Source organism: Bidens hawaiensis, unplaced genomic scaffold, assembly GCF_021521415.1.
Source record: "Bidens hawaiensis isolate Kalapana, Puna unplaced genomic scaffold, B.hawaiensis_p1.1 tig00003022_1, whole genome shotgun sequence".
Lineage (NCBI taxonomy): Eukaryota > Viridiplantae > Streptophyta > Magnoliopsida > Asterales > Asteraceae > Bidens > Bidens hawaiensis.
Genome location: NW_027491163.1, coordinates 897,567 through 1,041,745, shown reverse-complemented (window position 1 = coordinate 1,041,745; position 144,179 = coordinate 897,567). Strand labels below are relative to the sequence as shown.

Here is a 144,179-nt window from a genome sequence, read left to right as displayed (position 1 = left end):
CGATGCTATTCGGTGAACGAAAACGACCGTGCACGTACTCAAGATGTAAATAATAACTCGTTGAAGCTCGTTAGAAATTTCGACAGAGTTTTGGTACAATTCGGTGTCTCATAACGAAAAAGACCGTGCACGTACTACGGTAACTAACTAAATAATGAACTATATATACACACATCGTTACTCATTGACTCCCATTCGTTACTCCTACGCTACACATGCTTCATTCGTTATCAATTGCCCTCCTTGTGTGCATACTCTAACGAATGGCACTCTTAACTTATCAAATGGACTTGTTTCTTAGTATATGAACATCTATTTTAGCAAATGGAGCTAACACTAAGTGTAAGCGACGAGCCGGTTCAACTCTTAGCACTTGTCACACCAAAAGTGTACTAACAATCCTTGCCATAACACCGCTACTACCCCTAAAAACGGCTCCATAACATGTTTCCAAATGTCATAATCAACTTATCTCCCCCTTGTGTTGGCCCCTTCCTCTACACAAATAACCTTTAACCTTCAGAACTCTTTTTGTATGACTTTGTCCCGATAATTTGCACTTCTATCAGTCAATTTCTTTGTTTCCTCCACTCACAATCCAATTTATGTTGATTCTCCTAAATCCTTGTCGTTTTCGAACCTCTTATGATCAATGCCCACGACCTCACAACCCTCTTTCCCTAAGTTGTGGATAACCGTCGAACTTTCTATCAAGTTACCGCTTCACCGTACAATACCATCCTTTAAGAAAGACGTTAGCTGCGGTTGGGTCATGATGAAAGAAGCTGGGCTGGTAGTCCTTGCCCTAATCACAAATAATTAGCGTAAGGGACTAGGAGGACTTGAAGGGGTAACCCTAGGACTAAGCTTATTGTATGGGGCTGAATATAGATACGCTTGGTCTTTATCTTATCTCATGACTCAGCCCAATAATCCAACATTTTTAGCTCAATTTTAATAAGCTAAAAGGGAGCCAGCCCATTAGGGTTATGGCTCACCCACCCTTTATTATATATAAATATAACCTCTTTCTTATGCCATAGTAGATTCAATATATCAAGAGATTTGGGTTAGGAGCTACTCCAAAATTCACCATAACAAGAAATCAGGGGTCAATACCATGGGGATCAAACATTACCTGCCTCAACTAAGGGTTTATCTTATCACATGAAATAATATAGGTTTGGTCGCTTGAACGGTTTAATGAATGTTCCTGTCTCACCATACCTGTCACCAATGTCAAATGAGGATCTTAGCGAAACAATTTATTGGGCCCGAGAGGCAAAGGAGGTGAGCCTATCTGGGACGTGAAGGTTGGACCAGGACTAGTTCAGTCAAATTATCCTTATTATAAATAATAAGGATAATAAACTAGGGGACTTGATGAGGTTCCTCTATAATTGGGCCTCCTGTACAAGAAAATGTCAAATGAGGATCTTAGCAAAACAATTTATTGGGCCCGAGAGGCAAAGGAGGTGAGACTATCTGGGACGTGAAGGTTGGACCAGGACTAGTTCAGTCAAATTATCCTTATTATAAATAATAAGGATAATAAACTGGGGGACTTGATGAGGTTCCTCTATAATTGGGCCTCCTGTACAAGAAAAAGGGCAGCCTTGATAATAGCCCAATCAAAGGTAGCCCACAAGCAAGCATATGAGAACAAGATTAGAAAAGGCCGAGCAAAAGCCCAAGAAAGAAAGCCCAAGTAAGAATAAAGGATAAGAAGGAAAGAATGAACAAGTCAAACAAGGGGATGTCAAATCTGTAAGTCTTCCAAGGCACTATTCCCCTGACCAAAGTGTAACACCTCGGCTAAAGTGGAAACGCCTGAGTGTGATGTACAGATTGCTCAAACACACGTGACACTATTAGGTGACCATAATAACATTATTTCATTTAAATCTTCATGTAACACAAGTTTTACAAGTAATACAAGTTGTAACAAATAAACAAACAAAATAATAGGGTTTCTTTGAATATCCTATAAGCATGCTATGTGTCTTCTAGCTTTCATCCTCGTATCTCTACACCTGTAACATATGTATAAAATAAATGTCAGCTATAAATATAGCTGGTGAGTTTCCACAGTTTAAATACGTACATAAAAACCATACAATTCATAAACATGTGATAAACGAGCAAGTAAGCCCTTTCCAGTTGGTAACAACCAACGTACTGGGGTAATCACAGGTCCTTTCCAATTGGTAACAACCAACGTACTTGAATAATGAGGCCCTTTTCCACTCGATGCAAATGGAAAAAAAAAACTTAATGACATTAAGTTTTTTCTAAATTTCAAACTGATATTTTAGGGATTGTAGGTTCCCGGATGGATCTCCAAATAATGTATCGGATCAATCTGTGTTGAAGGTGAGCGGAAATCACCAACAACACTCGGATCTCGGATCGTGCTCTAGCCCCTAAAACCTACAAATGAATGTTTTGAAATCTGATGCTTAGTAACCGATCACAAACCCAATATCAAGCGCCACCTCAAACCCGAACCTGATCCAACACCAAAACCAGAACCCGAATGCACGCCAAAACAAAACCGAATGCTTGAATCGATCAAACTCTTAACCAAAACACCAAACACAAAGCATGAACTTGAATATTAAATCTGAAACCCAAGCACCGAATGTACGCCGAAACCTGAACTCGAATTCAAAAGGCATACAAAATCTTAATCACCGAACTCAGATCATATGAGCCAATATGAACACAAATACGAACTATCAATCTGCGATCAAATCAACCTCCTATCACTATTACTGCCAGAATAAGTTGTTATAGCCGGATTAATTTGTTACTGCTGGAAACCTGATCGGAATTTTCGAAAATCTCGCCGGAACGCAAATTGGATGTAAACTTCAAATCAGACAAAAATTCAACCACGAAATCGATCGTATATAAATCATAAACAATTCTATACGTCAAACATCAACCGATTATCATCTGAATCAATAGAAATTCAATTCGAAGAACACGAACACACGAAATCAAAATTGAACACGTTAGAAGTAATGATTAAGCACGAGATTTAGCGATTAAACGTAGAATCAAGCACCGAAAGCTTTGATACCACTTGTTTTTCCCGATGAGGATCGATGAACTCGATATTGATCTACGAAACCGAAAACGGACGGTGTTTGTTTCGTTGCGTTTCGATGCTATTCGGTGAACGAAAACGACCGTGCACGTACTCAAGATGTAAATAATAACTCGTTGAAGCTCGTTAGAAATTTCGACAGAGTTTTGGTACAATTCGGTGTCTCATAACGAAAAAGACCGTGCACGTACTACGGTAACTAACTAAATAATGAACTATATATACACACATCGTTACTCATTGACTCCCATTCGTTACTCCTACGCTACACATGCTTCATTCGTTATCAATTGCCCTCCTTGTGTGCATACTCTAACGAATGGCACTCTTAACTTATCAAATGGACTTGTTTCTTAGTATATGAACATCTATTTTAGCAAATGGAGCTAACACTAAGTGTAAGCGACGAGCCGGTTCAACTCTTAGCACTTGTCACACCAAAAGTGTACTAACAATCCTTGCCATAACACCGCTACTACCCCTAAAAACGGCTCCATAACATGTTTCCAAATGTCATAATCAACTTATCTCCCCCTTGTGTTGGCCCCTTCCTCTACACAAATAACCTTTAACCTTCAGAACTCTTTTTGTATGACTTTGTCCCGATAATTTGCACTTCTATCAGTCAATTTCTTTGTTTCCTCCACTCACAATCCAATTTATGTTGATTCTCCTAAATACTTGTCGTTTTCGAACCTCTTATGATCAATGCCCACGACCTCACAACCCTCTTTCCCTAAGTTGTGGATAACCGTCGAACTTTCTATCAAGTTACCGCTTCACCGTACAATACCATCCTTTAAGAAAGACGTTAGCTGCGGTTGGGTCATGATGAAAGAAGCTGGGCTGGTAGTCCTTGCCCTAATCACAAATAATTAGCGTAAGGGACTAGGAGGACTTGAAGGGGTAACCCTAGGACTAAGCTTATTGTATGGGGCTGAATATAGATACGCTTGGTCTTTATCTTATCTCATGACTCAGCCCAATAATCCAACATTTTTAGCTCAATTTTAATAAGCTAAAAGGGAGCCAGCCCATTAGGGTTATGGCTCACCCACCCTTTATTATATATAAATATAACCTCTTTCTTATGCCATAGTAGATTCAATATATCAAGAGATTTGGGTTAGGAGCTACTCCAAAATTCACCATAACAAGAAATCAGGGGTCAATACCATGGGGATCAAACATTACCTGCCTCAACTAAGGGTTTATCTTATCACATGAAATAATATAGGTTTGGTCGCTTGAACGGTTTAATGAATGTTCCTGTCTCACCATACCTGTCACCAATGTCAAATGAGGATCTTAGCGAAACAATTTATTGGGCCCGAGAGGCAAAGGAGGTGAGCCTATCTGGGACGTGAAGGTTGGACCAGGACTAGTTCAGTCAAATTATCCTTATTATAAATAATAAGGATAATAAACTAGGGGACTTGATGAGGTTCCTCTATAATTGGGCCTCCTGTACAAGAAAATGTCAAATGAGGATCTTAGCAAAACAATTTATTGGGCCCGAGAGGCAAAGGAGGTGAGACTATCTGGGACGTGAAGGTTGGACCAGGACTAGTTCAGTCAAATTATCCTTATTATAAATAATAAGGATAATAAACTGGGGGACTTGATGAGGTTCCTCTATAATTGGGCCTCCTGTACAAGAAAAAGGGCAGCCTTGATAATAGCCCAATCAAAGGTAGCCCACAAGCAAGCATATGAGAACAAGATTAGAAAAGGCCGAGCAAAAGCCCAAGAAAGAAAGCCCAAGTAAGAATAAAGGATAAGAAGGAAAGAATGAACAAGTCAAACAAGGGGATGTCAAATCTGTAAGTCTTCCAAGGCACTATTCCCCTGACCAAAGTGTAACACCTCGGCTAAAGTGGAAACGCCTGAGTGTGATGTACAGATTGCTCAAACACACGTGACACTATTAGGTGACCATAATAACATTATTTCATTTAAATCTTCATGTAACACAAGTTTTACAAGTAATACAAGTTGTAACAAATAAACAAACAAAATAATAGGGTTTCTTTGAATATCCTATAAGCATGCTATGTGTCTTCTAGCTTTCATCCTCGTATCTCTACACCTGTAACATATGTATAAAATAAATGTCAGCTATAAATATAGCTGGTGAGTTTCCACAGTTTAAATACGTACATAAAAACCATACAATTCATAAACATGTGATAAACGAGCAAGTAAGCCCTTTCCAGTTGGTAACAACCAACGTACTGGGGTAATCACAGGTCCTTTCCAATTGGTAACAACCAACGTACTTGAATAATGAGGCCCTTTTCCACTCGATGCAAATGGAAAAAAAAAACTTAATGACATTAAGTTTTTTCTAAATTTCAAACTGATATTTTAGGGATTGTAGGTTCCCGGATGGATCTCCAAATAATGTATCGGATCAATCTGTGTTGAAGGTGAGCGGAAATCACCAACAACACTCGGATCTCGGATCGTGCTCTAGCCCCTAAAACCTACAAATGAATGTTTTGAAATCTGATGCTTAGTAACCGATCACAAACCCAATATCAAGCGCCACCTCAAACCCGAACCTGATCCAACACCAAAACCAGAACCCGAATGCACGCCAAAACAAAACCGAATGCTTGAATCGATCAAACTCTTAACCAAAACACCAAACACAAAGCATGAACTTGAATATTAAATCTGAAACCCAAGCACCGAATGTACGCCGAAACCTGAACTCGAATTCAAAAGGCATACAAAATCTTAATCACCGAACTCAGATCATATGAGCCAATATGAACACAAATACGAACTATCAATCTGCGATCAAATCAACCTCCTATCACTATTACTGCCAGAATAAGTTGTTATAGCCGGATTAATTTGTTACTGCTGGAAACCTGATCGGAATTTTCGAAAATCTCGCCGGAACGCAAATTGGATGTAAACTTCAAATCAGACAAAAATTCAACCACGAAATCGATCGTATATAAATCATAAACAATTCTATACGTCAAACATCAACCGATTATCATCTGAATCAATAGAAATTCAATTCGAAGAACACGAACACACGAAATCAAAATTGAACACGTTAGAAGTAATGATTAAGCACGAGATTTAGCGATTAAACGTAGAATCAAGCACCGAAAGCTTTGATACCACTTGTTTTTCCCGATGAGGATCGATGAACTCGATATTGATCTACGAAACCGAAAACGGACGGTGTTTGTTTCGTTGCGTTTCGATGCTATTCGGTGAACGAAAACGACCGTGCACGTACTCAAGATGTAAATAATAACTCGTTGAAGCTCGTTAGAAATTTCGACAGAGTTTTGGTACAATTCGGTGTCTCATAACGAAAAAGACCGTGCACGTACTACGGTAACTAACTAAATAATGAACTATATATACACACATCGTTACTCATTGACTCCCATTCGTTACTCCTACGCTACACATGCTTCATTCGTTATCAATTGCCCTCCTTGTGTGCATACTCTAACGAATGGCACTCTTAACTTATCAAATGGACTTGTTTCTTAGTATATGAACATCTATTTTAGCAAATGGAGCTAACACTAAGTGTAAGCGACGAGCCGGTTCAACTCTTAGCACTTGTCACACCAAAAGTGTACTAACAATCCTTGCCATAACACCGCTACTACCCCTAAAAACGGCTCCATAACATGTTTCCAAATGTCATAATCAACTTATCTCCCCCTTGTGTTGGCCCCTTCCTCTACACAAATAACCTTTAACCTTCAGAACTCTTTTTGTATGACTTTGTCCCGATAATTTGCACTTCTATCAGTCAATTTCTTTGTTTCCTCCACTCACAATCCAATTTATGTTGATTCTCCTAAATCCTTGTCGTTTTCGAACCTCTTATGATCAATGCCCACGACCTCACAACCCTCTTTCCCTAAGTTGTGGATAACCGTCGAACTTTCTATCAACTTACCGCTTCACCGTACAATACCATCCTTTAAGAAAGACGTTAGCTGCGGTTGGGTCATGATGAAAGAAGCTGGGCTGGTAGTCCTTGCCCTAATCACAAATAATTAGCGTAAGGGACTAGGAGGACTTGAAGGGGTAACCCTAGGACTAAGCTTATTGTATGGGGCTGAATATAGATACGCTTGGTCTTTATCTTATCTCATGACTCAGCCCAATAATCCAACATTTTTAGCTCAATTTTAATAAGCTAAAAGGGAGCCAGCCCATTAGGGTTATGGCTCACCCACCCTTTATTATATATAAATATAACCTCTTTCTTATGCCATAGTAGATTCAATATATCAAGAGATTTGGGTTAGGAGCTACTCCAAAATTCACCATAACAAGAAATCAGGGGTCAATACCATGGGGATCAAACATTACCTGCCTCAACTAAGGGTTTATCTTATCACATGAAATAATATAGGTTTGGTCGCTTGAACGGTTTAATGAATGTTCCTGTCTCACCATACCTGTCACCAATGTCAAATGAGGATCTTAGCGAAACAATTTATTGGGCCCGAGAGGCAAAGGAGGTGAGCCTATCTGGGACGTGAAGGTTGGACCAGGACTAGTTCAGTCAAATTATCCTTATTATAAATAATAAGGATAATAAACTAGGGGACTTGATGAGGTTCCTCTATAATTGGGCCTCCTGTACAAGAAAATGTCAAATGAGGATCTTAGCAAAACAATTTATTGGGCCCGAGAGGCAAAGGAGGTGAGACTATCTGGGACGTGAAGGTTGGACCAGGACTAGTTCAGTCAAATTATCCTTATTATAAATAATAAGGATAATAAACTGGGGGACTTGATGAGGTTCCTCTATAATTGGGCCTCCTGTACAAGAAAAAGGGCAGCCTTGATAATAGCCCAATCAAAGGTAGCCCACAAGCAAGCATATGAGAACAAGATTAGAAAAGGCCGAGCAAAAGCCCAAGAAAGAAAGCCCAAGTAAGAATAAAGGATAAGAAGGAAAGAATGAACAAGTCAAACAAGGGGATGTCAAATCTGTAAGTCTTCCAAGGCACTATTCCCCTGACCAAAGTGTAACACCTCGGCTAAAGTGGAAACGCCTGAGTGTGATGTACAGATTGCTCAAACACACGTGACACTATTAGGTGACCATAATAACATTATTTCATTTAAATCTTCATGTAACACAAGTTTTACAAGTAATACAAGTTGTAACAAATAAACAAACAAAATAATAGGGTTTCTTTGAATATCCTATAAGCATGCTATGTGTCTTCTAGCTTTCATCCTCGTATCTCTACACCTGTAACATATGTATAAAATAAATGTCAGCTATAAATATAGCTGGTGAGTTTCCACAGTTTAAATACGTACATAAAAACCATACAATTCATAAACATGTGATAAACGAGCAAGTAAGCCCTTTCCAGTTGGTAACAACCAACGTACTGGGGTAATCACAGGTCCTTTTCAATTGGTAACAACCAACGTACTTGAATAATGAGGCCCTTTTCCACTCGATGCAAATGGACCGGAGTGCAAAAGGGGGCGTATGATCATACTTAATGAGGCTTCCCAATCGTGCAAGTAATACAAGTAGCACACAAGTCCATATACAAATTGTAGTTTTGTAATAGAAGAAACCATGCTTGAATTTTTATAAGGATACATATGCTACCCCAAAACATTAAAACATTAAAAAGGGGTGGTGAAAAACTCACCTTGAAATCGAAGCTAAACTTGCAATATAAACCGAAAACATGATAACGAAGACGTAGCAACCGAAAGTGCGTTAAAGAACTCGAAACGATTGAACTTCTCGAACTATAAAAATAAATACGAACATTTAAAGACTAACTATCGGGATTTAATTACTTGTTGGGAAATAGGTATTATTTTATTATTTTAAGGCGTGGATTAGTTAATATTATTTTTAAACTTAACGGAATTATTACTACGATATTTTAACGGCATGGGTATGAAGTTTGAACGTTTGAAATACTCGAACTAGCGTTTATAAGTTGAAAACATAATTATAACGGTTTTTTAGAAAATTAAAGTTTACGTTTAAGATTATTAAACGATTTTTAGTTACGGTTTACGAAAACGAAAAACTTGGTTTTTAAGTGTGAAATGGTGAGATATATTTTATAGTTAATTTACATAATTTTTATTTAATTTAAAAAGGTTTTTATAATTTTTTTTTATTTTTACTTGATTAAAAAGGTTAATTAATATTAATAAACTGAAATTAAATAATATAAAAAAATATGTCTGACCCGGGTTTCAAACCCGAGTCTTGGTGGTATAATCTCCGTCTGTTAACCAACTAAGCTAGACTGCATATTCGTTTATGTTTTGGTTCTTGACATTTAAATATAATAATTGTTTCATATGGATTTTGTTAATAATAATAACAACAGTATACAGGTTCCTTAATAACAAAAACGCATGACCCGGGTTCGCTGTTGTTTATTATACCAACGTGTTAACCAGTAGACCAGAGAATCATTTAGGTTTTGGAGTAAGAAAAGAAATATATATTAACTTGTTAACTTCATCTCCTTCATTCAAACCTTACGAATTCAATCTCAGTTTCTGGTTGTTGTTTGTTTAAATTAGTTTAGGGTTTTTGTTTATTTGATCAATACTAACATCATACAAACAATAATTACCCGTTAATGCGTTGTTTCAACGGAGAAGACGAACTCGCCGGAGCCGATGCTTGGATGGAGGATTACGGCCAATTTAGAGGAAGTTAGAGAGAAAGACAGGTGTGAGCGAGTTTGTAATGGAGCTTGGGCTCCTATTTATACTAATTGGTGGAGCGCGTACGCGTCAATCGGGCTAATTGATTTCTGTAAATTCCGGCGAGTATCACGGGATGGATTAGCGGTTTAAAGGTCGTTATATCGTAATCAATATATTGATTTTACCATAATATCGACGACAATCAAATTTTACATACCTAAAATGATTTTAAAAAAAGGTTTAAGGGTGGTGGTGGTCACCTCCGGCGTCGGATTCCAGCGGCCAGAGGCCCACCGGAAAATCGGGAGGTAGGGGACGGGGGTAGGGCTGGGTTTTATTTTAGTAATAATATAATTTAAATAATTTTACAGTTTAGCCCTTATACTATCTTGGATCTTTTAACTTTAAAAATTATATTTAAATTTTCATTTTTAACCTTAAACTTTATAAACTATTTTACATGGTTTTTTCGGTTTTGGAATATTTACATGTCTAACCCGCAAAGCACGATTAGCGATAAAGTTCGGGATTTTGTAAACGCCGGGAATATAAACAATGAACAAAAATACATTGAACGAGAAACCGAGTCGGAAACATTGACGAACGTCAAACGAATCTTGGGAATTTAATAATACATCTTTATATATATAATAATACTTGAAAACAAACAATCCAAAAATTCGAAACGGGTCGAGTTTTCGAGTTTGAAAGTAACGAATGTTACACAAAGGGAGAGGCTCAAGACAAGCATGTCCCTGGGTACAAATCGAAGTATGCTGGGCAAAGGAAAGCAAGATGAAGACTCGATAAAGGATGGAAGAAACTAGGAGGCAATGCTCCATAGATAGGGAATAGGAAGATACTTTGCTTAAAGGAAAGGTCCTCCTCCTCTTTATACAGGGGAAGAGGATCACTTGAGACTCTCATGTTGTATGTAGCAGGAACTAAATAAACATCCATTCACTCATTGATTCATAACCATTCTCATTGATTCATAGCACTATATCATCATAACTCATTACATGAATCATTCTTATTAGAGCATAATAGAACCCCCTCACTTCCATACTCACAACTTCAACGAGGGCTCCAACAATCTTCGTCTTCCCTGTCACCAAGCCATTTCCGATAACCCAACCGTCACCGCCAAGCCATTGCCAGTTACTCAAACCTTAATTTAGTTGTCCTCTTTGTATTCCTATGATTCAACCTCACCATGAAACCAGCAACACACCTTTAACCCACTCCACGGTTGTCCCAAAAGTGAACCACCCTTCTCCAGAAAACCCTAGATCTTGGAATAGAATATCATAGGAAACCTACAACTGCGGTGGTTGTTTTGTTGCAAGAAACCTGTAACTGTGGTGGTCGTTTTTGTCGCCGGAAAGCTGCAACTATGGTGGTTACAAATGAAGAGAAAGATGATTGTGATCCTCACTTTTCGCATGGGATTAATGGAAGTGGTCGTCGATGTTGGGCCTTCTCTTTCGCCGGATACCATGGCGAAGGTTTTGTCGCCGGTTTGTGGCGGTGAAGAGGGAGTTTGAAAATTCTTTCTATAGGCTATCGTGGCTTAGGTCCTGCTGGAATTAAAGGTGGGTCATGAGATTTGATGTTTAGCTAAAATAATATATCTTGCGTTTTAAATATAAGGATGAATATCATTTGAGAACTCTTAAATTATTTAAGAACTTGTAGGAACTCTTAATAACTAACGTTTTTTATAAATCTTTTTGTATGTTAATGTTATTTAAGTGTAGTTTTATGACTTATGATATCTATATTTCCGATTACAATTATGAAAATAAATTATTTACACATATCTATGTTTTTTTACACATATGTAAATTTTTTATCATATAAATTTTACACATGTGTAACTTGTGTTATATATGTAATCAAACTTTTTTTTTGTAAATATGATAAAACAAGTCTCAAATAATGTAAATATATAAAAAAAGTTAAAAAAATATTTGATTTTTAAGAGTTTCTAAAAGTTTTTAACTTTTTTTGAGTTCTCAAATGAAACTAACCCTTAAATATAATAAATATATACAAAATAACTTTTAAATATAATTAATTTGTGTACGACCGGAGATGGTGGTGCGGCTAGAGTTGGGGTTGGTCAGTTGGGTCTACCTATTCTAATAAAAGAAAATAAATATGACACGTGTCACTTGGAGATTCATTCATAACATAAATTTACCGCTCAAACTATTGTCTAATTTTAATGAAAACATATTTATGTCAGCGTATCAAAACATATCAATACGTCATTTAATCAAATAATAATTACCTAAATTATATGGATTTAAAAATGCGGGCATGTATGCCAATACAATCACCGTTTCTTGATAAGTTTTACATCAGTCGAATCGTATCGTTCTTCTGATCAAAAGCCCTAAAACATCGGTTTGAAACTCGGAGAAAAACTTAACAGTGTTAAGTGTTTTTTAACGAAGGTCCATTGAGACAAAAATAGTTGAAAGTTGGGACCGCTGGTAGTGATTTTAAAGTTGGGATTATTATCGGCTAATACACAAAAGTTTGGATTATTTATTTTCAATTTGCCTTAAATGAAATCAAATTTACCTTTTTTTTATTAAATCAATTTATAGAATGATTTTTATGGGTTTAAGATAATAAAGAGGAAAAAATTATGATTGAATAACAATTTTATTCTCATATATTAATTCAACCTTTATGAATCCATAGAGTTTTCATTAATCTCTTTCAAAACTGTAATTAAAAAAGGTGTTTTATTAATGTTAATTTTATATATGATGTTCTTTTTCTATATCATTCATAATGAAACCTCTTATTATCTTTTGTTGGAATTCAATATTCCATTAAAAAAATAAAATTACACCTTACAAAATAACTATGTGCATCTTTTTCGTTATTTTAAGGAACTTGTGTGAAAATACAATGTGAACTAATATGACTATTTCAGTAAAAATATAATTTGAACTTATAAAATCATTTAATTTGATAAAATATAGGTTTCTTTTTTATTAAATTTAATCATTTAATTTTTATAGCTTAATTATATTTCTTTTAAGCATCATGTGCATCACACGGATTCTAAATCTAGTAATATATAAACAAAAATATTTTTTAAATATATTTAATTTAATAAAAAGTAATATACATTACTATGCCACATCATAAAAAAATAAATATGTAATTAATGAAGTTAACTATTTGTTATATTAGGATTATTATTGGTAACAAAGCTGAAATTTAGGACTGTCACAGTCAGTTTGTTAGTTGAGATTAATATTTGACCAATAGCTAATAGTTTGAATTATAAAATCCAATTTTTCTTTAGTAAAAGGTTGGATTGGATTATGTGTAAATGAGGATGGTCTTGTAAACCAAGACCAGACTGGTTCGATCAATCCGGCCGATTCAATCGTGATTCAACACTATTAGTGGTCCGGTTGCATATAGTTCATTCATTCCTGAAAAAGTCGGCTGGTTCGGAACCGTCATGCAATCCAATTGAAAACCGGTTTGCAGTTGAATCGATCTGTTATAGAAAATTAAATAATCTTATTATTTTTGTTTTCCTTTTAAGTTCTATCAACCCTAACTGCTAATTAGAGACCAAGTTTGTTCGGTTGTTTGACCGTTTTGACCGGTGAACTAGTAACTCATCCGGCTTGAAAACATTGTTGTAAACCCAAATTATGAACTATGAGATGGAACAAATTTGGGATGAGGTTGATACAGAACCGGTATTGATCCCAATTTTCCCAAAATTTGGTGTCGATAAAAAAAATGCCCAGTTCAGTATTGATACCGTAGGCAAAATTCGTTAAATACCGTTACCGATCCCGAAAATCCGATCCCAATTTTCCCAAAAACTTGACAACGGTACCAAAATACTCGTTTGTATCATTTGCTCATCCCTAGAACAAACAGCACAAAAATAGCAAATTCCATCATTGACTATGCACGAAACACAACCAAAAAGCAGTCGGATTTGGGGTGTTATTTTTGTTTTCTTAAGGCAAGAGTCTTTTAAAAGCTAGGATTCAAACCCAAAACCTTTAAATGTTTAAAAAGACTATATGTCTATCTCTGTCACTGGACTTTGGAGTGTTAATAACCAAATAGTATTCAACTCTACATGTTTTAACCCTTTTAACCGAGAGAATCCCCATTTAATTAAACGGATGAATCAGTCAACCCGTTTATGACTCATTCACAAGTCGTCAAAGAAAAAACCCATTTGACTTGTGAGCCCAGAGTGCAAACAGTGACTGTGAACAAGCAAAACAAAGGTGAAGCTTGAAATGAAAATAAGATGTTTGAAAAATCACATAGCAATTCAACTGCAATGCATGCCCAAACAGCCATCCATGATCATTTTACTGCAAATTACTTGACAATAATTTAACTTCTTAAAATCCACAAACACCAGTTTAGCTCCAACTAAAACTTCAACAAACAGAAAACAAACAACAAAACTAGATAAAAAAAAACCCTAATTTGTCTGATTCAGATGCAGTACCTTCTTCAAATGTTTTATCAATTTGGGGGAAAAAACTAACCACCTCACTTCATCTTCATCAATTTCACATTATTCCACAAACCCTAGACTGGATTCTTCCTCGGCCTACCCCTCTTTCTCGGCACCGTAGCTCCGGCAGTCGGACTTGGAACCACCTTCGCCGCCGGCGTCTGCACCGCCGCCGGTACCGGTACCGGGGCCGGCGCTTTCTGTGCAGCCACTTTCGGCGGCTCCGCCAACGGAACACTGCTGCCGTCCGGCAACGATTCCGCCGGCGGCCACGCCTTCGGATTCGTCGGCACAATCGGCGGCATCCAGTTAGGTATCGTTAGGGTTTTAGCCGTTTCGGAATTGGCCATAGCAAACCCCATCGGAAAGTAACTCCAGCAGCAATAATAAGCTTCCTTACCCGGAATCGGCGGCGGCAAAGACGCCGGTGGTATCGCCACGGCCTGAAACGCCCGTTTACAGTTTCCGCATCGTAAACAACAGCCTTCGTACACCTTAGGGTACTCGTACAAATTATAACAGTAAGGACACACCGTCCATATATTATTATTATTATTATTTCGGGTTTCAACCGGGTTACGCCGGACCGGAATCTTCTCCCTTTGAACCGGAAGATCCACCTTGGTGAAAGTAAACGCCTTGCTATCATACGCCGTTTTCCTTGTCAGATCTGACAGCACAGCCCAGGCGTCGGCCACGTGTTTAAAGGCGGAATCGGCGTACGAAAACTTGTTCTTGTCCGGATGTAAGAGCAAGGCTAAGCGGCGGTACTGGCGTTTGATCAATTCGTCGTCGTTTTGACGGCCGTCGAGTTGGAGAACAGCGTACCAGTCTGGCTGGTTGTTGATCCTCTTATCGGCGGCGAGTAATACGTCGACGACGGCTAAGATCTGGTCGGAGCCGTCGAGTAAGGGCTCGGTTTCTTGAGCTAGGAGAGCGAAGTCGCGGGAGCCGTTTAGATCTTTGGTTTGAAGGAGTTTATCGGCGATTCCGAGTAGCCGCTCGGCTTCGGCGCGGCTCGTGGATTGCATCTCCGGGAGGGTTTTCTTTTCAAATGGGATGGGGGAAGGTGGAGTAAGTATTTTGTTTTATATTTTCTTGGTTGTGTGGGATTTCTGCTGTTAAATATATAATCTTTTTTTTGATAATATTATTTTTGACATTTAATTGGCATCTTGTTATGATTTATCATTCATATTTAAAATTACATAATTAATTAATTATGTGAATCAATTGGTATTAGTGGGGAAGTAAAGATTTGGGATTGAGACCGTAAGTTATCAAGTTCGAATATGATCTCAACCGGGTTTTATTGTGATGGAATTTTGGACGGCGGGTTTTTCTCTGGTACATGAGAAGACGGGTTTGAGCTACCCAGTGCTGTCTGCGATTGCAGGCGTATGTTGTCGTCTTTTGACATTTGGTTCTCTCGGGTGGCTGGACTTTATTCGTTGGCGGTTTAAGATATATCATTTTCATAACAGACAAATGTTATACATACTTTAGTTTACACTAATAAAATTAATTATAAACAAACCAAATCCTCGTAACCTTACCTCTGAAATGCATTTACTTCTACCAAATGGACTAGCCCTCACATGCAATCAATGTTTAGAAAAATCATTAAACACATTTATATCATGTGTCAAATCATATTTTAAACATATTTTTAAAATGATGAGCATCACCATCACTTGTGGTTGTATTTTTTTAGGGTCCTACTATGGACACCCATCACACTCACTAATACGTCGTGTATAGGGATATATGTGGCGTATTAGTGGATTTGACATCCTAGCCGGCAAAAGCTGGGCTAGGTTGTCAAATCGTACCCTAATACGCCGCGTATAGACCTATACACGGCGTATTGGTTGTTTTGAATTATTGGAGCCTGGCTCCCCTCCCTCTCCTTCCTTTCTCTTTTTTATTATATATACAACGCCCGATTGTCATTCAACCAACAACACAAATTTTATAATATATACCCACAATATCGTGGTTCAACCATTTATTTCTGGAGTCGAACGAAGAGAAGCCAGGTTATGCCGCTAACGATCAGCCTGGCACGTCATGGTTACTCGACTTGAACCAGGTTTCGCTTATATTTATTTAGTATGAAGTCGTTAGTTGTTTTTTTAACTAAGACTTGCTACATTACGTTTTGTTAGGAGCATGTCGGCTATGATATTCAATCCCAACAACCTTACGGTCAGGTTAGCTCGTCGGGCTTACCAAATTTGAACCAGGTTTCGTTATGTATATTTATTTAGTATGAAGTTGTTAGTTGCCTTTTTAACTAAAGCATGATACATTACGTTTTGTTAGGAGCAAATCGGTTATTATAGTCAGCCTGAAAAGTTTTACGGTAACCTTAGCTCGTCGGGCCTCCCAAATTTGAACCAGGTTTCCCGTACTATTACCGTTATTGTTAATTTTTTTTATTACAGTATTACTAGTATTATTATTAAAATATTAATATTGTTATTAAAATATTATTATTGTATAATTATTATTATATTAATATTATTATTATTATTCTAAATATTATGATTATTATTACAATATAATTTTTTTGTTGTTAAAATATTATTATTATTAAAATAATATTATTCTAAATATATTATTATGTTATTATTATTTAAATATAATGATTATTATTAAAATATTATTTTATATATTATTATTAGTATTAAATCGCTAATACTGTTGTTTGATTTCTAACTTATACATGTTAGGAGTATTTCGTATCGGATTATGTAGATCAGCTACCTGGTGTTTACGATAGTCAACCGTCGTACTAGTCACATGTTGCCGGGTCGGATTATGGAGATCAGCCTTCCTCATCGTACCAGATACCAGTAGCAAATGATCCATTTTACGGAACCTAGTCTGCGCACATGCCATTAAGTCACGTCCAGCCAACACCACCGGAATCACGTACGTGTCGGAGAAATTGAATGTTGGTTTGACAATGTTTAAGAGAAGATGTAGGGAGCTTAACATAAAGAGATGACCTCATAGAAAGCTTAAGAACATTAAGTCACTAATTGTTAAAGTAAGTTGCTATAGTAGTATTATAAATATATTGAAAGTTCGTTTGGCAATGTCAATTTTCCCAAATAAGCCCTACAACTGAACGCCCTTTGCCAAATTTCTAAAGTTCCAAAACCCTAAATTAAACCATATAAACCACTCAACTCATGATTCTATTTAGCCTTTCAAAATTTTCATTCGGCATTCAATAATAACAGTTTCCAAACCCTAACCTCGAATTTCTATTTCACTATTCAAATTATGGACTCCGTTATCGCTACCGTTAGCTGATACCACGGATCTGAGAGATTCAAACTCATCAAACTAATATCTCAATCTGGTGCTAGTTATGTTGGAGCAATTATCGAATTTCCATTTCACTGTTCAAATTATGGACTCCGTTATCGCTACCGTTAGCGGATACCACGGATCCGAGAGATTCAAACTCATCAAACTAATATCTCAATCTGGTGCTAGTTATGTTGGAGCAATGATCGAATTTCCATTTCGCTGTTCAAATTATGGACTCTGTTATTGCTACCACTAGCGAATACCACGGATCTGAGAGATTCAAGCTCATCAAACTATTATCTCAATCTAGGGCTAGTTAAGTTGGAGCAACGATCAAATTTCCATTTCACTGTTCAATTTATGGACTCCATTATCGCTAGCGTTAGCTGATACCAAGGATCCGAGAGATTCAAACTCATCAAACTAATATCTCAATCTGGTGCTAGTTTTGTTGAAGCAATGATCGAATTTCCATTTCGCTGTTCAAATTATAGACTCTGTTATCGTTACCGTTAGCGGATACCGCGGATCCGAGAGATTCAAACTCATCAAACTAATATCTCAATCTGGCGCTAGTTAAGTTGGAGCAATGAATTCTTCTACTACACATCTACTAACCAAGAATATTAAAACACCATTGTTAATTTAAGAGTTATGTATATATGAGCCGATAATTCTTTAATATACATAAAGATGATCAACTTACAAAACCCCCATCTAAACATAAACTCGTCAAACTAATATCTCAATCTGGTGCTAGTTATGTTGGAGCAATGATCGAATTTCCATTTCACGGTTCAAATTATGGACTCCGTTATCGCTACCGTCAGCGGATACCACGGATCCGATATATTCAAACTCATTAAACTAATATCTCAATCTGGTGCTAGTTATGTTGGAGCAATGAATAGTATAATACACGTACTTACACCGGAATCACGTGACGCTGAATCGGCGTCGGCTTCACGTACTTACACTGGTTCTTAATGTCATCATTCAACACCGAACCTAAATCCACGTCAGCAAACATGTTAGCCGGTTCTGGTAAGTCCAAACCGGTTTTCTCGACTGGTATGTCTTCATGTCACACCCCAACCTAAGGCGGAAATGCCGGGGCGTGATCCGATTGCTCACAGCTCGAAGATACTATCATATATAAAATATGACAATATCTAATTAATTATTTAATTCAAATAACACACAATATTCAAATACAACAACACAATTCAAATAAAAAAATACAATCGATTAAATTTAAGTTTGTCTTCAAAATAACCTATGGTCTTTCTAAGTGTCCGCTCTTTAACTCAGGCAAACTGCATATGCATAGAAAATAGAGTTTGTCAACAACACATGTTGAGTGAGATGATCACCAATTTGACACAACATTAAATAATAATAATATATATAGATAGATAGTTGATAAACGATAAATGATAAATGCGCAAACCAACCATGTGATAATAATCAATCAAATCATAACAAACATGCATATAACCAAGTTGTACTCGTGTGCCAATGAATCGTTGCAAGCGAATCGGGCATTGATTACAATGACTAAGATTGTCGGTTTACCTTTGCCAAGCGAATCGGGCTCCTGTTACTAAGACGATCGTATGATCATACTAATGAGAACCCTATACAAGGGGATATGCTTGACCTCTCCGAAACGTTATCAAGTAAACAATTAAACATGTAGCAATTAGCAAATAACATTCAACTGATATTCACACAATAATTATGTTTGCGATTTTGAGTATATATATAGAATAGAAAATATGAGTAAGTACGCATATGTCCCCAAAACGTTAGAAAACAGTGTATAAAAAGGGGAATGATCAAACTCACATTAGATGGAAGGCAAGTGATTAATAAATACGATAAACGAGTAAGGTTTAAGCAAGTCGTCCAACAACGCGTCAAACGAGATAACGAATCAGAACCTGAAACTTTTTGATATGAAACTATAAATAAAAACGAACTTAATGCCACTGGAATCAATCCAAACGGATGAGTAGAACTCTAGTTATGTTGAATTTAAGATTAAACAAGCTGGTACTGACCAGAATCCGAACAGCGAGTCGGAAGTCGGGTTTTGGGCAGTAGCCTTAAAATCACGTTTCAAGAATAAAAGTCTTCTGGACCGAACTTTGAATCCGACCAGAAGCATGAGAAAACGCAAAGTCAAACTTGTTGACTGTTTTGCCCTTTATTGGGTTTTGAAGCAATTGACCAGTCAACACCCTTCAATTACTGAAATTGATTGAAGTTTATTGACTAGGGAATGTGTATGAACGATTTTACAGTTTACAACTTACTCGAAAAGTGAAAGGATTGATGAGAAACGGAAGTCAAAGATCCTAAAGCAAGCAAAGTCAACGAACAAGTCTTGAATCTTTAACGAAGATGCCAAAAACCGAAGGGTTGGAGGATGACCAGTGGCAAGTGACGGCTAGAGGAGGTGGATTAGGGTTAAATTAAGGTTTACAACAGGGAATTATGATGTGTTTATATAGGAAAACATAAACCGAACTAATTATAGGCTTTTTGGCCCGTTTAAGCAAGTAATTACGTTTTAAGGAAAGAATCAATGATTTATTCACCATGATCTGATCTTGAGCAGAGGAAAACGATTTAGGACTTGTATTTTAGTTATAGGATGTTACTTGGTCCTTAATTCACTCAAACATGCTTAAAATAAACGATTTTATACCATAAACGAGTTAGGAAACGAAAACAAACTCAGATTCTGCACAGATGGGGCACCGCACTGCGTGGCCAGCTTGTGGCTAGCCGTCACGTGGCGCTCCAGCAGGCATGGGGGATAAGTTTCACACGTTGTCACATTTAGTCCCTGTATTTTGGTCTTTGAGCGTTTTTATGAACTTTTGATAATATAAATAAGATTTGAACACTATTTAAAATACAAGGGCTTCAAGTGAATTATTAGAAACTTAAATATTTATAATTAAATTATTAATCTTAAATCGCCTCATATCGAATCCGAAAATTTTTTTATTTCCAGAGCGGTTTTTGATTAATAATAGTGATCCAAAATATTTCCGGGTCGGGTGATACTCAAACGAATACGGTTACGAAAAATTCGAATTGTTACACTTCATACACGTCAAAATGATCAACTTACACCAACGCCCATCAAAACATAAAAATAATAATAAGCTTAAGCTTAGTGAAAACGAATATGTGTTGAAGTGAAGAAAACTATGGTTGGTGGTGGTGGCCGACAGTCAAGACAGTTGGAGTCTGAAGAAATCGAGAGGAGTTTCGAGAAATTGAAAGTTTGTTTGGCAATATCAATTTTCCCAAATAAGCCCTGCAACTGAACACCCTTTGCCAAATTTCAAATAATAAATAATATTAATAATAATAATGATAAATAACAATAATAATAACAAAAGAAAAGAAAACAAAGAAAAAAAAAGAAAAAAAACATAATAAGACAAATTTAGTGGGTTTTTTTTAGAAAAACCCACCAATACGCCGCATATAGCCCTGTACGCGGCGTATTTATCGATGTTTTAGGAAAAGGTGAGGTGTCCCTAGAAAACCTGTTTTTTTAGGCGTGTTGGCCAGAAAATCGTTATCAAAATGTGTTATATGAAAAATTATGTACCAAAATGAATAATTTCAGGTACTCTTTCTCACTCTTACTCTAATTAATAAATTCATTTCTATCTAAAATAACGTTCGTTAAGGGTCCTGTTAAGATTGCTTACTCAAAATTAGGGTGCCACCTTCAATAAGCAGCGTATATGGCTTGAGGGTTTTATATTTTCTTAATTGTACCTTATACGCCACGTTTATGGTTAAACGCAGCGTGTTGGTACCAGATGTCAGTGGATCTGACGCTCGTTGGTTGTCGGTGTACCCTATACGCTTCGTATAGCCCTATACATGGTTATAGTTTCATATTTGATTTTTAAGCCTTCCAGCTTCCTCTCCATATCATGCAAGCACACATAAAAAATATAAAAAAAAACAGAGGAGAGGAGCACAACACATCGTGAAAAAAAACCCCTTTTTTTCACGTACCACTTTCACCGTAAAAGCGAAAGCAATGTTGTGGTGGGACAATGCATTTGCGGGTTAGAACGACGAGTCGAAAATTCCAGACTTGAATGAGGAGACGGGGTTTGCAGATCATAATGAGCAAAGGGTCTTAACAATTCTGAACCAAGTATCGTTGTATCTTTATTTAATTTAGCAGTCGTTAGTTAGTTTTTAAATAAGATATGTTAACCATATTGTTTGTTAGGAGTATTTCGTATACGGTAGTCACCCTTCATGGGTGGAGGGAAACAATACATCGAATGCGTACGAGAGTCAACCGTCATACCGGTAACAGCAAGAACAGCCTTACGGTTAGCCCTCGTACCAGTTACCAAAAAATCCATATTACAATACTCAGTCTTCATACTAGTTTTCTGTAGAAGAGGCGTATTACGGTACTTAGTCATTGTACCACTTACCAGTAGAAGAGTCGTACCGGTCACAAGCAGAACCGGATTACGTTTGTGTTACCTTTCAAGAGACTGACGGCTCAGAGAACGAGTCTGTGCATTTTTCTGGGAACGAAGCAGATAATGATTACATAGGCTAGGTGACAGTTTCGTACAAAATAGATAGCGTATGACACCATATTTTTGTTTTGTTTATTATTATTATTATTATTTAAAAAGTTTTAAATATGACCTTATAATTGTTTTAGGTTTTTGGTTCTCGTGAGGAGTTAGAGGAATTGAGCAAAGAAAAGAGGACGGGGACATGGGTACGGTCTCGGAAAAACGGTGTGGACCTTGCATGCAATCGTGGTGGGAATCCCAAACTCAATGCCAAGGACAGGCGTACCGTTAGTATAAAAAAGTGTTGTCCCTTTAAAATTGTAGGGAGGTACGACGGGGCGTGGTGATTGTGGAAGCTTGATGTAGTAAATAAGACACACGACCACGATATCGTCGACTTTGAGGAGGGACACGCGTATCTTAGGAAAATTTTTGACGGGGAACTTGATCCGGCTGCGACGTTACACCGGCAAAGCGTGAGGGCGAAGAAAATCCATACACCCGCACGGAAAAAGTTTCCCAATAGTAGGAATGGCATATACAACGCCACAAGGTATATTAAAGAGGTCAATAGTGCTAGCAATACCCTTTGCACATACTTGGAAACCTTCCGAAATTCACTATTTAAAACGAGTGTTTTTATATATTTATTAAATTCAATGCAGGTACTTGAAAACTTTATGCATAATAATGGGTTCGCGTATCATACCTGGGAGAACACTTACACCAAGAGAACGGGTGATATTTTCTTTGGTCATGATAAGTCATATAAAATGTGGCGTGCTTTTTTTCATGTGTTGTTGATTGACACGACGTACAATACCAACATGTACAGAACTTCACATGGGCCTTTGAGCAAGTTAAAGGTATGCTCGAGTATTGTATGGAGCCGTGCATGTTATTCACAGACAGAGACCTAGCCCTAATGAAGTCGTGCGACATAGTCTTCCTTCATGCTACCAAAAACTTATGCAAGGGCACATCCAAAAGAACATAAAGAGAAAGTGGAAGAGTCTTTATCAGACAGATATTAGAGATGATTTCTCGTACTGATGGAAGGTACTATGTCAGTCCTCCACAATCGATGACTACGACTATAACTGCGGAAATTGGAAAGAAATTAGCCAAACATGGGAAACACGGTAAGTCTTTCATACATATACAGTTACTAATAGTCTACTTGTACATTTCATAAATTTATATTTTTTTTCAAAGGTTTGGGATTATATTCATGATAACTGGTCGGTGCCATACAAAGGAAAGTTTGTATCTTTTTGGCTTGGCAACTGCCTAAACTTCGGTAAGCATACTATAACATTCATTAATTTTCAAACCCGAAACTCGACCCGTTTTAAAATTCCGATATAATTCGGATCCGCATTTATTTATGAAAGCATTGATTTTCATGTAACTTATATTTCATGTTTTTAATTTATTTTTATTATAATTTATATTTTTAACCACTTCATCAAATTGTCAAAACATTCAATGCTCTCATTACCCTTGCTTAAGAATAGGCTAAAGACTTGTTTGACCATTTAATCCGATTAAGCATTGTTATTAACAAATTCTTCATCATAAATGCATGCTAGCCTCTACTCATTCTTTGTCACAACTCATTTCACTTTCAAAATCATTCTAGCTATCAATTTGGGTGTTTTTTCTTTAGTTTGACTCCAAAAGTCAAATCATTCAAGATTCAAGTCTTCTTCTTTTTATTTTAGTTCTTTCCTCGGGTAATTATATTTATTTTTCTTCTGTTTGTTATAATCGTTTAGAATGTGATGCTATGCTAAAAATTAATTTAACAATAGTGTCGGTTCATCAAAACAAATTTGGCTCGCTTATACGACCCGTTTGGTTAAGGTTTGAAAATTTTTATCTTTAAACATCTAAAAAAACTTTTTCTTATTCAAACCTAAAAAATGTTTTGGTGATAACGGAAGCAAACCCGACCTAAAGTCGAGTTTGTGCCCGACCTAAAGTTGCTTTCCATTTACTTTATGATTGGCCATATTACATTGTGACATGTGAATCGATAGCTTTTGCTATTTGTGGGATTTACTAAGTACGTTTGTTGTTGTTGTATATCAAATTTATGAAGTGTTACCAACATACGTGTTGACAAAATATATTATTTTAATGTGCTACAGGTTGATTGATTAAGTGCTAAGGAACGAAGATAATTAAATTGGACCCTTGGGATTATTTAAATCAATTGTTATCCATATATTCTGATGTATTGCTATTTGATTCAAACCAATGTGTGCTTGCTTCATTATGAATAAAGTTAATATATTTATCATCACTTTAATAGTGTTATGAGCTTATAAGCAATTTGTAAGTACCGCCCCGGCGTATTCCAGCCAAGGTTTACATATACAACAAACCGAGTCGAGAGCTAGCATGCCAACTTCAAAAGGCACCTTGATGGGTCTAAAAATATGCTCCACACAATTACTGCGTATGCCCTTGAAGTTATAAAATCCAAGGAGATTGAAATCAGTGGAACCTTTGAAACCTCTTGTATTAGGGTGAAGAAGGACCATAGACTGCAAATGTTTGGCAAGCTACATTATATAGTGTCGGTTAAGGCTCTTAAATTACTTTAATACATGTTTTGTACGTCTCGATCTTTATCAGGGTTATTAATGTAATAGATTAATATATAGGGGTTATAATGTAAATATGGTTAAAAGGCCATTCGCTCTATTGTAAGTTACATTCGTTACCCCGTAACGAATGTAACACATTTGTCTAATTGTAAGCTCATTCGTTAACCCTGTTTAACGAATGAGGGCCATTCGCTATCACTTAATGTATTAACGAATAAGCATGTTTATTCGTTAAGGTATTTGTAACGAATGACCTATTCGTTAAGTTAAGTTTAACGAATAGGGTCATCTTCCTATATATACCCCTGTAATCTATTTTATCTATAACATTTCTGATTATTCCTTGAATCCTCTCGTTACTCTGTCCATTTGTTCTCTCAAAACACATAGTACACACACTAAAGTAATACTAGCCTAATCGTATGGATAATCAACGGGATCATCGATGTAATCGTAAGGTCTAGATCCGTCACATGCTCTCACAAATGGTATCAGAGCTAGTGATCTGATCTTCGATGATTCTCTTGATGTTAATCGTATAATTCATTGTGTATTGAATTCAATTCATGATGAATTGATTGGAATTGAAGTTTAATTGAGATTAAATTGAAACAGAGTTTGTAATTGAATAGAATTGAACTATTCTAAATGTATCGCATCATTGATTAAGGTAATTGAAAGGATGAATGGAGGTTTGAGTTAGGATTAGTACAAAATTGGACTGAATTGAGTTGTGATTGTGAGTTTACGTTAACGGTGGTTAACGTCTTATTGAGGTTTGTTTTGGCTTGTTTGTGAGTTCGGACGAGTCCAGTGAGGCTCGGATTTGGTTTAGGGACAATTTGATAAAGGTTTAGGGTGATTCAAGCTTGATTTGGACGAATTTGTGTTTGAATTGGTTTTCAGACTGGATGAAGATTTGAACACTCATTCGTCATGATGAATACTGATTCGTTAAGATCTAACTGCCCATTCATTCATTTCTAACTGCCCATTCGTTAAACCATTCGCTTTCGTTTCAACCAGATTCGCTAAAACACATTCGTTATACCTCATTCGCTAAACAAATATTGATCCATTCGTTAAGCCTTTCATTAGTGAAAATCTTTAACGAATATCACCCATTCGTTAAAGTAATTCTTATTTAACGAATATCACCCATTCGTTAAAGTAATTCTCATTTAACGAATATCACTCATTCGTTAAAGTAATTCTACTCATTCGTGTGAACAGTAAACAATATACTTTAAAGAATTGACAAAATTGACCCTTGAAGTTTGACCAGTATTTTATCATGGCTTCGCAAAACATGTCTTACTATGCATTAGCCTCTCATAACGTATTACAGCAACAGATGCTAACCATGGATAATGAAATTGGAAGTCACAACAAATGTCCCAAATTGTTGAAATTGTCAGACTTTGCTTGTTGGGAACCGAGGTTCCGTGCTCACTTGGGATCCGTGCATCCAAGTAGTGTGCGTTTTCTAGACGACGTGTATGCGGCACCTTTGGTAGGCAGTGAAAACATGGGATGGACACCAAAGGAATTCAAAGAGTATGAAACTCAAGAATTGAAAGATTTTGAGAGTGAAACTAAAGCCTACTCAACTCTTACTATGGCATTACCGGAACAAATTTTTCATCAATACAGTAAAATTAAGATTTATGCTTCTTTGTTCACAACTTTGAAAACTAGAAGTTTGGGGAACACACTTGAGAGTAAGAAGACGCTCGTAAAATTTCAATTTAGAAATTTTATTTTGATGAAAAACGAGACAGTTGAAGAGATGATTAACCGATTTAGTCATTTGATTGTGGAGATGTCAAGTGTCAATCTTGAGCCAACTGAAACAGATAAGATTGATACACTGAAGAATGCTTTACCTCCTTCATATTCAACTTTTCTGTTTGTATTGAAAGAAAACGGTTTCTTTCGAAACACTAAGCTCACAGCTGTTCAATTCATCAACAAGATTGAAGAAAGGGAATTTGATATTAAATGTCAAAACTCGTTGAAAGAAAATCTAAATCAACAATCTTCAACTCAAAACCCTTCACTCTATGGAGGTGCCTTGCCAGCTAATCATTCTTCAAGTTCTGTACCAATCAATGCTTTCTTTGCTCAAGCTCAAGAAGAAATTCCTAATGTAAACTGTTCTCCTAATGTATGCTTTATGGCAAATGGAGCTAATGCAAACACAAGTGCTCCATCATCAAGCTTGCCTAAAGTAAATCTGCAAGAGGCTGAACAACAGTTTGCATTCTTGTGTGCTTTCAGGACTTCATATGAACAGCTTGTTGGAAGCAAGATTGCTACAAGTGAATTAACAGATGAAGATTATGATCAAATTGACCCGAATGATCTTGAATTAATGGATCTGAAGTGGAAAATGGCTATGATTGTTAGAAAAGTTAAAAGATTCATGCAGCGTACTGGGAAAGATCTTCCTGCTTTGAATAAAAGGATCAGATTTGATAAACTAAAGGTGAAATGTTACAATTGCGGGGACTTTGGCCATTTTTCCAAAGAATGTGATAAGCCAAGAAAAGAATATTCTAGGCCATGCAATTCAGAAAGATCTTCAGGGAAGAATTCAACTGGTGGGGATAAGAGTATAACGACTGTATCTGGTGGTGAACAAGATAAGTCTCCTGCTACTCAAGCTCTGGTGGTTAATGAAGTTGTTGATTGGTCTCAACGTCTGTTGGGAAATCAAGCAAATGTGGCAATTGTTGAACCAGTAGAGAAATTCGAAGATGCTAGCAGTGATAATGTATCTGAGGGAACTGATTCATCTGATTCTGAGACTGATACTGATCCAAGACTGTCTTCTCAAACTGAATCAATCCCTGATCAAGTTGAATCTTATGCATGCATGGCTAAGATTGATGAGGTATGTGTTCAACCTCAAACTAATGTATCTGAATCTTCAACTGATGTGATTGATTGTGCTGAATGTGCTGTATTTAAAGCCAAACTTGAAACAGCCTTAAATAAGAATAATACTCTCACAAAAGACCACTTTATGATCAATTAATGCTACAAACAGAAAACAAAATTGCTAGAGCAATCAACGCTTAAAATTCAAAAACTGTATGAAAGCAATCATGATCTTAAAGCTAAGGTTCAGTGTAAGATTATCGAAGTTGATCAACATTTTAAGGAGATTCTTTGACTTCAAACTTGTATTTCCAATCTTGAAAATGAAGTAATGGAACTTAAAAATAAACTTGGAAAATTCAGAGATTCTTCATTTCTTTTGAATGAAATAATCGAAGTTAACCATTCACATAAGAAAAATGGAAAACAAGGTTTGGGATTTGTCGAAATTCCTCCTCCCTTATGCATGATTACAGTAGCATTCCCGATGTGGAAAAATGTTCAGATATGCCTACTGTTAAATCTGAAAATGTTGATACAATTGAAACTACTCGTGAACCAATTCATGTAAAAAGTAAAAGTGTTTTTACCAAAAATGAATTGGATGGTTCAATCGCGGAGTTGTCTGAACCAGATGAGACTGTCAAAAACAAAGATATACCAGTTGACAATCACATTCTGTGTGAACCCGAAGATTTTGAACAAGCAGTGTATGGTTCAAAGCTTTCGGGTGTTTCATCAAACCCTTCAGAAATTCCTAAGGTAATTTCTAGGTAACATCTAATGTATTTCAATCAGACAAGCCTTCAGTGTCTGATGAGGAGTTGATGAGATTCATTAATCCTAAACCGAAATCTTCAAGTGGAAAGATTTTTAAATTAAAAGGTCTTTCAAAAGTTTTTTCGGACAAGGAAGTTCCTTTGAATCTTCTAAATCCGGAAATGATAGAAAGTGTTTTTCAGGATGATACTTCAAAAGTTACCGAACTTGAACAACAATATAACAAAAGCAAATTTAAACATGTTCAAGAAAAGACAAAAAGCACCACAATTAAACCCATTAAATTTGTCAGATCTTCAGGTTTGGAAAATTCTTCGAATTCAACAAATCTTGAATTTTATAAAAACGAAAAGGGTTTAAAGCATGAAGTTCCAAAGTCGGTAACGATTGAGAAACCCAAAGATGATATTCGTCAATCTTTGCTATCAAAGACTCCCTGTGCTTCACCATCAAAATCTTTGGACTCTTGATTATGTTTCAAGTGTGGTGAACCGGGCCATGTCTCCAAAAAGTGTAAAACAAAGATAGATGATATCAAAAGCCCATTAACTCAAAAGACTGATTTGTTTTCAAATATAAAAGAAAATCAAGTTGATGAGTGTGTTATAATGTATTCGAATATTAATCCGAAGAAAGTTATTCGGATTGATTCGGTTAATTTATCAAACAAATGTGTTGACCATGCTCAACCTATTTGTTCAAACACTGATTCGGGTAGAATATGTGATGGCTACTTAAAGAAGACAAACAAGAAACTTGTCACTTATTCTAAAGTACCGAACACAAGTGTTAAGTTATCATTTTCTCCGAAAGTATCAAAGGGGGAGCCCAAGACTGAATCTTGGGCTGCCTTTTTGAAATAATCATTTTACTTGTTTGTGCAGAGTACATCTAGGTCTGTGTCTAATTACAAATGGATATTGGATAGTGGATATTCTCGGCATATCACCGGCAACCTGGATCTTCTGAATTACGTCAAAGATATTCAAGGGGGTTATGTTGCGTTTGCTGGTAACCATGGTGGAATGATTACGAAGGAGGGAGAAGTTTCAAACGGGAAAGTGACGTTTGAAAAGGTTAATAATTGTGAAAAGGTTAATAATTGTGAAAAGGTGAATCATAATCTGTTGAGCGTATCACAGATTTGTGATAAGAAATTCACCACTATTTTCACTGACAAGGAATGTGTCATACTTCAACCGGGATACACGATTCCTGAAGACATGGTTGTCATGAGATCACCTCGATCAAATGATATATATATACTTGACATGAGTTATGATGTACCAGTTTCACCCTCAGCTACTTGCTTCGTATCAAAAGCTACTGAAAAAGATTCTATTCTTTGGCATCGACGTATGGGACATATTCACTTATGAAAGATGAACTTTTTATGTCAAATGATTTAGTGGATGGTGTGTCCCTCAATAATTTCAAATTCAATGATCACTGCGTTGCGTGTAAGAGGGGGAAACAAAAGAAGAAATCACATCCAAGCAAGTCACTAAACACGATCTTTACTCCTCTGGAACGACTTCATATGGATCTCTTCGGTTCGGTGAACCGTGCCAGTATTGCTGGAGATTTTTACTGTTTGGTGGTAACGGATGATTTCTCATGTTACTGATGGGTGTTATTTATGGGATCGAAGGATCAGACTCCTGTCTTAATTCAGAATCTTATCACAAAGATCGAATCACTTTACAAACTGAAAGTGAGACGAATTCGTAGTGACAACGGAACTGAATTCAAGAATAATGTATTGGATTTCTTTTACATTCAGAAAGGAATTCATCGGGAATTTAGTGCACCTTATGTTCCTCAATAGAATGGTGTATCTAAAAGAAAGAATCGTACACTGATTGAAGCTGCAAGAACGATGCTCGCTGATTCAAAGCTACCTGTTCAATTCTGGAACGAAGCTGTGAATACCGCATGCTACACACTGAATCGCGTACTAACTGTAAAGAAGCTCAAGAAGACGAGTTAGGAGCTTCTGAATAATCGTAAGCCAAACTTAAAGTATTTGGAGCCATTCAGGTGTCCGTGTATTGTTTTGAAGTGAGATGTTGGAAAATTCGATGAGAAAGCTTTTAAGGGTTATTTCTTGGGATACAGCTCTCCTAAGAAGCGGATATTCAATATTTCTTCAGGTTGTGTGGAAGAATGGTATCACGTTGATTGCCAAAGTTATACTACTCCGCCAACTGGTACAGGTCCCGATTGGATGTTTGATTACGATGGATTATTTAATTCGTTTACTTTAATGGTCGAAGAAGTCCCTGAAGATCTCATTAGATCTTATTTGGAGGAACAATGTCTTCCAAATCCTAGGTGTTCTTCAGTTAATGTAAATGACTCTCCTAACGTATCAGAGACGTCGAACGACGTTTCTGAATCTTCTGATGATGCTGAGTTTATGGATTCATCGTCTATTATGTTAGATGAAGCTCCAGAGACAACTGAGCCAATTCTAATTAGTGATGATTCACCAACTGTCTCTTTAGATTCAGTGGAGGAAAATATTACCAATTTGGGTAATAACGTATCTGTCCCTGCCAATCCTTCCTTAAGGATTTCTTCGAGTCATCCGCAGGAACAGGTAATTGGTGATGTGAACGATGTGGTTCGCACAAGATACCAATTAGCTAATGTATGTGATGATCAAGTTTATGATAATGTATCTCCTACCGAGGATTCGATAGTTTGTGCTTATGCAGATTTTCACTCTTCGGGTATCCTTAGTATCGCACAATACACCTGCTTCCTATCACAGATAGAACCAACAAGTGTCGCAATGGCACTCAAGGAACCGCCTTGGGTTGAAGCTATGTAGGAGGAGGTGCAACAGTTCATATGACTGGGTGTATGGGACTTAATAGATAAACCTGATCGCGTAAAGAAGGCGATTCCAACTAAATGGGTCTTTAAGTGCAAAAAGGACGACCGCGGGGTAATCGTGAGAAACAAGTCACGATTAGTTGTACTTGGATATAATAAACAAGAAGGCATAGATTAGACAGAAGTATATGCTCCGGTGGCACGACTGGAGGCTATACGTATCTTTCTTGCCTATGCAACCTATAAGAATTTTAAGGTTTATCAAATGGATGTGAAATCGGCGTTCTTAAACGAAGCTATTCATGAAGAAGTATACGTGAAGCAGCCTCCCGGTTTCGAGGATCTAGACTTTCCCGAGCGTGTTTATCGATTAAACAAGGCTCTTTATGGTTTACATCAAGCCCCGAGAGCCTGGTACAGCACGTTGGCTGACCATCTGATTGAAAGTGGATTCACAAGGGGGACTGTGGATTGTACGTTATTTTATAAGAACGTGGGTGATGATTTGCTCCTCGTCCAAATCTAAGTGGATGATATAATTTTTGGTTCAATGAACGACAGCTTGTATAAAGATTTAGAAAAGACGATGCAAACCAAATTCGAAATGAGCTCGATGGGAGAGATGAACTTTTTCTTAGGATTGCAAGTTCACCAGTCTGATTCCGGGATTTTTATTCATTAGACAAAATATGTGAACGATGTCTTGAGCCGATTCAAGATATCTGACGGCAAAATTCCTTCGACACCTCTTCCCGTGGGTCACAATTTATCACCGGATGAATTGGAGGATATCGTTGATCCAACCCTATATCGAGCAATGATTGGTTCTCTCATATATTTAACTGCATCGCGACCTGATATTGTGTTTGCTGTTTGTTTGTGTGCTAGGTACCAATCAAGTCCCCGAGTGACTCACCTGGCGGCAGTAAAGCGTATCTTACATTATCTGAGGGGAAATCCAGACATCGGGTTATGGTACCCCAAAGACGATAAGTTCGATCTCACCGCTTTTACAGATTCGGACTACGGAGGATGCAAAATCAACTTCAAGTTTACATAAGCGGGATGTCAATTCTTAGGAAACCGGCTTGTTTCCTGGCAGTGTAAGAAGCAGACAACGGTCTCAACTTCAACAGCCGAAGCGGAGTATGTGGCGGCCTCGAGTTGCTGCTCACATGTTATCTGGATCCAGCAACACTTGCGGGATTACGGTTTAAAGTTTCTTACTACTCCCATTTATATTGATAATTCTGCTGCAACCTCAATCACCAAAAATCCGGTTCACCATTCGAAAACCAAACATATTGAAATCCGTTGTCACTTCATACGTGATTGTTTTGAAAAGAAATTAATATCAATTGATAAAATTCACACAGATTTTCAAAAGGCTGATCTTTATACCAAAGCATTTGACAAAACATGTTTTCAATATCTGCTGGGTATAAATGGTTTAAAAACTTTACAAGATATTCAAAAGCTTGGTAAAATCATTTTATTTCTTGATTTGTTTTTATTTTTGTTGTTTTTAGGGAGGGGGGGGGGGGAGAAATATAGAAAATCCAAAAATATTGTGTTTTCAGTTTGTACAGAGAAATTTAAAAACTCCAAAAACATTCAAATATTAAAAAATTTCAAAAACAATGAAAAATGCTCCTCAAATGAGTTTTGAAGCAAAAAGGGAAAATAAAAGTACATTGACGGGATTGATCTAGTACATGAATTAACTAGATTAAAAACTACCGTAAGGCCAGCAATATGATATGCAAAGAGAGGCTTGACAGACTATATAGGAACTGATAAGATATAAAGATAATGAATGCCGAACCTAGTGGAGTTACATCTTGAAAGATTGATACTATATATGATTTAAAGAAAAGTCAAAAGTCAAAATGATTACTGTGTGTGCATGTTTTCATTTTTGAAGAAAATTCTGCTTTGTTTTTATTTTATTTTGCAAAGAAATTCAACTTTATTTTTTCTTTATTTTTATTCAAATATTGAATCCTCTCCTGCGCGATGAGATTATCCGACCTGAGGGTTAATATTTGAGTATTTTGCTGTATTTTCTTGGTGTTTCGTATGAAATCTTGGACTTTCTCCGCGCGATAATACGGGATTATCCGAATTGAGAGCTAAGATTTTATGCAACTTCAACTTATTTTTATCCTTTTATTTTGTTGAAATGGAACCTTATCTGCGTGTAGTAATACCGATCTTAAGGGAAAATTTTGACATTCTGCTTTATTTTCTTGTTATTATTTTTGCATGAGTCACAGTTAATCAAAATTTGGAAAATCAAAGAAAAACATATATGTGAAATTCACTGTATAAGAGATAGAAATGTTATATCTGATTGATGGAGTCCACATATGGTTTTGTGTCTAATTGAACCAAATTAAAGCATATCGTAAAGTTTCCGACAAGTCTGTGAAAAGTTTAAGAGGACAATTATATCTGCAATCATCGTTGGGTTACGTGTATAATAATCATCAAAATTGAAGTGTTACTTAGTGACATTTTCGTCAATATGATTCCCTGCTTAACTCACAAAAATATGTACTGCTTTAATAGTTTAGTCGTTTAGTGTTTTTCGTTATTTGTTCGTTGAATATGATTTTGAAAATCCAAAAAGATTTTTCTTTCTTTTTCAATTCTTCTTTAGTTTTGATTTACCAAGCTGGCGAATAATTCAAAAGAAAAGGAAAAGAATTGATCCCAAAAAGTTTTAAGTTAATCCTGTTTAACGTAATTTTCAACTGGTATCAGTTGTGCTTTTAACGTAAAATCCGTTTTAATTTAAACTTTACCGATCCTTGGATGATTGGGTATGCTTAATGTATTTACAACTGGTATCAGTTGTATTTTTTTTAACGTAAAAATCCACTTAAATTAAGAATTACCGATCAATGGTGATCGGGTATTTTTAATGTATGCAATTAAAACCTAAATTGGATTTAATTGAATATTTAAATCTTTGTTTAAAACCATAAATTGGTTTTAAATATTATTTAATTCCTTAAGAGATTTGTATCTCATTCGCTAAGGGAAACATGGTGATTCGTTAATTGGTTTAACGAATGTAAATATCCATTTGTTATTTAATCATAACAAATGAGTTTCTCATTCGTTATAAATACATTTTCTTCCATTGTGCATAACGAATGGAAGACATTCGTGTAATCCTTAACGAATGGAATTTAATTTAATTTATCATTCGTTAATATATTAACGAATGACACTCTCATTTGTTAGAAACATTAACGAATAACGTATGATCGTTAAAGTTTAATGAATGAGAGACCTTTTCGTTTAAAATTTTAACGAATCTGGATTATAATTTAACGAATGAGGCCATTCGTTAGTTCAAAATTTGAACGAATGACCTCAGGTTGTGTGAAATTATTGGGTTTATAATCCCAATGACAGACGGATGACCTTCCATTCGCCATTTCCTATTTCACCATCACCCTAGCCAAACTCTTGCAAATTTTTCCTAAGATCTAATCTGTGTTTATTAGACCGATTGATTAACATCAGTGATTTCTACAGGTACTGGCGATTTCTTACATATGATTTGTGTAGATTTACATTGGAGATTTAAGGGTTTATGGATTTGCATGTTAACCGAAGTAAAACGATTATCGATCTTCTTGGTTAGGAAAGATTGTTTAAATTCATAAGTTATCGACTGATTGAAACGATGATGTTCATCGTTGTTGACTTTAATTAGTCAAAATCAAGTTAATGTTGACTACTGATAAGTCAATTGGTGATTCGTTAATTATATAACGAATGACTTATCAGATTCGTTAAATTTGTTAGCGAATGATCATTTAAGTTAGCAACGAATGAGGTATAACGAATCAGGTTGATTCGTTAGATATTTAAAACTCATTCGTATAACATTTGTTAATGAATATGTTTCATTCGTTAAAAGCAACGAATGGAAACAATTAATGTTAACAAATATGTTTCATTCGTTAAAGGAAGCGAATGTAAATATAATGTCTCATTCGTTTAAATATTTTAACGAATGAGATAACCCTTTGTTAATCAGTATTGAATATTGTATATTATATTAATGTTTGTTATTTTAACAGTAATGGCCGACGAAAACGTTCAAAATCCTGCTCCAGAGCAAAACCCGATGGTTAACCTTGCTGAAGCTGAACCTGCACATGCACCAGTACTCTTGTCTTAGAGTGAAAGTCATAACATCTGTGCATATCTCGAGCCTCAATTTGAAGATACACCAATTTTTGGCGAGATGATCAGTTTCTTGACCCGATCAAGAATTTATAAGGCCATATCCACTCACACTATGGTCTATCAGAAGATTATACGTGCATTCTGGGATATAGCTCGATTGAATGAAATAGAAAATCAGATCGACGCTGTGATTTAAGACAAGCAAGTGGTGATCGATGTTAATGTTATTCGAGACTCGTTGGGCTTTATTGATTCAATTGACGATCCATGTGAGTTTGATAAAGATTTGATTAGAGGGTTATTCAGCCGTGTAAAGTATAATGGTGATCTGGGGAGGTCCATGTACAACAAGGATAATTTATGTGAACAATAGAAGTACTTGTTACATTTATTGATACACTGTCTTGGTGGACGAAGAGGTGGATTTTATGAGTTTCGAGCCATGCTGCAATCTGCTTTTGTTGCCTTGGTGTTGAATAAACCATTTAACTTCTCTGAAACGGTTTATTATCACTTGAAGGAGAACTTGACGAGCCGCCATAAGTTTTTAATGTATCCAAGATTCTATCCAGTTTACTCAACGTGAAAGCAGGGAACTTCGAGCCCTGATTGCTACTCAGGGGGAGAGATTGGATAAACAGGATGTGATCATTCTTCAGTTGACTTGTAAAGAAGATGAATTGAAGAAATTAAAGAATGATGAAGATGATCAAGATGGTGCAGGGGGTGGGGTAGATCAGCATTCTTCAGTTGACTCGTAAAGAAGATGAATTGAAGAAATTGAAGAATGATGAAGATGATCAAAATGGTGCAGGGGGTGGGGTAGATCAGCAACCGGGCGGAAGTTCCACACCGTCGGCGGGTAATAAGACTGATGCGAGTGTTGGTGGTGGGTCTGGAGATAGTCAGATGTAGATTGTTCCATACAAAGACTACACAAGAGCCAAACCGATTGATGTTATTCCGGCCAATATGATTTTGTTTGTTGGTATGGATGGAGTTGTGTACAGTATGGTAAATGCAGATGAGATAGAAGAAGGTCAATTTGTTGATCACTCATTAACAAAAGAACAAATTGCCTTGCTTCTGGATCTAAATGAAGAAGAGATGGATGTGTTGGGAAAGAGTGTGGATGTGGATGTTGAAGTGGAAGATAGTGATAATACAGGCATTCCTCACGGGAATATACCTGATTTTGAAGAAGTAGAAGTTGAAGACATTACTGCTGAGGAGTACCATGAGTTTTATACCAACAACAATACCAACGACTCAGGTATTCCGTTTTTCACTACTGAGCACTTTGATGCAGCAGAACGTCGTTTGCGGAAAGAAAAAGATAAATTTAAAGCTGCTGAAACAAGTCATGTCTCTGTTACTGATAAGAAGCGTAAACGTGCTTTGGATGGTATGTTTGAACATAATGTTGCAAAGATGAACAAGATGATCGAGACTTTTCGTTATCACGAACGAGAAGAAGTCAAAGTTGAAAAGGCTCGAGCATCGGCATACCAAATGAAGAAGTACAAGCCAGCTAAAGATGTGAGAGGTGATTTGGTGGCATGGCAGTATGATTCAGATCTTAAGGTATATATCAAGAAGTGGGAGCATGGTATTTATTACTTCAAACGCCCACGCGATATCTTATCTATGCCCAGATGGGATGTGAGAACACTAGCTAATCGACCATTCATGAAGCATGGGGAAGATAAATGGGCTAGTTGGTTCTATAAGCAGTTATTGCATGAAACCCATTTTAGTTTCAAGTTCTTCAAGCCACAGGTGCCTACTCATAAGTACATTGATAAGATTGATACACGCACTGGCTGGAGAAAGTTGATATTACAGGTAAACCCGCCAAAGACAGAAAGTTGATATTACAGGTAAAACCGCCAAAGACGATGAAGAGGGTTCCAATGAAGACATTTTCTCAGAGTCTGTTCACCTCATTTAATTATTGGTACTACGACAATCATACAGGTGAAGTGATTATTGTATATGGTCACGGTTCTAACACGAAGACGATACGTGTGATTGACCCAATGTGGCTAATTAACTTATCTGAGTCTGACAACGATGCACTATTTACTAGTCATATCAGATTTGCTAATGTAAGTGACTACGAGCTTGCTATGCAATTTCAGAAGGTTGTTAGAGTCTGTTATGCATACAAGATTCACGGTTGCGTTGACTGGAAGACCAAGATGTTCCAGAGATAAGAGATAAAGAGCTCAAGACGAGGGGGAGTTTGTTAATACATGTTTTGTACCTCTCGATCTTTATCAGGGTTATTAATGTAATAGATTAATGTATAGGGGTTATAATGTAAATATGGTTAAAAGGCCATTCGCTCTATTGTAAGTTACATTCGTTACCCCGTAACAAATGTAAGACATTCGTCTAATTGTAAGCTCATTCGTTAACCCTGTTTAACGAATGAGATAACGAATGAGGGCCATTCACTATCACTTAATGTATTAACGAATAAGTATGTTTATTCGTTAAGGTATTTGTAACGAATGACCTATTCGTTAAGTTAAGTTTAACAAATAGGGTCATCTTCCTATATATACCCCTGTAATCTATTTTATCTATAACAGTTCTGATTATTCCTTGAATCCTCTGGTTACTCTGTCCATTTGTTCTCTCAAAACACACAGTACACACACTAAAGTAATACTAGCCTAATCGTATGGATAATCAACAGGATCATCGATGTAATCATAAGGTCTAGATCCGTCACATGCTCTCACAAAACAAGGTGACTAAGCAATAAAATATGCTTAAGACCCGAGCTTCATGCAAACACCAATTATTAACATCTTTGAGGTTGTCGTGTGCTTGTTGACTAGAGCAACACCTATTTACAAAGCACCTATTCTACTATAAGCGGTAGATCCTTCTTAAGGAAGCTTAATTCTAAAAAAGGCGTTAACTCAAGATGAGGAACCAGACGTTGGGGCAGAACTAGACGATATTACAAACAATTTTGTTAGAACCCGATCGAAAACCAAAAAGAAGTTTTTTTTAATCAAATATGAGGTCTGCTCTTCTAGGCAAATCAAAAAAGAAAGAGCCTGAGAAACGAAAGGACCCTCGGGGGCTTCCAAGTCTAAACTAGCAAGCAAAAAAAGAAATCCGGAGCCCGCATGAGACAACTTGTATATCCCTTCCTCGTCACTGAACACACATGAAAAGCCCTCATTCTTGTCACATTTGCAGACACAGTATAAGATGCCCCTCCTAAACCATCAAAACGTTCATCTAAGAAACAAGAGACGGGACCTGACATCAATTTTCATTTAATGGATGATCCAAAGGACGTTCTAACAATACAAATGTATAAGGAGGTCATTCCCACTTGTTCTTATCCGTACATCTCAAGAATCACAAATGTAAAGCCAAATGGAAACTGTGATTTTCGGGCAATCGATGTTGAATGATTTTGAGAGTGAAATGTATCATCAACCATCTCAAGAATCCACCACATTCACTACACCTTGAAGATCACAAATATATCATCAACCACCTTCTTTCACCACCATTAATAAGGGATTTATCCCATCCATCTACCTTTTGAAGATCAATAAGATTAAACTTTTGAAAGAAGTCATTAGCATCAAAGATTAGTCATCCAAATTTGTTAGATTGTTCTAATTTGATCATGTTTGTATCTATTACTTTGATGTATAATATTATGCTTAGTAATGACTAAACTTTCACAGTATCATCTTGTTTTATAATGAATCTTGATTAAGTTTAATAATAGCGGTTAAATAAGTGATTGGTTTATAATCAAAGTAAAGGTTATGTTGTAATTATCACTTGATGAGGAATATTAAAATACTCTTAAAAGATACACTAAGTGCCGAGCTTGACGATAAGCCGGGGAACTGCCACTCTTGTGAGGCCTTGGATAATAAAATTTTAAAAGAGACACCAAGTACCGAGCTTGATGATAAGTCTGGGAACTGCCATTCTTGTAAGAGCTAGGTTGAGAAAAAAAACATAAATCCTATATAAACATGGAACAAATGAAGTATTAGTAGTAATTGATCATCTTTAAAATGGGAATGTTGACAATATTGTGAAAACGAATTGTTAACGTTAATCCACTAAAATTGGTTGATTATTTGTTAAGTGAGTGTGCAACATAACCTATTTAAAACAACTCTTGGATGGTTATTACATGAGTTCTATAATTGTTCAAGAATTGTGTGGGTTAATAGTTGTTAATTCAAGGTTGATCCTTCACGACTTAACTAATCTCAATTGGTATTTTAAGTATAATACAAAGGTTATTTTTACTAAAATATCATGGACAATCCACTTAGTAATTTAAAAGATTGTCTCATCTTTAAAGCAAGTTATCTTATAAATACTTAATATAAATCACTTGGTTACATAAAATGATGATTTAGTGGAGATCATAAAGTTATGCATATCTCTTCCTTCAATTATAATAGAAAAGCATGACTTAGGAATAAGGTGTTATTCCCACAGTTAATTACCAAAGCAAGTTTAGATCACATGTTTACCAAGTAATTGTTAAACCAAGTCAAGAGAAGTTTTAACCATGATGATACAACTTATATCCTTCATCATCTCTATAAAATATAAAAACCAAAAAAAATATAACTCTTAAGTTATGCTTTTAAATATTTCTAAAATTTACTTGTCAAATCAAAACTAGCATGATGTTTACTTCCAGTTAAAATAAATACAATGATTTAGTATTAAAAATCAAGCAAGTGTGTACGTGGATCGATACTTGGTTCTTACATATACTATACTAACTACTACATATACGATAGGTACACTTGCCTATTTGTGTGTGGCTTGGTTAAGATAAAAATCATTTTTATAAATTTAAAACTCGACATTGTTGAAATAAACCTTTTGAAAAACCAACAACTTTTCATGCCCACCAAGCATCGCATCAGTGATCAAAGTACTCAACCTAGTACTTTAAAACCCACATCTACCACCAAAAAGGAATCCTCTAAGAAATCTGCACAACCCAAATCCTCAAGAAAAACCAAAAAGGTAGTTCATGATGTCACACCCCAACCTAAGACGGAAATGCCGGGCGCGAACTGATTGTTCACAGCTCACAAGATACTATCATGCAACATAAATATGACAATATCTAGTTAATGTATTTATTTCAAATTTCAAATAAAGTGCACAAGTTTCAAATATAACAATAATGATCCCAAACTAAATAATAGAGCAAATATTCTTTGTTTTATTTCCTAAGGTCTTTCTATGTGTTCTTCACCTTAGCTTCGAATAAACTGTTAACCTGCATATATGTAGAAATAAAAGAGATTTGTCAACAACACATGTGAGTAGATGATCACCAATTTTCATGTACAATAATATATATATATATATATATATATATATATAATAAATAATAAATGTGCAAACAAATAAATGTGAGTAATAGTCAATCAAACCATAAAAAAATAATGTGATTGGCAGTTGACCATGCTTCACGAATACGGGCTATCGCTACTAAGACGACGTATGATCATACTGACATGCTAGACTTCTGATGGACCTCTCCGAATATGATAGAATATAAACACTTAAACAAGTAGCAATTAACATTTAATTGAAATACACACAATAATATGTTTGTGAGTTTGTGTAGATATATGATATAAAATATGAATCAGATACGCATATGTCCCCAAAACATTTGAAAATAGTAAAATAAAAGGGGAATGATAAACTCAGCTAGATGATTAAGCGAATAAACCGAGAGGTAGAATAAACAAGCAAAGTTAATATGACAAGTTTTCTTATCCAAATAGACCTGAGACTTATAGAAAATAAAATTGAGTAAAAACTGAGAACATAGCTGCCGGAATCAATCCAAACGGATTTCTAGAACTCCGGATATGAGATTTTCAGTAAATAAGCGAGCTGGTACGGACCAGAATCCAAACAGCGAGTCGGAAGTCGGGTTTTGGTCACTAGCCTTAAAATATAAAAAAAATAAAAGTCTTCTGGACCGAAAGTCGGTTCCGATCAGAAGTGTGAGAAATTGATTAGTTATAATTATTGACTAATTTTCCCTTAAACGGGTTTGAGTAAAATTGACCCGTCAATACCCCTTAATCTCAGAAATTGATTGAGGGTTATCGATAAGTGAGTTAAAATGAACAATTTATCAGTTGACAACTTACCTGGATAATTCTTGAGTTGATGGGAAATCGAGGTCAAAGATTAGAAAACCGACAAAGTCAAACGGCGGCATAAATCTTGAGTAAATAAGCAAAAATGAGGGAGAAATCGTCGGGTGAAGGGAAGTGACGGCTAGGAATGCTATGTTTCTGTAACCTCTAGGGTTTGGAATGATGGTTTGTTTATTTAGTTAGTATATCAACTTGTAGAACAAGAAATCGACTCGTTTTGGTAACCGAATAACGTATTAATGGCGAAATCGAGCCTTGTAATATTCGATATATAAACCATAATACAGAGACTGAACCTAGACACTATTCCATAGCAGATTCAATAACTTGTTGCTTAATTTTCGTGATTTAAGGTCATTTTGGGAAAGATTTAGCATTAAACGAAGATCAAAAACCAAATTAGCTTATTTGGGAGTTCTTCACGCGGCGCTAAGAATTTAGCCTTCTCCTTCGCACTACGCGAAGGAGGAAAATTACCAGAATTGTGTTTTGGCAGTTTTAGTCCCTGAAGTTTCCAAAATGCATTTTTAAGCCATTTTAAGAGTTTCTAAGGGCTATTTGGCAAGATTGAAAGTTATAAAATTATAAACTAAATTAAAAACAATTAGTTACAATTAAATTCATGATTTTATTGATACGAAAGATCGGAATTACGTTCCCAAATCGGGTAAACAAATCCTCAAAGAAAACCAAAAAGTTAGTTCAGGATGTTTAGGTGCCTGAATCACCTGTGGCAACACAAAGGTCAAGAAGAAAATTGATTGTTGTTACTTCCTCACAACAGGTCACACCTCCACCCAAACCAACTCCCCAGTCCTCCTCACAAAAGAAGACTGGTGTAAGCACAGGGAACACACATCAATAGGTTGAAGGGCTAATTAGCACTCTAACTTCAAGCCCCTCTCCTAGGGCTACTTCTCTTTCACCCCCTTTGGATCATCATATCATTACAACTGAATTTGTTGCTCAAGTAAATGCCAAGGTATCTATCACACCCTCAAATTTCAACTAACGGGGTTTTACCGCAAGGCACATGACATACCAAGATCTAGCCACTTGTCATACTTAATAATCAGTTAAAAATAAAATATATAATTTTTATTTCTCATTAAATGGGAATGCATTTACAATATAAAATGTGTTTGCGAAAGCGTAAAAGTAAGCATTTTTTTTAAAAAGTATTAAGTGCTCAAACATGTACAGCCCATCCAAGTGTGAAACCATATAAGACATGTATCCATGCTATTATGAGACTTGAAACAAATGCAAGAAAGTGCTCCTTAGCATACCTAGAAATCTGGGCAAGTATAAATACTCAAGGTCAACATGAGGTTTGTGAGTTCATAAGTTATAGTAAAAAGTAGTAAATGTATATTTAGCACATTTCAAAATATACCAGGGTAGCTAACCAATTTACAAGCTACTAGATGTTTGAACCGAAGCTGACTATATGTATGCCTTCTCACCAGGTCTATCACCAACACCGGCGTATAAAATATAACACCCGTTTTACGACATCACAGCCGTGCTAGCGCGACTAGCCTGAGTGGGTTTTGTCAAACCCAGTAGTACTACTCAATATAATCCCGCGATCCCATCCTATCGGTTCAAGGTAACGTAAGGACTTTAAGTGATATAAGGGCATCTAGTATAAACTTGTGATGTATAAGAAATTACGAAAAATCTAAAACGAGTCACTCGGTTTCCTCCAGAAAACCAGTATATTAGTAAGTACGTGTTTTCTCCCCGAAAACATGTATAGGAAAATGTTATGTGTTTTCTCCCCGAAAACAAGTATAAGCAAATGTTTTTGGGTTTTTCTCCCCGAAAACATGCATTAGAAAATAGTTTGTGTTTTCTCCGGAAAACATGTATAAGAAAATAGTTTGTGCTTTCTCCCAGAAAGCAAATAGGAAAAAGTATGAACTCACCTGGTGTCGCATGTTAAAGTAAACAGAAAGTGTAAACCAGGCATCTCGCTAACGGTCACCTATCACAAGTTAAGCTATTAGTGCGTGTTCATGCAACTTAACAAAACCCAAGTGTCCAACAATCTCATGTCCTAAGTTCACGTAATGACTCACAATAAAAAAAATTTGACCCGATGACCCGTTGGTGATTACATTAAGGTCACAAGTGAAAAGTAGTTCTAACATGTCCCATACATCATGTATTTGCCAAATAAACAAGCATCTAATCACAACACACATGAACATATTTTGGATTTATAAGATGCATGTTAAGGTATATTTTATTAGATAGGCAAATCATGGAAATAAATTATGAAATGTTTACCACAGTAGAATGCATGTCTTAGGTTTCTAAATATATTTTTATTATATTTTTCCAACACACACAAAAATCACAAAAATTTGTTCCACACAGAATGGTACGTGCAGCTATTTCTATGCGCAACGTAAAGTTTTTATTTGGTTAAAATTCAATTGTCAACCAAATCAAGCAAGACCAATTGGGTTAGAATGATAACTCAACATTTGAAGTTACAGAAATGAAATTAACCCATTTGGATATTCCATTATTAGGTTATGATGTCGGGAATCACGGTCAGAAAACCCTTTCCCGTAACAGCCTTGATATATGTTTTTGTAAAATCATAAAAACTATCAAGAACTTGTCCAAAAATTACAAATCATAACATTCTGGAAACTAGACTCAAAGTAGAAGATCGTGGAATCAAGAATCGATCAAAAACAATCAATTATCATTGAGTTACAGACCAATCAATAAACAAGAACGAATCTGTCAGCAAACTCTTGTCAACCAAATTCAAACCCTAAAATGTTTATGACATCTCAAGTGTTCTAATTCATCAATAATCATCATACATGTGATTTATCATCAATAATACAGAGATTGGGCATCTAGGGTTTCATAAGAACTCACCAAATCTATAGAAAGTGATTAAATTAAGCATCATACTTACTAGTTACATGTGTAAGAATGCTTGAATGATCAATTAACACCTAGAATTGGATGTTGAAGATGAATTAGGGTTGGGATTGGCTTTTCACGATCATCGGGAAGGAGAGGGAGCTGATCGTATGTTTTGGGGGGGGGGGGGTGCTAGGGTTTATTTTTATTAATATTACATTAAATCATATTTACAAGAATAGTCCTTGTGAAATAAGTATTGACTCATACGAACCTTTTTAATTTCAAACCGGGTTATAACGAATCATTAGGACTAAAATACTAAACCAAGTTGATAAAAATAAAGCCTCATTGATTTGTTTGTTAAAACTATTTAATAAAATTCGAAAACGTATTAATTACATGCAGTTGATAGCAATTTCATAAAACAAGCTACGAACTAAACACATAATCATTTAGCACGTAATTTCACATAGAGAATATTATAAACATATGGTTGGGGTATTATTTTTATATAATAACTAATAGAATGTTAAGCGAGTAAAGTGTACTAAATCGTGTAACACATAAAATCATATAATACATAACAATTATATTTGAATTATTTAAACATATCTGATTTGGCATTAATCACCAACACGTACTAACGGACTCATGTGCGTGACTCGTTATCGACTCATGTAAATGTTATGCATGACATAGAAGATAACGGAGTTTGGGTTAACGAAGTTAACCTGAGAATGCGGGGTGTCACAGTATCTCACATCACTGAAAGATGTATTTTCTTTACCCAATCACCTGAAAGGTTAACCACAACCCAAACTGCTAATGTTGAGATAGGCATTATTATCCCAGAGCAAGAGGAGGCTACCATCCCTATCACAAGGGATTTGGATATAGGAACAGAAGCAACTACTACACCTGTTGAAACAATAGTTCTCATATGGTCAATAGTTTAGGCACTAAGACTCTTGTCCCGACAACAATTATTTTGATAACAACTCCAGTTGGAAGTCCCTAGTACCAAGAACAATTTTATGATGAAAATCCTGATTTTGTTTCAGATAAAACTGTTGATGTAGATAAAACTACTGATAGTAGGAAAATAGATGAGACTATTAAGTTAATTGTCGCACAAATTATTCAAGAATTGACAGATCAAGTTCAAAGTTTGAGCTCTAAAGTCTTACAGCTCAAGAAGCTCATCACCAAAATGACTCAAATTCAAGTCCAACAACCCCAAGATAACACCCAATTGTTGGCCTCCATCCGGAGTGAATTTCAAACTTGCATCCACCAACTAGTCAATATAAAGCCACTAGCCACTCAAAGATCTAGCATACTAGAGGGTATAACCACATCTACACCAAAGTATGCTGAGCTCAAATCCTTCATCACCTCATAATTCCAAATTCTCCAAGCAAAGGTCAACATAGACACTACCATGCTTAAAAATTCCTTAATTTCTCTTGCAAATGAGTTAAGGAAACATATGGTTGCCCAACGAAACCAACCAGCAGCACTTTTAGGAATTGTTCCTCTTGCTCCTAGGTTTCCAGAGCAAGTTGTTGCTGCTGATGCCAAAAAGGGGGAGAACATCCTTGATGCTTCAAGAAAAGCTGCTGAGAAACAGCCAGATGATTCAGCCAACAAAGCAGCTGAAGAGGCTACTAGATTGAAAGAGATGCTAAGGAAGGAAAGAGAGGCTAGGGAGAAGGCCTTAGTCAAAGAATTGAGGGAAAAGCTTGATGAAATAGGCTAGGGGTGTTCATCGAATCGGGATAATGAATTTTCAAGTTAATCGAAATGAATAATTATTTTTTTGCTAGTATTCGTATTCGTATTTGTATTCCAATAAAGGTTTAACTATTCAATTCGAATTCGTATTGGTATTATATGTCATATTCGAATTCGATTCATAGTTGAAACTAATACGAACCGAATTCGAATAAATTCGATTTGATTCAAGTTTACATATGTTAAACAATTCAAAAACCAAAATCATAATTGTAAAACACACAAATATTAGTTTAAAGTTTCTACAATACCATGTGATAGGAAGTCCGAAACTAAAGTGCAAATAGTGTGGGATAAAAAATAATAATATGTGCTATAGGGCTTATATATTTTGTAATTGACATTTATTATTTATAGATTTGGCCTAAACAAAAAAATTATATATTTGTATGTATATATATATATATATAAATTATATATGTGTGTGTATTAATTTGAATTCGAATTTCGAATCGAATAATAAATCATAAATTCGTATTCGATTACTATAATCGAATACGAATTGAATCGAATTCAATTTTTTTAAAAATGAATTCAAATATTAATAATAGCATTCTAATCAAATCAAATTTCGAATGTTTCGAATTCTAATCAAATTTTGAGCACCCCTAAAACAGGCTCATCAAAGACAAAGAGGCTGAAATCAAGGTCTCACAGAGGAAGAAAGGGTAAAAGACTAATTAAAGACCAGTATTTTCTCAGACTACTGATGAATATGAAGAAGAACTAGTAGTTCACCAAACTACTGATGACCGGCTAGTTGTTACACCAAGAAATGATTCAAGAACAACAGTTTCACGGACTGCTGATATTGTTGTTGTACAAAATACTGGTGCTCCACAAGAACCTACAGTAGTTTCAGAGACTGTTGATGCACCCAAGGTAACAAAAGAACCAGCTACTACTCCAAAGGTAACCGATACCTTGAAGTAAAGCCTAGTCAACAAAAGGCTTTTTACAGTAGTTTCAAAAGAAGAAGATTGATTCTGCCAAAGAAAGATGATTCGCCACCATCTCCTCCTGCCAAAAAGTTCAAGCTAAAGAATGTTGAAGACTTGATTACTCATCAAGAGGCAGCAAGGGCTTTGGCCGAAGAGGCCAAGATAATGTCTGATGAAGAAGCAGTAAGATTATATCAAAAAGAGCTTCTAAAGACAAGAGACCTTGAACAACAAGCCTATGAAAGAAGCTTGGATGTGTTAGAAAAACCAATAGATGATAAGCAACTATTGATAGAAGTTAAGAAGGCTGATCTTTTATGGCTTAAAGAGCATGCTAAGTATAAAGTATCTCTCCACATGTTCAGGATGGCCTTATGAAGAATTACAAGCTGAATGTGGAAGAGTGGAAAGTCTCATAGAATAAGACCCTGATCAGGATCATTCTGAACCTGATTGGGATGTAGGGAAAGCCAGGAGTTCTGAAGAAAAAGAAAGAGAAATCCTAAAGATGAAGATGGAATTAGCTTAGGCTAATTTTCATTCAAAAAGAGAGACGACCAGATGGGGAATAAATAAGCTAAGGGTTGCTTATAGGGATCTTGTACAAGAAAGAAAGAAGAATTCAAGCAAGTTCCTTAAACTGAAAGCTTGATCAAAGATCGCTCCCCCCCCCCCACAAAGGTAAAGGAAAGTCCAAACTGCTGCTACAACCCCCAGTTTAGTTCTGCACAAGAAGGGATAAAAGCAAGGAAGCTGGCCTTGCAGGCTAAGAGAAGGCAGCTTATGGAAGAAGAGGAACTGCAAGCCATTAAGGATCTCCACATAGATGCAAAAATGGGATTTGAATTTGATTTACAACTTATGCCTTCTTCATCTTTCTTGCCAACAATGGCTGCTGTTTCAACTAAAGGTCAAACCAGTCAGGTTCTAAAGTTATTAAATGGAGTAAACTTAAAACTAGCTCCAATATAAATTTGGAGTTTGATTATGGTACATCACAAAGGGTAAATCTTTAGGGTATACCTATGTTGGATGAGAGCTTACTAAGGACTTTGATAGACCTTCCATTGTAGATGGAAAATGATGATAGTCTAGGTGCTGAGTTTATAAAATTCATCAAAGACTCAACCTAGAGAAGACTATCAAGATAATACAATGGAGTAAAATGAATAAATAGTTTTGGCATCATCAGTTCAGGGGGAGCTTGTTGAATCTAGCAAAGAATTGATGTCCAAAAACCAAATGACTGATGATATAAACATCAGTTGTTCTCCATTAAGAAGTTTTGACAAACTGCTGCTCCAAACATCTGACCTTGCAAACTGCTAATATGAAAGAACTGAAGACTTAACAAGTGATCAACAAACTATTGAAGATCCAAACAACTTAAGTCTAACAACTGATGGGATAAACATCAGTTGTCTTAGCAAAGATTAGTAGTTAACACAGGACTTTTATAACAGTTGTTTGTAATTAGTTTATCAGTTGTTTGTAACTGTTTTTTCAGATGTCACTTTCACCTTTTAGCTCATCAGTTGTTTAACACGTGTATATAATGAAGAAGAGAGTCTCTTCTTCATTAACACTTTCACACGTCACAACATTCACCTGATCAGTGTATTATCATACCAGAAAATCAGTTGAATAATGAGCTAAGGTTAAGGAGGAGCAATAGATTGTAATCTTTCGAATATGATTAATACAAAGTTGTTCTTCCATATGAAACTTCTTAATTAGCTTTATGATTTTCGCTGTTTAATTTGATTCTATTAAATACTAATTGAGTTATAGTTCAAATATGCATTCAATTAAAGTGATATTAATTCATACGAAGAATGAGATCAGTTGTTTGTTGTTTCATTAGTTGTGAATTGTGTTTATTAGCTTATATTGAGATCCAGAATCCTAATAGAGTTTTTATCTAGTTTCCGTTTTAGGTACTTGCTTTTCTATTAACGTGTCAAATTTGATTTACGAACAAACAATATAAACACTTGTTAATATTGTTTCAAGCCACGTGTGGCGAGCACGGAGGAGGTGCAGATGGTTCCGGGGGAGGATCATCGTAGTTCGGAAGTTTCTTTCCGTCGGTTCGGGGGTCGAGTCGTGTAACATTTCGGATTTGTTTAAACCAATTTGAGAATGTAATTCAGATCATTCTAACTAATTAAAACTTTTATTTAACTTATTTTATAATTCCATAATTTTCAGTTATGTCAAATAGCCCTTAAAAACTCTTAAAATCGCTTAAATGGTTAAAAATGCATTTTCGGGAACTACAGGGACTAATTTTAACAATTCTTTCATATTTTCTATTAAATTAATGAAACTTAAGCTCCAAGTTATGTCAATTAATGTTTTAAAATATCCCAAGTCGTTTTCTTGATGCTTAAGACAATATCTTTAAGATATTGGACATGATTTTGTCATTTATTGATTATTTTGTTTCCTAAACGAGTTCGTTTACCAAATAAACGAATTTATGGACTTTATTTTTAAACTAACATAACCTAAAACCCTAAAAATACTATTCCTGGTCATTCATAATATCAAATGCATGAAATTCTTCTTCCCCATTATCATATTCTTCAAGTTTAATCGAATTCTTTCAAGACTAGTTGACTTTGGTGTTCAAGGCTTCTTTGACCATGATTTTCTCATTCTTCTATCCATATTCGGGGTAAGTTGTCTTCTTCAAAATTGTATGTTTTTATCTTTAGAACAAAAGCCCTCAAGCAATTTTACTGATTTATGGGGTTTTGTCGGTCAATTTCTTTTCGAACCGTTAGGAGCATAAAAGTCAATTTTAATGATTTTTCAATTACTATATCTTCGGATCGGAATTAGCTTTCGGTCTAAAGACTTTTATTTTTATCTCGATATTTTAAGGCTACTGACCATAACCCAACTCCTGACTTGTTGTTTGAATTCTGGTCAGACCCAGCTCGCTTATTTACTGAAAACCTCACAACCAGAGTTCTATACATCCGTTTGGATTGATTCTAGCGGCTATGTTCTAGGTTTTGACTCTATTTTATTTAGTATAAGTCTCAGATCTGGTTGGATTAGAAAACTTGTCATGTTAACTTTGCTCGTTTATTCTATCTCTCGGCTTACTCGCTTAATCGTCAAGGTGAGATATCATTCCCCTTTTTATTTTACTGCTTTTAAACGTTTTAGGGACATATGCGTACTAATACTTCCTTTTATATTACATACATACACAAAACTAGCAAACGAATGATTGTGTGTATTCAATCAAATGTTATTTGTTACTTGCTTATATGCTTACATTCTATCATATTCGAAAAAGCCCATCATAATCACATCATAGTATAATCATACGCCATCCTAGTTGCCATAGCCCGTGTTTGTGAGGCATGGTCAACCGAAAATCACATTTGTATGCTAGTCATAGTAGCCATAGCCCGTGTTCGTGAGGCATGGTCAACTGACACAGTATTTGCTTACGGTTCGATTGATTATTACTCACATTATTTTGTTTGCGTAGTTATTATTTATCATTTATTACACATTATTATTAGTGTCAAAACTGACGATCATCTAACTCAACATGTGTTGTTGAAAAATCTCCGTTTATTTTCTACGCATACGCAGGTTATCAATTGATTTAAAGCTAAGGTGAAGAACACATAGAAATATTTTAGACAATAAAATAAAGAATAGTTATATTTTAGTTTGTTTTGGTAATTTGTTAAACTTTGTGTACTTGATTGAAATTTGAAATAAATAATAAATAAATAGATATTGTCATATTTTATATTGTATGATAATACCTTATGATTTGTGAACCAAGGTTCGCACCTCGGCATTTCCGCCTTAGGTTGGGGTGTGACAGATCGTTAACTTTCGTGGGATCAATTCGCCGTGGCGATCGACTTGTACATGGAGGTGGAGGTACGCCAACCGAATTGCACGACGAGCATGCACAAGACCCCGATCGACGAGTTGCAACATTGGTGGACCGCGATTGGTGAGGGGATCATTAAGCCGAGACGCGCCAGCGCCTATGCCTCAGCCATCATAGACCTGTTGTGCAGGTACTTGCATGTTATTTTAGTTGGTTATAATATAAATTGATTGTTATTTTTATTTAAAAAATTTTACTCCATTGTACAGGTACCTGCACGGGCTTATAGCCATGATGATGCAGGGTCATTGGTTGGGCTGGGAGCACTGCAATCTCTGGGACTTGTTCTCCATGTGGCGCTTGCTGATGGGCAGGTACTACAACCTCGCTCATTGCTTTGCTAACTACTTTGTCGTGCACTCATGATGGCAGGGGTGGGGTTCGTTGCTTCGTATCCCCTACATCATGTAAATTGTGATTTCTATGGGAAACTCTCAGCAGCTACTTGGTCTTCGGATCCTGCCGCTTCTCTCGCGTGAGCTGGTTCGTCCTTGTGCCATCGGCATGCATATTGTACAGAAGTTTTACGGCTCCCAGGGCTCGTACGACCATTTAGTATAGTGGTTGAGGGCTCCCACTTATGCCCTGTGCAACTGATGGAGCCTTCGTCATTGGGGGGACCGAAGTTGCAGATCAACGAGGCCCATGTGGACGTGGATGTAGGGGAGGGTGCGCTGGAGGATGAGCAGGCAGATAAGGAGCATCCGCATGAGGTACGTTTTATTGTCGTTTAAATTTGTTTTATTTTGTCTAATTATTCACGTTTAATTACCATACGGATATCACCCTCCAGAGTCGCAGCACGTTCCGCTTACATATCGCGCTGTGTGTTTTGATGCCGCTACTGACGCCTTGATTAAGAGCTTAGAGCAGGGATGTTGGTGCTCTAGCGTCAGATAGCCTAGATGATAGAGCGGGAGGCTGCCCGGCAGCATGGTGAGGAGTACAGACTACAACCGCCACGTTTTGACCATAAGGCAAGCACGTCGGGCGCCAGACGCGACGACGACGATGACGACGCTAGTGATGTTGCCATATAGACAGATAAATCAGAACAAGTCATTGCTGAGATTCGCACGAGAACATCCACTTTGAATTTGAAAGATAAGGTTTTTCAGTTTTGTTTTATTTGTACGAACTCGTTGTATTTAAATATAAGTAACATTTTACTTATATTTGTTTCGTTGGAATTTTGAAATCAAGCCAATTGACGATAACGACGTTTTTAAAAAAAATTGTGTAAAAAGGATTTTTTTTAACTAATTATTAATGAAAAAACAAAAAAAAATAAGACAAAAAAACCCCCTATTGGGGTTATAGCGGCGTCCAGCTTTATACGCCGCATATAGAGGCGTGTAACCCCGAAAGAGCCGGTGTCTAGAGAAAACCCTTTCTTTAAAGAGAGTAAGAAGAATATAATATTTTAAGGTAAGTCATGAGAGTTATATAAAATTATTTTTATGTATTTTAGTGTTAAAAATAATAATCTTTTTTGGTTATAATTGTAACATCTCAGATTTTTCGTATTTATTTAAACCGATTCGAGAATGTAATTCGAATCTTTTGAAATGATTAAAACTTGTATTTAACTTGGTTTAACTTATTTTATAATTCCATAACCTTTAATCATGCCAAATAATCCTTAGAAACCTTTAAAATCGTTTAAAACGACTAAAAATCGCATTTTCGGGAACTATAGGGACTAATTTCGATTAAATTAATGAAACTTAAACTCCAAGAAATGTTATAGCTGGTCCAATTTTGTTTTCTTGGTGTCCAAGCCAAATGTTATTAGTTATTGTACTAGATTTTCTTATTAAATACCTTATTGTGTTTCCTAATTTGTTTTTAGCATCCAAATCGCTTATTTTTGGCATAAATCGAGAAAATTAAGGTCCAAGAAAAGGATTATAACTAAAAAACAAGTCCATATTTATAAATTACTGGTCATGGACGAAATCTACAACTTATTTCATTGATTTGGTCATTAATATCGTATTTAGTTACTTAAACGAGTAAATCTTCCAAATATGGTTTGTTTTTTATATTCTTATATAAACAAGACTCATAATCTCTGCCACAAACTTTACCTAAACCCTAAGAAGCATTCTCAGCCATCACCTCTCTTTATGCCTCATAAAATCCTTCGGTTTTTGCATTATTGTTGAAGATACAAGCTTGTTCGTTTGATTTTGTTTGCGTGTGGACCTTTGACTCATCGTTTCTGTTGATTCTTTCACTTTCCGGGTAAGTTGTAAACATAAAAATCATTCATATATATTCCCTAGTCAATAACCTTCAATCAATTTCGGTGATTGAAGGGTGTTGACTGGTCAAATCGTTTAAAACTCGTTAAAGGATAAAATAGTCAACTAGTTTGACTTAACGTTTTCTCATACTTCTAATCGGATTCAACGTTCAGTCCATAAGACTTTTATTCTTGTAACGAAGTTTTATGGCTGCTGACCAAAACCTGACTTCCGACTTCCTGTTCGGATTCTGATCATGTAACACGCCGGCTAAAGCAAAATACGCCTGGGTGTGACGTACAGATCATTCATAAGCTCGTAACGCTGTTAAAGAGACAATAATTATATTTATTTCATTTCAATACATCACAAATACACAATTAAATAACAATACGATAAACATTGTATTTCATTATGTTGTATTTCTAATACCCTAATGGTCCAACTAATCTAGTCATCAGTCTTTAGACTTCAACCTGCAGCACGTTTAAAATAATATAATTTGTCAACAATAATGTTGGTGAGAATTCATAAAGTTTTGCATATGTACAATACGAAAGTGTAAAATTCACAAATATAGTCTTAATCATATAGCAAAAGAAAAGTAAATACATGATATTCCTGTTCGCTTGACATAAGTCAAATCTACTAAGGAACCCCCGTTCGCCGAGTTACTTGGAGTATAGAATATGATAATGATACCGCCATTAACACATGGACGGCGCAGGTACGTCCTGTCGGATCCTCCCACTAAGAGTATGTGTATGATACCACCATTAACAAATGGACGGCGCAGGTACGTCCCGTCGGACCCTCCCGCTATGAGTATGTGTATCCACCAACAAAAACAGTAAACAACTAGCACATAATCACACAGTTTACAAGTAATATGATACAAAACAAATACATACAAGACACGCATGTGAATTTTAGTTTGACACAAGAAAACCAAGTTTGGACGTGCTACACCCCAAAACGTGTAAAAGTAAAAAGGGGTTATGAAAACTCACATTTGATATTGAGTAAAAAGTAAGTAAAAGCCGAAAAGCGTCAAGTGAATCGAGTCGATTGAACCTCACGAGCTATAAGTAAAATAGAACGAGTGTTTAACGACGATTTAATGGAATTAATAAGGTTGATTATTGTATAAATTTATTGGGAATTAATTATTATTTTATTGTATTTTTTACTATTTTTAAAGTCTTTGATTACTTTAATAATATTTGATGTTTTAACGGATTTTAACGGTTTAATATTATTTTAATACTATTTGATTAACATATCATAAATATGAGAAATGAGGCATTTGCAAGACATGGTTTAAGGTTTACGAGTTACAAAATTTCTATTGGTTTAACGAGTGTTTAAATGATTAAAGTTACTGATTAATATTAACGAAAACGGATTAAAATTTGATGGTTTAACAAGTTTTGGAAGTCGGCTTTGCACGGAAAATGGTGAAATATGATTTATCTTTAATTTATAAAATTTTTATTTACTTTAAAATAATTTTATTTAGTTTATTATGATTTTTAATAAATTTAATAAATATAGTTTAGTTTTTAAATAGTAGAATAAAGTTTTAAAAAAGATATATCTAAAATAGATGAGTTGACGTCTCTCATGTAACACACAAGCAACTTAACCAGTTGGACTACACTTTCATTCAGTTAACATATGGAAATGATGATATTTATATAATATATGCAGTTCATCTTCTTCATTAAACCCTAACAATTTCAATTATCATAATCTGTTCCATGTACGATTGTTTTAAGTTAAGGGTTTCATTAAGCGGCTATAAACAAGCAAAAGGCCTAACTCAATTACCTGGAAATGTAGCTGAAGGATGGTGAACAGGTAACTCGCCGGAAAACGTTTCTTGGTAGGAATTTTATGATAACCAGAGAGATTTATAGAGTAATTAGATTATGTGAGCGAGTTTGTCCGATGATATGGAGTCTATTTATAGTGTGAATTGGTCCGTTGGAGTTTAATTGTATCGTTAATGAGTTTAGTAAAAATCCGGCTGTTGGGGATAATTTAATCCATCATTATAAGTTGTTATTGTCCGATATTATGGTCGTTTAATGTTATTAATTGGTGGAGATGAACGTTGGATTAATTATGGCTCGTTAATTTGGCGTTTTGGATAGGTTTTAAGGTCGCCGGAAAAGTCCCGTCGCCGGCCGGGTTCTTCGCCGGAAAACAGAGGAAGGGGAAGGGGGTGGGGCTGGGTTTTATATAATATTAATACAATTTAAATAATTTTCATTTCTGTTCCCTGGAGTTTCTTAAACCTTTTAAATGTAATTTAATTTTTTTTAAGTTAATAAGGTTTACACTTTCAACCCTAAACTTTATAATTAAATTATATAGTTTTCGGTTTTGGATTATTTACGCGTTTAAGCGGGTTATCGATAAGCCTCGAGTAATGGAACGTAATAATAAATGAACGGCGTTTGAACATAAATGTCGGGAATGCTTTATTAAATGATCAATAATACACCGAAACGACCCATCGGGTCGGGTTTACAAATGCAAATGCGAGTTGAAATTGACGAATGTCACAGATCAGTATCAGCTCGCTTAAATATTAAAACAAACATAACTTGAATTCTAAACGTCCGTTTGATTTGATTCCAGCGGCAACGAGTTTGTTTTTATTTATATTATCATATTCTAAAATCTCAGATTCTGAATTATTTATATCATTTGACATGTAGTGGACGACTCGCTTATTCATTAACTCGCTTAATCGTGTTTATATTCGTTTGTCATTAATCTAAGGTGAGTTTTATCATTCTTCTATTTTACCAACTTTTCTAAACATTTTGGGGACATATGCGTACCTATCCGTATTACATACTATATATATATATTACATACTATATATATATATAGTGGAGTAATATTAAGAAGTGAAGTGTGTCTAAAAAGTGTAGGAAGTAATATGGTGCGTTAGATTTAATGATCTGATGGTCTAGATGAAAAGTGTGTTTTTTAGGCGGTGTGTTTTATTTTAATATTTGTTTTATAACACTCTAGGGGCATATTCGTCTAGTGTGTTATAATTTTTAAACACAAGACCAAGAACATCAAGAACAATAACACACTATGTTAAAAAAAACACAATAAACATCATACTAATGCATCAACTTTAAAAACTCAACGACACGTTATTCCTCTTTAGCATTTCATCTAACAGCTGGCGTGCAACACACTATGTTGAACATGATGAACAAAAACACAATAAACATCATACTAATACATCAACTTTAAACACTCCACGACACGTTATTCCTCTTCGACATCTCATCAAACATTTGACGTGCAAGGATTATGAATCGAGGACGCATAATGGGATGAGGAAAATAGTGAAAAACTATTAACGTCTTCATTGACGTTCAATAAAATAAAAAACACAACATCATCTTCACCCACTAGCCTACCAACACGAATCCACCACAGGTCCACGACCATCGCGAGCCCCATCTATTATAATCCGAAAACCACCATCCCCATTCGGAAAACGTTGCAGCCTTAAATCATCACTTCTCTACAGTTGTACAACCCCAAAATATTCCCCGACTACCACCACGATTCTTCATCAACGGTGGTGACTTTAGGTGGATGAACGCGATGGTAGCGGTGGATAGCTGAACACGGTGGCGGTGGAGGTGGGCAGAAATTGTGACTTCCGGTGGTTGAATGCAATGGTAGCGGTGGATGGCTAAACGCGGCGGCGGCAGCGACGGGCAGCGATGGTGACTTCGCGACAGCGGCGGCGGCGAACAGCGGTGGTGACTTCCTTGGTTGACCTGATTGGTGTTGGTGGTTGCTTGAACGGCTGTGATAGCATGTTGAACCGGAGGTGGCTGGTTGTAGATGGTGTTGTCAAAATTGAAAAAGTTAGGAGTAGGGTTTTTGTTTTGATTTGAAGAGAAGATGATCTGGTGTTGTGATTATATTAAAGAGAGAGAGAGAGAGAAATAAACATTTTCTCATCCTACCCCCATGTCTTAGTTTTAATCAAATGGTTCTAATAAATTCCTACACTTCTTAGGAAAAGTTTACTTTTTATTCTAACCCCGCTTACGTGTGGACCTTTGACTTAATCAAACAAATGCATACGTGTAATTGTGAGTGACTTAATCAAATATACGTGTTACATGCTTACTTGTATTAATATTCATTCATTCGTATATTCGGAGGGGTCCATCATACTCCCATGTATTGGGTTCTCATGCTATTGACCAACGCCCGATTCGCTTGGCAACCGTCTATATATTTTTTTATGGTTTGATTATATTTACCGCTTTTATCACGTTATTCTTATTTATATTGACATGCAAAACTGGTGATATTCTCAACTTTATGTTGACAAATTCCATTTTCTACGCATATGCATGTTGCTTGTATTGAAAATTGAAGTTTGGACAATCAGATAAGACTTTAGGTTAAACAAAGAAAATCATTGTTTAAGCTTGTTTGGATCGTATTTATTTATTTGGAATATTTTGTTATAATTGGATAATGTGTGTATTCTTTGAATAAAATAATTAATTAGATATTGTCATTTATATTCATGATAGTATCTTCAAGCTGTGAGCAATCGGATCACGCCCCGACATTTCCGCCTTAGGTTGGGGTGTGATAATAATCTTCATGACTACCCTAGAATTCTACCAATCATGCAATATCACCTTATATTTACCCATCAAATGTCCTGGACCACTTTATGACTCAATCAATCTAGCAATGCCACATCAATTTTACTCATCAACTACTTTGGACTACCCTAAAACTCGATCAATTCTACACCGCTACCTCCATTTTACCATCAACTACCATGGACTACCCTAGAACCCCACCAATTGTGCATTGCCACCTCAACCAATCAACTACCTTGGACTACCATAAAACTCCACTAATCTGCACTATCACCTCCATTTTACCCATTAACTACGCTGGTCTACCCCAGAACTCTATCAATCCTGCATCACCACCTCAATTTTACCTATCAACTACCCTAGAACCCCATCAATCCTGCATCGCCACTTCAATTTTACCTATCAACTACCCTTTAGAGCATTCTCGGCCCGTTCCCTATATATATGTGAGTGGGTTTTTGTAATTATATGGTATGGTATGAGTGGTTGTGAGTAGAAGAAAGAGAAAATGCTATGTGAGAAAGTTACATTTATGTCACATTGTATAAATTTTTAATGATTTTTGAACGTTGTTGTGAGTGCAGGAGAGTGAAAAAATAATGATAAAGGCACAAAAAAATATTATTTAATTGAAAATAAGAGAAAACAATATAGTAATTTTTATTATAATTATATAGATATGGAAAGAAAATGGGCTGGGAATGCTCTTAATGCTTTAGTGACTCCACTTATCATTCAACTATGTTAAACCATTTTTTTTATAAATGGCCATTTAAATACTAAATTAATTAAATATATAAATAAATTACAATGCTAGATTCATTAAAACACCAAATAAAATACTAAGGCAACGAAAAGGAATAAATTCCCAACATCGTCACATCGGGGGAGTTAATGACGGGATGATCTTTTAGAACATTCCACGTTGCCAAGTGTTTTATTGCAAATCTATCGATGTGTTCGTCCAGTCGAGAAGGACCCAGAAATTTGCTTCTTCATATGTTGGTCCGTTAAGTACGCTTCAAATCCGTCCACTTGAAATCGATTTGGTGTTCCGTGTGATTTACCACATGAATAGTTTGTCGAAACTCGGCAACAATTGCCGTCGAAGATCCTCCGTTGGGTTTTGCCAATGACGTTTCTTCGTCCAAACTTTTCTCTTAATGATATTCTAGTAATGAGTGTGATTGTAATGTAGAAATAAAAAAGAAATGTATGGTAAAAAGTTGATAGATGTGGTTTAAAAGGAGATTGTAATTACCTAGCAGCTTGACCCCTAACAAAGGAAATAGTAAATTTATTTATTTATTTATTTAGTTAGTTAGGGTAAAAGGTAAACTTATATCTATCTGGTTTATGTTGTTTTCCTCTTTAATAATAAATTATAAATTATAAACCCAATCGTCGATGCGGTTGCTTGGTGGTTTTGGAAATTTGAATTCCATATATACATTTCTATTTCTTCTCAGACAATAATAAAAACCCTCCCTAATTCTGATCTCATTACCAATCCTTCAATTCGATTGGTTAGCATATGCATCGAAAGATGAAGAATAAGAACACTCTCGATGTCTTCGATTTCAAACCAGATGATGATGACGGAAACCCTCACAAGTTTACGTTCCCACAAACAGGTAATTTCACTACCTGAATGCTCTTGTTGTATATGTAGCTGTCGGAAGCTAATTGTAGCTACTGCTGCTTGAATGCTTAAAAACCCTAGGTGTTGTGCATAACCCTATGCAAATGCCTTGCTTGGGGTAACAATCATGACCTACGCAAGTCAGATTATTGTCCCACCCTGTGAATTCCACTTTCTAGTTGTTGAAAATAAACGTATGTGGTCCGTCACCTTATGTTCTTGTCAACTGATTCCTTGAATGACTGGCACTCGTATTGAGTTAGTACACTATAATATTTACCATTATGTGACTTTCGTTGGGGCCATGTTTATTCCATTCATTAGTTTTACTCCTCTTTTATTCAGCTTTTTTGGCGCAAGAAAAGCGCTTTATCGTATTGGATTGACCCAATTTTAGCAATCCAAGTGGCGACATGCCATCTTCAAAAGATATCCAATAGATCCTATAATAAAAATAAATTAGATTCTACATTCAATTCATGACGATCATAGACGGAGCAATGAATCTATTTGAACTGGCTCATTTCGTACTGGAAAAGCCTCGTCTAGGTCCTATAATTTGTCAAAAGAACAAATTTGTAGATTTCATTGAAATGGGAGAATCCATATCAAAGAAAGGTCTAAGTGATATTTCTGCCTTACAATAAGGTTGTCGGAGGAACGGGCTTAATTAAAATTGGGGATTAATATTAGTATCCAACAAACAAAGCGTGACTACAAAATTCTGCTATAACTGAAATTCATGTGAACAATGCATAGAAATTTAAACAATGTTTTGTACAGAGTGAGGACTGGCCACAAACACAAACAAACAGTTTTATGGGTACTACTGGACAAGAAATATTAAGATTTTGCATTTCGCATAAATGTTAACATTTATAGCTGCTTTTTATGATTTAGAAGGACAACTTTAAGTTAACTTTTACATGACACGATTGCATTTTTGGGATTTATTATGTTAGTTTTCTTATGTTTTATTGTTATTCTTTGTAGCTGCTACTGGAAAAGGTATACCAGCAGATGAGATTAACTATGTTCCTTCTCCAGACATTGACACCATTAACATGAATCACATCACTCCCACCCTAATACAAAATCCATCTGCTGAAATGATGGCGGATTCAAATGATGCTTTGTCAGTCGTTAAACAACAACCTCAATCAAGTACAGAACTCAGAACTGATGTATCTGAGTCAGAAATCAATGTGACCGTGACGTCAGCTTCACCTAGCAACAGCAAATTAAAATCAGCCATACATGATTTGTCACCTAGCTATTATGAACCTGTATGTTTCTATGTTCTGATTATCCATGTTCAAGATCCGAATTTCATTTGAAGTGCTCACAAAAACTGAACTGATTTGATTGCAGGATGAGACTGGTGGAATGGACAGAAATGAAAATGGAAGCATGAGTGAAAGATCTTCATCTTCTTCTGACATTGCAGACGATGATGGTAATTGCTAAAATATTTCCTTTTTCTTGTATATAACTATACATAGTTAATAATTTCAACTATTATTCGATTGTGCCAGGTGGTGTAGCGGGACCATCTTCAGATCACTGCATAGACGGATGGGACATGGACAGTGAAGATATGACAACAGTTGTGTTGTTCCCTGATTACGTGATATATCGTGGTAGTTATTATACAGATTCTCTGATATCTTTTACTGAAAGTTACATTGAAATGGAGGGTTCAGAAGTAGATAGAGATGAAAAGGGTTTTAAATGCAAGTGGGGAATTGAAGATATACTTCACATCGCATCTCATTGGTATGAGCAGGTAAGTACATCTTATTGAGCTTTAAATATAACTGTCTGCAGTGCTTATTTATACGCATTTAATTTGCTGCTGTTTAAAGTATGAAACAGAAATAGGGGACTTGACTTCATGTGATATTATTTAATTTAAATTGATATCACGTCAAAACCGAGACGCCAAGGCGCGCACATCATGTGCACGAGACACATTTGTTTGTGATTCAACTTATATGTTACCCACTTCTACATGAGAACTAACAAACACCAATAAAATAAGACAACAAAATAAATACACTTTAAAAATATAAAAACATGACCTATATCTCTTATCTCTATGTAAAACCATAAAAAGCATGACCTGTTATTATTATCTGTGTACAACCGTACAAGCTCTAACATATCTTATGCTGAGAACCTTTTTATACCCAACTTTCCTTTTTGTACCTTATAATGTCCATCGTTCTTTTTCTAGCTTTTCAATGTGTGTGTGTATTTATGTAAAACATATTCTTGATTGTGTGTAGATTGAGATGGCCACGGTGAAGATTCATGTACTTGCAAAGGGTACAGAAAATGGTGAAAGTGTTGAATGCGCTTCAGGTAATGATCGGAAAACTTTTCATGTTTTGGTTATGTAAAAACAAATGCGGGTAGATTGTCTAAAAAGTTTTGGAATTTTCAATTCCGAGCTTGTATAAAAAGTATTTATACAGTTATAAAAGATTGCGGCGTAGTTTGGCTAGTATCAGATAATATTACCTAATAGATACTATGAAAGACAGGCCTGGCAATCACAACCTGCGCCATAATTAACGGGTAGGTTGGGGCAGTTTGTTTGCCTTTCAGGTTCTTATGGGCATGTCTAAACTCAAGACTAGTTTAAACTGGACACGATCAGAAAATCTTGTCAAGGAAGAGTGGGTCAGAATGGGCCGAGGCAGGTTACTAATGTCCAATTTTTTGGTTTGCACCAGGCCTAAAAACCATATTTAAGTCAGATGTTTTAATCAAAGAGGTCGAAGATAACACCAAACAAAATAGTGGGGAAATCACCATTCTTTCTGTGAATAATCATGATATGGCCCGTTCTGACCCGCACCCATCCTAACCTGGCGTAGTGCCTTACCCGACTTGCCCGCTTGGCCGGGTCTAATGAAAGAGGCGCTTAATTTGGCTGAATGAATTAGATTGGTGTAACAAATGATCTTATATATGAAATTTGTCTTGCCCATTCATTCATATATTGTTCAGGCACCGAGTTGAAATTTTCAATTATCGACTCTAGCTGGTATGAGAGATTAGAAGCAATTTTGTGTCTGAACATCATGTACAAAGCTTTATGGACCAGTATGCTCGAGTCAGAGTGAGTTTTTAACTTTTTTCTATAAGTTCTAATATTAACCTAGTATTCCAATAGTAATTTCATTTGGTTTTATGACCTTATTATTGTTTTGTAACTTCATTGCACGTGTGCAGGGACACCATGGTTAGACACCCTGGAAAGTCTTCTTCAAATTATCTTCCTGTGTAAGTAAAACAATGTGGTTTTTTATGGAAATCTTAAAATTATATTTAGTTCTTATTTTGGTTTGAATGCTTTTAGTTTTGTTCGTCCTTTTGAAGAGGTTGTGTATCCAAAAGGGGATGCGGATGCAGTTTCTATTAGTAAGAGAGACTTCGATCTACTGCAACCCGACACATTTGTCAATGACACAATCATTGACTTTTATATCAAGTATGTTTATTCTCTTATTTTTTCTTATGCTATTGATATTGGTAAGAACTAAACAAACACCACTGACGCACTGTCGCACTATTCATACACCACTGATGTGTCATACAGGCTTTATGACAGGGGGGAAATGGTCACAAGGGCCATATGCCAGGGGGGAAATGGTCATACGGGTCGTACGATGGGCAGATCTTATGGTCAGTATGATGTTTTTGACTAACAAAGAAATGACTGATGTGACTGTTGACCAAGACATGCAGCCTTTCGGACCATGTTTTGCCCTATCATACGGCCCGCATAGGCATGTACACGAACCGGATGCTTAGTAAACTGTTTGACTGCAAGTTCGTTTATTTACTATTGAAAGAACACGAACAAATTTTTTGTTCATTTAGTTAAAATGAATGAATATGAGCACATGCTCTATCCGTTCATTTATGTTCATGAGTGTTTGTTTACATTTGTTCATTTACGTTCGTATATGTATTCACTTGGCCCATCGTAATTTATTAAAGTTTTATTATTTTTTAGGCCTGATAGATTGTAGTTCAGTTTAATTTTGATTGGTGTTAGCTCAGTTATGTTCGTTTATCTATGTTCAACTTTGTTCGTTCGTTTACATTCATGAACCTTTAGTTTTTTTTAACAAAAATACGTAAAAGAACACAAACATGTTCATTTTTTAACGAACACAAACAAGAAAACCTCGTTTGTTTCAATTTTTGTGCTCGATCATTTGTTTGATTAAAGTTAAATGAACGAACACAAACATGCTCCATTAGGTTCGTTTACATAGTATTAAAGTTATAGCTTATGATAGGTATTTGAAGAACAAAATTAAGCCTGATGAGAAACGCAACCTCCACTTCTTCAATAGTTTCTTCTTCCGGAAGCTAGCGGATCCTGATAAAGATTCAATTGATGCTTCTAAAGGAGCGGTCGCATATCAACGTGTGAAGAAATGGACAAGAAAAGTCAACCTTTTTGAGAAAGATTATGTTTTTATTCCTGTAAACTATAAGTGAGCCAATGAAACGAACATTACTCCAATTTTACTAAATTATTAATCAATTAAGATCTTCAATTTTGTTTTTGACAGTTTTCACTGGAGTCTTATTGTCATGTGTCATCTCGGTGAAGTGGCCACATATGAAGGTCAGTTACATAATATATATAGTATATAATAAATAATAATATATTGGTTTTGGTTTTCTGACGTTATTTGTTTATTGGTTCAGATGAAGATGTAGGCGAGTCGGTTAAAGTTCCATGTGTGTTGCATATGGATTCTCTCAGAGGCAGTCATACTGGTCTACAAGGCTTTGTTCAAAGGTATCTAATATTTCTATTTAAACGAATAATTATTTTAAAACGATTAAAGCCTAATTTCGGATATGACAATGCAGTTACCTTAAGGAAGAGTGGACAGCAAGGCAACATGTGGATTCTGAAGACATCTATTCAAGATTTGATAATTTGAGATTCATTTCTCTAGAGGTATATGTCGTGTAACTTTTATTAATCGATAAATTCATTTTCTATAGTTATTAATGTTTTATGTTTATTGTTTTTGCAGTTACCTCAGCAGCAAAACTTGTTTGACTGTGGTCTGTTTTTGCTTCACTATGTGGAACTGTTTTTGGAGCAAGCTCCTGTACAATTTAATCCTTTTAAAGTCTCAAAAAGCTTCAACTTTGTAAGTTATCTCATCTTCGTGTTTTTAGTATAATAACTTTATAGAGTAATTCACACTTTTTATCCTTTAGGTATATACTAGCTTGCATATTGGGTCCTTAAACTAAGATAATTACGAAAAAACATCCTTTGTTTGAAAAGTTTTAACGCAGTATGTCCTTTCCAGTAACTGGTGTTAGGGTTCCTGTTTACTTTTTGTAACATGACTATTTTACCCTTACACTTAAAAGGACAAATATGTAAATTTCACAATTTCTATATTTTTTTTTCAAAAGAATTGTGAAAATTACATATTTTGTTCTTTAGGTATAAGGGCAAAATAGTCAATGTGTAAAAAGCTAATAGAGATATTTTAACACCAAGTAGTTAAAACAGATGCAATTTACAACTTTTCAAATAAAGATTGCTCTTTGTAATTATTTTAGTTTAAGAACATAACCTGCAAGTTGGTGTATCCCTGAAGGACGGAAAGTGTAATTTACTCTACTTTTAATTATAATTACAAATTTCTGAATTGCAATTACGTATTTTAATTATAATTACACATATTTGAATTGCATATTTTATCAGTTAAATGTGGACTGGTTTCCACCTGCTGAGGCGTCTCTCAAACGAGTACTTATCCAGAAGCTAATCTGTGATCTTCTGGAGAACCCTAATCAGGAACCTTGTTCCACTGCTGACGTGGACCAACAGTGCCACATCTGCAGTCTGACCACAAATGCTCCCAAGGGTACCATTGTAAATTTATCCCCAATGCAGCATCAAAAAATTGAGATACCATCATTATCAGTTCCATGTGGTCATGATCTCAATACAACTTTGAAGCTATCTTTTGAATTATTCGGCTGTCCAACGATCGAGGTGCGTGCAATGTTATTGAATAAAATTACATAATTACTCTCGATTATCACTTGAAGATTTGCTTATGTTCACAGGAAGACGTGGAGCAAGAAGATGAAACCATGCCTGATGATTGTAGAACTGTGGATCCTGAGACCGTGAATGACAATCAGGAATCATTACTAATCCATGAAATTGGTCAACTCAAGTCAGAAATCGGTCACCCGACATTGAATGGGTATGTTGACGAGATGGTTGATGATACTTCATGTGTGGATATAATAATGCCCGGGTCATCCTTTAGGTTTTCTGATATGGAAATCAACACTTCAGGTGTGCAGCACTCCACCAAAAGGATGAGAATGACACAACCAAGATAAGTGTCATTCATATAGATGTTCTGTGAATAGTGTCGGGATCGTTAGGGTTTTGTGTTCGAATCTTGATAGGATTAAATGATGAGGATGTCCCATTAAGGTTTAGATTTTAATTGTGTTTTGTTGTGGATTTTAAAGTCTGATTTAGGAAGAAGTTGACAGTTGACATCAAGGTTTGTGTGCAATGTTTTGCAGCATTCTTGCTATTATGGTATGGGACAAATCATTGAAACCTTAGATCATGAAAATTAACCTTATATGTACTGAGACACCCCCCCCCCCCCCCCCAAACACGCGTATAGGAGTTAATGATACGGTTGATTTAAGACAGGGGCTTTATTGTAATTAGGTAACATCATAGGGGTTATTTGTTTGGAGTAATCCATCCTTTTTACGTTTCTCTCTCAATTCCATCTGTTCTAATCTGCATGTATCAATCAATGGTATCAAAGCTACCGATCCTAGGTGTTTTGCATTCCAATCACATTATTTGCTTCATTTTCAATTCAGTTTGTGATTGATCAATTCAAGTCGTAATACATTCAATTGCGTTCGTTTCAATGTTTGTCAAACTGAAATTGATCAATTGTCCGTTCAATTTCTTTTGTTCATTTCTCCAACTTAGGCTTGGAATTGGACAGCCACGAACAATAATCAAGAAACAAGTGATCATCAAGCCACATCACCATATTGGCAGAAGTTTAAATTTGAAGGACGCATGTTTTAAGTCCACTATACAAGAAATGATTCTGAAATTGGAGTGGAATCAAGACCAGACAACAAGAATAGTGGAGATAATGGGGTTTGAAAATGAGGTTTATGGGTGAAGTTTCGAGATCTGATGATTCACCGCCAAAGGTTTACGATGAAATGCCATGCCTAGTAGGTTTGAAAATGAGATTTATGAAACATTTAATAGTGTTGCTTCGAGATAAGTATTACATCAGTTGACTTGTATCATTCTTCCGATCAAAATCCCTAAAACATCGGCTTGAAAGGTTGGACCGTTGGTAGTGATTTTTAAAGGTAGGATTAGTACCGGCCAATACACAAAAAATAAGATTATTTATTTCCAATTTGCCTTTATAAAATATGGTGTTGAGTGTTGACAATGGCATAGTTATATACTTTTCCATTACCATTGGTCAATCTAGTCTTTGTACAAAACTTGTGATTTTAAGGGATTAAATGCAGCAAAAAATCAACAAGGATCTGGTCTTTGCGGATCCTTTTGATTGTGAAAAGGTAGGTGTGGTTCCACGAATTATACAAGATGAGGTGGCACGTTCTGACAACGTGATGGAGCAACTGTTAGAAATAAAAGATACTAATGATTCCATCACTAATATGAGGATCAAAGTGGACATGGAACAAAGTTCTCACAAAACATAAGGTAGCTGCTATGATCAAAACCAAGTCAGTTTGACTTTGACTTTGAATTGGTAGTTTTTGGATGGAAACTGGGTTGTTCGGATGAAAAGTTGGTGGAAGTTCAACATGATTACATTAAAAATGTTATAATTTCCATCACAGTGGCACATTATAGAAGCAAGGCAATTGATGCGAATGTTGCTGACAAAAATACACTGAAGCTTGGTATACATTGAAGGTTTTGGAATTCAAAGCTAAAAATGTAATGAAATCTTGTTGGCATGCATAGGTTACAACTGGAGGTAACTGCCACATGATACATATCAAGAAGGCAATGGTACATTTATGGCATAAATGGAGGTCCAAATTTTTTTTTTTAGGTCATTTTATTGACATTAAATCTACAAATAAAGTTTGCAGGGTGATATTTTCTGTTCATGCTTGGCCCATTTTCATAACTATCTACTTATAATATTTATAGCCAGCCCCAACTCTATTAAGTGAATTTGTTAGCCTTTTTTGAGTACCATAATTATACTTCGGAACTGCCATTGTAATATACAGGGGAAAGTTAACATATATAATTACACTATTTGATTTTCACAGCTAGCACGTTAATTTAATTTGTATTTGATTCAAACCCATAATATATAATAGATAAAACCGTGCATTTCACATACAAATGTCTTTGTTATCTACATAAAAAATCATTAAACTAAACTTTTGCATTTTTTTAATATTTTTAAACATTTACCTACACATGTATAGGTACTACAAAGAAACTGATAGAGGTTTACGATCGTGGTAAGCGTCCATGTTGCAAACATTGAAATCAGAGATGTCGATAATTTGTTTGCTGGATGTGAGCATTCTTATGTTTTTTTTTCTTCATATCCGGTTATATAAAAAAAACCGTATTATAAAAAAAACAAAACTATATAACGACTACAATTCCATCTTGTTTTATTGGTCAGCATAACATGGCTTACAAAACAAAGCTAACAAAAGATGAGTACAACCACAAAATGACACATTAAATGGTAAATATTGTCATTACCGAGTACTAGGCGTCAACACCAAGCTTAGAAACCCAAAAATCTAGCTGAGCAGCTACACACTCTGAACCAGTAGAACCATACGAACTAAACTTCTTGATTGAATTTTCCACACCAAGATAATCATACACGCCCTCATCAAAAACCGTATTAATGGTGTGTAATTCATCAAGCGTGAGGTCCCGAAGCTGGCATTTTTTGTACACACATAAAGCAACCGCCCTTCCAACTATATCATGCGAAGTTCTGAAAGGTATACCCTGATGCACAATATTATTATTCGTTAGCCCGCATTTAACACCCTCAAATAACTAACAATCACTTTTGAGCACTCGGGTCATGGTTGAGATCTCCCACTATGTGTGTGTGTGTGTGTGTGTGTTTGTGTGTGCATATATAATATATACATATATATTGAAAAAATAATCAACTTGCCTTGTGAACAAGATAATCTGCAAGTGTAGTGGCATCAAGATGACCAGCTGGCAAAGAATTCTGTATCCGGTCCTGATTATAGGTCATGTTCAGCGCAAACTCAGCTGACACTTCTAGCATTCCGATTATTGTTTTAACACTGTCGGCTATCGGTTCCTTGTCTACCTGTAAACAAACCACAAGACCGTTACAGTCAGGTCAAATTGGCTACATTCATGGTCAAAGTGGCGATGTGGCGTCCTCTGGTCATTGTTCATAGTACCTGAAGACCATGGTTGTGGGCAAGTTGAAGTTTGACCAGGTCTCCTACAACTCTAGCAGACTTTCCACGAACAAGTTCCATAGGGTCCGGATTTTTCTTTTGAGGCATTATACTGCTACCTGTTGAAACCGAATCGCTCGGTGTAATAAAGCCAAATTCTTCTGATGCCCATAATACCCATTCTTCACCGAGACGGGAAAGATGTATGGCAGTTATGGAATTAGCAGAAGCAAATTCCAAAACAAATGCAAGATCCGAAGCCACTTGTTCAGTGCTATTTTGGTCACAAATATTAGAAATGATTCAATAAAAAAAAGATATTACACTGACAAGCAAATAAGTAGTGGGTGTTTGTGGTATACCTGTTCTTCATTGTATCTAGCCTAGCTCTGCAATCTTGAAGACGTTCTGCATCGCGTTCAAGCTACATAATAATTCAGTTAAGTTTTCTGAAGATAGATATAAATATTTTTGGGATAATTTCATATATTCCTTCAGGTTGGTATAAATATTACCATATATTACCCAACTAAAAATTATAATATCATATATAGTCATGTCCAAAGTTAAGACATTTATAACCTTTCCTTGAAACTTGCATGAAGATATGAGAATTTAATGTGTAAAGAGAAAGAGAAGAGCATAACTGCCATATTACAAAATGTATTTAATCATTTAATGAAATTAGGCCTGTAAACAAACCAAAAGTTCAGTGAACCATTCAACGAGATGTTTGTTTATGTTCCCCAAACAAACTCAAAACAGCATATTTTGTTTATTTAGTTAAACATACGAGAATGAACACATATCTCGTTTGTTCATTTATGTTCGTTAGCGTTCATTTACACTCGTGTATGTTCATTGGTACACTTTCGTGAGTTTGTTGTTTGTATATTTATTTATAATTTTTAGGCTGATTACAATTTAGTCTAGTTCTATTAACTTAGGCACATTAATGTTCACGTTTAGTTTTTATTGGTTTTCAATCAATTATCCTTGTTTATATCCGTTCATTTAAGTTTAATTATTTTTCTTCGTTTGTGTTAATTTGTATTCATTTATGTTTGTGCACCGCTCGTTTATATTTTAACAAATGAACACAAATGATCATGTTCATTCTTTAGCGACCGAACACGAACAAGAAAAATCTGTTCGTATTCGATAATTTGTTCGGTTGAACATGAACATGCCCTGTTGTGTTCGCTCTATTCGTTTACAGGCCTAAACGAAATGAGTAAATATGAAATTTTAAGTATTTTGAATGAGTATATCTGATATTAATTCTTTTTGTTGGCTGAATATGATAAAATGCAAGTTTTCAATAACCTGTTCAACATATGCTAGAAGATGATGTTGAAGAAGAACCGGTTGTGCCCTCTGCAAATGCGTATAACCAGGAACAATCACTCCAGTATTCTTCTTAGCAAGCCTCACTAAAGAAACCTTCACACCACCAATTACACCATCAAAATAAAAAAAAAATACCCCCAATCATTTTGATATTCGATTGCAATGATATAAAAACTACATTCTCAGCATATAAATACTGAAACTTCTGTGAAAAAGAAAGCATGAAAGCAAACCTGAAGATGTTTAACATATGAAGCAATTTTATCAATAGCATCAGAACACCACGCGCAAAAATCAGTAGAGAGTTGACCATTTTGACCTCCAGCTGTTAAAAGATTCTTTGCAGATTCTTCATTTTGAACCAACACAAACTCTCCGCTTTCAATTTGTTTCTGTATCTGATCTAGACCTTCTAGAACACCGTCCCGGTCAACAACCGAACCATGGTCAACAAGACCAGACGGTAAACCCTTTTGTGTTTTCTCCTGATTATAAGTAATGTTTTGTGAAAAGTCAGTTGACATTTTTAACATTCCTATAACTGTTTTCACACTGTCAAATACAGGTTCTTTGTCTTCCTGAAACAACCCAGAAAATTGTTAACAAACAAATTCACAAAACAAAACAAAAAACAAATAAATTGTATAGATAATGCATAATACCTGCAAATCACGGTTGTAAGTAAGTGGAAGCCCTTTGCATAAAACTTGAAGGGTTACCAAATCTCCAAGAACCCGAGCTGACATCCCACAAACACCTTCCAAACCGAAGCCAGATTCATCAGATGCCCACAAACCCCATTCTTCACCGAGCCACGAAAGATGCAAAGCCAGAATCGCATTACCAGAAAGAAGTTCCAAAATAAAATCACGGTCCGAAACCGCATCCATGCTATTTTGATTCAAAATATCAGTAATCATTCACCCACATAAGCAAAAGGGTATTGGATTATCACAATCACAAGTTTATTGTGCTACACGTGTTTACCTGTTCCTCATTGGAGCAGTAAAACCGAGAGCCTCAGAAGTCATGAATCGGTTAATGGGAAGCCCAGTGCCAGCTAATGCACACGCACCTAACGGGCAGAAGTTTAACCTAGCCCTGCAATCTAGCAGACGTCTAGCATCGAATTCAAGCTACACAAAAGTAACTTCATTAAGTTTTCGGCATGCATTAAAAGTAAAAGTTTTTAGAGCCAAGGGTAAGGCTTGCCCCCATCACACCCTCCCGAGACCCTACCAATAGCTCTGATATAAAAGATCATAGTAGGTACGTTTGTTTGTTCGTTAAATGCAAATTCAAACCTGTTCAACGTATGCAAGAAGATGCTGCTGCAGAAGAACCGGTTCGGCACTCTGCAAATGCGTGAAACCAGGAACCACCACTCCAATATTCTTCTTAGCTAGCCTCACCAAACCAATCTACAAGACCACAAAGAACCATCATTTGGAGAATGTTCTAGCGTGGAACCAGTAGCTTTTGTTTTATTACTGTTTTAATTACTTGTGTCACATTTTATGTTATCTAGCTTGTAAGTCATAAGATAATCAAACATCAACCTGAAGTTGTTTAATCTGTGAAACAATCGTATCAATAGCATCGCGGCACCACAAGCGAAAATCCGTGGAAACCTGATCGTTGCGACTGCGAGCGGTGTGAAGCTTCTTGGCAGGGTCTCCAATTAAATCAGTTAAAGTGGCCTCAATGTTCATGTGCACATCCTCTCTGTCAGTCCTCCAGACAAACTCCCCTCGTTCAATTCGCTTCTCAATCTCATTCAATCCGTCAATTATACTGTCCCTATCACTCTCAGTCATCAATCCCTACAGCAAAGCAGAATGCATACATCATAATCATAAAACTAATTAGGTTATGATAATAATAGTACTTGATTGGCTAGCATAGAAGCATGAGCGCGGCTGCCGTGAATGTCGTGTTTGTAAAGAGCTTTATCGAAGGAGATAGACTCGGTGAAGCGTTCGACGGCGTCCGTGACGCCTTCCTCGAAGCGGCCGCCCCATAGCTTGGCTTCCTTGGCCATGGGCGGCTGTAGGGCGGAGCAGGTGAGTAGACGTGGAGACCTACTAATAATAATAGAATGGTGGAAGAGTTGAAGACGATTGAGTGGTGTTAAGTTATTATTATTATTATTATTATTAGGGTTTTGAGTGGAGAATACAGCGGCGGATGACTGTGAAAGGGGGAACAGCATCGATTCCATAGTGTTGAGTGACTGGAGGGTGTCTGAGGATGAATAATAATAGGCTACTGATATCTTATTGCTGTTATTATTATTATTATTATTACTAGACAGAATTACAAATTTTGTCCTTTAAAAAAAGCCAAATTACGGTTCGTGTCCTTTTCTAAGTTTCCTTGCAGGCGGTGTACTTTAAACTTTTTTTTTCTACACGTTATGTCCTTTACGCTAACTGGGTTAGAAAAACTCAGTTAAGTATGACATGTGCCAGACATGTGATGGGCATTTTTGTCTTTTCGTCTACTGGTAGTTATTTATAATTAAAAAATAAATTAATATATTATAACAAAAATAAATAATAGATATTAAATATATACTCTCTCTCTCTCTTCCCGTCTTCTTTCTCTCTCTCTACTCTCTCCCTCCCTCTCACTAAACCAATACCACCACTACCTAACCACCAAACCAACCACCGTTCTATTTCTTTTCTCTCTCATCTCACTTCACACTCCCACTCACACACTAAAACTAAATCCCATCTGGGTTAACCTTAATCATGGAAAAAAAACAAGGGTTTTTCTCCACATTGAAGGACGAGGTAGTACGAGGTTTATCTCCAGGCAGGTCAAGAAACCGGGCTCCCAAACCCGGTCGGAGTCAAAGCGGCTCACCCAACTCGGGCCTGCTCCGGAGAAGAAAAGGCAGCAGCCACCATGCGGGTCAACCCGAACCCGTTATGTCAAGATCCGGCAGCTTAAGGCCATTGGAAGCCCTGTCGCCGCTCCGGGAAGGTCCGGATCCGAATGACCCGGCGGCGGACTTCGCCGGAGACTCGTCGAAAGTGGAGAGGTGGGGCCACTGGATGAAGGGTCAGCTGTGTCGTGCTCCGGCGGGTGGTTCACATATGAAGAAATGAAGAAGATGAACACGATCTGGGTGTGGTGTGATGCTTCAATATATTAGAATATTGATTTTATTGATTTGATTTGTGAGAGGGGATTTGTGGGTTTCTGGGCGTCAGAACGAGGGGAATTGACCGTCGTTTTGTGGGTTTCTGGGTGTGAGAGGGGTTTAGGGTTTTGGAAAGAAGGGATTCGACCGGAGTGGGAGTCGACGTCGGAGATGGGAGTCGGCGTCGGAGATGGAGCGGTGGTTGGTGGCGGACCTGTGGTGGCGGTGGTGATGGTGTTTGAGGAAATCCATGGTCGGAGTGGTTGTGGTATGGTGATGGTGGTCTGCAAGAAGAAGAAGAAGAAGAAGAAGAAGAAGAAGAAGAAGAAGAAGAAGAAGAAGAAGAAGTTGAAGGTAGACGAAAAGACAAAAATGCCCTCACATGCGTCTCACGTGAGGGCATTTAACTGACTTTTTCTAACCCAGTTAGCGTAAAGGACAAAACTTGTAGGAAAAAAAAGTTTAAAGTACACCGCCTGCAAGGAAACTTAGAAAAGGACACGAACCGTAATTCGTCTTATTTTAAAGGACAAAATTTGTAATTCTGTCTTATTACTATTCTTTTTTATATTTAAAGAAATGTTGTTGATTCAAAGTGCACCACCATGTACGGTTCAGAAATAACAAACCTAATATTAGTGATGTCATGTTAAGTGGCAATGTCTTATTGATACTGGATTTGGGCTTTTGGCTTTACCCTTTCAGAACATAATTAGTCTGGATTTTATCAATGATTCTATTTTAATCTTGTAACTTATTGTCTTTGGGGTTTCTAACGAGGAGGGGGGTTTACGCCTCCTTTCTGTCCATGCTAGGTTTTGACCTACTTGTGTAGTTTTTGCTTTCGTCTTTTACTCTGTTGGTTGATGTCTTTGGCAAGGCGAAGATCAACCTTGGCTCCTACTTTGTTGACTAAGACTCATGATCCATTTGTCATGTCATGAGAAGGGAAAGAGATTTCTTCTTACTCTTGTTATCAAATATGCTATTTATGAAAACTTTTTTGTTTAGGTTGTTCTTTTTAGCATTATTGAGAGAACCATTATGAGAGTCTATGTTATTATTGCAAATGTGGATTTGATGTTTACAAAATCACATGCTATGTGAGTTTGTTTAACACTTTTAAATAGCTAAGATGTATGCCCGTGTGGTTAGGAACTAAATCAACACTACAATATTAAGCCCCCATCAATTTCTTGTAACATCCGGCCTCTTGCACCATTAATATTGTCCTCTTTGATCACGAGGAGCTCACGGATTTGTTTTTGGTCGCTCAGGTGGAGACTTTCTAGAAGGTCACTAGCATCTTAACGAATAATAATAATACATGTGGAGCGCTCCTCTTGTCCACTAGCATTAAGCCCAAAACGCGCTGTTGATTTAAGAGGCGGTACATTTACTTATGAACCAAAAAACACTCTTGTTCACGACCGATGTGGCATTTGCCTAGGGTGTTTCAAACACCCCCACCCCCCCCCCCCACTTTTGGACTCATCGTCCTTGATGAGGTTTACCCCACCATCTAATCCAGGATGTGAGATTTGCCTAACCCACCTGAGACTCACCATCCTTGATGAGGTTTGTCCCGCCATCCCGAACGACAAATGAGTGGATCTGATACCACTCTTAACCCTCAGGAATAGAAATACGTAGAATAAAATATTGTTAAAAAAAATACTTGATATTCAAGTATTAGTAGCTATATGTTTTATATATCAACTAGTTTCAATACCCGCGCGCTGCCGCGGGATCTTTTAGTGTTGTACTATTTTTTATATACAAACGGACATTAAACCATCATTAGGTGCAACAATTACATTAGCAAAACAAAATCTAACCAAGTCAACAATAGAAAGAAAGAAAGATGACAACTTCATAAATTCAAACGGATTTGTTATTGGGTATGTAAATATCCACTTATTTATTTATTAGTATAGTGGCATCAAGTTTTGCCAATTTCAATCGGAAGTATTAGTGGAAACCTGCAAATTTTTATCGAGTCAGCTGTTCAAAATCAAATCATAAATGGCACTGATATAAAAAAAATACTCCTAAATTTTGAGAATGTGATGGTGAAGAAACACTAACCGGACCCCGGACAGATTACGGGTAACCTGGGGGTTAGATAGATGTTTCCCACGAGGGGTTAGACCCGGCAAAGATGGTTCTTCTGATAACCTGCAAAACAGACACCGTGAGCTCGTCACTGAGAAGGGGGGGGGGGGGTTCCTCCTTGTGACCACCCTCCGGCGTGAGAATCAGACTAGATTGCTCTTTAAATATAAATGTATATTAAGAGATTGCTAGAGCAGATATCAGGTATAATATGATGATAATATGATGATCATACCATTTGGGGTATTTATAGCCGAAGGTAGGTTTCCAAGGAGGTGTGGCCGGCTGAATAGTATTCCTGTTCTACCAACTGTGGCCTACGCACGTGCCCTGCTGGTAGTTGGTGGGTAGGCAGCGGCTGACAGTGACCAGGCCTGCTGTGTACTATTTCTTTTCCACCAACTGCCGGCTATGCACGTGGTATGACAGGAGTTGGTGAGTAGGCAGCGGCTAATAGTGACATACAGTATGAGAGCATGCTGCTCGCCATACTGTTGTCAATAAGCTGTCGTATCTTTAGTCAGATCTTTTGCCCATACCTCGTCAGGTACAGTACAAAAGATCTTCCCGTATCGTACGGACTGGCTTTTGGGCGGGAGTATTCCCCATCCCGCCTATGTGCGGGATTGTTCCCGACTTTGCTCATTCCTTCAGGTGACACTGAATGATTCAGAGCTAAGTGCCTTGTGCGTGTAGCCTTGCTGCGCGGGTGGCCTTCCCTGATGGCTTGTATCCGCAGCTGCGGGAATAGGCAGAGTACTTCACCATTGGGAGGCATTTCCTGCGGGAACAGCTTGCGTACTGCGCGTAAGGACGTCACGTCTCTGAGCATGGTGGGTCCTGCGTATCCAGTTGGTTTCTGCGCAGACGTCTCTTTTGAAGGTGAGTCTTGCGGGTCCAACTGGGCTCTGCTGGGACCTACCTCTTCAAGTCCCCACAGTCCAATGTTCTTCTCATGAATGTTTAATAAAGTGAGGTGAACTTTTGGACTTAAGCAAAGGGTTTTGAAAAGGGTTTTTTAAGGTTTTCCATGGGGATTCTTCCCGCGGAAGTCCTTGTCACTTGCAAAAATTCCCGACTTTCCTGCTTGATCTTTGGGTATGATGCGGGTAGGTCTGTAACCTCCTCGCAAGTCAGGAGCGTTGAGTCCCACTTGTGTGGATTCTCCATGAGGTTTTGGTAGTTTTGAACATAGTGATCAATTATGTTAAAACCACCAATTCCATCCTGGAGCTTTGAACAATGTAGTTCTCGACGTTCCCGCTATGCGGGGATGTTATTTCCGTTTCCGCAAGCATTGCCCAGAAGATCCTTCTTGGTTTCAATTCCCTGCGGAGCGCTAGGTATGTGAAGGGTTTTGCCTTAACACTGTACCCGCGCTCGTCTTATGGTTACTTTACTTCCAAGGTATTCCTGGCGTCAATTCCCTGCGGGTGCTAGGTATGTGAAGGGTTTTGCCTTAACACTGTACCCGCACCCGTCTTATAGTTACTTGGTTGCCGAGGTATTCTTGGCTTCAATTCCCTGCAGGTGCTAAGTATGTGAAGGGTTTTGCCTTAACACTGTACCCGCACCCGTCTTATGGTTACTTGGTTGCCAAGGTATTCCTGGCGTCAATTCCCTGCGGGTGCTAGGTATGTGAAGGGTTTTGCCTTAACACTGTACCCGCACCCGTCTTATAGTTACTTGGTTGCCGAGGTATTCTTGGCTTCAATTCCCTGCAGGTGCTAAGTATGTGAAGGGTTTTGCCTTAACACTGTACCCGCACCTGTCTTACAGTTACTTGGTTGCCAAGGTAAGGGGTATTTTCCCGCTTACTTTTGAATCTTTTTGAATTTTTGAAATTCGAAGGGTTGGTGAAAGGATAAGAACAGTCCAAACCTCTGAAACGTCGTGCGATGGTTTCTTCTGACTGTGTCAGGACGTGCAGGAAGTTATGGTGACGTGACAGTACATGGTCATTCCAGACGCTTTTTCAGGCGCGTGGGCGCGATTTTTCGGGCGCGTGGCCGCGAAATTAATGGTACGCGTCCTTTCAACAGCTGTTGCCAGCTTGCTTTTTGCCACGTGTCATAGTTTCATTGCACCTTCGATTTCTCTCTCTTCCGCATTAAATTCATCGCATTAATTGCGATTAGTATATAAAGGGGGAGAGGGTCCTTTGTAATTCACACTTTCACTTTTCATCTTCAAAACGATTTCCGGCGAATACTCACCTTTCAGTCGAGCATTCTCTTGAAATCGTTTTCTTCTTTCATCTGCAAGATGTCTTCTCGTGATCTCGAATCTACAGCCCAGGAGGCTGGGGTGTTCGCCGATGACAAGAGTACTGCTGGCGAGTGCCAGTGTGCTCTGCCTGTCGATCTGTATCAGTACATCGTCAGGAAGTTCATGCTCGAGTCTCTCGAGCCTGAGTTTCCTGAACCCCATCAGACGGTGTATGATGCCCCCAGAGGCAAGATCGGGGTATATGCTGCATTCTTTGTTTATGGGAATCTTAGGTTCCCATTGACAAAGTTTGTGTACCGTGTCCTGGAAAGGCACGATGTGCACCTGACCGAGGTGCACCCGATGGCGATCGCAAAGATTCGCCACTTCGAGTGGGTGTGCCGGATTCTGGGCATTGAGCCCTATGTCGACCGCCTGATGACCTTCTACTCTTGGAGGTGCATCCAGGGGTGGTATACGCTGATAACCCGGATTAAGGGTTTGAAGATTTGCGCAACCGAGCGCAGTCTTCGCTGGTGGAAGCGGGAGTTCTTCTACATCTCCGCTCGCGCCATCCCCCTTGCCATGAAATTCAAGAATGGGCAAGCACTTCCCAGCCTTCACGCCTCCAACTACCAGGAGGCGGAATTGTTCTCGAAGATATCCCGAGTCCAATCTCCGGTTTACCGGTTTGCGGAGTCCGGGATGGTGATGCTCGGGATGAGCCGGGTGTGGAAGGATGTAGATGCGCAAAAGATCCCAATCGTCCTTGATTACGGTTCGAACTCTGTTCCTTACGCTATGCTCTGTTTCTTTTTGTTGATTTAGAATCTCTTCTAACTTCTTTCCTGTTTATTTCAGAGGGGAACGACTTGCAGTCGCTCATGTACCCGCGGGAGGCTGACAGTCCCGCTCGGATGGGTACTCGCGCTCTAGACAAGAACGAGTTGCCCATCCTAGAACAAACGGCGGATCGGTTCGTGGAGGTCTACCCGCTAGGCCACGAGATCCTGAGCGCCAGGCGGCCAGGTAAGGCGCTATTCAACCCTCGACCCCTCAATGTTGAAACCTCTGCTGGAATTCCTCTAATCGTATGTTCTGATGAGGAATCCGCAGATGGTCCTCCGTTGGTGCGGAAGAAGAAGGCTGCCGGCGGGAAGGGGAAGGAGAAGGTGGCCTCCACTGCCGATCCGATGCCTCGGTCTGACTTAGAGGCCGAGAGCGAGGAGGTGGCGGGGAACCCGGGTGGTGATAGGACCACTGCTCCGGAGGCTGCGACTGTCACCTCCGGAGAGCCCCGGATGACGACGATGAGCGGCGCAAAGAGGCCGGCTCCATCGGGTTCGTCCCCGCCTGTCCGCACTTTTAGGCTCAAGAAAACCCGTAAGTACAAACTTCCTTTATCTTTAACTTCATAGCTTTCCATCATTAACACTTCTTCTTTGTGCAGGCGTGGATATTGACGCATTACAGGGTGGAGCGCAGAGGAGTACCCCTCCGCCCATGACGGTAGGCTTGGTCAGCCTACCTGAGGCGACGACCCAGGCAGCTGCGTCTGCGCCTGCTTCCGCTGGTTCCGTTGCTCACTCCGTTGAGCCGACTGTTCCAGCTGTGATGACATCACCGCCGGCTGTCAGTGCCATTTTTACCGCATCTTTCACTGAGCCGGCGGTTACTTTTGCTGCGGATTCCGCAGCGGCGACCGCGGCGGCTGTTACCATGCCTCCTCCGTCATCGGCAACGACGGCCGATCCTTCAGGTATGCATGGGGCTTATCGCCAACCTCTGCCTCCTTCCCATCTGCCTGACCTCTTGGATGGATTTCCCTTGGGTTCAGGTGATGGGTTTGGCGGCTATCGGCCTGTTGTTGACCCTACAGGTGCGTAGGGTTCTTTTGGCCCTTTTCATATTTTTATCATCTTTTCCTAACTGCTTTATGTTTTTTGCAGTGTCGGATTCCAATGAAGTGTATGTTCCACGATGGAACATCCGCCGAGGAACAACCCTTCGCACACCTGTGGAGTGTAACACCCCGACCAAAGGCGGATTATACATCGGGGCGCCACATATTGTTTCATTACTCGTGACACTATTGGGTGTCAATATTTAATAAATACATTCATTCGCGCACGCGCAGAGTAAACACAGATAACATAAAACATCATAAATCAATATATTATAATCATAATATTCGAACAGCAAAAAACTTGTCTTGATACATTTTAATCTAGGTCCAAAATAAAGAAAACTTCCTATGTGTCCACAAGCTCCAGAACAGCTACTGCAAACCTGAACATGTGTTAAAATAAACGTCAAACACTTGCGTGTTGGTGAGAAATCAAGTTTAATACAATACATAGATAACAATAAATCTGCGCGCAACACGTGTATGTCTGGTGTTTAACAAGGGTGCAATCAGATTGTGATCAAGCCTAAATAGATCATAGCTCATAGTTCATAGTTCAATCCGTGCTCCCAATTGAGCACAAAAACGAGAAAACATCTGTGCAAGTGTAAACAAAGAAAACCGTAAACGATAGGTCTCCCGTGTTCATCTAATGGATCCATGAAAACTGCGGAATAGGCCGAACAAAGCGGTTAATGATACACACATACAAATAAACAGCCAAGTAAACGTCCTCAACACATGGGATACTGCGCGACTAAAGCTCATAAACAAGTTTAAGACTCTAAGTTTGTATGAACACATGAACATCCCAAAACATTAAAAGCAAAAAGGGATTAGGTACGAGATTACTCACTTGATAAACGATGCGGTGTAAGATAAAGCAAGAACCAACTTTAAACAAGCACAAGTTAACCTATAATTAAAGATTATTGTTTTAACGATCTGTTTTAAGTCTTGATTATAAGTTAGCATAAGTAAATTATTATATATAATATATATTACCGGAAAAGCAGGGCAGAACAGGGAGGAAGACGGAGGCAGAGAGGGAGGCGGCAGAGAGAGCAAGGAGGAGAAAGATAATAAGTGTTTGTGTGTGAAGTGTTAGGAAAATAACATTATTATTTATAGGGAAACCCTAGGGAACACAATCCCTAGAAAAAGGGGAAAAAGATCTCAAAAAGCAAAAGATTCCAAAAGCAAAAAATATGGAAAGATATGGCAGCTGCAGAGGCAAGATAAAGCTGACAGGGAACAGTAAAAAGGCATGGGCAGGTCAGAAAAAGGTACTGGTCAAGCATGGAAAAAGCAGATCTCAAAAGATTATGTCAGTCACTTTTTCTGCCAACCAATGGGGTTGGTGCGCATGCTGCGCCAAAAGTGGTTTTTCAGACATAAAGCAGATTAGGTCAACAGCTCAAAAGATAAGACAACACAAAAGCAACGGCTAGATTAAACAGAGAAAAACTCAAAGGGTTCAGCGCGAGAAGGCTGGAGCGCGAAGGCAGACACAGAAGGTCAAGAGAGCGCGAGCGCGAAGGCAGACAGAACCAACCTTAACGCGTCGCGGAAAGAACTACATTTCTAAGCGCGCCGCGGGAAGAATCACATTTCTTAGCGCGCCGCGGGAGGAACTAAAATTCCTAGCGCGCCGCGGGAAGAACTATAATTCTTCGCGCGTCGAGGGATGAACTACGATTCTTAGCGCGCTGCGAGAAGAACTACAATTCCTTAGCGCGTCGCGGGAAGAACTACCGTCCTTCGCGCGCTGCGAGAAGAATTACAATTCTTAGCGCGCTGCGAGAAGAGTTCGTCTCGCGTATCGCTGAAACAGGTGGTCTTCACGCAGGATTCCTTGTAAGGGATCTGGCGCGTGGAGCTGCGCAGACAACCTTAGGCGGGAAGGAACAAAGGACAAGCAAAGAGTTAGAAGAAAAAGAGGGAAACAAGGCGTAAGGGCGGGACGGCGACAAGAGGGAAAAGAAGGCGGAAAGAGAGAAGGAGAGGGACGGGACGGCGGGAAGGAAAAGAGAGAAAGAGGCGGGAAGGAAAAGAGAGAAAGAGGCGGGAAGGAAAATATATATTATTATTAAAAGTAAAATATAAGTATAAATAAATATTAAATCATAAAAGAAAGAGATCGGATAAGGGAAACGGGTACCTGGGTCGGGTCGGATCAGGGCAGATGTTACAGTCTCCCCTACTTTAAGAAATTTCGTCCCGAAATTTATCTCGAAGTAGGTTGCGCAGAGAACAGGTGCGGGTACTTGATCTTCATTTGATCTTCCCTTTCCCATGTAAACTCGGCTCCGCGCTTGGACTCCCAGCGAACTTTCACGATAGGGATACGACTGCGCTTGGTTTTCTTTACCTCGCGATCCATAATCTCAACAGGCTTCTCAACGAAATGCATAGTTTCATCAACTTGAACTTCATCAAGTGGTATGTGAAGGTTCTCGTCGGCTAAACACTTCTTGAGATTGGATACATGGAACGTTGGATGCACATTACTGAGCGCGGGCGGCAGGTCAAGTCTGTAGGCAACTTTTCCCACACGCGCGAGAATCTTGAATGGACCAACATAACGAGGAGCAAGCTTACCCTTCTTCCCAAAGCGGACAACACCTTTCCAAGGCGACACTTTGAGGAGAACAAGATCACCAACTTGAAATTCGAGAGGCTTTCGCCTACGATGTGCGTAACTCTTCTGTCGGCTTCTGGCAGTCAGCAGATGATCACGGATCTTGGCGATTTTATCGGTTGTCTCTTGAACAAGTTCGGGTCCTGTGATTTGAGTTTCACCCACTTCGCTCCAACAAATCGGGGAGCGGCACTTACGACCGTAAAGTGCTTCAAATGGGGCCATACCGATACTGGAATGATAGCTGTTATTATAAGAGAACTCAATCAAAGGCAGATGTGAATCCCAATTACCTCCAAAATCAAGAGCACAAGATCGGAGCATATCCTCAAGAGTCTGAATAGTTCGCTCAGACTGACCGTCAGTCTGGGGATGATATGCCGTACTCATGTCCAAGCGAGTTCCTAGCGCAGATTGGAGAGATTTCCAAAAGCGAGATATAAAACGGCCATCGCGATCGGATATGATGCTCAAAGGAGTACCATGGCGGCAGACAATTTCCTTGACATAAAGCTGCGCGAGTTGCTCAACACGGTAGTTTTCACGAATGGGCAGAAAGTGAGCAGACTTAGTCAAACGATCCACTATTACCCAAATGCTATCATGTTTGCTTGCTGTCAAAGGTAACTTGGTAATAAAGTCCATCGCTACACATTCCCATTTCCACGTAGGAATTTCTGGTTGTTCGAGCAAACCAGATGGGCGTTGGTGTTCAGCTTTTACTTTAGAACAAGTCAGGCATCTAGCTACGAACACAGCAATATCCTTCTTCATACCGGGCCACCAATAAGTAATGCGCAAATCCTTGTACATCTTATCAGCGCCAGGATGAATAGAATACCGAGATTTGTGCGCTTCACACAGGATATCAGCGCGAAGATTCTCATCAAAGGGGATCCAGATGCGATTGAGATAGCAAAGAATTCCACTCAGATTAGGGACAAAGTGCGCTTCCGCGCCACACGCTAACTCGGCGCGAAGGTTACCATTACTGATGGATGCGCGCTGCGCGTCACGAATACGCGATTCAAGGTTGCTTTGAATCGGCGCGAAGTGAAGCTGGGTGCGCGGCAAGATACAGTTAAGCTGGCAGGGTTTTCGGCTGAGCGCATCGGCTACCACATTAGCCTTACCAGGATGATACCGGATCTCACAATCGTAATCGCTGATGAGTTCGTTCCATCGGCGTTGCCTCATGTTAAGTTCCTTTTGATCAAAGATATGCTGAAGGCTTTTATGGTCAGTGTAAAGGATACACTTAGTACCATAAAGGTAGTGTCTCCAGATTTTCAAGGCAAATACAACTGCACCAAGTTCGAGATCGTGAGTTGTATAATTCTTTTCATGAACCTTAAGTTGCCTTGATGCGTAAGCGATAACCTTGCCTCGTTGCATAAGAACACAACCGAGACCTTGGTTAGAGGCATCGCAGTACACGACAAAATCATCATTACCCTCAGGTAGCGCAAGAACAGGAGCTTCACACAACAATCGCTTGAGCGTCAGAAAGGCTTCTTCTTGCTTCGAGCCCCAAATATACGGTTTACCTTTGTGCGTTAGAGCTGTTAAAGGCAAAGCGATATTCGAGAAGTTCGAAATGAAGCGCCGGTAATAACCAGCTAAGCCCAGAAAGGAACGGATCTCGGAAGGAGAGGATGGCGTAATCCAGTTCTTGATTGCTTCAATCTTGGATGGGTCGACATGAATACCCATCTTGTTTACAACATGACCAAGAAACTGTACTTCATCAGACCAGAATTCACACTTGGAAAGCTTAGCATAGAGTTGCTCAGTTCGAAGCTTCTGCAACACCAACCGGAGATGTTGCTCATGCTCGGCCCTGGTCTTAGAATACACCAGAACATCATCGATAAACACGATCACGAATTTATCCAAGAAAGGCCTACACACCCGATTCATTAGATCCATGAAAACGGCGGGTGCGTTGGTTAAACCGAAGGACATGACCGAGAATTCAAAATGGCCATAACGAGTTCGAAAAGCAGTCTTCGGAACATCTTCATCGCGGATGCGCAACTGGTGATAGCCAGAGCGGAGATCAATCTTCGAGAAACAAGAGGCACCTTGGAGTTGATCAAAGAGGTCGTCAATACGCGGTAAGGGATACCGGTTCTTAATGGTGAGTTTGTTCAACTCGCGGTAATCAATACACATGCGAAACGATCCATCTTTCTTTTTAACGAACAACACCGGAGCACCCCAGGGCGAAGAGCTAGGGCGAATGAATCCTTTAGCAGTTAACTCTTGAAGTTGGCTTGCCAATTCTTGCATCTCAGCGGGCGCAAGACGGTAAGGAGATTTAGCTACGGGGGAAGCACCAGGGACAAGATCAATACGAAACTCGACTTCACGAGCGGGAGGGATACCAGGAAGATCATCAGGAAAAACTTCAGGGAAATCACGCGCAACAGGGATATCGCGAAGCTTCTTTTCTTCAGCAGGTTTAACCACATGGGCTAGGAATACAACACACTTCTTCCGCATGAGTCTTCGGGCTTCGGCGCAAGACATAAGTTTAAGACCACTGGAGGGTTTTTCGCCGTAGATGTGAAGATCACCATTTTCTCGAGGAATGCGAATCAACTTCTTGGCACAAATAACTTCGGCGCGATTATGCGAAAGCCAGTCCATACCAATAATAACATCAAAGCTTCCAAGAGGCATGGGGATGAGGTCGATCAGAAAATCGTTTTCGTTAAGGTTAAGCGTGCAATCTTTAATCACAGAGTTAATTAAAACAGTTTCACCGTTAGCCAATTCAACTGAAAAATTTTCTTTTAAATCGTTGCGCGGTCGCGCAAGCTTCTGTTCAAACGCGCGAGAAATAAAACTTCGATCGGCGCCAGTATCAAAAAGTACAGAAGCATAAAATCCGTTAAGCAAAAATGTACCATTAACTACGTCATTATTCGCTTGCGCTTGGTGCGCGGTTATGTTAAAAGCTCGTCCACGCGTCACTTGGTTTGAAATCTGGTTCACCGGATTCGCCTGCGTAATCTGAACTTGTAGTCTCGGGCACGCGTTCCGGAAATGACTGGGATCGCCGCAGTTAAAGCACGTTCTGGGTCGTGGGTTTTGGTAGGTTGGTTGTGGGTTCTGCGGGTAGACTGGTGGTGTTGGCGCAATTGGATTGGCGAGAGGGACTCTACAGTATTCAGCAGAGTGACCAACGCGGCCACATCGGTTACATTGTCGACACGGGGTTTGGGTTGGGTGGTGAAGTCTACAGGTTGGGCAAAAGGGTTGATTTCCTGTGTAAGGTTTCTTAAGTGGCGGAGCAGGGAGTGCTGGATTGGTTAAGGCATAGTTGTGGACTACAGGGGGTGTTGGGTAGGTTGACAGTGGGTTAGGCGCATAAACTGGAGGTTGATAAATGGGTTGCTGGACAATGGGCGGGTTGGTAAGCGCATAGGCCTTGCGCCTGCGCTTGAGGTTGTTACGGTTTGAGGGTTCTGGTTTGGTTTCTGTTGGTTCAGGGGCAGTCTTGGTGAGTTTGGTCTTTTCTGTTCCCCGCAGGAACAGGGTTCCTGCTCTGACATGGTTGTCGCTGAGCACAGCGGCCAACTCGATGGCGTCAGAGAGGGTTACTGGGTTTCTGGCCCATACAGAATCTTGAATTTCCATGGGGAGACCCCCAAGGAATTTCTCTATGGCTCGGCGGGAAGGGGTAACAAGGTGAGGGACAAGCAAACTTAGTTCATGGAAGCGCGTCGCGTACTCGCGCGCTTCACCGCTGTATTGCTTCAAGTTCCAGAATTCTTCCTCCAGGCGCTTAACTTCGTTGGGAGGGCAGAATTCTCGCGTCAGAATTTCCTTAAATTCCTCCCAGAGCATGCTGGAAGCAGCTTCTGCGCCACGCGCATGAGCTACTCCATTCCACCATGTAAGCGCTCTAGATTCCAGGACACTGGAAGCATACAGGGTTCGTCTGTCTGAGGGGCATTGGGTGTGAAGGAAAGTGTTTTCTATTTTCTCAAGCCACTGGAGCATCACGGTGGCTCCTTCAAGTCTTGTGAACTTTGGAGGGTTACCCGCGTTGAAGGATTTAATGTTATAACTGGAGGTATTGTTTTGGCTCAAGGCTTGGGCTATCGCGGCGGCCATTTCCTGGGAACGTTGCTGTCTACGCATGCGCGAGGCTTCTCTTCTCTGAAATCGGCGAGATAGCGGAGGCATTCTATAAAAGTTTTAATTTTAGTTAATATCTTGATTTTAGCGCAAAGTTTTAATCTTATAAAGCATGGTTTCGCGGTGTCAGTTACTGTCAAAAGTTAAAGTAAAATAAATGACCCTAAATGCAGACTTAATAAAGGTAGCAAATTCGAATCAAGAATCGACAATTCATGTATCACCATGACTTTCCGAATTCCCAATTTAAAATATACGAGTAAACGAGTATTGGAGATTGACGATTCATGTATCACCATGACTTTTCAATCTTCAATATAAAATATACAAGAAAATGAGTATTGGAGGTTGACAATTCATGTATCACCATGACTTTTCAAGTCTCCAACCTCAGAACATAATCGTAAATGGAAATTGAAAATCAACTATTCATGTATCACCATGACTTTTCGGATTTTCAAACCCAACAAACGAATATGTAAGTAAAATCAATAAAAATCGAAATTCAATCAAAAATCGAAATATCGCGGAATAAAACATAAAATCATATACTGCGCAAGCGCGAGCATATTCATAAACAACGAGTAATTAACAATAAGCGCGCAAACATGAGATTTCTCTCATGCGCGAGAAGGGACTCTTAGGTATTCTAGGCCGTTACGTCAAACCACCTATCCTAAAGTCAACGAGCTCTGATACCAATCTGTAACACCCCGACCAAAGGCGGATTATACATCGGGGCGCCACATATTGTTTCATTACTCGTGACACTATTGGGTGTCAATATTTAATAAATACATTCATTCGCGCACGCGCAGAGTAAACACAGATAACATAAAACATCATAAATCAATATATTATAATCATAATATTCGAACAGCAAAAAACTTGTCTTGATACATTTTAATCTAGGTCCAAAATAAAGAAAACTTCCTATGTGTCCACAAGCTCCAGAACAGCTACTGCAAACCTGAACATGTGTTAAAATAAACGTCAAACACTTGCGTGTTGGTGAGAAATCAAGTTTAATACAATACATAGATAACAATAAATCTGCGCGCAACACGTGTATGTCTGGTGTTTAACAAGGGTGCAATCAGATTGTGATCAAGCCTAAATAGATCATAGCTCATAGTTCATAGTTCAATCCGTGCTCCCAATTGAGCACAAAAACGAGAAAACATCTGTGCAAGTGTAAACAAAGAAAACCGTAAACGATAGGTCTCCCGTGTTCATCTAATGGATCCATGAAAACTGCGGAATAGGCCGAACAAAGCGGTTAATGATACACACATACAAATAAACAGCCAAGTAAACGTCCTCAACACATGGGATACTGCGCGACTAAAGCTCATAAACAAGTTTAAGACTCTAAGTTTGTATGAACACATGAACATCCCAAAACATTAAAAGCAAAAAGGGATTAGGTACGAGATTACTCACTTGATAAACGATGCGGTGTAAGATAAAGCAAGAACCAACTTTAAACAAGCACAAGTTAACCTATAATTAAAGATTATTGTTTTAACGATCTGTTTTAAGTCTTGATTATAAGTTAGCATAAGTAAATTATTATATATAATATATATTACCGGAAAAGCAGGGCAGAACAGGGAGGAAGACGGAGGCAGAGAGGGAGGCGGCAGAGAGAGCAAGGAGGAGAAAGATAATAAGTGTTTGTGTGTGAAGTGTTAGGAAAATAACATTATTATTTATAGGGAAACCCTAGGGAACACAATCCCTAGAAAAAGGGGAAAAAGATCTCAAAAAGCAAAAGATTCCAAAAGCAAAAGATATGGAAAGATATGGCAGCTGCAGAGGCAAGATAAAGCTGACAGGGAACAGTAAAAAGGCATGGGCAGGTCAGAAAAAGGTACTGGTCAAGCATGGAAAAAGCAGATCTCAAAAGATTATGTCAGTCACTTTTTCTGCCAACCAATGGGGTTGGTGCGCATGCTGCGCCAAAAGTGGTTTTTCAGACATAAAGCAGATTAGGTCAACAGCTCAAAAGATAAGACAACACAAAAGCAACGGCTAGATTAAACAGAGAAAAACTCAAAGGGTTCAGCGCGAGAAGGCTGGAGCGCGAAGGCAGACACAGAAGGTCAAGAGAGCGCGAGCGCGAAGGCAGACAGAACCAACCTTAACGCGTCGCGGAAAGAACTACATTTCTAAGCGCGCCGCGGGAAGAATCACATTTCTTAGCGCGCCGCGGGAGGAACTAAAATTCCTAGCGCGCCGCGGGAAGAACTATAATTCTTCGCGCGTCGAGGGATGAACTACGATTCTTAGCGCGCTGCGAGAAGAACTACAATTCCTTAGCGCGTCGCGGGAAGAACTACCGTCCTTCGCGCGCTGCGAGAAGAATTACAATTCTTAGCGCGCTGCGAGAAGAGTTCGTCTCGCGTATCGCTGAAACAGGTGGTCTTCACGCAGGATTCCTTGTAAGGGATCTGGCGCGTGGAGCTGCGCAGACAACCTTAGGCGGGAAGGAACAAAGGACAAGCAAAGAGTTAGAAGAAAAAGAGGGAAACAAGGCGTAAGGGCGGGACGGCGACAAGAGGGAAAAGAAGGCGGAAAGAGAGAAGGAGAGGGACGGGACGGCGGGAAGGAAAAGAGAGAAAGAGGCGGGAAGGAAAAGAGAGAAAGAGGCGGGAAGGAAAATATATATTATTATTAAAAGTAAAATATAAGTATAAATAAATATTAAATCATAAAAGAAAGAGATCGGATAAGGGAAACGGGTACCTGGGTCGGGTCGGATCAGGGCAGATGTTACAGTCTCCCCTACTTTAAGAAATTTCGTCCCGAAATTTATCTCGAAGTAGGTTGCGCAGAGAACAGGTGCGGGTACTTGATCTTCATTTGATCTTCCCTTTCCCATGTAAACTCGGCTCCGCGCTTGGACTCCCAGCGAACTTTCACGATAGGGATACGACTGCGCTTGGTTTTCTTTACCTCGCGATCCATAATCTCAACAGGCTTCTCAACGAAATGCATAGTTTCATCAACTTGAACTTCATCAAGTGGTATGTGAAGGTTCTCGTCGGCTAAACACTTCTTGAGATTGGATACATGGAACGTTGGATGCACATTACTGAGCGCGGGCGGCAGGTCAAGTCTGTAGGCAACTTTTCCCACACGCGCGAGAATCTTGAATGGACCAACATAACGAGGAGCAAGCTTACCCTTCTTCCCAAAGCGGACAACACCTTTCCAAGGCGACACTTTGAGGAGAACAAGATCACCAACTTGAAATTCGAGAGGCTTTCGCCTACGATGTGCGTAACTCTTCTGTCGGCTTCTGGCAGTCAGCAGATGATCACGGATCTTGGCGATTTTATCGGTTGTCTCTTGAACAAGTTCGGGTCCTGTGATTTGAGTTTCACCCACTTCGCTCCAACAAATCGGGGAGCGGCACTTACGACCGTAAAGTGCTTCAAATGGGGCCATACCGATACTGGAATGATAGCTGTTATTATAAGAGAACTCAATCAAAGGCAGATGTGAATCCCAATTACCTCCAAAATCAAGAGCACAAGATCGGAGCATATCCTCAAGAGTCTGAATAGTTCGCTCAGACTGACCGTCAGTCTGGGGATGATATGCCGTACTCATGTCCAAGCGAGTTCCTAGCGCAGATTGGAGAGATTTCCAAAAGCGAGATATAAAACGGCCATCGCGATCGGATATGATGCTCAAAGGAGTACCATGGCGGCAGACAATTTCCTTGACATAAAGCTGCGCGAGTTGCTCAACACGGTAGTTTTCACGAATGGGCAGAAAGTGAGCAGACTTAGTCAAACGATCCACTATTACCCAAATGCTATCATGTTTGCTTGCTGTCAAAGGTAACTTGGTAATAAAGTCCATCGCTACACATTCCCATTTCCACGTAGGAATTTCTGGTTGTTCGAGCAAACCAGATGGGCGTTGGTGTTCAGCTTTTACTTTAGAACAAGTCAGGCATCTAGCTACGAACACAGCAATATCCTTCTTCATACCGGGCCACCAATAAGTAATGCGCAAATCCTTGTACATCTTATCAGCGCCAGGATGAATAGAATACCGAGATTTGTGCGCTTCACACAGGATATCAGCGCGAAGATTCTCATCAAAGGGGATCCAGATGCGATTGAGATAGCAAAGAATTCCACTCAGATTAGGGACAAAGTGCGCTTCCGCGCCACACGCTAACTCGGCGCGAAGGTTACCATTACTGATGGATGCGCGCTGCGCGTCACGAATACGCGATTCAAGGTTGCTTTGAATCGGCGCGAAGTGAAGCTGGGTGCGCGGCAAGATACAGTTAAGCTGGCAGGGTTTTCGGCTGAGCGCATCGGCTACCACATTAGCCTTACCAGGATGATACCGGATCTCACAATCGTAATCGCTGATGAGTTCGTTCCATCGGCGTTGCCTCATGTTAAGTTCCTTTTGATCAAAGATATGCTGAAGGCTTTTATGGTCAGTGTAAAGGATACACTTAGTACCATAAAGGTAGTGTCTCCAGATTTTCAAGGCAAATACAACTGCACCAAGTTCGAGATCGTGAGTTGTATAATTCTTTTCATGAACCTTAAGTTGCCTTGATGCGTAAGCGATAACCTTGCCTCGTTGCATAAGAACACAACCGAGACCTTGGTTAGAGGCATCGCAGTACACGACAAAATCATCATTACCCTCAGGTAGCGCAAGAACAGGAGCTTCACACAACAATCGCTTGAGCGTCAGAAAGGCTTCTTCTTGCTTCGAGCCCCAAATATACGGTTTACCTTTGTGCGTTAGAGCTGTTAAAGGCAAAGCGATATTCGAGAAGTTCGAAATGAAGCGCCGGTAATAACCAGCTAAGCCCAGAAAGGAACGGATCTCGGAAGGAGAGGATGGCGTAATCCAGTTCTTGATTGCTTCAATCTTGGATGGGTCGACATGAATACCCATCTTGTTTACAACATGACCAAGAAACTGTACTTCATCAGACCAGAATTCACACTTGGAAAGCTTAGCATAGAGTTGCTCAGTTCGAAGCTTCTGCAACACCAACCGGAGATGTTGCTCATGCTCGGCCCTGGTCTTAGAATACACCAGAACATCATCGATAAACACGATCACGAATTTATCCAAGAAAGGCCTACACACCCGATTCATTAGATCCATGAAAACGGCGGGTGCGTTGGTTAAACCGAAGGACATGACCGAGAATTCAAAATGGCCATAACGAGTTCGAAAAGCAGTCTTCGGAACATCTTCATCGCGGATGCGCAACTGGTGATAGCCAGAGCGGAGATCAATCTTCGAGAAACAAGAGGCACCTTGGAGTTGATCAAAGAGGTCGTCAATACGCGGTAAGGGATACCGGTTCTTAATGGTGAGTTTGTTCAACTCGCGGTAATCAATACACATGCGAAACGATCCATCTTTCTTTTTAACGAACAACACCGGAGCACCCCAGGGCGAAGAGCTAGGGCGAATGAATCCTTTAGCAGTCAACTCTTGAAGTTGGCTTGCCAATTCTTGCATCTCAGCGGGCGCAAGACGGTAAGGAGATTTAGCTACGGGGGAAGCACCAGGGACAAGATCAATACGAAACTCGACTTCACGAGCGGGAGGGATACCAGGAAGATCATCAGGAAAAACTTCAGGGAAATCACGCGCAACAGGGATATCGCGAAGCTTCTTTTCTTCAGCAGGTTTAACCACATGGGCTAGGAATACAACACACTTCTTCCGCATGAGTCTTCGGGCTTCGGCGCAAGACATAAGTTTAAGACCACTGGAGGGTTTTTCGCCGTAGATGTGAAGATCACCATTTTCTCGAGGAATGCGAATCAACTTCTTGGCACAAATAACTTCGGCGCGATTATGCGAAAGCCAGTCCATACCAATAATAACATCAAAGCTTCCAAGAGGCATGGGGATGAGGTCGATCAGAAAATCGTTTTCGTTAAGGTTAAGCGTGCAATCTTTAATCACAGAGTTAATTAAAACAGTTTCACCGTTAGCCAATTCAACTGAAAAATTTTCTTTTAAATCGTTGCGCGGTCGCGCAAGCTTCTGTTCAAACGCGCGAGAAATAAAACTTCGATCGGCGCCAGTATCAAAAAGTACAGAAGCATAAAATCCGTTAAGCAAAAATGTACCATTAACTACGTCATTATTCGCTTGCGCTTGGTGCGCGGTTATGTTAAAAGCTCGTCCACGCGTCACTTGGTTTGAAATCTGGTTCACCGGATTCGCCTGCGTAATCTGAACTTGTAGTCTCGGGCACGCGTTCCGGAAATGACTGGGATCGCCGCAGTTAAAGCACGTTCTGGGTCGTGGGTTTTGGTAGGTTGGTTGTGGGTTCTGCGGGTAGACTGGTGGTGTTGGCGCAATTGGATTGGCGAGAGGGACTCTACAGTATTCAGCAGAGTGACCAACGCGGCCACATCGGTTACATTGTCGACACGGGGTTTGGGTTGGGTGGTGAAGTCTACAGGTTGGGCAAAAGGGTTGATTTCCTGTGTAAGGTTTCTTAAGTGGCGGAGCAGGGAGTGCTGGATTGGTTAAGGCATAGTTGTGGACTACAGGGGGTGTTGGGTAGGTTGACAGTGGGTTAGGCGCATAAACTGGAGGTTGATAAATGGGTTGCTGGACAATGGGCGGGTTGGTAAGCGCATAGGCCTTGCGCCTGCGCTTGAGGTTGTTACGGTTTGAGGGTTCTGGTTTGGTTTCTGTTGGTTCAGGGGCAGTCTTGGTGAGTTTGGTCTTTTCTGTTCCCCGCAGGAACAGGGTTCCTGCTCTGACATGGTTGTCGCTGAGCACAGCGGCCAACTCGATGGCGTCAGAGAGGGTTACTGGGTTTCTGGCCCATACAGAATCTTGAATTTCCATGGGGAGACCCCCAAGGAATTTCTCTATGGCTCGGCGGGAAGGGGTAACAAGGTGAGGGACAAGCAAACTTAGTTCATGGAAGCGCGTCGCGTACTCGCGCGCTTCACCGCTGTATTGCTTCAAGTTCCAGAATTCTTCCTCCAGGCGCTTAACTTCGTTGGGAGGGCAGAATTCTCGCGTCAGAATTTCCTTAAATTCCTCCCAGAGCATGCTGGAAGCAGCTTCTGCGCCACGCGCATGAGCTACTCCATTCCACCATGTAAGCGCTCTAGATTCCAGGACACTGGAAGCATACAGGGTTCGTCTGTCTGAGGGGCATTGGGTGTGAAGGAAAGTGTTTTCTATTTTCTCAAGCCACTGGAGCATCACGGTGGCTCCTTCAAGTCCTGTGAACTTTGGAGGGTTACCCGCGTTGAAGGATTTAATGTTATAACTGGAGGTATTGTTTTGGCTCAAGGCTTGGGCTATCGCGGCGGCCATTTCCTGGGAACGTTGCTGTCTACGCATGCGCGAGGCTTCTCTTCTCTGAAATCGGCGAGATAGCGGAGGCATTCTATAAAAGTTTTAATTTTAGTTAATATCTTGATTTTAGCGCAAAGTTTTAATCTTATAAAGCATGGTTTCGCGGTGTCAGTTACTGTCAAAAGTTAAAGTAAAATAAATGACCCTAAATGCAGACTTAATAAAGGTAGCAAATTCGAATCAAGAATCGACAATTCATGTATCACCATGACTTTCCGAATTCCCAATTTAAAATATACGAGTAAACGAGTATTGGAGATTGACGATTCATGTATCACCATGACTTTTCAATCTTCAATATAAAATATACAAGAAAATGAGTATTGGAGGTTGACAATTCATGTATCACCATGACTTTTCAAGTCTCCAACCTCAGAACATAATCGTAAATGGAAATTGAAAATCAACTATTCATGTATCACCATGACTTTTCGGATTTTCAAACCCAACAAACGAATATGTAAGTAAAATCAATAAAAATCGAAATTCAATCAAAAATCGAAATATCGCGGAATAAAACATAAAATCATATACTGCGCAAGCGCGAGCATATTCATAAACAACGAGTAATTAACAATAAGCGCGCAAACATGAGATTTCTCTCATGCGCGAGAAGGGACTCTTAGGTATTCTAGGCCGTTACGTCAAACCACCTATCCTAAAGTCAACGAGCTCTGATACCAATCTGTAACACCCCGACCAAAGGCGGATTATACATCGGGGCGCCACATATTGTTTCATTACTCGTGACACTATTGGGTGTCAATATTTAATAAATACATTCATTCGCGCACGCGCAGAGTAAACACAGATAACATAAAACATCATAAATCAATATATTATAATCATAATATTCGAACAGCAAAAAACTTGTCTTGATACATTTTAATCTAGGTCCAAAATAAAGAAAACTTCCTATGTGTCCACAAGCTCCAGAACAGCTACTGCAAACCTGAACATGTGTTAAAATAAACGTCAAACACTTGCGTGTTGGTGAGAAATCAAGTTTAATACAATACATAGATAACAATAAATCTGCGCGCAACACGTGTATGTCTGGTGTTTAACAAGGGTGCAATCAGATTGTGATCAAGCCTAAATAGATCATAGCTCATAGTTCATAGTTCAATCCGTGCTCCCAATTGAGCACAAAAACGAGAAAACATCTGTGCAAGTGTAAACAAAGAAAACCGTAAACGATAGGTCTCCCGTGTTCATCTAATGGATCCATGAAAACTGCGGAATAGGCCGAACAAAGCGGTTAATGATACACACATACAAATAAACAGCCAAGTAAACGTCCTCAACACATGGGATACTGCGCGACTAAAGCTCATAAACAAGTTTAAGACTCTAAGTTTGTATGAACACATGAACATCCCAAAACATTAAAAGCAAAAAGGGATTAGGTACGAGATTACTCACTTGATAAACGATGCGGTGTAAGATAAAGCAAGAACCAACTTTAAACAAGCACAAGTTAACCTATAATTAAAGATTATTGTTTTAACGATCTGTTTTAAGTCTTGATTATAAGTTAGCATAAGTAAATTATTATATATAATATATATTACCGGAAAAGCAGGGCAGAACAGGGAGGAAGACGGAGGCAGAGAGGGAGGCGGCAGAGAGAGCAAGGAGGAGAAAGATAATAAGTGTTTGTGTGTGAAGTGTTAGGAAAATAACATTATTATTTATAGGGAAACCCTAGGGAACACAATCCCTAGAAAAAGGGGAAAAAGATCTCAAAAAGCAAAAGATTCCAAAAGCAAAAGATATGGAAAGATATGGCAGCTGCAGAGGCAAGATAAAGCTGACAGGGAACAGTAAAAAGGCATGGGCAGGTCAGAAAAAGGTACTGGTCAAGCATGGAAAAAGCAGATCTCAAAAGATTATGTCAGTCACTTTTTCTGCCAACCAATGGGGTTGGTGCGCATGCTGCGCCAAAAGTGGCTTTTCAGACATAAAGCAGATTAGGTCAACAGCTCAAAAGATAAGACAACACAAAAGCAACGGCTAGATTAAACAGAGAAAAACTCAAAGGGTTCAGCGCGAGAAGGCTGGAGCGCGAAGGCAGACACAGAAGGTCAAGAGAGCGCGAGCGCGAAGGCAGACAGAACCAACCTTAACGCGTCGCGGAAAGAACTACATTTCTAAGCGCGCCGCGGGAAGAATCACATTTCTTAGCGCGCCGCGGGAGGAACTAAAATTCCTAGCGCGCCGCGGGAAGAACTATAATTCTTCGCGCGTCGAGGGATGAACTACGATTCTTAGCGCGCTGCGAGAAGAACTACAATTCCTTAGCGCGTCGCGGGAAGAACTACCGTCCTTCGCGCGCTGCGAGAAGAATTACAATTCTTAGCGCGCTGCGAGAAGAGTTCGTCTCGCGTATCGCTGAAACAGGTGGTCTTCACGCAGGATTCCTTGTAAGGGATCTGGCGCGTGGAGCTGCGCAGACAACCTTAGGCGGGAAGGAACAAAGGACAAGCAAAGAGTTAGAAGAAAAAGAGGGAAACAAGGCGTAAGGGCGGGACGGCGACAAGAGGGAAAAGAAGGCGGAAAGAGAGAAGGAGAGGGACGGGACGGCGGGAAGGAAAAGAGAGAAAGAGGCGGGAAGGAAAAGAGAGAAAGAGGCGGGAAGGAAAATATATATTATTATTAAAAGTAAAATATAAGTATAAATAAATATTAAATCATAAAAGAAAGAGATCGGATAAGGGAAACGGGTACCTGGGTCGGGTCGGATCAGGGCAGATGTTACATGGAGTGCGTGGAGTGGGCTCGTCACGCAGCTCCCAGTGGTGCGTTGGGGGAAGCCATGGCTAACTACCAGGAGGGTAGGCTAACCAATGAGCTTCGGGTTCTCCTGGCCCGGATGCAGCCGCGCGTCGAGCTGCTTTGTCGTGAAAACGACAAGTTAAAAGCAGCTCGCCTTCAGGAAGTAGCTCGGGCGCGGGCTGTCCGGGAGGAGAACGTAAAGCTTACCGCAGTGGCTGCGGAAAAGGAGAAGGCCTTCAAGGCCTTCGAGGTTGAAGTTCAGGCCCGACTCGAGGCCCGTTCCAAGGCTGCCCAAGCTGTTAACGAACAGCTTCGGCTGGCTAAGGAAACTGCAAGGAACGCAACCGAGAGGGCCACCAAGGCTGAAGCTGTTGCTGAGCCTCTACGCGTGGAGAATGAGGAGCTTAAAGCCAAATTAGAGGCTCTCCAGCAGGCTCATGATGCCTTGGCGATGGAAGACGCCAAAAAGCTCCAAGAGATCTTGGACCAGAGGGGGGTGCTTGACCACACTGAGCGGAAGCTAAAGGGCGTCGAAGAGGCTGCGGCTAAAGAAGTGTTGCTTGCCAACCTCAATAAAAGTGAAGCCGAACGCGCCCGTAACGAAGCTCAAGCTGCCCTCCAAGAAGCTCTGGTTGCCAAGGAATGGCTTCTTCGAGAAGCGTTGTCTCAGGTATGCTTTTCATGTATTTACGCTTTTCTTTGTAAATAGAAAAGGTTCTGATACTTGTATATTTTCTTGTAGGTTGTGCATCGGGTCTTTGCTGATACGTCTTATGACGATGCTATGAGCGCAGCCCTCAACGCTTCTCATGAGGATGGGGAAAAGGCCGGATTCCTGCTTGGTCTAGGGTTCGTTGAGAAAGGCATCCCGCCTTCCAACTTCTCTTTGTATAATGTTGATACTGAAGCTGTTTACGACCAAACAGTGAATCAGTATGCCGCCTTCCCGCATCCGGTGGTGGAGAAGGTGAACCAAGTTGCTGCTGCTGATGATGGGCTAGCTATCCTTAAAGCTTTCCTTGAACTGCCACGCTCTACTGATGGTGCTGGTCCAAGTGGAAGTGGCCCTGAAGCTTGATCCTGAAGATCCCTTCCCACTGCTAGGATAGATTTAGCTTGTATAGATTTATATTCTTGTAGGCGGGTAGTTACCCGGCCATTCTTGTAACGAATATTATGAAATATAAATCTTTGTGCGGGTAAGACCGCTACTTTCACTGGATTCCTTGCTTTATAAACGTTATATGACTTGCATACTTTAGTTTAAATTAGCAATTTTCCAAGTGTTTAGAATAAGTTAACCTTTGAACGTGGTAGATAATAGGTTGAAGTTTTGCTTCCTCTTTCGTGATTGTGCGGGTAGGACCGTCACTTGCACTTAGTAGGATGGCTAAACTTTACCTACATCTGACCTGCGTGGAGGTTTTCCTCATCTTTTTTGAAATTTCTAAGTGTTTAGGATAAGTTAACCTTTGAACGTGGTAGATAATAGGTTGAAGTTTTGCTTCCTCTTTCGTGATTGTGCGGGTAGGACCGTCACTTGTACTTAGTAGGATGGCTAAACTTTACCTATATCTGACCTGCGTGTAGGTTTTCCTCATCCTTTTGTTAGAAATTCTCTGTTTTGAATAAGTTAGCCGTTCGACGCGCGGTTGTCAATAGGTTCGGTTTCCTCTCATGATTTGTGCGGTTAGGACCGGCACTTTCATTTAGTTGACCAAAGTTTACCTATGACTGACCTGCGTGAAGGTTTGCCGTTTTTTGGGGTTATGCGGGTTTTGCCGCCTTCCCCACGCAACGACTTTCCACGTAATTATGCGGTGAAAACCGGCATATCCGTGCTGAATAAATTAACCGTTCGACGCGCGGTTGTTAATAGGTTAGTGTTCAGTTTCCTCTATCATGATTCATGCGGATAGACCGGCACTTTCATTTAGTGGGATGACTGAACTTTACCCTTCAACTGACCTGCGTGAAGGTTTGCCGTTTTTTGGGTTTATGCGGGTTTTGCCGCCTTCCCCACGCAACGACTTTCCACGTAATTATGCGGTGAAAACCGGCATATCCGTGTTGAATAAATTAACCGTTCGACGCGCGGTTGTTAATAGGTTAGTGTTCAGTTTCCTCTATCATGATTCATGCGGATAGACCGGCACTTTCATTTAGTGGGATGACTGAACTTTACCCTTCAACTGACCTGCGTGAAGGTTTGTCGTTTTTTGGGTTTATACGGGTTTTGCCGCCTTCCCCATGCAACGACTTTCACACTTATGTATGCGGTGAAAACCGGCATCAGTGTTGATAGTTCATAAAGTATAAATGTGAAATCATCAGCGTCGATGTTCTAAGGAGAATCATTTCCATTAGAAGTGGCTCTGGGCCTTTTCTTTACAAATTTGGAATTGATCTACATGCAAACTGTGTAATTGAGCTCCCTTCCATGTTGTTGGGATGGGAGTGCCATCGAGCCGATATGCACCTGGTTCGGGATCTCGTTCTTTACGCAGCATGTAGTCTCCACATTGAAGCTGTAATTTTATTCGTGTTTTCCCCAGCTGGGGTTCTACACGCATCAGCCTGCTCAGCGTTCATTGCGCCACGAGGTGCGCGAGCGTCCCATCTCTGACAAATGATTCGACCATGTCCTTTACGTCTATGCATTCTTCAGTGTTGTGGCCTTTTGTCCTGTGAAAGTCACAGTATTTGCTCCGATCAGCATTGTGACGATGTCGGATTATTGGAGCCTTTGGTCATGGGAGCTTCTCAGTGGCGAATATCTCGGTGACGCTTTTGGTGAGCGGTGTCCATCTGGAGTTCTGGTTTGACTGTACGTTATCTCTTCCGCCTAACCGATGTTGCAAGCCGGATGAGGTGTCAAAGTTTACCCTTGACTGCCAAATGCCTAGCTTCCGCTTTTTGTTTAATCGGGCGGTAAGGACGTTGTCTTCTCTTGTTTTCTGGGTGTAGAGGTTTGTGCTCTGTGGGAGATCTCTACCCAGTTGCTTCTCCGTTTCCGCAAAGCGTTTTGCTGCTGTCATGATGGCATCCCATGTGGATGGCATGCCATCTTTACCCGTTAAGGTGCGGATGAGCTCTGGGTCGTTCGCGCCCTGGATGAAGGCAGCGCGAACAAGATCTTCGCTGATATTACCCAGACTTAGCTTCTTTGAGTTGAAGCGAGTGATGAAGTCTAGCAAAGATTCATCTTCCTCTCTAATGCATTTGAGGATTGTCCATTGCTCCTCGGTATACTTTCGTTGTTGGCTGAAGTGTTGGCTAAACTTCTGTTGGAAGTCTGCCCAGTCGTAGATGTGGTTGACCGGTAGACGATCGAACCACGCTCTAGCAGCCCCAACAAGCGTCATTTGGAACATGTAACACCACGTAGGTTCCGTCCAACTACTGACGGTTGCCCCCGCTATGACCTGTTCAAATGATCGTCTGGATCAGATATACCATCATAAGTGCCGATGTTGGACATCTGTTTGGCACTTTTTGGGGCAATTGCTTCCGCAATGTCCCTTGCAAATTTGGACGTTCCCGCATTTGCAACAGTTGGTCTAAATGTTTTGGAGAAGTCACGTGGGCTTCCACCTGGGTTTTTTGGTTTGAAGGCTTCCCCAAAACGCCTTCTTGGTTGGGAGTCCGTTTCCTTACGCTTCCCTTTTGCCCTATGGCGAGGGTTCGCGTCGGTGTCGGATTCCTCCGAGTCATCGTCCAAGTATTCTTCGAATTCGTCAGCCTGTTGGACGGAACGCAAGCGTTCGTCCAACTCAGCTTGGAATTCCTTCTGACGTGCCTCCGCCCATGCCTTAACTTCATCGAGTGTTTGGCGGGGGAGTCTTGTTCGTTTCTCTAACTGGGTATCGGTGAATCCCAGTGAGCGATTATTTACTGCACTTGCCCCAGCTTGGGTAACTGGGGTAGTGTTCGTAAAATTTACTTCACTTGCCTCGGCTTGGGTAACCGGGGTAGTGTTTGTAAAGACTGTGTAGCCGGTATTCCCCCCAGTAGCTGGGGTTGTGGTTACCGGAGTTTCTTTAACCATCTTTCCAGAAGTTTGAAAAAACTGAAAAGAAATGAAGTTCTAGCTTTTATGCACGGATGGCGCCAATGAAGAAACACTAACCGGACCCCGGGCAGATTACGGGTAACCTGGGGGTTAGATAGATGTTTCCCACGAGGGGTTAGACCCGGCAAAGATGGTTCTTCTGATAACCTGCAAAACAGACACCGTGAGCTCGTCACTGAGAAGGGGGGGTTCCTCCTTGTGACCACCCTCCGGCGTGAGAATCAGACTAGATTGCTCTTTAAATATAAATGTATATTAAGAGATTGCTAGAGCAGATATCAGGTATAATATGATGATAATATGATGATCATACCATTTGGGGTATTTATAGCCGAAGGTAGGTTTCCAAGGAGGTGTGGCCGGCTGAATAGTATTCCTGTTCTACCAACTGTGGCCTACGCACGTGCCCTGCTGGTAGTTGGTGGGTAGGCAGCGGCTGACAGTGACCAGGCCTGCTGTGTACTATTTCTTTTCCACCAACTGCCGGCTATGCACGTGGTATGACAGGAGTTGGTGAGTAGGCAGCGGCTAATAGTGACATACAGTATGAGAGCATGCTGCTCGCCATACTGTTGTCAATAAGCTGTCGTATCTTTAGTCAGATCTTTTGCCCATACCTCGTCAGGTACAGTACAAAAGATCTTTCCGTATCGTACGGACTGGCTTTTGGGCGGGAGTATTCCCCCTCCCGCCTATGTGCGGGATTGTTCCCGACTTTGCTCATTCCTTCAGGTGACACTGAATGATTGAGAGCTAAGTGCCTTGTGCGTGTAGCCTTGCTGCGCGGGTGGCCTTCCCTGATGGCTTGTATCCGCAGCTGCGGGAACAGGCAGAGTACTTCACCATTGGGAGGCATTTCCTGCGGGAACAGCTTGCGTACTGCGCGTAAGGACGTCACGTCTCTGAGCATGGTGGGTCCTGCGTATCCAGTTGGTTTCTGCGCAGACGTCTCTTTTGAATGTGAGTCTTGCGGGTCCAACTGGGCTCTGCTGGGACCCACCTGAGACTCACCATCTTTGATGAGGTTTGTCCCGCCATCCCGAACGACAAATGAGTGGATCTGATACCACTCTTAACCCTCAGGAATAGAAATACGTAGAATAAAATATTGTTAAAAAAATACTTGATATTCAAGTATTAGTAGCTATATGTTTTATATATCAACTAGTTTCAATACCCGCGCGCTGCCGCGGGATCTTTTAGTGTTGTACTATTTTTTATATACAAACGGACATTAAACCATCATTAGGTGCAACAATTATATTAGCAAAACAAAATCTAACCAAGTCAACAATATAAAGAAAGAAAGATGACAGCTTCATAAATTCAAACGGATTTGTTATTGGGTATGTAAATATCCACTTATTTATTTATTAGTATAGTGGCATCAAGTTTTGCCAATTTCAATCGGAAGTATTAGTGGAAACCTGCAAATTTTTATCGAGTCAGCTGTTCAAAATCAAATCATAAATGGCACTGATATAAAAAAAATACTCCTAAATTTTGAGAATGTGATGGTTATCCTCATGATCAAAGTTATTGTAACTGTAACCACAACAAAGTAGATAGTAACTTCATAAATTCAAAACCTTACCAGAGAAAATGCTATTTACCGTCAATATGGAAACTTTAACCAATGCAACAACAAAATACAATAACTCGATAAAATGATATAAAAGTATTTTGACCTCGCGTTACAGAGCGGTTGATTAACATCAACAATAGCAGATTATCAACATATGCATAGGCAGGCTCAGATACATTATCATCATTGCCGTTATCTAGTAAACCGACTCGAAGACGTTTAGTAAAAATATGCGGGCTAAAATTGTTCAACAACAAATTATATATATATTGAAAGCGGCCACCATGACTTCCTCGCTATCAACAGTTCTGAATTGACTCGGAACCTAGCAACGGTAGACGATCATGATCGTAGACTCAGAACAAATCGATCAAAGGGTGACCTTAAAAGCCTATCGTAAAGTCATGGCTAAGTCGCAATGATAGACGGTCATCATAACAGGCTCAGATACATGATCATCATAGCCGTTATCATCCAAACCGACATACCAGAATCAACAAACACAAATGGCAACTACCACTACGATGCCACCACCACCAAGGATTCCGAATCGGAACCCGGCAACGACAGGACGATAAAAACGCCCACCTGAGCACTGAACCATCCACACAACCTCCACGGATAGTTCGCAACCACCATTCCGACACCGCCAACGGTTCCAAATCGGAACCTAACAATGGCAGACATGTTATTAATGAAGCAAACCCCAAATCAGTCTGTTGAGAAATAATCAAAACCCGTATCATAAACCCAAAAGATTATCAAAACTTGCTTACATGGAACAATATTAGTGTTAAGTATGTTGGATACCTCAAGTCAGGGATAAGGCGATAAAGATTGAGATGTAGCTGTGATTACAACCGATTTGGTGCTCTCAAGAGGTTGGGTGAAAGGACAACCCACCTGTAAACAGAGTCGTTTAGTGGTATAATCGGACAAAAGAAAGGCAAAAACCTACCAAAATTGAAGTTACCACTACCTTCGCTGGCCGCCTGAGCACAGGATCGCCGTCCGGCGCCACCAAGGGTTCCGAATCAGAGCCCGGCAACACCATCGTCAGCGATGTTGATTTAGGGTTTGAAAGAGCAGGAAAGGATGAAGAGTTGGGAAAGTGGAAACCATGAGTTGAAAGACAAATGCAACGCATCATAACCAAGTGATGAATGCTATGACGTGTAGAGATAGGCACCACACATTTGATGAACAGTTAATAATAACTGGTTTTTAATATATATATTTTGGTGCATTTTTATACAGTTTCAATGGCAGCGAAAGCCAAAGCCAAAGCAAATACCCATTCTCATCGGAAAACCAGAAGTAGGGTTTGAACAAAGCCGGAAACGCTAGAAGAACAGAACCGGCGGCCATCACCATCTTTTGCCCATGGATCACAAAACCACGTCGGTGATGATTTAAAACATACCCCACAGATACACGTATGTAAATATATATTTTTATTATCCAACATTTATTTATTTATTTATTACAACAAAAATAAATAAATGCAACTTTTTATGAACATTTAATTTAATGATTAATTATTAATGCAGGAGGGATTTGTTGATCCTAACATTAGATAATTCTTATTTATGTATAAATAAGAATTACTATAAAAATATATATTTAATATATTAAATAAAAATTATATAAGTAATAGGGTCGTTTAGACTCACGAGCGGCTCAAGCTCGACAAGTGAAGCTTGGGCTCTGGCTCGTTTGTTAAACAAAGCTTATTTTTAAGTTCGGTTCGATTCTAGCTTTCAAAGAGCCAATCTCGAGTAGCTCACGAGCGGCTTGGCTCGTTTACCCCCAGGGCTTGATCTTGTTTCATGAATGCTATTTTATTAGATCTTTAAAGAAGCCAAGAAATTCTGCTTTCAAACTGGAGTAAATGTTGCTGTTGCTTATGGTGGTAAACCAATCTATCCTCAGGTTATATTATATTATGTTCACAACTCTTATTTTTTTATTATGCTTATCATAATTGTGGATATCTTATTCGGATTATGGTTATGTAGTTGAAAATGCTGGAAAGGGGTGTGGACATTTTAGTTGCTACTCCGGGAAGATTAACTGACATGATTGAAAGATCAAAGATTTCGCTCAGGAAAATCAAGTATTTGGCGTTAGATGAAGCAGACCGTATGCTGGACATGGGATTTGAGCCACAAATCCGAAAGATTTAGAGCGTTTGGACATGCCTCCTTCTGGTCCTAGACAAGCACTGCTGTTCAGTGCAACTTTTCCCACTGAAATTCAGGTATGTTAAACTTTGATTAAAAGTTTAATACAGTTAAAGAGTGTTATTTGATGTCATTATGTTTTAATTGCAGAGGATGGCGTCTGATTTCCTGCAAAATTACATATTTCTGTCTGTGGGTCGAATTGGCTCGAGTACTGATTTAATCCAACAAAAGATTGTGTTTGTGGAGGATCACGAGAAACATGATTATTTAAGCAATCTTCTTCATGATCAAAAAGCAAAAGGAAATCTTGGAAAGGTATACAGACGTGATCGAGTTAATCTTTTGTTTAATAGTTTTCTAATTTGCTTTCTTTAATTCTTGCTTTAGAATGCATTGACATTAATCTTTGTGGAAACCAAACGAAGCGCTGATGCTTTAGAAAGCTGGCTTTGCAGCACTGGTTTCCCTGCTACTGCGATTTACAGAGAAAAAGTGCAATATGTAAGATTAATTTGCAGTTATTATTTTACAAAGATTTAATTTTGTTAATATCATACAAAATTGGTGTTACTCCAATTTTATTACAAGAAAGGGAGAGAGCATTGAGGTCTTTCAAAATTGGTGTTACTCCAATTTTGGTGGCGACTGATGTGGCGTCAAGGGGGCTGGATATTCCTCGGGTTGCTCACGTGATAAACTTTGATCTGCGAGTTACATTGACAACTATGTTCATAGGATTGGGAGGACCGGTCGGGCTGACAATTCTGGATTGGCTACAGCTTTTTTTAATGTGAAGAATGCATGCGTTGCTAAAGTGATTTATGAGGTTATGAAAGAAGTCATACAAGAAGCACCAAACTGGCTTGATGAGTATGCTGAAAGTAGTTCGTCTGACTATCGGTATGGCTCTAGTAAGTTTGGCGGTAGAGATTTCCGTAGTGGTGATGGTGGTAGTAGTTCTTATGGTGATCATGATCAGAGTTATGATGATTATTACGCAACAGAATACGATACTGACCTTTTTCTATGAATTTTCATTGGGTCCTGCTAGGGACACCCTCCACACCCATGAATACGCCGCGTATTAGGGTACGATTTGACGTCCTAGCCTGGCTCTGTCATAGGGTTGTCGGATCGTACTCTAATACGCCGCGTATAGGCCTATACGCGGCGTATTGGGTTTTGTTTATTATTGGAGCCCAGCTCCCTCCCCTCCCTCTCCACCATTTATTTTCCTCTTTTTTTTTTTTTTTTTTTTTTTTTTCCCTAACCCTCACCCTCTTCATTCAACCAACACCAACAACCATATATGTTTCTGGAGTCGGACGAGGAGATGCCGGACGGTGCTAACGGTCAGTCGGAGTTAAACCAGGTTTTGTTTTATCTTTATTTAGTACATGTTATTAGGACAGAGATTTGGTGAATGGTTTACTTTTAAATTTGTCTAGGCACCGACCGTTTTATGGAAACCCTAGTTCGCCGGGCCTCCCAAACTTAAAATAGATATCCCGTACTGTTACCGTTGTTGTTAAAATTTTTATTATATTATTACTATTAAAATACTAATATTATGATTAAGATATTGTTATGAAAATATTATTGTTAATAAAATAAAATACTATTATTGTATCTATTAAAATACTATTATTATTATTATTAAAATAATAATTTGAAAATACTATTTAAATATTAATTATTATATTATTATTATTATTAAAATATTATTAAAATACTATTATAATATTAATTATTATATTATTATATTTTTATTCTAAATATATAGTTGTTAGTATTAAAGTATTAATTTTTATATTATTATTAGTACTAAAATATTATTATTATTAGGTACGTGATGTACGCCAGATATTCAGATGCCGGGGTTAGGTGGCGACGCAAGATGTTCAGAGGTACGTTCGTATACTGTATTGTATAATATAATAAAATATTTTATTATTATATTATATTATGTTATATTGTATTATGTTATATTGTATTATATCAAACGGGTGCTGGTTATGTTAGTGAGTTTTTCTAGAAAAGCCCACCAGTGTTGTCTTATTATGGTTTTTTTTCCTTTTTTTTTATTTCTTTTCTTTTCTTTTGTTATTATTAATGTTATTTATGATTATTATTATTAATATTAATATTATTTAATTATCAATAACATATTATTATTGGAAATTCGATAAAGGGCGTTCAGTAGCAGGACTTATTTGGAAAAATTGACAGTGCGAAACGAACTTTTAAATTATTGGCTGGTTTCGTTATGGGCATATTCAATCAGTTACAGTGGCTTACTCGGGAAAATTGGCATTTCCAAACGAACTTTCAATTTCTTGGCTGCTTTCGTTATCGACATCTCAAATCTGGCTCTTCAATTTCTTCGAACTCCAACGGTCTTGACCGCCGGTCACCATTGACAACCATAGTTGTGTTCACTCGAACACATATCAGTCGTCACTAAGCTTAAGCTTAGGCTTGTTATTAGTTTTATTTTTAGTTGGGGGTATTCTAAGTTGTTCGTGTTACGTATATTAAATAATTATCGGCTTATATATATATACGTGTATATATATATATTGTAGATGTGCGGTATAAGAATTCATTGCGTCGACTTAACCAGCACCAGATCGAGACGCTAGTTTGATGAGTTTGAATCTCTCGGATCCGCGGTATCCGCTAACGGCAGCGAGAACGGGAGCCCCTACTTTGGAGAGATAGGTGGAAATTCGGTCATTGCTCCAACATAACGAGCACCAGATTGAGATATTAGTTCGCACTTAGCTGAACCGGTTGACACGTATGCAGACGTGGATTTAGGTTCGGTGTTGACCTGGATATTAACACGTTTGTTTACAGCATTCGCTGACACGTTTGCGTAATACACAATGAAAGCACAAACTCAAACAACAATCCATACAATAGCAATTGTCTTCGTTATTTTTCTCTTCTTCTTGTTTGACTGGTTGTTGAAGAGAATGCTATTGTATGGATTGTTGTTTGAGTTTGTGCTTTAACGCTGTGTTCCAGAGATTCAGTTATGGAGAGAAAGAAGGGATTTGGGAAGGAATTGGACTTTGTTTGCGTTCCAGAGTTCTTTTTTGTGGAGAGAAAGAAAAGAAGAGGAATGAGAGGGAAAGATTTAAAGAGTAAAATAATTTCCTTCCCAATTAGGATGATTTGGAGAGAAGGAAAGAATCAAAACCACGTTCAATTTTTACATTCCATGTTTACCCCTATCTTTCACATGGCGCCAATTTCTCTCCACACTACCCGCCATATCTTTAACCACCTTCAATCATAACCTTCACAATTCTACAATCATTCAGAAGAAGTAACAGAGAGAATTGAAGACATTTGTGTTTCTCACCAGAGGTTGAGGTAACACCAGAATCAATTTCGTTTTAATTTGATACCAATTTGTACAATAATAGCTGTAATTTAATGTTAATATTGGGGTTTTTTTAACCCTAATTCAGTTCACACCATGTATGCCATTGTAAAAATTTCTTGGATAGTAGTTATACATATAGAGGCACACAATTATTATTTTTCTTCACCATTTGATACATATTCGTTATGATTTTGCTTGTTATCTGTTATATTAGACACTTGAATTGGTAAACAATGAAGAAGAAGATAAAAGCTAGGTTAGAATGATTATATTTTGGCTATTATTAGGTATTAATAGGATTTGTTTGTATCAGATTATATGTGTAGTCAATGATACTAAAATCAGAAATGCTTTTGTAGCATAATACTCTATTTGCAACCATTTAGCATAGATAAGTTTTTGAGATAGAACAATCCATAATATTAACTGAAAAGGATGCCACATAGGATCAATTTTACAATCGCAAAAACGGACAGGTCAGATTATGCTGGTGGGTATAGATGAGTTTGAGCTGAAACAATTTGCTTAAATAAGTAGCATTTCAGTTTAGATAAAAATAGGTATTTATTAAAATAAGTTCGGGTTGAAACTTAGACGACAAAAATTAATAATTACAGAATTTGTGATTATTATTTACAAAACGAGGAGGAAGGGTTGGTTTTAATGACGGACTTCAAAGTTTACACTTTATTCAGCATCTGTTCTTAACTAAGTGGATCAACATACTAGCACCAACTAGTCGAGTACAGTGTTTAAATAGTCTAAAATATGCATACTACCAGCTACATATACTTACACTTTGTATATGGTAGCCAACTCATGCTAAATAGTCCACACATCTATGTTGATTTATTATAGATGGATAATCATATACGCAAGGTAGTTGAACTTGTGCGAGCCCGAAAATTGCAAACAGCTCATCTGATTTGCTTATTGGTGGCATTCGTTGCACTACTTAGACTTCCAACCAGAAAGTGTGTTAATTTACCTGCTAGAGATGAAATTGTACATCGGCGATATGTACGAGAAGAGATGTTACACAACCTTTTAAACGGTGGCAAATGTCGTGACCTTATCCGCATGAGTGAGAAAGCTTTTATGACATTGTGTGGTATCTTAAAGCGTGATGATGGACTTCGACCTACTCAACGCACATCTGTTGAAGAGCAAGTTGCAAGTTTTTTGCATATTGTAGGTAACGATTTGAGAAATCGGTTTACTTCTTGGCTATACTGTCGTTCTGCATCAACTACCAGTCGGTGCCTCCATAGAGTTTTGCAAGAGATAATATCATTAGAAGGTCGATATATTCAACAACCTAAAGGTGATAGAAATTCAAGAAAAAAAAGAGATTTTATCCTTTTTTTAAGGATTGTATCGGTGCAATTGATGGAACACACGTCCGCGTCAGAGTACCTACTAAGGATGCCCCTAGATATCGTGGTCGTAAGGGATACCCGACAATAAATGTACTGGCTGCTTGTACATTTGATTTGAAGTTTACATACGTGCTAACTGGATGGGAGGGTACAACATCAGACTCTAGAATTATAAAGAATGCATTTACTAGAGATGACAAACTAGTAATTCCCACGGGTAATTTCTTAAAGCTGAATTTAGCTATATGTGTAATTGTTTATTATAATACTAATTACGACCTGTTTATAGGTAGATATTGTTTAGTTGACGCGGGTTTGCCTTATACAAGTACCTTAATGACACCATATAGAGGTGTTAGGTATCATTTGAAAGAGTATTCCACCCGTGCCCCTCAAAATGCAAAGGAGCTATTTAACCTTCGTCATGCATCGCTACGCAACGCAATTGAACGAGCATTTGGTGTCCTAAAAAGAGGTTTCCTATCATTAGAAGTACAACAGAACCATTCTACTATTGTGAAACACAATCTGACATCTTTTTGGCAGGTTTTATTTTACACAATTTTTTACTTGAAGAAGATCGAGACAAAGATCTTGAAGATGAGGTCATGCAAGAGGAGTTAGATGGACCGCAAGAGGAAGATCGCCAAAATACAAGAAACATACGTGAGGGAAATACCGAATACGAACAACTAAGGAACTCAATTGCAAGTCACATGTGGAATAACTATATGATGCATCCAAACAATGAAATAGATATGTCAAAGTAGTTTAATAATAGTACATTATAGTATTTTGCATTGATTTTGTATTGACTGTTATGGTTTCAATTAATTGGTAATTTGGTTCTTTTTTAATTACTTGTGTGTGCATATATTAATTCTTTTTAGCAAAAGCAACTATTTACATATATACATAGTCGAATTATATTTATGTTACCATGTAGATAGCTATGATGAGCAAACACGAAGCAATTGGAAAGAAGGAAACACTAAAGTGGACGGAAAATATGGATAATGCATTCATACAAGCTATGATAACGCAAAAGGATAACGGCAATCGGGTTAATTGAACTTTTACCTCAAATGCTTATGACAATATGGTTGAGGAGTTGAGCACAAAGTTTCAAATGAAGATCTCCAAAAAACATATGAAAAATCGATTAAAAACGTTAAAAGACCATTTTTCTCAATGGTACGATTTGTTTCGTGGAACGTCGTTGAGTGGATTCTCATGGAATTCAACTACTCAATTAATTGAAACAGAGGATGAAGTCTGGGGTAGACTAATAGAGGTAAGCTTTAATTGAGGTGGTGTTGTTCTTTATTCTGTTTTCGATTATTTGGGTGGGTTTCTCGGGTTGGGGCGTAATAGGTATTGACTGATCATGAAGATGAGTACTTGTATATTTTCAATTTAAATAAGATCTTTATAATGTGTTAAATAGCAAACAAAAGTATAGATCTTTTTTAGCTATTTTGTAAGAGATAAATGGGTGAATTTGGCCCGTAATGATTTCTGTTTTTTTTTTCCATAATAAAGCAATCATTTAAAAATTGTAACAGTACAGTTTAGGTGTAGAATTGCACAAGCAAAAAAAAACCATAAAAAGTAGTGTAATCGTTTGTGTATAGTATCGTTAACTCGGGTTCGTGCTTATCGTTCTTTTCAGTTGGCTGTTTTTAGGCCAGGTTATATCGGGTTTCGGCTCACCTCAGTTTGGTGTTTGGGTGCAGTTAAAAAAACCCACCATTACTTTAATTATATACATGAATATTTAGATAATCGTTAATAAAACTAATTATCTTGATCTTGTTAAATAGTCGAAGTCTAAAGCTGAAGCATTGAAGACGAAGAAAGTATCAAACTTTAATGAAATACTAGAACTTTTTGCAAAGGACAGGGCATCCGGTGCACAAGCTGAACCTGCTAAAGAGAGAGTTGCTCGATTCCAGATGAATGGCAGCATTAACCTAGAAACAGTTCAAGAAGTGGATGATTTTTGTGCTGCAAATGATGTAATACTGGAAAGCGAATACAATATTGATGATGATATTCAAGTGGTAAACCCTACATCTTCTCTACCCGAGCAGTCTTCAAGTGCAAAGAAATGTAAGAGCAAAAAAAGGAAAGCTGAACAAGACAATGAAGATTTAGCGTCTATGATTATGAATAGCGTTGGTAGTGTGGCGAATGCTATTTATGAAGGAAATAAAGTACTAGAAAGAGTTTATCATCACGAGTACACGGGTGAAGAAATTTACAATGCATTGGAGCCGATGGGTTTGGAATCTTATGAAATACGGAGGGCTTTAAGGTACTTGGTGGCTAGCCAAGCAGACGCAAGGGCATTATTTAGTTGTCCTCCTCAGATTCGGTTGGGTTTACTAAGAGATATGATGGGTTCCGGTAACTAAGCGAGTTTAGGATGCACTTTTCTAGTTGAAGTTTTTCTTGTTTGGTAACTTCGTACATTAATGACTTTTATTTCTTTGTTGGGTATTTAACTATTTTGTGTATGAATCTTGGGATTGTTTTTTATGGTAATTACATTTGGTTTTGGGTTTTGTTATGATTCTGTTGCAAACTTGCAATCCTTTTTAGCACTCAATCAAGTTCATGGTTTTGCTGTTGAAAATGACACTGCAGCTGGCCCGTTTGTCCACCGAACTACTGTTACTAATCAGACTTGTTGGTCAAACTTGCTGCTGAACTGATTAGTATTGTTTGAGGTTTTATGTTTTGAAACCATGATTTCAGTTTGCAACTACCCATAGCTCATTATCATTTGCTATGTATTGAAATTTAGATTTATTGCCAACAATCCTTATAAGCATTTTTCGCCAACTTGTTATTGTAGTAACCCTGCCACTGCTGCAACAAAATAAACATCAACTGATGCAACCGTTGTCGAAAAAAAATTCAGTATACATGTGTCTGGTCAAAATATTGCAGCAAGGGTATTTTAGTAAACTACCAAAAAAGTTTAATATTGCATCTTTTCGAGCTTGTGTAGAACCTTAAACGAGCTAAAGCCAGCTCAAGTTCGACTATTTAACGTAAACGATTTTATTTGTTTTTATATATTGAGAAAAACTTTAAACGAGCCTAACATCTTTTCAAGCTTGTGTAGAACCTTAAACGAGCCAGCTCGAGTTCGACTATTTAACGTAAAACTAATATAGGTAACAACTGGTTTAGTAAACTACCAAAAAGTTTTTAGTATACATGTGTCTGGGCAAAATATTGCACCAAGGGTATTTTAGTAAACTACCAAAAAATTTTAATATTGCATAAACATATTGTGTTTACCTTCTTTGTTTTAACGGGTCGTGTGTTGCCGTATCTGGTAATTCAAACAGATTTGTTTAAGTCGAAACGAGTCAAATTGTCGTCGGAATCATTTGACAAAATTGACAGCAACAGAAAAAAACGCGCAGCTGACTATTTTTAGTCTTGTTTTAACATGTTAAGTAATAAGTTTCGGTAACTAATTGTTTTTGCATGCAGAGTGAACAAGATCATATGATGGCTTCAAAGAGGATTAAGAAGGAGTTGAATGACTTGCAAAAGGAACCCCCCTCCACTACTTCTTGCAATGTTGGTTGTATATATCTTTCTATATATTTGCTTATATGCTGGCCACATTGCTGCTACAGTATGTGTATTTACTTTTTGCCAAGGGAATCATGTTTCAGATATATATTAACAATAATTGTGATTGATTTACTAATGTTGACAAGTTCACGCGAGTAGGTTTGTATAATTCGGTTTAATGGTACCGGGCAAAAGAATAATTAAGTGGAGATAATGCATTTGCATCATTAAATCAAGTTACTATAATATTAACACAAATCAAATTTGGATTGGTACTTTTAAGCTTTAATATTTTAATATGTTAATTTATATTTATTGATAAAATATGTAAAGATTGGATGTTATTGAACTGAAGATGATCGATCATTTGTGATCATAAGAGATGTGTTGACTTCATGATAGTCAATCTTGAGTTAAAATATTGGTTTGGATACAAAAGTAATATGAACACTTTTGAGCTCATGGATCATAGTTGGAAAGGTATGAACATGATGTTATAGCATGTACATTTTGTTTTAATTTAACTTAAAGGGTATAATAGTAAAATTGTAGGTTTCTTTTCTTTCCTTTCAAACTCGGGAACACATAAAATATTTAATTTCCTTTCTTTTCCTTTTCTTTTCATTAAACTCAGAAACATGAAATAAAACCATATCTTTTCTCTCTTAATTATCTTTCCTTTCTTTTCTCCCTTTAAGTTAACTCAGGAACACAACGTAATTGTGTATTATGCAAACGTGTTAATATCAGCGCCAACACGGAGCCTAAATCCACGTCAGCATACGTGTCAACCGGTTCAGATAAGTCCCGGCTGATATCTCAGTCTGGTGCTCGTTGAGCTGGAGCAATGACCGAATTTCCACTTATCTGTCCAAAGTATGGGCTCACATTATCGCTGCCGTTAACGGATACCGCGGATCCGAGAGATTGAAACTCATCAAACTAGCTTCTTGATCTGGTGCTGGTTATGTAGACGCAATGAATTCTTATAACGCACATCTACTATATATGTATATGTATATATATACGCCGATAATTCTTTAATATACGCAACATGACCAACTTAGAATACCCACAACTAAAAATAAAACTGATAACAAGCCTAAGCTTAAGCTTAGTGACGACTGATATGTGTTTGAGTGAACACAACTACGGTTGCCGGTGGTGGCCGAAGGTCAAGACCGTTGGAGTTTGAAGATATCGAAGAGGCGGATTTGAGATGCCGATACCGAGAGCATCCAAGAAAGGGTTCGTTTGGCACTGTTAGTTTTTATTTTTCCCAAGGTAATCACCGTAACTGATTCAAGATGTCCATAACGATAGCAGCCAATAAATTGAAGGGTCGTTTTGCAATGTCAATTTTCCCATATAAGGCCTGCTACCAAACACGCTTTGCGGAATTGTGAATAATAATATATTATTCATAATTAAAATAATATTAATACTAATAATTATAAATAACAAAAAAAAAGAGAAGAAAAAAAAAAACAAAAAACATAACAAGACAAGCTGGTGGGTTTTTCTAGAAAAGCTCCCTTATACGCCGTGTATAGACCTATACGCGACGTATTGGTTTGAATAATACGCCGCGTATAGGCCTATACACGGCGTATTAGTGTGATTACAACCTGCCTTGCAAAAGCTGGGCTAGGTTGTCAACTCGTACCTTATACGCCGCGTATAGGTCTATACGCGGCGTATTACTTTTGCTGAATTATTGGAGCCCGGCTCCCCTCCCTTCCCCTCATTTCGTTTCTCTATTATAAAGCATGCGTGTTTGATCGACATTCAACCAAAAAACAATATAACATTTGTATTATATATACCCAGAATGTCTTGGTTTAACCATTTATTTTCGGAGAAGGAGCTGGGTTACGCGCTAACGATCAGCCTGGCACGTCGTGGTTACCCGACTTGAACCAGGTTTCGTTATATATTTATTTAGTATGAATTTGGTAGTTTTTTTTACTATCACATGCTACATTACGTTTTGTCAGAAGTATGTCGGGTATGATACCCAGCCCCAACAACCTTATTGTTAGCCCGAACAGTTTTATGGTAACACTGGCTCGCTGGGCTTGCCAAACTTGAACCAGGTTTCGCTATAGCTGTTATTATTATTTATTATTATCACTGGCACTATTGTTTGAATTTCTAATTTATGTATTGTAGGAGTACTTCGTGTCGGATTACGGTATTCAGCCGGCGTACCCGTCACCTGGTCGGATTATGGAGGTCAGGCTTCGTCATCGTACCAGCCACCGGTAGCAAATGATCCTTTTTATGGAACCGAGTCTTCATCTCACCACAGGTGAAACGTTCATGCCGGGCCAAACCCAAATAACGAAGATGAGTACGATGACGACTACATACGCGAAGTGAAGGTTTCGTATAAAACAGATGCTGTAAGACACCGTGTGTTTTGTTTAAGTTAATATTATTTATTTGTATGTTATTTAATAAACGGCCTAATAAATAGCGTAAAACTTTTTCAGATTTTTGAGAGCCGCGAGGAGCTGGAGAAATGGGTAAAAATTAGAGGACGGGAGTATGGGTTTGTTGTTGTGGTCCAGCGGTCAAGGAAAAACGCTATGGACCTTGCATGCAATTGTGGGGGCGAACCCAAAATAAAGGCGACGACGAGACGTACCGGCAGCATAAAAAATTGTTGTCCGTTTAAGATCCTTGTCAGGTACGACTCGAGGGGTGCCTGTTGGAGGGTTCAAGTGGTAAACGAGACTCACAACCACGATCCCGTTGAATTCGAGGAGGGGTGTGCGTCTTTTAGAAAAATGAACAGCGACCAGCTGGATATGGTTGAGAGTTTACATAGGACCGGCGTTAAGCCGCAACAAATCGAAGCAGCCTCCGCGAAAAGTTTCCCGGTGTGCAACCTGTAATAAAAGATATATACAACCACACCGCCAAGATTAGGAGGGATGGGCTACTAGGCGACACCCCTATGAAGGTAGTTCAAAACATTTGTAGTTTTAATGTGTACTTGCTGTGCTTGTAATATTTACTAAACTTTTATTTCATCCAATGCAGGCGCTGGAAAACTTTCTCGCAGGCAACGGTTTCACGTTCTATACCCTGGAGAGTGATACCGACAACAGGACGGAGGAAATTTTCTTCTGTCATAATAAGTCACATAAGATGTGGCGTGCGTTCCCCGAGGTGTTGATGATTGACATGACGTACAACACCAACATGTACGATTGGCCGTTGGTTCAATTTATCGGCGTGACGTCGACATCAAAGTCTTTTTGTATCGCCACCGCGTTTGTTATCAGGGAACGGCAGAGGAACTTCACCTGGGCTCTAGAGAAACTTAAACAAATGCTCGATGACTGCATGGAGCCACGTGTGATCCTGACTGACGTGGACCAGGCCCTCATGAACGTCTGCGACGGGGTCTTCCCTAATGCCACCAAAGATTTATGCAGGTGGCATATATCCGAGAATACAAGGAGAAAATTTAAGGGCTTATATAAGACGGATATGGGGACGGACTTTGCGTACTGGTGGAAGGTCCTGTATCAGTCTCCGACGATACAGGAGTACGACAACCGTCGCATCAACATGGAGCGTCATTTGATACAGGACGATAGAGCAGGTGAGTCCTTCAAACCGGATGACAGTTTTTAATAGCCTAAACATACGTGTTAATAACGTTTCCCTTTATCTTTCAAAGGGTCTGGCAATACATTCGCACCAGCTGGCTAGATCCATACAGACACAAGTTTGTAGCATGCTGGATCGACGAACGCCGAAACTACGACGAATCGAGTTGAGAGCCAACACGCAAATCTGAAAAGGTACCTCGGTGGAAGCAACAACTCGCTCGACACAATTGCCAAGCACATCTTTAAAATGGTCGACTCGCATATGAAAGAGATCGGCAAATCTTTTCACGACTCCCGTTCCAAGGTCATGGAAGGACATCGACAGCACGTCTGGTTGAAGAAGTTAATAAACAGGGTGTCGACTCACGCTCTGGGTCTACTTGTGAACGAGTATGGGTTGATACACAAGTTGCGTGACGGCGGGGCTTCATGCGACCACTATTTGTATTTGTCTTCGGGGTTGCCATGTGCTTGTCGGATTGAGGGATACATAGTTAATGACACGTGTATCCCAATAAAGGATGTTGACCCGTTCTGGAGGAGGCTTAATTTTGATTCAGCCTATCCGCTGAACGAAGAGCCAGACTACGAAGCTGGTATGCGTGAAATCAACGATACGCTGTCGTCCATAGATGACCCTAATAAGAAGAAAAGTTTTTTCGCGAAGTTCATATCTGCTATTTCAGGGAGATCTAAAAAGAAGTCACCCGAAAAAAGAGAGGATCCTCGGGGGCGTCCTAAAAAACCAGATCCCCCGAGACACAGCTCCTACACCCCCGCTCCAGATCTCCCCAGACACAGCTCCTAAGATTCGATCAATCGTTGTGGGTTTGGGGATACATGAGAAACACTGGCCGGATATTAGGCGGGCAATGCAGAACGAGCTGGAAACGAACGAAGGGTGGTGGAGGGCGATGTTCAGCAAAGAGGATGAAAGATTGTACGGCTGGGTTCATTCCAGCATTCCGTACTCCAACACGGTTAAACCGGCGCCGCCGAGTCGATGGTTCAGCGTACCCGGTCACAGGCACGTGGCTGCTTAGACATACGAGTGTGTGTTAGTTAACCTAGCTGGAAATCAGACCGAATCTTACTTCCCATTGAGAATTGGTCCTGACTTGATTCCGGATCCAGTGGTTATAGGAATCACTAACTAGGGAGGTGATCACTGGTTATATATCAAAATGGTAGGAGATTTCCCAATGCCTACGCCGAACCTTAATTGTGAAAGAAGCGCCGTACCGGCGGCCCTCGAATGGAAAACACTGTACGGACAACGTATGGAGGAGTACGAACAGATACGCACGGGCTGGCGAAGTGAGCCCTCTTACGTAGATCTAGACACCTTATAGAAGACAATGTATCAATGGATGAAAAGTCTATAATAATAATAAATAATAATAAATAATAAATAATAATAAATATTAAATAATAATAATTAAATAAAAAATTAAAATTAATATTAATAACTAAATAATATAAAATAAAAATAATGACAATAATAATAATAATAATAAATAATAAATAATAATGATAATTAAATAAAATAAATAGGCATAATACGCCGCATATAGGCCTATACGCGGCGTATTAGGCCCCTTATATCAGACGCCGGCTGCTCAATTGCCACATACTTTAAAATATCAAACTCCCGCCCGAGCATCCACGCACGAGCCTATATTGGACGGACACCGACCGGAATACGACATGAGCCGACGAGATTTGACCCGACACCGACACGACATGGAGGTAATTTTTTAATATTATGTTGATGATGATTATTATGTTAACATGATGATGATGTATTGTTGATGATGTGATGATGTTGATGATCTTGTTGTGTGGATGGATAATATTATGTTGATGATGATGATTATGTTATCATGATGATGATGATATATCTCATTGACTGAAACTGACTTGATGAGATGTTTTGAACAAGGTCCTCATGTTCCCGTAACTCGCACTGATGCTGGGGAACAACTTAAAGCTCCCGAAAACTATGATCAAGCAGACAGGGACCTGTTAGCACAAGACAAGAAAGCCTATCTCATTTTAACTATTTGCCTTTCAAATGAGATCACTGAAACTCTTCGTGAACACACAAGTGCCAAGGGTCTGTGGGAAGCATTTGTTGAGAAAGTTGAGGGTAATGCTGAAATTAGGGAAAATAAGAAGGCCCTATTAAAAGAAGAGTTCAATATGTTTAATCATCGTCAAGGTGAAGCTGTTCTGGATTTGGTAAAGAGATTTGAGAATTTGATGGTAAGAATTAGGGCTGCAAGTGTCAATATTGCAAATGCTGAGGTTAATCACAAGTTGATGAATTCACTACCATACAGCTAGAGCACCAATACAATTACAATCAAAAGAACTACAAATCTGAATGCCATGACCAACAGTGATTTGATCTCCACCATCAAGTCATTTGAGATGGATGAGCAGATGAGAATGAATAATCATCTAAGTTCCATAAATCAAGCTGGATTGAGTTCTGCTTCCTTAATGCTGACTGCTTTCATAAGCAAGACTCAACAGAATGTGTATCCTGTGACCACTCCTAAGTACTCCTCGAATGTGTCTTCACAACCAACTGCTTTCATCTCAACCAGCAATCCATCAGACTCCTCAAGTACAAGTTCATTTCAAAAGGCAATCGACTGTGCGGTTGCCCAAGCATTAAAGGCTCAAGGGATTTCCTCATCCTCAAAACCTCAACCAAGCAAACCTTCAAGTTACTGTGAAGCTCTTCCCTTGCTGAACGACTCAAACATCACAATAGTTCATGTTTTTCTGTCAAGTCACGAAGAATTGATGCAAGGAAATCTATTGCCACCATAGTTTGAGGCTGGGGATTTAAGAGATATCAATCAAAAGGATCTAGAAAAGATGGATATCAAGTACTAAATGGCAATGGCGGTGCAAAGAGCTACAAACTTCATGAAGATATACGGGAAAGATAGCTTCAATGATTCTGACAGAAAAAGGATCGAGTTCGATAAGTCAAAGCTACGATGCTACAATTGTGGTGAGATGGGTCATTTCTCCCGAGAATGCACGAATCCATCAAAACCCGCAAATGATATTCGTGTGACTGAGGTGACAGAGGAAGAGAACAGCAAGGCTGCAGGAAAAAGACATGAGGTGCAGAAGCCAAGCAGCTCATCTCAAAGAATTGGAGGTCATCCACACAAGGGCAACTCAAGCTCAAACTCAAAGGCCCTTGTCTCCCAATCGGAGGTCCAAGTTGGTGTGGATTGCGATGATGAATTTCAAGAGTTACAGAACCCTCTCAAGATGGCAGGCATGGCTTTCACAGCAAACGAAGGAGCATCCTCATCCACTGCTGCAAGTTCCGATGAATCACCTTCTGATGAGGTAAATAAAAATCTTTGCTCTCAAGCTTGTGTGAATAAAGTTACATATTATAGATATCTTCAGGACGAAGTTTTGAAAGAAAATGCAAAACTTCGTCAACTAAATGCTGAGTATGTAAAGGTTGACAAGATATATGTTGAAAAGATTAAAACACATCACGATGATGTTGCAAATCTTAAACTTAAAATCTTTCAAGGAGAGCACAATGTCATCTATTACAAGGACATAATAAATAAATTAAAAGATGAGATTGAAAAGTTAAAACTTGACCTTTCTGATAAACAAGAAAATGAAAAACAAGTTGTAAGATTTAAAGCATCATCTGAGAAGTTAGAGAAGTGCTAAAGTTAAATCTGGGCTAGGTTATGATTATTCAGCGGTGCCTCTACCAATGAATGATAATTACACTTGCCTACCCCATTTTAGCTATAATGTACAGGACACCTGCTGCACCAATGGTTTCCCTTGTTGCTTCTCCAACGACTCAACCTGCTGATACTCAGTCCACCCTGATGCATGCTGTTTTGAAAGATCTTGAACATGTTGACATAGCTGCTGCTGCACCTATACTCAATGTACAACCCGTGGCTAATCAACAAGCCCCGATTAATGATGAGCAGCCCTCTGCCGACACAACTGAAATGCCAGTTGTTGAAGACTTGACTAATTCAGATTTTGATTCATATGTGTCAGCCGACAACAATCAAAATGATCAAGTCGACCGAGCAGAGCCACCTCTGCAGAACCAAGTGTGGTGGAATATGTCCCCACACCTTCCTCAGAAGAAGACAATCAAGGTCATGCAATGGAGGTAAATGCATCAAATGTGCAGGTTGAACCAAGTCCGAATGAGACTTCTGATAACACCAACACAACTTCTATTCCAGCCGTTGTTGTCCCATTCTATGACAACCTATGGGAAGGTCCCATTGCTCTAGAACACTTGGTCAATCAAGAAGAAGATGAAACTGATCCTCAACCAAGTGCTTCTGTCCCTACGACCACTGTCTTCCATCCCATAGAGAGCCTGACCATCTAACTTGAGGCCACACCAGTCGATCATGTCGACCAGTTTCCACAGCTACCAATTCATCGTCGACATCCGACTGAGAACATCATCGGAGATCCGTCCGCTGGCATCCAAACACGCAGTACTTCCGGTAACATTAACAGATGTCTTTTTGCTTGTTTTATTTCACAGGTGGAACCAAAGGACTACAAAGTCACATTGAAAGACAACTTCTGGGTAGAAGCCATGCAAGAAGAGCTGTTACTATTCAAGAAGCTACATGTTTGGAGGCTAGTGAAGAAACCAGAAAATAAAAGGCCGATCAGAACGAAATGGGTGTTCTGAAATAAAAAGGATGACAAGGGTGTGATCATTAGAAATAAAGCCCGACTTGTTGTACAAGGTTCTTGGCAACGTGAAGGTCTTGATTACGATGAAGTCTATGCACCAGTAGTCAGACTAGAAGCAATTCGCATCTTTTTGGCATACGCCTCGTATATGAACTTCAAAGTGTATCAAATGGACGTGAAGACTGCTTTCTTGTACGGGAAAGTAAAGGAAGAAATCTACGTCAGTCAACCTCCAGGCTTTGAAGATCCAACTCATCCTGATTATGTTTACCGCCTTGACAAAGTACTTTATGGTCTTCACCAAGCACCTCGTGCATGATATGCCACACTGGCTGATCATTTAGTGAAGAATGGTTACAAGAGAGGAATCGTCGATCAAACTCTCTTTGTCAAGAAGGTCAACGGTGATTTGATTTTGGTACAAGTTTATGTCGATGACATCATCTTCGGGTCCACGAATGAGGATCTGTGCAAGGAGTTCTCTGAGGTTATGCAACAGCGATTTGAGATGAGTTCCTTAGGGGAGATGACTTTCTTCCTGGGCTTACTAGTTGAGCAAAAGAAGGACGAGACTTTGATTCACCAAGAAAAGTACGTTCAAGACATTGTTCAGAAATTTGGTTTTAAGGACTCATCATCTTTCATGACACCAATCGCCACGCGACCTGTTCTAGCTCCTGATCCATCGGGAAAACTAGTCGATCAACACCTTTATAGGTCAATGATTGGTTCCCTGATGTATCTCACTGCAAGCAGACCGGACATCATGTTTCCTATTTGTCAGTGTGCCAAATATCAGTCTGACCCTAGAGAATCCCACATGACAGCTGTCAAGCGTATTTCAGATACTTGAAGGGAAGACCACGTTTGGGTCTTTGGTATCCAAAGGAATCTCCCTTGGTACTTCATGCTTACACTGACAGTGATTATAAGGGATGCAACTTGGACAGAAAATCTACATCGGGAGGATGTCAATTCCTGGGAGATCGGTTGATCTCATGGCAGTGCAAGAAACAAGTCACCGTGTCCACCTCCACAATAGAAGCCGAGTACATTGCTGCATCCAGCTGCTGCTCTCAAGTAATTTGGATCCAGCATCAGCTGCTGGATTACGGTTTGAATTTCTGTGGATTCACGATCAAATGTGATAATGAGGCGTCCGTTGCTATTGTTAAAAACCCGGTCCAGCACTCAAAGACTAAGCACATTGACATCCGAATACACTTTATTCGTGATTTTTATGATCGTAAACTTGTCGAAATAAAAAGGGTCCATACTGACTATAATTTTGCAAATCTCTTTACAAAAGCTTTCAATCGTGCTCGATTTTTGTTTCTCGTTGAGTCATTGGGCATGATTTCTTTTGAGTAAGTCTTATCTTTTAGGTTTTAAAACTGTAAATATTTTTCAAATATGTCACAATTTTAGAGGGAGAAAATGAGTTAACTTTAACTCACAAAAAAAAAAAGATTTTCAATTAATCTTAAGAAAAGCAAAAACAAATCATTTGATTTATCAAAAATATTTTATATTACTTTTAAGAAAATCTTAAGAAAACTTTAAAAGTGTTGTCCGCTTAGAGGCAGCTCCTTCATAGAGGGAGTCGGTTATTTTAAAATTTTCAATTAAGAATTTGATCCGACCCTTTTGGAAAGTGATAGTACGTTGGTATGTAATGATTCTAGCGTGTTAAAAGAATAGAACAAAAGGCTACAAGATAATTCATAGATGTGTACGTAGACTTGACAAACAAGTAAGTGTCGGGTGATATATACTTAAACTAATGCCGTTACCAGTGGCTATACATTTATGATGCAGTTACATGATTCCGTGAAGTCATATTAATGAAGGATGAAATGTAATTACACATGTCATACCCAAGCCTCTCTTTACCTGATCACAGTAGTCTTATGAAAGTTAGTGTCAATTTTAATTTTCACTGAGTCAAGAAAAGAGTCAAGTAAAAGGTCAAGAACGACAAGAAAAAGAAAAACAAAAGAGTCAGATAAACAAAAGAAAAGGAGTCAGTAAAGGAGTCAGTCCTAGGAATTTTAACTTCTGCTTTATTTCTTCATTTATTTTCGACTCAAGCCTTGGACTTTCTACGTTTGTAGTCATACAAGATCTGATTGTTAAGGCCCTGAGTCTTCTGCTTTGTTTTATTTTCTTTCTTTTGTTCAAGCTTTGGACTTTCTCTGAGTGATAATATGGTATTATCCGACCTGATTGTTATGGCCTGAACTTCTGCTTTATTTTAATCTTTCTAGATCGAGTCAAGTGTGCAAAGCACAAAGTGTCATGTGTATAGTGTACAATAAGTCAAGTATGTTAATAAGAGTACTGTGATCAACTAAGAAAGGTTTAAGTCAAGTTGAGGTGATATGTTAACACAAAGTAAGCCTAAGATATGATGGAATCAGTAACATGTCTGATTAAGTGGGGACCACATAAGTATCGTGCCTAATTGAATCTCAAATGTATCACGTTGACATCAAACCACTTGTCAAGTTAGAAAGGCGGACAATATCTACAGTCAATGATGAACTTGTGTCATAATAATTTCAAAATGGAAACGCGATCTAGGGCTTTGCAAATCAATATGATTCTACGTCGTGATCGTTCTTTGTAAATTAAATAAAGAATAGATCTATGTAAATTAATTCAATATTATTTTTAACCTCGAAATGTTTCAAATTTTCTTTTATTTTAAGTTTATTTTGTTTTCTAAAATATTAAGTACCTGTACAGATTAATATTTTAAGTTTTATTTTTATTTTATTTTATTTTTTTTTGTTTTTTTTTGTTTTTATTTTTATTTGTATTTTTCATTTTTATTTTATTGTCTTCTTTTACTGTGTTTTTATGTTTTGTCTAAGAGATTGTTTATGCAAAGTTTAACTAGTAACGGACCGACAAAAGAAAATCCTAAAAAGTAAAAAAGTGCTCGGATTCAATGGGTAAATGTTTTTCGGGTTTGAAAATGCAAATATATTTAAAGACCGAGGACTGAGAGTGTATTTTCGGTGAATACTCGCGATGTTTTGACCTTATCGCGAGATATGCTGACCCTATATATATGGAAAACCAAAATATCTTTCACTATTTACCAAACATTTTTACTTTTCACTCTCTCTCTTCTCTCTCATCTTCAAACATTCAAACCCTAAGATCTCTTCAATTTCTTCAATGATCCGTCTTTCATTATCAACATGCCGTTGAATCCTGATTATCCACCCTCGGTATAACTTCATAAACATCACCTTTCATCGATTCATCCTTGTTTCTGGATTCTCATGGACAAGACGACGGTTCATATGAACCGTCAGCTTAATCTAGGATAGATCTTCATAATTAATGTTGCTATCGTTTGGATTTTGATATTAGACTTTCAATTCATGTTCATCATCATTAGCTTTAGTTTTTAGATGTGTTTTGTGTATAGATTGTAGATCTAGATTTTTTTTATGTTTTCAATGGTTCAATTGACCAAGCAAACCAAAGGGTTTCTGGTTCAAACCTTCCAGAAACCCAATTCAGGGCTAGGCGACTTCAATGGATGGAAAAGGAAACAAAAATTGACAAGTTGGATTTTTTCGCATAAGAGGTTTTTCGCTTCGCATGCCCATGCGAAGCGAAATGATTTCTGTTTCGCTTCGCATGCCATGCAAAGCGAAATAATGTTTGTTTCTCTTCGCATGACCATGCGAAGCGAAACTGGACCACACGAGGAAAAAAAAAGTTTTTTTTTTGGACTCTTTGGACTTTTGAACTGTCTTGGACTTCATAATTGTAAATATTGGACTAAGTAACTTATATAATGTACATAATTAATTAACTACTAGTAATTAATTAAATTATATAATGTACACATGCTTAAAGCTTATAGATATATATATAACTTACTTGTTTTATTAGTGTCTTGATGATGATTCTCATGATCACATGGTTTAATTTCAGGGTCACAATCTGTTTTGTGCTCTCGAGCTACCAAAGGCCAAGAAAGATAAAGTATTCACCTCAATGATCAAGGGGCTCAAGCAATCACCCCTTGTACATGCTATTACAGCCAACCCAGCTATTTATTACAAGTGGCTTTTGGACTTCTGAGCCTTTGCCAAGATTGCTGATGACTCTCTGTCCTTTACTACAAAGGTTGCCGGGAAGGAGCTAACTATTACTGAATCAGACATTAGACGGGTGTTAAAAATTGAAGATGAGCTTGATTATACTTATGAGAAGGGTGACAGAAAGAAGTTGGAGGATTTTGTGATGAGTATGGGATACGTTACAGAATGAAAGAGTTTGGAGAAGAAGCATCTCCCACCATACTGCAGATTTTTGTTTCACATCGTGACTCACTGCTTTGCAGACATAAGAGGAGGGCTTGATAGCATGAGCACTGACTGGGTCCGCATTATGTTTGCACTGACGACTCGAGAGAAGTTCAATTACTCTCGAAGGATATTCCTATGCATGTTGGGGAATATCAGGAGTGGAGCCACATGGCTTATGTACCCGAGGTTCGTACAGATGCTCCTGGATGATCTGATCCCAGATGTTCCAAGGCCAGGGTCAAAGAAGGCTAAGGACAAGAAGTCATGTCCCAAGCCATATCATGTGCATGAAGTCAAGATATCAATCTTTGGTGTACTGCTTAGCCCCAAAGGAAAGGGACACCAGTATATAGGACCAAGGCCGGGTCTTAAATTTGGATTATTTGAGGAAACAGAGCCTGCTAGGGATGAGGCATCTGATGATAGTGAAGAGGATGTGCCAGAGGTCGGGGCAGAACAAGATTCTAGTGATAAGCCGGCCGAGGATCTCAAAAAATCCAAGCACGACTTGTAGAGGAAGGAAGCCGGGAAGGGCAAAGTTATAGAGCTTGAGGAGGAAGAAGAAGACCAGCCGCCCCTGAAGCATTTAAGGAAACTTGGGGACTCCCAGAAGTCAAGCAAGTTTCTTGTCAAGATTCCCTCACAAGACAAACCATCTGACCAGCCGAAAATCACCAAAGAAGCCCTAGCCCAAGCCCTCAAAGCATTAGACGTAACCAAAATTCAAATTCCCACCTATAAAAAGCCAAAGACCAGGAAGAAAACCAAAGTCAAGAAAACCAAAACCCTACTCCACGACTCACTAGAATCCTCACCTGAGCCTTCACCAACAGACCAACCCATATCAACATTCCTGCCTCAAATACCATCCTCACCTCCCTCACCACCACAACAACAAACCCAACCCGAACCTTCTCAAATCACAACACCACCTACCCAACCAACCTCATCCATATTCACTTCATCGGTTTTCAGCTCACCAATTCAAACGATAAGCTTATGGAGCCAAACTGTTATAACTTCCCCAACCCAAACCATCACACCACATAGACACAACCAACACCACCCACCTCTACAACTTAACAAATCCTTACCCAACCCATCACCCTACCTTTACAAACAACCACACCTCCCACAGTATCCATCACACTACCTTCCACAATCATCTCACCTAAACCCATAGCCCGAGGGAAGTCTTCCACTCCTCCAGTATACGCCGATCCTATCGACTTACCAAGTGCTAGTGCTCTCAGATCTAGTGTAAACAAGAAGATCGAAGATGCGACGAGAAGGTGGGATGTTGAAAACAAAGCCACAAACTCCAGAGTTATAAATTTGGAAAATCAGCTTGCTTCATCCGCCTCTCTCGATACACTCAGAGCAGAGATGGAGGCTATACAAGAAAAGATAAAGGAGCAAGATCGTCTGAATGAGCTACAACTCAAGACGAATGAAGACATGGTGAGTAAGTACCAGGCGGCCTCAGACCTTATAGGCATTCAAGAAGATGAATTTCATGGTCTGGAGGATAAGCTGGAATAGTGTTTGGGGCTTGGAGAAGGTCTGGTGAGACTTCTCAAGCCGGTGGTTCACAGCCTACTATAGGTCCATCTGTGATTATGCGAGGAGTTCAGGCTGTATCATCTGAAGGTGGGGCAACTGTTGGTCGGTTAGTACAATAGGGCGACCAGTCCAGCGGTGTTGGTGGTAGTGATGGTGTTGATGTTGAAAGTGACGATGGTGATGAAGAAGATGATGATGATGAAGACGATGACGATGATGACGTTCATGATAGTTTTGATGATGACGACGGTGATAATGATGGGGGAAACGGAGGAGCCGGAGCAGCAGGAGGTGGAGGTGGAGATAACACTCAATCACCTCCACACACTCAATATGAAGTTCAAGACCCTGCTGCTCACGACTCGGCTGGCAAAGTCAGGGAGCATGATACACAGATCACTGACATGTATAAAGATTTATTTCCTGATGATTTTGCAGGTGTTATGGATGATTTCATAGAGGCTGGATTGAACTTGGAGCAGATTATTACAACTAACACGGAGGAGGCAGTAGAAGACGACTACATCAATTACTCGCCAAATCCAGATACGCCTCCAGCTCATGTTCAAGCTCCAGAGAATCCTGTCGTTGCTCCCATCTCCGATCCAACCGCCGACTTGACACAAGAACCACCAAAGAATAAGACAAAGACGCACATTGTGTCAAGTCTTGCGTGTGCTCGTGTGCTCAACTATCCTTATCATGACGATTAACTAATTGTCTATGCGAAGTATGATAAGCGAAACAACTGTTGGGCCATCAGAAGATATAGCGGAGATCTGATCTATCTCAACCACCATGAGCTGAAATCACTACCAGAGCTTGACATTAATTATCTCCGACAAGCTCTAGGCTATGGTGCAGTTGGGAGTACGTTAGAAAGCTGGGTCCCAGACTATCTCCATCGTCACTCAAGGGTGGACTACAAAGATTTCGAGCCGAATAAGGGTCGCAAATACAAGAACCCAAAGGAGATAGATCCAGCTATCGGAGAGCCTCGCACCATGTGGAGATACAGGGCACCGAAAGACTGTCACGAGATTTATCACGGCGAGCCTTATCTTCCCAACACTCTTCGAGATTTCATTGACTGGGAGTTTGATAATAAAACCGATGAGGCCTTCATCCACTGCCGTGATATGCACGAGGTTCGAGTGTTTGACGAGAATGAGCTTATAGGTCTACACATTGAAGATGTCAAGAAGCTCTACAACAAGCCACTGGGAACCGTCGAGGACTTGGGACGTCAAAATACAGACCTGATAGTTGAAGCCTTCAACAAGTTCGTCCGAAGACTTGTTAAACTTCCACTATCCGAGGATGAATACTTGGTCTACGACACCGACGGGTTCCAATACTAAAGACTAGAGGGAGATTGTTAGGTCCCTTTTTGTTTATATTAGTATTTTGTATTGGTGATTATGTTATGGGCCATTTTGTTTACTTTGTGTATTTTAGACCCAAGAGAAAAAGTGTAAAGAAGCCCATTGGGCATTCGATGTGACTTACTTCTCATGCATGCTTCCCTATAAATAGGAGGCATGCCATGAGAAGTAAAAAAGCTTTTGAGGTTGTTGATATTAAAACAAAAACCTTTTGTCAAAACACTCTCACTTTCTCTCGGCTCTCTCTCCTTCTCTCAAACCAATCAAAAATAACATCTCAAGATCCGAGACTGCTTAAGTGGCTTAGTGTGATTTCCGCTAGCACTAAGCTCGGTTGATCGAAGACTATTGTTAGATCCACCCACGTTGGGACCTACAATTAATATTATTATAAATATTATTATTATTATTATTATTGTTATTATTGTTATTATAGTTATTATTATTATTTGTTATTATTATAGTTTGTGGAGGATGAGATTGAGGACGAGCTCGAGCAGATGGGGCGGGGCCAACGCTATGTCCATGGCCCGGCTGGGGCCGGGGTCGTGGGCGGGGCCGTGGGCGGGGCCGCGGACCCCCTAAGGGTGACGACGTGTTGGTCACCTACCCTCATGTGCAGTTTGATGAGGGTTCTCCCGCCCACATACCTTCGCCTATGCCAGATGCACCCGTTTCCTAGCACGATTATATCCTGGTCGTTTTTGGAGTCTTGTGACGCTCACCACCGGGCGGCTGAGTACATTGGACAAGATACGTCCTGGAGCCGATCCTTCAATATGCCACTATCAGCCCACCGGGAGCTGACACTGGAGGTGTCCCTAGAAAACACCACCAATTTTGTATTATTATGTTTTTTTTTCTTTGTTATTTTGTTATTATTATTATTATTATCACTATATATTAATTATTTATTTAATATTTAATATTATTTCGGTGAAAAACAGTTAACACATATATATTTCAAAAATCATTATAATATCTGTACAAATAAAAGAAAATACGACAACTAGAACATAAAAATCTACATGAAGTCGTCGATATTCATGCCCATGCCGTCGTCGTGGCCGCTGAGCCCCCCGAACGCGTCGCCAACGTCGGCGTCGTCCTCTCCCCTACGCCTCGGCCCCGAACCGTCCGCAGCATCCACGTCGTCACCCCGTCCGCATCTCACGCCAGACGTGCTCGCCTCGTGGTCAAAACTAGGAAGGGGTGGTGGTGGCACGATGTAGGGCTGTCCAGACAGCTCCGCTACCCGACTGCTAACAAGCCAGTCGATCTGGCGCAACATCAGCCTCATCCCCAACTCAAGGGCCTGCAACCTGGCGTCGGTGGCGGGACCCAGACGCACCGCGCGATATGTGCGTGGAACGTGCTGCGTCAAGCCCTAACAACAAAACAACAGAAATATGTTTAATACGTGTGGACGAATTAAAAAAAACGATAAAACGATAATATATTAAAACGTACCTGAGATGCGCCCGGATCCTTAAGTCCGTCACCACCGTCGTCCGAATCCCCGCCGGCCCCCTCCCCCGCGTCGACAGGCTCATGGAGAAGCTCCACCTCCGGTGCCGCGACCGGGGGAGGCTCGACTAAAGGCACCAGGAAGTAAGGCGCACGTGCCCCCGCCCCGGCCACCAGTCGCTCCTGCGGGCCGTTGGGCCTGGGAACGAACGCACAATGTGCATGCCGCCGCAACGGAGGCGATCCAGCTCGCTCGGAGGGGTCGGAGCGATACGCAGGCCATCCACAAGGGCTCCATGGCCCAGAGATATCGCAAGCTGGGTGACGTACCCGCCACCCATCAAGGATCCTCGTCCCTGCCTGAACTGGTAGCCGACAAAATAGTCTGCAAACCCCCTAGCGAGGTTGCAGTGCGTGTGAGTCAGCGGACACCTCAAAAAAACAGGTCGCGTAGGCTGTAGTGCTCCGCGCCTTGGTTGCGATCCGCGAATATAATATAATATAGTATAATATAATATTATATTATATTATTTATAATATATTATTAATATATTATTAATATATATTACGTTATAATAAACAATACAATACATTTTAAGAACGTACCTGTGCAGCGGGTCCCTAATAGCCGAGACCTTGGACTTGGTGTCCAAGGGCCTATCCCTGATGTTCTGATCGCTGATGGCTTGCCACCATACCCGCAGGTCGTCCTCCGGCATCTGGTGGATGTTCTCCGTGTATATCGGGCTGCGTACCTCCTGCACGATGTATAAGCCCAGAGCAACCACGAACTCCTCCATCGAGAGATGGACGTCCTGCCCGAACATGCGGAAGTAAACCTCCGACTGTGTCGTATCGGCGCCTAGCACCCTCATCTGAATCTCTGGCGTACCAGACGCGCGGGGCCTGCAATAATATAATATAATATAATATAATATAATATAATATAATATAATATAATATAATATAATATAATATAATATAATATAATATAATATAATATAATATAATATTATATTATATAATATTATATAATATATAATATATAAGCACCGGCACTTCTTTCAAGCACCGGATCGGTTTATACTTCATAATCATCCAAGGCTTGCCATCTGCTCTCAATCCTCTATCTTTGTCTTCGATAAGTTTTTCCTTCTGTGGTTTCAGCAGCTCGAACTTCTTTTCCTTTATACTCTCCTTCCAAACTATCTTCCCGATGACTCTAGCCATATTATCATCACTTCGATTTATCAATCCTAATCTGGCTAAGTCTTTCACTTCACATTCTGGCAATGTGTTCAACGATCTCAACATTCTTTTGAAGTACTGAACGCCATCATACCTTTTAATCATGAAGAGCCTCAACTGCTCATCGTATATCCAGCAAATAATCCCCTTTCTCGCTTCAGCATAGCCTCTAATGTTGTAACTCTTCTTGAACATTGTAGGGACCGCTGGTTTCTTCGTTTTGACGAACCACTGAGCATAGCCTTCTTTCCATCTAGGCTGCTCTTCCCATTCCGTCTCATCGTTTCCCATATCTTTACCTATATCTGCGTTATCGACTTCCGGAATCTCATGCTCTACATTCTCCTCTACTATCTCTCCCTCTTCTATATAATCATCAATAACAATCTCTGCACCAATCTTCTCTATCTCATCACTCGGTAATACATCATCATCACCTATGAACTCATCATCCATCTCCTCAACTTCCACGACCACCACATCACCACCACCAGCTGCACTTGTCGACTCCCCCTGAGTTGTGGAAGTCCCAAGAGCTTGTACAGTTCTTGGCAACTCACCACCTGCACCTTTCGATGCATTGGGATCATCGTCTCGATCATTTCTCTTCTTGGTCCTCAACTCATCGCCTTTACAGCTCGTCCCCCCCTGAGATGCCAAGAACTCCTTCAAAGCATCTATGATTTTGCCATGTTCTACCAGCAGGGACGACTGCATCTGATTCTCTGCAACTAGGCGTTGAATAGCCTGGGTCTGGATAAGATTTATCCTTGATTGTTCTGCCACGACCCGTTCAAGTGCTGCTATTCGTTCTGAGTCTGATAAGGTTGCATCGAAATCAAACCTCATGTGTGATATATCTTGAGTGTACTGAGGAGGGATTTCCGATGTAACCGGGACCTCAGAAGTAGGCATAGACGTAACCGCAGGTGGTATCGTCACCGATAACCCTGCAGTGGCCACAACCGTCGACTCAATAAAATGTGCCACGACCTCCGTTGGAGTAAGAGTTGTAGGTGGCAGCGATACGATTTCCGGAGCCGAAAGTTTGAAATTAGTTGGTGGGAGGCCAAAAGATGATGAGGTAGCCACCACGGGAACATCCGTGGCGCTTGGCCTTGTAACTTGTAATGTTGAGGGAACCATTGTCATACCGGACAATGCGGGTGGGGTGAAACGTACCACCCTCGAGCTCTCACCGGCTCCTAATCCTGCACCTGCCCGTTCCCTTCTTGATCTACGGATCAACGGTTGAACTTCTTCTTCATAGTTTGACTCGCTGTCATCATCAGTTCTTTTTCTTTTCCCATGAACCCGTTCATGTGTTACCAATATCCGTCTTGCTTCGGCCACTTCATCATCAGAATCTGAGCCAGCCACCGTTGTAGCTGCCCTAGTAACATTCACACCCGAAGCTCGTTCAACCGAGACCTGTACATTCTCCTCAGGATCAACCCTCTCCATGTCAAAAAATCCTTGACCGCCAAACTCTGCGTCAAGGTCAACGTTCTCCTCCGGTGACAAAACAGGAGCAGCAGGTAAAGCTTGAGGTGCTCCTGCCTGTTGTGGTGCCGGGTCCCTAAACTCGTCCCCTCGAGCAGGCACATACCCCGGGTTGATCAAGTACCCGAATAGTGGAGTATGTCGAGGACGGAGCTCAGGTTTGCTCCTCGCACTGGAGGATCTGCATTGGGCAAAGATCCTTTTGCTCACACTTTCGACGTATCGGATTGGGCGGCGCTGAGGTAGCGTTGGAGCAACATGATTCAAGATCATTTGGAGAAATCTTGGATACATGATAAATCTCTCATGCGCCACCGCTCTTCTTTGTCGATCGATCTCGTAGAAGACCATCTGACTAAAGCTGTAACGCTTGTTATAAGTCAGAGAAGTCATAGCCGACTGCATGGTCGCGCCCATGCCATCAGTGCCCGCCTTTCTCCCTGACATGCATACAATCATGACATGCATGAGAAAGCGCCACTGGTCAAGTAAGAACCCCTTCCTTCTCTGGGTATCTCCCAAGGGACCAGAGTATCCCATCCTTAGAAACGCTCCATCACGGAAAGGAGCCACAAAATATGTCGGGTCATCCCTCGTCTCATCTCCAAATCGTAAAGCCGCCCGGATCTGTTCAGATGAGAACTGAACAATGTGATTGTTGACTGTTGCTCGCATCACCGGGGGCTCGACCCTACAGTCATATTCCACGGTCTGCCAAAAATCCTCAATGTTTGGCAAGGATATTGGCAGTGTTGTCGCAATCGCGTGGAATATACGCGAGCGTAATAGGAACGTGATGATTTCACGGAAATCATCAACTCCGCTCGCCTCCGGGTCTAATGTTATATACATGTTGTGACCCGGGAAGAACTGTCTTTGGTTGTCACCACCGTCATCATCGCCTGCACCACCTACAGCAGCCATATCTGCATCAAACAGACTAAGTTAGATAAACGTCAAAGCAAATCACAAGTTCGCCTGTTACCATGAGCGAAGTTGTGATTAATTCTGCATAGGCGAAGTTAGAGGTGGGGCGAAGTTGGGAACAACTTCGCCTCAAATTGAACTTCGCTGGTTAACAGTTAAGTAAAAAGGTCCAGGCGAAGTTAATGATAACTTCGCCTAACCACAACATCGCCTCATAAACTGTTTCAAAAATAATTATCAGGCAAAGTTAAACCTCAGGCGAAGTTACGGATAACTTCGCCTAAACTGTAACTTCGCCGAATCTGAAACGGCATCAGTTAGGTTTTCATTGCGGACTCCGTAAAACTTGATTTGCTGACGATTTAGACGATTAGATTGATTATGACCACGTAAAAATACGTTTGAAAATCGGGTATGAAGATTCAAAAAAACTGAGGTCACGAAAACGGGTCGAAATACCCATTGATTAACGTTAAGGAACGTGATTATACGATACAACAATCGTACACATACGGATTCGAACTTGAAAATAAGAACACAGAAGAAAATCGATAAGTGCGCTGTGGGTTTAGAGGTTAGGTTCGCTGGATAAGTTCGCTGGGTTTTGAAAATAATGAACCAGTTTGACCTTTAATTTCCTTTATATAGGGTCAAAATTATACAGGCGAAGTTATGGATAACTTCGCCTATGGCAGGTGAAGTTAGGCACAACTTCGCCGAGATTAATGTTTTCAAAACAAACCCTATAATTTGAACAATTTGCAATTAAGTTTTAAAACATCCTTTAAAGAGTTAAATGATACGATCAAGACCAAGTAACCAGGTATAAAATCATACAATTACATAAGTAGAAAAAAATTTTTAAAAATAAAGTACACGGGATCAAATTTCAGTCTCGATAGGGACTACCATGCTTTAGAAAAGATCCGAACAGGAATCATACTAACTACGTGACTGTCACACAGATCCGTGTTCAGCTGTATTATGACATAAAGAAACAGGTTGTAAGCAGGTAAATAACTTAGAATGGTTTTCATCGTTTCTGTGATACGGGTTAGGTTCAATTAAGCTCAAAATTTAAATGGGCAACAACTTAGAGATTATGATGCCTCCTATCTATTCTCAAAGCGTATTTGGCTTTCCCCAAGTCACCCCGAGTTGACCTCGACCCGTAGTGTCTGATTAAGTAGTAAGTACTCTTCGATCTTCAGACTCTTCTTCCCGTTCTCTTTCTTACACCTTGATTGAGAAGTATTAATTTATGAACTCTAGAATGTCTCAATAACTCACATATTTTTTTTTTTTTTTTTTACATTTACACAACTTCCGATAAACTACTGCAAGTCCCGAATCTGGATCACTGCAGTATCTTGACACGTTATCTTCACGGGAATCAGAACACTCATGGGCTCGTGTATGACTGGGTAATCGCTTTTCTGCCTATCATTCAGAAAGATATATATGAAGACATGCACAACTCTTAAGGAGTTTCCACGTAAAATCGAGTAGATTTAGTTTGTATCACTTCTACTTTTACGCACCATAAAAAGCTACCATGACATACAATGACTGTTCTAAAGTCTTTTAGGCCTTATCACTTCACTAGTTAAGCACACAGAATCAGTATATCTATCACTTTCCAAGGTTGGATCAATTTTCTGTTAAACATAGTAAAGGAACTTCTTACGAAGTAGTAGACTTGAAAAATAATTTCATCTCCCGAAAATTTTTTTTAACTTCTATCGCCCCGATCAAGTCAAAGTCTTCAGGTAAACGGCTATCCTGAAGATCCAATGGATCAGCTGGACCGACCACATACGAGTATGTGTCCTTCTAACTAAGTATGATCGACTAATTTTCAGCGAAAGAATAAAAACACATCATAAACCGCCCCGGTCACTTTCAGTCATCTGGTTAATGGCTATCCTCATATTCTACAAGTAGAAATGAGGACCAAACATATCCGAAGACATGTCCTTCAAACTGAGGCAACCGACATAATTCTAAGCGATAGTGACGTGGTTTTTTTTTTTTTTTTTAAAGAAAGTCACAAAACATGGTTACTCGGGATTGATCATCCTATTCAGCTCAACAAGGTTTTGAAATCTAGTTTTGTCAAACGCTTTCGTAAACATGTCAGCGAAATTATCTAGCGTATCAACCTTTTCGAGCACAATCAGTTTCTTCTCAGCACAATCCCGTATAAAATGATGACGGATGTCAATATGTTTAGTTTTGCTGTGCTTTACGGGATTGTTAGTTACTGAGATAGCAGCAGTATTATCAATGCAAATAGGAGTATGAGTGAAATTCAGACCATAATCTCGCAATTTCTGTTGAATCCAAAGAACCTGGGAGCAGCAGTTGGATGCTGCCATGTATTTTGCTTCACAGGTTGAAATGGCGACTGAGGTCTGCTTCTTGCATTGCCATGACACTAATCTGCCTCTGAGAAACTGACAACCACATGTTGTTGACTTCCGACTCTGATTGCACCCTCCATAATCAGAATCCGTGTAGGCGACCAACTCCAAGTCTCCTCCTCTTCGCACCCTTCAAGTGAGATTCCTTTGGGTTTGCCTGAAAGTGAGCACAAAGACAAACTGCAAACATTATATCAGGCCTAGAAGCAGTTAAGTACATTAAAGAACCTATTATTGCCCGATATTGGGTTGGGTCCACGTCCGCATCATTGTCTGAATCAGCACCCAATTTGTGGTTGACGCAGACTGGAGTATCGTATGGAGTGCTGTCCTCCATCTTGAAGCGTTTGAGAACATCATGGACATACTTAGTCTGATGAATGAACATCCCATCTTTCTTTTGATCAACCTGCAGTCCTAAAAAGAAAGTTAGTTCACCCATAGCACTCATTTCAAATCTCTTCTTCATGACGGCCTCAAACTCCTGACACATGGCGACTTTTGATGCAGCAAAGATGATGTCGTCCACGTAGACTTGCACCAGTAGAAAGTCGCTCCCTTTTCTCTTGAAGAACAAAGTGCTATCAATCTTTCCCCGTTCAAAACCATTTTCAAGCAAGTAGTCGGATAGTGTAGAATACCAGGCCCGAGGGGCCTGATGTAGCCCATACAGTGCTTTACTTAGCTTGTATACGTGATCAGGAAAGTCTGGGTCAGGAAAACCCGGAGGTTGCTCAACGTACACAACCTCATCGACTTTACCGTTTAGGAACGCACTCTTCACATCCAACTGAAATACCTTCAACTCCTTATGTGCAGCAAATGCCAAAAACAATCGGATGGCTTCCAATCTCGCCACAGGAGCAAACACCTCATTGTAATCGATCCCCTCTTGCTGATTAAAGCCTTTTACAACCAGCCTCGCCTTGTTCCTGATAATAATCCCTTTCTCATCTCTCTTGCATTTAAAGACCCATTTTGTGCCAATCGCATGCACATTCTTTGGTTTTGCAACCAAGTTCCATACCTCCATCTTCTTAAACTGGGCTAATTCTTCTTGCATGGCTTCGACCCACGAGTTGTCCTTGAGAGCCATTTGATAGTTCTTTGGTTCAATCTGGCTGATGAAGCAGGTGTACAAGCTTTCGTTGATTATGCCTGAATCTTTAATGCTTGTATAAACACAGGTGTGCTCATTCAAGCTTTGTCTTGTTTGTACACCGTCGGACAGATCACCTATCACATTCTCCAATGGGTGATTTTTGTGAACTCTCGTAGTCGGAACCGCACTGACTTGCAGATTGTCTTCCAAATTCGAAGATAGCTCATCAGTGGGTGATTGTTGTTGAGAGTGAAATGGATTGAAGAATTCCTCTTCAGTAGCGGCAGCAGGGGTATCGACAGCATTTGACGAGGAAGGCTGACATTCATCATACTTCGGTCGTTGCACATAATTGTCTTCCTCATCATAAATCATCTTCGAAACAATTCTTTCATCTACTTCTGCACAATCCAAATAAGGTATATTAAAAGATTTGAAAAGTCTATCACAGTCGAAAACCCCAGCGGGTCCCGTGCTTGGTTTTGGTGATTTGTAACTTGTAATATCAGTGTTACAGACCACCTCAACCTTGCTGGTCGATGTATTAAAGACTCGTCTGTTGGGAGTCCCAACAACGTATCCGACCAAAATTACTTCGTCGGCATCTTCACCAAATTTAGAATTTGTCTTTAATATCGAACACGGGGACCCGAATGGTTCGAGACCACTCAAGTTGGGCTTTCTCCCATGCATAAGTTCATAACATGTTTTATTTAATCTTTTAACGGTTAACACTCGATTAAGGATATAATAGGCTGTTGCAATGGCTTCAGCCCAGAACACCACAGGAAGTTTCGAATCAGCTAGCATGGTTCTGGCTCCTTCAATTAACGTTCTGTTCTTCCTCTCAGCCACTCCATTTTGTTGCGGAGTATACGGAGCGCTGTACTGGTGTTCGATTCCTTTCTGTAAGCAGAAGAGCTCCATTTGATAGTTCTTGAACTCAGTCCCATTGTCACTCCTGATGTATTTAACTCTTTTTCCCATAATGTTCTCAACTTTGGTAATCAAATTTATTACCATCTGAACCGTTTCATCCTTTGACTTCAGGAAATATACCCAAGAGTATCGAGAGAAATCATCAGTGATCACCAAGCAGTACGATGTTCCCCCTAGACTTTTTACATTCACGGGACCAAAGAGATCCATGTGAAAAAGGTCTAGGGTACTGACTATTGAGTTAACCTTCTTGGTGCGATGGGTTTTCTTATGTTGCTTTCCCTTTTTGCACGATAAGCATTGATCTTCAAAGTTGAAATTCTTCAAGGGAACACCCAGCACAAGCCCATTCTTGACAATGTAGTTCATTTTTCGAAGATGAATATGCCCCATTCTCCTATGCCATAACTCGGACTCCGATTCAGTTGCTTTTGACAGAAGACAAGATTCCTCTGTTGCCATTTCAGTCGACCTCATGTCCATTATATACGTATTCTTTTCTCTTGGAGCCTTCATAACTATCCAATCCTCTGGTATCTTGAAACCAGGATATAGCACGATTGCCTCATTCTTGGTAAAATGTACGGTGTAATCTTTGTCACAGATCTGCGAAACACTCAGCAGATTGTGCTTCAGTTCTTCAACAAAATTTACTTTCTCTAACGTCATCTTTCCGTTAGTCACCGTCCCAATTCCAGTGATCCTTCCACCGCTCTCTCCAGCGAAACTCACTCTTCCTCCCTGAACAGGTTTCCATTCGTGTAACAAACTCTTGTTACCCGTCATGTGCCGGGAACAGCCGCTATCCACAACCCATTGATTGTTTGCAGCCCTGTTCAACTGTTCCTGCACGATTAAAGCAGATGATTAAAATCTGGGGACCCAATACCTATTGGTCTTGGGTCGATACATCCCGTACCTTGGCTGTCCAAAGTTAGTATCAGAATAATTTCTGTAAGTCCTAAAAGGATACCTTCTTGGAGATTGACTATGAGGCCATCCAAACCTTCGTGAATTAAATGAATTATTACTTAAGGTTTGGTTGTTAGCAGTGAAAAACTGAGATCTTTTTCTTTGAAAACCTGAATTAGTCCAATTTCTGAACTTTGATGAGTTTTCAGTTTTACCACTATTGTAGTTACTGTTAGTTCTGTTTTCAGTTTTTGAAGGCCTCACCCCTCTGAATCTCTGCTTCAGAGGGCAATCAGCAATTAGGTGTCCTAATTGATTACATCTGAAACAACTCCTGTGTTCAACTTTCTTTTCAATAGTTGTTTTAGATGATGAGGCTGCATTACTGCCCGTTTGTCTCACATATGGTGGGACATACGGGTTTAGTGGAGATTTCTTTTCAGTTGTTTTATGTTTCTCTCCACTTTTTGGTAACATTGCCTTTTCTTTTGTCTCACTCGACTCGGATGACTTATCCGAGTTTGATGAGACAGGACTAGGAACAGAAATCTTCACATTAGACACAGGCTTACTCGTTTCGCCTTTACTAACTTCTGTATCTTTAATAGTTACCTTAACCGGAACTGTCTGACTATAATCAACATCAACAGATTTCTGATTACTAGGATCATAAGTGTAATTATGATTGTACGGTGGTGGAACTTCATGATAACCAATTCCTCCCCTTATAACTGGGGAACCTTGATCACTAACGAGGTGATCAAATATAGCGGTGGAATTTCTGAATTTCTCAAGTTTCCTGTTTAGTTCCACCACTTTCACCTGGTGATCAGCTATCTGTTTATCCCTTTCAGCTATTAGTTTGGTTTTCTCTTCTAACACTTCATAGCTAAGATCAATTACTTGAATTTTTTCAGCTAGATTTGCTTTTAGACTCCTAATATCTTTTTCACTAGCTTTTATTTTTACCTTGTAACTATTTTCTCTAGCTTTAGTGAAATGATGATCTTCTTTTAAGGTTTTAAATTGAGCATCCAAACTAACATACTGATCAGTTATAGTTGTCAATTGTTCAGACAGATTTTCACACTTAGTACAAGGGAGTTTGGTACTTACCTCGGTGAGCTGGTCTTTCACATCTGCCATGTAAGCTTCATTTTGAGCTTCTGCCATGTAAGCTTCACTTTCGCCAGTCACTTTCTCAGTATCTGCAGTTTCGATGTTCGCCAAATTGGCCTGTTCGAAGACTTTTTCAACATGCAGATTCCAGTTATACTCCCCATTCTGTCTGGATATCATGGCTCTATTATCATTACCACCCCCACTCTGTTGTGTAGACCTGTTTTGACTGCGTTCTACACGTTCATTTGTGCACTCCTTTGCAAAATGGCCATTCTGTTGACAGTTGTAACACCTGACCTTCGACTTATCGAAACCCGGTCTCTCACCAACAAACTTCCTACCTGTCTTCTTCATAAACCTCTTAACCCTTCTCACAATCATCGCCATCTGCCACTGCAGATCCATCTCTTCCAGATCATCAGCATCGATCTGATCATAATCTTCATCCAATGTTGCAGGATCAACAATCTTACCCTGAATGTAATTTTCATATGAAGCAATGAAAGATGCATAGAGAGCAAACTGCTGTTCAGCAGATTTAACACTCATGGGCATCTTCGAGTAGTTGTTGTTTGAAACACCTGGGGAAAAACTTCCCTTGGTCGCTTGAGGTTTAGAAGCATTTGATCCTCCAGCTACAAAGCACACATCACCATTCATGTTGAGAGATACATGACCTTCATGTGTTGAGTTAGCGCCCGACTCTCCCTTTGAGTAGTAAGCAGACGAATCAGACTTCGAACTTGAACTTGAGTTAACCTTTGCACCATACATTCCTGGATCTTGAACCTGATCAGTAGGTGTCTCTTTTCGAACCATGTTTAGTTCAAAAGTTCGTAGCTTGTTAACTGCTGTTTCCAGGTCATAGTCGGCAAAGTCTTTGTCTTCTCTCATCAACATAGTGTACATCTCCCATTTCGGTGGGAGAGCATCAAGAAGCTTTTCAACAATTTCATCTTCTTTGTAAGTAATGGAGTAGTTGTTGAGTTCGGTCATCAGACGATAATATCTAGTAATGATATCATCAAGTGATTCATTCTTCAAGTACTTGAATACCGAGAATTGGGTTTTAAGTAGTTTAATCTTTGAAGCACGAATTCCCACATTACCCTCAAAACGGTTTTCAAGTGCTTCCCAAAGCTCTTTAGCAGTTTTATACTTTCTGAAGGTGTGGAGAATCTCTTGTGGAAGAGCCATAGTAATCGCTGCATGAGCTTTGCTCTCAGCCTCACACATTTTCTTTTCTTCTTCTTCCATCTCTTTGTATTTCTTGATCTGATCACGACCCTCATACTCAGCAGTTGGTGGAATGTACCCATCTTGAATGCACACCCATATTTTAGCATCTTGGTACTTGACATATTGTTCAAACCTATCCTTCCACGCAACATAATCGGTTTTCTTAAGCATCTTCGGTGCCTTTGTAGCTGAACCCGCTTCCACTTCCATCTTCACCAGTTCTGTAATATTTATTGAAGTCATCTTTCACGAAACACAAAGAAACCCGAAAAAATAAAAATTTTATTTTTAACAGTACTGTAAGCGAAGTTGTGGATAACTTCGCTTAAGTCTGAACTTCGCTGATTATGAACTTCGCTTCCTTTTTAAATTCGCCTGATTCGGCGAAGTTGTAGATAACTTCGATTAAGGTAAGCGAACTTGTGAGGTATGCGAAGTTGTGGGTACGCACGAGGTATAGGAGTGCGGAATCCTCCTAGACTCGTTTATTGGTGAAGAAGACGAAGAACACGATTAACACACAAACACATACACTAACAAACATACGAACGGGATAAACACATCTGCATATCTTTTATATAATAACCAAACACGTTACATACCGAACATAAACAGAAACACGGCCGACCCGAGGTGAGCTCTACCTCGGGTCGTCCCACACAACTCTCCCTCTCGGTTTCTCTCTAGACAATTGAACTACACAAAACACACTCTAACTTTCTGGATTTTTCAAACCTAAACAAGACAGGTATATATATATCGAAACAACTTCGCGGGCTTGGGCTTGGGCCAGTAGGCGAAGTTGTTCTAACTTCGCCTCCGGCAGAAGTTGTTACAACTTCGACTACGGCGAAGTTGTTCTAACTTCGTACTTCGTTTCCGCTGATCAGAATTGCATAGCGACTGTCACAAAATGCACCAACAGACTCCCCTTTGACCGTTGCTCTCAATTCTAACAAACAAAAAAGATCATCTGTTACAAAACATGCACCAACAGACTCCCTCTTAACTGATGATCTTCTGTTTGCTCTTCAACCAGCCGTGTCTGAAACTGTCGTGTAGCTTCACAAATCTACCAATCACCCAGCGTTTTCCATATCAGATCTCCCCTTCAGTGTAAGTTTCTCCGACTAAATAGATTGAGGTCTTTGAAATGCATGCATCCCCGTGCCTAATTGATCATCTCAACCAATCACGTGAGTCCTTCTGACTTCACCAACACGTGAAGTTGGGCTCCCTCCACAACTTCACCAACACGTCGGCATACGATAAGGTTTAATCTTCAACTACTCAACATCAAGTGATCAATTTCATCACAAAACCACCTTGACAGAATCTAACACACAAGACCATTAATTAATCCGAAGCATCTTCAATCACCAGGGATAACGATCAAGAACATAAACACTTTAATTCCTGATTAAATCCAACTTGTTCCAGAATTTTCACTTTAATAAATAAGCATCACGTTTCAGGATCCAATTCTCGAACGCCTTGAAAATAACATAAATAATATGCTCTGACCGCAATCCAGTAATGACAAAAACATTCAGTTCAATTTGACTTTCTTCAGTTGGTCAATCTCGAACAAAAACAATTTCATTGCCCACAAACACCCAAATATGTGTCAATATCCAGTTTCAATCAATATCCCATTCACAACCTCAACTCCATATCCAGAGTTGACACATATTTGTTCACACGTAAGACCAAGAGATAACAAGTTTCACTCGTTGACGGAACAACGTCTTCGGTCTCACAATAATCGTGTACACCTGGCCATACAGACGAAAACTTCAAACACTTTTTTTTTTTTTAACTTCGCCTAAAGTCAACTTCGCTCCTCCTTAACTTCGCCTGTCCATAACTTCGCCTGACCAAAACTTCGCCTGACAGATAACTTCGCCTGAGATAACGAACTTGTGAGGTAGGCGAAGTTGTGAATAACTTCGCTAACCTTATATCTTCGCCTAAACCCTAAAATTTAAGCGACAACTTCGCCTGAACCCCATAACTTCGCCTGCGGCGGCTGTTCGGCCAGAAACGCATCAGAAACATGCCAGAAACACCAAAACGCAGATCTCGAACCATAGCATAAGAGCCTAAGGCTCTGATACCACTTGTAAGTCCCCCCGGGGCGTCGCCGATCGATACGAGATCCGCACGAGGTATAGGAGTGCGGAATCCTCCTAGACTCGTTTATTGGTGAAGAAGACGAAGAACACGATTAACACACAAACACATACACGAACAAACACACGAACGGGATAAACACATCTGCAGATCTTTTATATAATAACCAAA

The 144,179-nt window shown here is 39.1% G+C and overlaps 4 protein-coding genes and 1 pseudogene across 4 annotated transcripts; 3 read left to right on the top strand and 2 right to left on the bottom strand.

The window, feature by feature from the left end:
• Positions 1-14,419: 14,419 nt before the first annotated feature.
• Positions 14,420-15,445, bottom strand: LOC143622112 (uncharacterized). Its single transcript, XM_077093351.1, has one exon. It carries the CDS (start codon positions 15,374-15,376, stop codon positions 14,420-14,422), a length of 957 nt encoding a protein of 318 aa, XP_076949466.1. The 5' UTR covers positions 15,377-15,445.
• A 36,495-nt stretch (positions 15,446-51,940) lies between these two features.
• LOC143622111 (putative ubiquitin-like-specific protease 2B) lies at positions 51,941-66,322 on the top strand. Its single transcript, XM_077093350.1, has 16 exons — positions 51,941-52,057; positions 59,798-59,900; positions 60,902-61,194; positions 61,280-61,364; positions 61,444-61,694; positions 62,197-62,272; positions 62,924-63,035; positions 63,149-63,199; positions 63,276-63,407; positions 64,225-64,425; positions 64,504-64,559; positions 64,643-64,736; positions 64,811-64,901; positions 64,981-65,100; positions 65,670-65,963; positions 66,038-66,322. Exons 1-16 carry the CDS (start codon positions 51,941-51,943, stop codon positions 66,320-66,322), a joined length of 2,361 nt encoding a protein of 786 aa, XP_076949465.1.
• Positions 66,323-68,637: 2,315 nt separating this feature from the next.
• LOC143622062 (argininosuccinate lyase, chloroplastic-like) lies at positions 68,638-73,013 on the bottom strand. The gene is made up of 11 exons (XM_077093307.1): positions 72,681-73,013; positions 72,352-72,615; positions 72,097-72,213; positions 71,780-71,928; positions 71,455-71,683; positions 71,026-71,370; positions 70,769-70,885; positions 69,805-69,866; positions 69,443-69,716; positions 69,181-69,345; positions 68,638-69,005 (listed from the first exon to the last, which is right to left on the bottom strand). The coding sequence occupies exons 1-11, from the start codon at positions 73,011-73,013 to the stop codon at positions 68,754-68,756; spliced, it is 2,307 nt and encodes a 768-aa protein (XP_076949422.1). The 3' UTR covers positions 68,638-68,753.
• Positions 73,014-73,548: 535 nt separating this feature from the next.
• On the top strand, positions 73,549-106,008 carry LOC143622110 (DEAD-box ATP-dependent RNA helicase 37-like; annotated as a pseudogene).
• A 4,827-nt stretch (positions 106,009-110,835) lies between these two features.
• LOC143622061 (uncharacterized) lies at positions 110,836-112,168 on the top strand. Its single transcript, XM_077093306.1, has 2 exons — positions 110,836-111,045; positions 111,575-112,168. The coding sequence occupies exons 1-2, from the start codon at positions 110,851-110,853 to the stop codon at positions 112,166-112,168; spliced, it is 789 nt and encodes a 262-aa protein (XP_076949421.1). The 5' UTR covers positions 110,836-110,850.
• The last annotated feature ends 32,011 nt before the right edge of the window (positions 112,169-144,179 follow it).

Bases quoted from the DNA above. Each gene is read 5' to 3' on its own strand.
- LOC143622062 (XM_077093307.1), bottom strand. From the start codon at position 73,013: ATGGAATCGATGCTGTTCCCCCTTTCACAGTCATCCGCCGCTGTATTC. The intron at 71,929-72,096 runs GTTTGAATTTGC...ACTTTTGTGTAG, and splicing joins TTCTTGCATACGTTGAACAG to CTTGAATTCGATGCTAGACG. The intron at 71,684-71,779 runs GTAAACACGTGT...GAATCAAAATAG, and splicing joins ACTGCTCCAATGAGGAACAG to CATGGATGCGGTTTCGGACC.
- LOC143622061 (XM_077093306.1), top strand. From the start codon at position 110,851: ATGGTTGAGGAGTTGAGCACAAAGTTTCAAATGAAGATCTCCAAAAAA. The intron at 111,046-111,574 runs GTAAGCTTTAAT...CTTGTTAAATAG, and splicing joins TCTGGGGTAGACTAATAGAG to TCGAAGTCTAAAGCTGAAGC.
- LOC143622112 (XM_077093351.1), bottom strand. From the start codon at position 15,376: ATGCAATCCACGAGCCGCGCCGAAGCCGAGCGGCTACTCGGAATCGCC.
- LOC143622111 (XM_077093350.1), top strand. From the start codon at position 51,941: ATGGAGCCTTCGTCATTGGGGGGACCGAAGTTGCAGATCAACGAGGCC. The intron at 61,195-61,279 runs GTATGTTTCTAT...ATTTGATTGCAG, and splicing joins CACCTAGCTATTATGAACCT to GATGAGACTGGTGGAATGGA. The intron at 65,964-66,037 runs GTGCGTGCAATG...TTATGTTCACAG, and splicing joins TCGGCTGTCCAACGATCGAG to GAAGACGTGGAGCAAGAAGA.